The following is a 116,528-nucleotide window of genomic DNA, read 5'->3' on the forward strand; positions in this document are numbered from 1 at the left end:
AAAAGCTGTACAGACAAGCAAAACCTAAATAAGAGAATTCAGCACCACCAGATTAGCTTTGCAACAAACACTGAAGAAACTTCTCTAGGCAGGAAAGAGACAAGCAACTTAAAACAACCTTCTTACACATATAGGCTGCTTTCTAAAAGTAGAGCGATTTGGATTTAGGATTTTCTTTGTGAGACAGATTTTTATTGTTTTTGCTTTCTTGCTATGTTTTGAGTTTTACTTATACATCTCCTTTCTTTACAAATATTTGGATATTCTCTTTATATTTATTAAGAAAAATTCTGTTTCTAATGGAAATGGTCCACTTCTTCTAAGATGTTGGTTTTATTGGCCAGAGTTGTTCAAAGACCCTTCTCCCATATCATCCTTTTAAGTTCTGTAGAAGTTGTAGAGCCTTCCCCTCAACATCCCGGAACTTGGAAGGGGAGCGTGTGAGAATCATGAGCTATTGGAGAGAGCGGACCCAGGGGTCTTCTCTTGAGATGGGAGTGAGTCCCAGGACTTTGGGAATCTGAGGGCAGTCAGTGGCAGGAGTGCATGATGGAATGTTTGTTTGGGATGGAACAACCTTCCAGGTTTGAAAGAGACCAACTTTCTTGTTTCCTACTAGAGGATTATGGAGGTAGAAGGACTGAAGATGAGCATGACCCCGTGGGGCCCTCCTGGACACAAAAGTCTTTCCATGTGTCCAATTTCTTATTTGAAGGAATAAGGCTTTCAGCTTCCTCGACCTTCCATGAGTTCCAAGGGGCATATTCAAACAGTTGCTAACCAGGGAAGTGAGGGGAGGCAGGAGGAAACATTGCTGCAGCAAGGGGCCTGGTGCTGGTCCCTCCTCGGGTGATATGCTAGCAGTTTGTGCATGTCTTTGAGTTCTTCAGCAGGAACTAGGGCCCCCTCAACCCAGACGGAGGAGGTCACTGGAGGCTGAGCACAAACAAGTGGACCCACACTGATTGGAAAGGCTGATGGCTGAGATGGGTGGAACACGGCCCTGTTATCTCACCACCAACTAGTGAGAGGGAAGTTCCACACCTTGCAGCCCTTGCCCCAAATTTTACCTATAAAAACTCTTCCCCTAAAAATATCAGTGAGCTTGGGGTTTTTGAACATCAGCTGAAGGTTTTCCTTGGCCCTTACAATAAAACTTTCTCTGCTCCAAACTCTTAAGCTTCTATTCTGAGTTGGACACATGAAGTTGGGTTCGAGAACAGAATCAATAGACACCAGCCTGCATGCTTTCACTCACAGGATTTACTTTGCTTTGTGAAACTGAAAGCTTTGGGTCATCACAAAAGGGAGAAGAGAAGATTTTTCTTTCTTTCTTGAATCATGCCAGTTTCTTGCTAATATCTTTTCTCCAAGCTGTGTTTGTTTGTTTGTTTTTTTAGTCATTGCTGTAAAAGAAATATAGAAAAATAGAAATGCTACATTTTATAAGTTGTTAATAAAAGCTTTCTAATTTCACTTCACAGCTACATGCATATCAATTAATAGTATACAAAGATAATTTATACTGTCACAATTTATATCTCTGCTCCATACAATTTTCAAACCCAAGTTTTTTTGTTTCTTTTTTCCCCTAAATCATCTGTGATAGCCACATTAAAAGGCAATGGTATAAACTAGTGTTAATATATGTCTCATTTACACAAATTTTATATGGGTCAAAGAAAATCATGAGCAATCCAACATGTGAAGAGGGAATAATAATCGTCATTATTAATAATGATTATTTTCTCTATTTTTATATACAGAGGAAGAGAACTTCCAACAGTCCTCTGTGTCTCTCCCACAGGTGTCCCACATACATATCTTCAAAACAAACTCCTTTTTTACTCCCTTCTACTTCATCACTCCAACACCAAACTGGTTCTCACTGGCTATACAGTATGTCAATAGTAAAAGGTATCATTATCCATTGTGTTGGACTGTTTAACTCTTTGCAGATCTCTTTTATTCTAGACCAAATACATCCAGCCAGTCAGCACTTCAACCAAGTCTACTCCTGTTAGGTCTCTCAACACTTTGTTATTTTTTCCGTCTTATCCAGTCCTGCCCTCTTCACAATTTTACTGTTCATTCTGTTTCATTAGTCTCCATTCTGACTAAATCTGACTGCATTTTCTAATTTATCCCAGTGAAACTTGTAAAAAGCAGACCATATCATGCTAAATCCTCCTTTACGTCTTCAAAAATACTTAAACTACATTCCTATTCAGATAAATGAGAAAATGCAACCTTTGTATCATGGCATATCAGACTTAGCTCATGATTAGCTATGCAGACCTTCTCTTTCATCATCCATAAGCTGTAAAGTAAATTTTTTAATATTTTAAGAGCACACATTTTGGAACAGAGAGCTCTGGGTTAACTATGTAGCCCTGCTGTCTTCCTGCTCTAAAAGCAATGAACATCACTTATGCACTGTTTCTTACACTCTACATCCAAACTGTCAACTCACTCTATTGGTTCACATTCAAAATGTATTCCTAAGACCATCTTTACTATCCCTGGTATGAGGTAACATCCTTTCTCTCTCCTGGATCAGTCCTGAGGTGTTTTGTTTTTTTTTTTTTCTCGTTAGATCATTCATGTGCTTGAAAACTCCTACCCGGGTTCATGCATTGATAGCCCTACCAGCTCGATGCCTGGGTGAGAGAGAGGTGGTTTACGGCTGCAGTGGAGCTGGGAATCTACCTGTGGGAAGCTCTCTCTTTACCTGTGGGAAAGCGGGAATACCTGGCTTCTCTTTTTGCTGAGATAAGGGCAGTTGGATTTATGATGGATTGTTTACAATTTAAAATAAGGAACTTTGTGCCGGAGGTGTCTCTCTGGCCCCCAGTATATGCCTGTATTCCTCTCTCGTTGTGCTGCATCCAAATAAAAGCCTTCTGTGAGTTGACTCAGGTGACTCCTTTCAAACACCTAAGCTGCATAACTATTTGTATCTCCCTTCAATTCATCACTGATTCATCACTTGCTCAACAGGGCCTACTCAGTTGGCCATATTTAAAATTGCTCCCAGTTCCTCCTTCTCTCATCTTTTCCATATAATGAATTACCTTTCAGCACACTTTACAATCAACGTATAAAATATGTTTATGGAATGAATGTGTCAAATTCTGGAGGTGTCCTTAATATGACCATAAAGTACTGCTGGCAGGAGAAGTGAGAAACAGGAAAAAAAAATGCAAACGAAAGCATGAGATTGAAGCTATGACTTAAGAGTTGGAAAAAAAAAAATCCAGGAGCTGGAGAGCTCAGTGTATTGCTCTAGGAGAAAATGAGTAAAGTTGTGTGGAGGTGAGGAGTGCAGGTGAAGGCACTCAGCATGATGACAGAACTACGATTGTAGGACATGAGAAGACAGCCAAGGGCCAGAATCTTCACCTAAGATGTGGGCTTTTAATAACTTGCTGAGAGAAGAGGTAGAGGCTACTCTAGGCAGAAATAAGACTACTTTACAGTGAGGCTATGAGTTATAAATATTTTTTTGGTGGCAGAAAATGAAATAGAGATCCAATGACTTTATTCCATTGGTCACATATGGCAGGTAAGTAAAGAGATGAACTTGTGATCTCATTCTTTGATGAGTTTCTGATTTTTTCCTTTACTCCTAGTGATGTCTAATACGTGAAATATCATATATCATGATTTCTTTACACATTTGATTTAGGAATATGAACAGTATATACAGAAGCCTTCTTTATCTCATCTTATTGTAAAGAATTATTCTTCTGCCTTGGAGGGTGAGTGCCTTTTAGCATTTGCTTGGCATCTACTAGGTCCTCAATAAATGTACATACCATTCCCATCCCCAGTCTTATATCAGAAAATATGTGGCAAAATTGTGGAGTTCTTAAGAGTTTCAGGACTTTCCTGGTGGCTCAAATGGTAAAGAATCCACTTGTAATGCAGGAGACCTGGGCTCGATCCCTGGGTAGGGAATACCCTGGAGAGGGGAATGGCTAGCCCCTCCACTATTCTTGCCTGGAGATTTTCAAGGACAGAGGAGCCTGGCAGGCTACAGTCCATAGGGTCGCAAAGAGTCAGACACAATTGATTGACTAACACTTTCACTTTTAAGAGTTTGAACGCTGGAGTCTGATTATCTGAATTTCAAGCTCAAAAACTGACTACCATTCTATACACGTAGGGAATTACTTACATTCTTTATATCTGTTTTCTTATTTCTAAAATAAGGAGAACAATAACCAGGGAGTCAATGAGGAAGAAATACAAGTGTTGGGAGCAATGTGTATAAAACTCTCATTTAGACAAGCTGTTAACGCAGATTGGTGTCTTAAATACACCAAACAAATATATGATTGCTCATAAATATTTTAAGAATGCATTTAAAATCCCTTTAAAGTAATTTCTTTTTACAAAAATTGTGGCTAATGAATCTGGATAATGTGAGTTAACATGAAATATTTCTATAGAAGTATAAAGTAATATCAACACCAAATGCTTTGTTTTAGTCTTTCTTTTAGTATATGATAGTAATGACTAGATATCAAATGATGAAATAATTGAAAAGAATAAATGGAAATAATATATTTCCTATACTGAAGTACTGTTAAAATATTAAAAAAAATAATGAATTATATAATTTTGTCAATAATTTGATTATTTCACTTCACCTGTACTACTGACTGCTGTTACTATTGCTGATTTCTGATGGAGACTTGTATGAAAGAAATAGAATTGTTTTAAGGTTAGGAAACACTGTAATCTTAAATAAATTCAAGAAAACAAAAACAGAGAGACTTTTACTACTCAGTTAATGTGTACCAATATCCACTTTTCTTCCTATATCCTATTCAGGGGTCATATATCCTACAAATGTTAACTAGACTTACTATGATCATTTTATATACATTATATATACAAAGTATTATACTCATGAAACTAATATCATATAGGTAATTATACCTCATTTTTGAAAAAGAAGTAATTAAATTCTGTTCTAAAAAAAGGAAAAACTGAGCTGGTACCTTAAATCTAATTTCAGAAACAAATGAGCAATATTAATTTCGTGTAACATAGGCCATATCTTTAATATGTGCTTTCCCTCACTCTTTGTGATCTTATATTTTCTCACCTTCCCCATATTCTATGCTGCCCCATCTCTATTCATCATCATTCAGTTTAGTTCAGCCGCTCAGTCGTGTCCAAATCTTTATGACCCCATGGACTGCAGCACGCCAAGCTTCTCTGTCCATCACCAATTACAATTCATCATAACTGGCCCAATACATTCTACGCTGACCCATCTCTATTTATTGTCTCTGGCCCCATATTCTGTGCTGCCCCGTCTCTATTCATCATTCAGTTCAGTTCAGTTTAGTCAGTCATGTCCAACTCTTTGCGACCCCATGAACTGCAGCAGGCCAGGCCTCCCTACCATCACAAACTCCTGGGATTTACCCAAACTCATGTCCATTGAGTTGGTGATGCCATCCAACCATCTTATCCTCTGTCATCCCCTTTTCCTCCCTTCCCCAATCTTTCCCAGCATCAGGGTCTTTTCAAATGAGTCAGCTCTTCACATTAAATGGCCAAAGTATAGGAGTTTCAGCTTCAACATCAGTCCTTCCAATGAACACCCAGGACTGATCTCCTTTAGGATGGACTGGTTGGATCTCCTTGCAGTCCAAGGGTCTCTCAAGAGTCTTCTCGAACACCACAGTTCAAAAGCATCAATTCTTCGGTGCTCAATTTCTTCACAGTCCAACTCTCACATCCATACACAACTACTGGAAAAATCATAGCCTTGACTAGATGGACCTTTGTTGACAAAGTAATGTCTCTGCTTTTTAATATGCTGTCTAGCTTGGTCATAACGTTCCTTCCAAGAAGTAAGCGTCTTCTAATTTCATGGCTGCAATCACCATCTGCAGTGATTTTGGAGTGCCTCTGCCCCCGCCCCCCCAAAAATAAAGTCAGCCACTGCTTCCCCATCTATTTCCCATGAAGTGATGGGACCAGATGCCATGATCTTCGTTTTCTGAATGTTGAGCTTTAAGCCAACTTTTTCACTCTCCTCTTTCACTCTCATCAAGAGGCTCTTTAGTTCTTCCTCACTTTCTGCCATAAGGATGGTGTCCTCTGCATATCTGAGGTTTTGGATATTTCTCCCGGCAATCTTGATTCCAGCTTGTGCTTCCTCCAGCCCAGCATTTCTCATGATGTACTCTGCATATAAGTTAAATAAGGAGGGTGACAATATACAACCTTGATGTACTCCTAATCCTATTTGGAATCAGTCTGTTGTTCCATGTCCAGTTCTAACTGTTGCTTCCTGACTTGCATACAGGTTTCTCAAGAGGTAGGTCAGGTGGTCTTGGTATTCCCATCTCTTTCAGAATTTTCCACAGTTTATTGTGATCCATACAGTCAAAGGCTTTGGCATAGTCAATAAAGTAGAAATAGATGTTTTTCTGGAACTCTTTTACCTTCCAGCATATTCTAGCTTCTTGGCACCACCAAATGTCAAGACAAGGAAAATGGGGTTGCTTAGGAAGTAGACAGAACTGTCTAAAGCAATTATAGCCAACATGACTTTCTACTAGAAAGATACTGAGGATTTACTGAGTAAATTCAGTTGTTCCTGGGCCTATTTGGGCATGAAGGATACCCACGTGCCTAAAGTTTGAAAAAAAATCTGGTATATTTGTAAACATTTGGTAGAATTATAAGCATTATCAGTGACTTATAAGCCACCATTTGGTGGCTCAAATGGTAAAGAATCTGCCTACAGTGCAGGAGTGAAAGTGAAAGTCGCTCAGTCATGTCCGACTCTTTGAGAGAGTTCATGGAATTTTCCAGGCCAGAATACTGGTGTGGGTAGCCTTTCCCTTCTCCAGGGGTCTTCCCAACCCAGGGATCAAATCCAGGTCTCCAGCATTGCAGGCAGATTCTTTACAAGCTGAGCCACAAAGGAAGCCCTCGGTGCTGGAGATGCCTGTTCAATTCCCTGGGTTGGGAAGATCCCCTGGAGGAGGGCATGGCAAATCACTCCAGTATTCCTGCCAGGAGAATCCCCATGGAAAGAGGAGCCTGGCGGGCTACAGTCCATGGATTCACAGTCTGACACGACTGAGAGACTAACATTTTCACTTTCATTTTCTCAAGCTCAAAAACTTACTACCATTCTATACATGTGGGGAATTACTTACATTCTTTATATCTGTTTTCTTATTTCTAAATTAAGGAGACCAATAACCAGGGAGTCAATGAGGAAGAAATACAAGTGTTGGGAGCAATGTGTATAAAACTCTCATTTAGACAAGCTGTTAATGCAGATTGGTATCTTAAATACACCAAACAAATGCATGATTGCTCATAAATATTTTAAGAATGCATTTAAAATCCCTTTAAAGTAATTTCTTTTTACAAAAATTGTGGCTAATGAATCTGGATAATGTGAGTTAACATGAAATGTTTCTATGGAAGTATAAAGTAATATCAACACCAAATGCTTTGTTTTAGTCTTTCTTTTAGTATATGATAGTAATGACTATATATCAAAATGATAAAATAATTGAAAACAATAAATGGAAATAATACATTTCCTATACTGAAGTACTGTTAAATATATTTAAAAAATATTTAATGAATTATATCATTTTGTCAATAATTTGATTATTTTACTTCACCTTTACCTGTTAGACTGACTGCTGTTACTATTGCTGATTTCTGATGGAGATCTGTATGAAAGAAATAGAATTGTTTTAAGGTTTGGAAACACTGTAATCTTAAATGAACTCAAGAAGACAAAAACAGCTAGACTTTTACTAATTACTCAGTTAATATGTACCAATATCCACTTTTCATCCTATATCCCATTCAGGGATCATATATCCTACTGGGGTATATTTACCAATGGTAGCCTAACTTTTAAATATGTTAAATTCATTTTTGTGGATGATTTAAATAATTATCTAAATTCTTTTTTTTTTTTCTTTTTTACTTGCAGCTTCCCAGTTCTCCTAGCACCATTAGTTGAAGAGACTGTCTTTTCTCCATTGTATATTCTTGCTTCTTTTGTTGTAGATTACTTGACCATAGGTGCATGGGTTTATTTCAAGGCTTTGTATCCTGTTCCACTGATCTGTATTTCTGTTTTTGTGCCAGTACCATACTGTTTTGCTGACTATAGCTTTGTAGTATAATCTGAAGTCAGGAAGGCTGATTTCTCCAGCTCCATTTTTCTTTCTCAAGATTGCTTTGGCTATTTGGGGTCTTTGTGTCTCCATACAAATTTTAAGGTTTTCTTGTTCTAGCTCTGTGAAAAATGCCACAGAAAATTTGATAGAGATTGTACAGAATCTATAGATTGCCTTCAGTTTAGTTCAGTCGCTCAGTCGTGTCCGACTCTTTGCCACCCCATGAATCGCAGCACGCCAGGCCTCCCTGTCCATCACAAACTCCCAGAGTTCACTCAGACTCAAGTCCATCGAGTCAGTGATACCATCCAGCCGTCTCATCCTCTGTCATCCCCTTCTCCTCCTGCCCCCAATCCCTCCCAGCATCAGAGTCATTTCCAATGAGTCAGCTCTTTGCATGAGGTGGCCAAAGTACTGGAGTTTCAGCTTCAGCATCATTCCCTCCAAAGAAATCCCAGGGCTGATCTCCTTAAGAATGGACTGGTTGGATCTCTTTGCAGTCCAAGGGACTCTCAAGAGTCTTCTCCAACACCACAGTTCAAAAGCATCAATTCTTCAGTGCTCAGCCTTCTTCACAGTCCAACTCCCACATCCGTACATGACCACAAGAAAAACCATAGCCTTGACTAGACGGACCTTTGTTGGCAAAGTAATGTCTCTGCTTTTGAATATGCTGTCTAGGTTGGTCATAACTTTCCTTCCAAGGAGTAAGCGTCTTTTAATTTCATGGCTGCAGTCACCATCTGCAGTGATTTTGGAGTCTCAGATAAAGTCTGACACTGTTTCCCCATCTATTTCCCATGAAGTGATGGGACCGGATGCCATGATCTTAGTTTTCTGAATGTTGAGCTTTAAGCCAACTTTTTCACTCTCCACTTTCACTTTCATCAAGAGGCTTTTGAGTTCCTCTTCACTTTGTGCCATAAGGGTGGTGTCATCTGCATATCTGAGGTTATTGATATTTCTCCCAGCAATCTTGATTCCAGCCTTAGGTAGTATATTCATTTTGACAATATTGACTTTTCCAATTCATAAACATCGTATGTCTTTACATCTGTTTCTCTTTTGTTCAATTTTATAGTTTAAGTACAGGTCATTTGTCTCCTTACATAGGTTTATTCTTAGGTATTTTATTTTTGTGATGTGATAGTAAATGAAATTGCTTCTTGAATTTTTCTTTCTGATCTTATAAATGCAAGAGATTTCTGTGTATTAATTTTATAACTTGCAACTTTAACAAATTCATTGATGAACTCTACTAGTTTTCTGGTGGCATCTTTAAGATCTATGTAGAGTATCAGGTCATCTGCAAACAGTGACAGTTTAACTTCTTGCTTTCCAATTAGGATTCCCTTTATTTCTGTTTCTTCTCTGATTGCCACAGCTAGAACTTCCAAAGCTGTTGAATAAAAGTGGTGACAGTGGACATCCTTGTCTTCTTCCTGATCTTAAGAGAAAAGGCTTTCAGCTTTTAACCATTGAGTATGATGTTAGCTGTAGGTTTGTCATATATGGCCTTTATTATTTTGAGATATGTTCCCTCTATCCCCACTTTCTGGAGAATTTTTATCATAAATGGTGTTGAATTTGTCAAAAGCTTTTGTGGCATATATTGAGATGAGCATATGGCTTTTATTCTTCACTTTGTTAATGTGGTACATCACACTGATTGATTTGCAGATTTTTTTTTTGTAGCACTATTTATAACAACAAAGATATGGATACAACCTAAATATCCATCAACAGATATATACAATGGAATATTTTACTCAGCCATCAAAAAGAAAGAAATAAAGCAATTTGCTGCATTTTGGATGGACCTAGAGATTGTCATATTATGTGAAGTAAGTCAGACAGAGAAGGAAAAATATTGTATGACATCCTTTAAGTTCAGTATCTAAATGAACTTGTTTACAAACAGAAACAGACTTACAGACTTAGAGAGTGAACTTATGGTTTCCAGGGGGTAAGGATGAGGGGAAAGCCTAGACAGTGAGTTTGGGATGGATATGTACACACGGCTATATTTTATATGGATAACCAATTAGGTCCTACTGTATAGCATATTGAGCTCTGCTCAATGTTATGTGGCAGCCTGGATGGGAGGGAAGTTTGGGGGAGTATACATGCATATGTACCGCCGAGTCCCTTTGCTGTCTAGCTGAAACTATTACAACATTGTTAATCTGCTATACTTCAACATAAAATAAAAAGTTAAAAACTAAATATGTTAAGCATTTTAAAAATTTCAAACTTAAATCCATCTATTACTTTTCTCTATGTTATCTACATGGAAGACAGGATGAAATATTAAAATATCTATGATAATGCTCCTCCAAAGTTAAAGACAATTTACACATGAATTCTTAAATTATCATGGCTTCGATTATTTCTATCAAATAACTATGTGAATAGTTATCTCACTTCTGTTAATGAGCTCCTTAATGAGGCCTCTCTTTCACTTATGTCTGTTTACACTTTGTGGTATTCAGACAGCCTCCATTTTGCCTTTGGCTCCTATACACACTCAGTTCTTGTTGAAGAGTAATATTATGGTGTAAAGTTTCCTTGTAATGGCTACAGTTCTTTGGCTACAGATGGTAAAAATCAGGTTTGAACATCCAATTTGGGATTATAAATTCTGAAAGGACACTTGTTGAAACTATATACACTTGCACAGCTATTTCTTTCTGTCTGTTGATGTCTCTTAACTAACAGATGCTGGTTTTGAGAGATTTTTAGGATTTTTACTTGAAAATGAAACTAGAATGGTTGAGAGAGGTACTCTGGGCCATCTGTAAGCAGAACAGTTCTTTTGGAAAGAATGAACATAGACAAAAAGAGATTATGTCAATCATAAAAGCCTTTGGGTGATGGAGAGAATGACCAAGTTCACAACCATCCAGTTCCTTACTACCCTTTTGTGTTTCAGCTCTACATCATTTCTTGCCCTTGTAGCCCTGAAACAATTGACTGATGCTCTTAAAACTTAGGCAGATTTTGTTATTTATGGTCAGTGATATCTAAGTATACCATTTCTTCCAGAAGTCAGTTTCAGCTTTGCAACTATTCAGATTTTTTGAACGTGTCTTAAATAAGAGCCCAGGAAGACTTATGCCAAATATCATTCAATTAAATCAATTTATAACAATTGAATGATTATATAAATGTCCATATGAATCATGCAGAATACTGCCTTGAATTTACTGGTTGCTGCTAACTTGTTCATAACTAAGATTAACTTACTTGGTAAGCAGAGGTGCTGATAGAAATTTTATATCATTTTATCTCTGATAAACATATGAGAAACAAAAATGATTTACTTTACAATGAAGAAACGAGACCCAATCTTTACACTTACTTCTGCATTCTCATCTTCCTAAATATTTACTAAGCAAATTGTGAACAATATTTGTGCTACAGTAAAGAAAAAGCTGTATGAATGTGAAATAAGGTCAGACAGAGAAAGACAATGTATGATCCCATTTATATGTAGATCGAAAAAACCAAAACAAACAAACAAAAACCTCATAGATACAGAGAACAAATTGGTGGTTGCCATAGGTAATGCGTTGGACTGGTGATGAGAAAAACGGGTAAGTAAGTTCAAAAGGTACAACTTCTATACAAAAAAATAAATGTCATGGGGATGTAATGGACAGCATGCTGACTATAGTCAACAATAACTAACGGCATATATGAAACTTTCTAAAAGAGTAGATCTTAAAAGACCTCATCAGGAGGAAAACAAAAAATTTGCAACTATGTAACAAATGTTAACTAGACTATGATCATTTTACATTATATACAAAGTATGATACACATGAAACTAATATATAAGGTGATTATACCTCATTTTAAAAAAAGAAGTAATTAAATTCCATTCTAAAAAAATGAAAAACTGAGCAAGTACCTTAACTCTAATTTCAGAAACACAGGAGCAATATTAATTTCGTGTAACATAGGCCATGTCCTTCATATGTGCTTTCCCTCGCTCTTTGTGATCTTACATTTTCTCACCTTCCCCATATTCTATACTGCCCCATCTCTACTCATCATCATTCAGTTTAGTTCAGCTGCTCAGTCATGTCCGAATCTTTGCAACCCCATGGACTATAGCACGCCAGGCTTCCCTGTCCATCACCAATTCCAATTCACATCACTGGCCCCATATATTCTATGCTGACCCATCTCTGTTTATTGTCTCTGGCCCCATATTCTGTGCTGCCCCGTCTCTATTCATCATTCAGTTCAGTCCAGCCACTCAGTTGTGTCAGAATCTTTGTGACCCCATGAACTGCAGCACGCCAGTCCTCCCTGTCCATCATCAATTCCCAGGGTTTACTCAAACTCATGTCCATTGAGTTGGTGATGCCATCCAACCATCCCATCCCCTGTTGTCCCCTTCTCCTCCTGCCCCCAGTCTTTCCCAGCATCAAGGTCTTTTCAAATGAGTTAGCTCTTCACATTAAGTGGCCAGGGTATTGGAGTTTCAGCTTCAACATCAGTCCTTCCAATGAACACCCAGGACTGATCTCCTTTAGGATGGACTGATTGGATCTCCTTGCAGTCCAAGGAACTCTCAAGAGTCTTCTCCGACACCACAGTTCAAAAGCATCAATTCTTTGGTGCTCAGCTTTTGTTATAGTCCAACTCTCATATCCATACATGACTACTGGAAAAATCATGGCCTTGACTAGATGGACCTTTGTTGACAAAGTAATGTCTCTGCTTTTCAATATGCTGTCTAGCTTGGTCATACATAACGTTCCTTCCAAGAAGTAAGCGTCTTTTAATTTCATGGCTGCAATCACCATCTGCAGTGATTTTGGAGTGCCTCTGCCCCTGCCCCCCCAAAATAAAGTCAGCCACTGTTTCCCCATCTATTTCCCATGAAGTGATGGGACCAGATGCCATGATCTTCATTTTCTGAATGTTGAGCTTTAAGCCAACTTTTTCACTCTCCTCTTTCACTCTTATCAAGAGGCTCTTTAGTTCTTTCTCACTTTCTGCCATAAGGATGGTGTCCTCTGCATAACTGAGGTTTTGGATATTTCTCCCGGCAATCTTGATTCCAGCTTGTGCTTCCTCCAGCCCAGCATTTCTCATGATGTACTCTGCATATAAGTTAAATAAGGAGGGTGACAATATACAACCTTGATGTACTCCTATTCCTATTAGGAATCAGTCTGTTGTTCCATGTCCAGTTCTAACTGTTGCTTCCTGACTTGCATACAGGTTTCTCAAGAGGTAGGTCAGGTGGTCTTGGTATTCCCATCTCTTTCAGAATTTTCCACAGTTTATTGTGATCCATACAGTCAAAGGCTTTGGCATAGTCAGTAAAGCAGAAATAGATGTTTTTCTGGAACTCTTTTACCTTCCAGTATATTCTGGCTTCTTGGCACCACCAAATGTCAAGACAAGGAAAATGGGGTTGTTTAGGAAGTATACAGAACCGTCTAAAGCAATTATAGCCAACATGACTTTCTACTAGAAAGATACTGAGAATTAACTGAGTAAATTCAGTTGTTCCTGGGCCTATATGGGCATGAAGGATACCCACGTGCCTAAAGTTATAAAAAAAAAATCTGGTATATTTGTAAACATTTGGTAGAATTATAAGCATTATCAGTGACTTATAAGCCACCATTTGGTGGCTCAAATGGTAAAGAATCTGCCTGCAGTGCAGGAGTGAAAGTGAAAGTCGCTCAGTCATGTCCGACTCTTTGAGAGAGTTCATGGAATTTTCCAGGCCAGAGTACTAGCGTGGGTAGCCTTTCCCTTCTCCAGGGAGTCTTCCCAACCCAGGGATCAAATCCAGGTCTCCAGCATTGCAGGCAGATTCTTTACAAGCTGAGTCACAAGGGAAGCCCTTGGTGCTGGAGATGCCTGTTCAATTCGCTGGGTTGGGAAGATCCCCTGGAGGACGGCATGGCAAATCACTCCAGTATTCCTGCCAGGAGAATCCCCATGGAAAGAGGAGCCTGGCGGGCTACAGTCAATGGATTCACAAAGAATCTGACACGACTGAGAGACTAAGAACACACACACACACACACACACACACACACAAACACAAGCATTAAGCCAATCCATACGAGTCCCTATTTATAATATTCTGAATAACATTTGAATTTTCTCATAAAGCCTTTCAAATATTAAATATAAAAAGCAATGTGTTTACTTACCCCCCACTTATTGTTCCCTCTTTGTTCCAAAATATCTTCATTTTATTCCATTTAAGAGCAATGATAGCAGTTAAAATGAAGAAAGGTAAGAGTACGTAGAAACTGATCATCAGGTTATTTTTTTGAGAGGCACGACGTCGTTTTATCAAGTATGCAGTTTTAGCTGAAGACATAACAATATCTTTTAACTTTTAAAAAATGATACATTTCAGTAATTTGAATTATAAAAATTTGGAATTCAAATAATATAATCATAGAATAAATAAATTCAAACTTAAAAGAGCTTTCCAAACTTCTGTGACTATACCCCAAAATATTTCTTTTAAATATATATAATTTAATCTTTATATGTATATTTAATGTTTATGTGTTACATTCTAATGTATTTCATTCTATCATACTATCATATTCCTATCATACTGCACTGCTACTTAGAATATATTAGGTTGATATTACCTAACAGATCTAACAGATTCCTCTATTTAAAAAAAGGAGCAAAAAAAAAAAAAAAGCTCCCTGGGAGAAAGGAATGGCTACCCACTCCAATATTCTTGCCTGGGAAATCTCATGGACACAGGAGCCTGGCAGGCTCTATGGGGTTGCAAAAAGTCAGACACGACTTAGCAACTAACACTAACACTCTCGCTCTCAGTGTGGATTTTTTAGTTCCAAGTCACCCTTTGGGGAATGGCCTCATTTTACACTGCTTTGTGTAAAAATAAAGACTAGTATTTAAGACCAAAAAAAAAAGAATTGTTTTAAAAATTATTTAGTGAAAATTACAGATAGAACTGAGGCTAATTAAAAAGAAACAGTAATAGTAGGTGAGGTTAAATTTACATAACAAATGATATAAAGTGATATTGTTTTAATTTTGATTGCATTAATTTAAAAAGTTGATATTCCTCTTGGTGTTACAAAGATATTGGATAAAACTAGAAAAGTAAATCTATTGGTCCAAATAATCAAAAGGAATAAACCAGAAAATTAAAATTAAAAAAATATAAATCAAGCAATCAGAATTACCACCAAACCAATTATGATGATATTGTGTATATTCGTGGACATACTCAATTGTCTAAATCTTTGTGACCCCATGGACTGTAGCCTGCCAGGTTCTTTTGTCCATTGAATTTTTCAGGCAAGAATACTGGAGTGGGTTGCCATTCCCTTCTCAGTGGATCTTCCCCTCTCATGGATTGAACCCAGATCTCTTGCATCTCCTGCATTGGCAGGTAGATTCTTTGCCTATGCACTACCTCATGATATTAAGTGTAAACAAATTTAATGCCCTCTCAAGATGACAAGAGAATCTGTGCCACTGAAACACAGGTACAGTCCAATTATATGTTGATTCAAAGTAATTTACCAAGCTGCTGTATATCACAGAGAGCTCAGCTCGGGCCTCTGTGATGACCTACAGGGGTGGAGATGAGAGGGAAGCTCAAGAGGGAAGGGATATATGTATACTTATAGCTGACTCATATTGTTGTACAGCAGAAACTAACACAACATTGGAAAGCAATTATACTCCAATTAAAAAATAAATTAAAAAGCATCTGGTTTTCAAAAACTTTTGTATATGAATCCAAATTTTATTTTCCCATATGTAGCAAGACATTTTAAATACCTTGCAACATTAAAACAAACAAACAAACAAAAAACAACTTTTAACGTATATGCAGAGTACATCATGCAAAATGCTGGGCTGGATGAATCACAAGTTGGAATCAAGAATCTCTTTCGCTGGGAGAAATATCAACAAGCTCACCTATGCAGATGATACCACTCCAACAGCAGAAAGTGAAGAGGAACTAAAGAGCCTCTTGATGAGAGTGAAAGAGGAGAGTGAAAAAACTGGCTTAAAGCATAACACTCAGAAAACAAAGATCATGGCATCTGGTCCTATCACTTCATGCCAAACAGAAGGGGAAAAAGTGGTAGCAGTGTCAGATTTTCTTTCTTTGGGCTCCAAAATCACTGGGGATGGTAAAGGCAGCCATGAAATTAAAAGGTACTTGATCCTTGAAAGGAAAGTTATGACACACCTAGACAGGGTATTAAAAAGCAGAGACAGCAGGGAGAGGGTGGGATGATTTGGGAGAATGGCATTGAAACATGTATAATATCATATATGAAGCGAGTTGCCAGTCCAGGTTCGATGCATGATACTGAATGCTTGGGGCTGGTGCACTGGGACGACCCAGAGGGATGGTATGGGGAGGGAAGAAGGAGGAGGGTTCAGGATGGGGAACACGTGTATACCTGTGGCAGATTCATGTTGATATGTGGCAAAACCAATACAATATTGTAAAGTTAAAAAATTTTTTAAAAAAGCTAAAAAAAAAAATAAAAAGCAGAGACATCAATTTGCTGACAAAGGTACATCTAGTCAAGACAATTGTTTTTCCAGTTGTCATGTACGGATATGAGAGTTGGACCATAAAGATGGCTGAGTGCTGAAGAATTGATGCTTTCGAGTTGTGGTGCTGGAGGAGACTCTTGAGAGTCCCTTGTACAGCAAGGAGATCAAACCAGTCAATCCTAAAGGAAATCAACCCTGAATATTCACTGGAAGGACTGATGCTGAAGTTTCAATACTTTGGCCACCTGATGTGAAGAGCCTACTCAAGCTGGGAAACATTGAAGGCAAAAGGAGAAGGGGGAGACAAAAGATGAGATGGTTGGATGTCTGACTCAAGCTGGGAAAGATTGAAGGCAAAAGGAGAAGGGGGAGACAAAAGATGAGATGGTTGGATTACTGACTCAGTGGACATGAATGTGAGCAAACTCTAGGAGATAGTGAAGGACAGGGAAGCCTGGCAGTGATGCAGTTCATGGGATCGCCTAAGAGTCAAATGTGACTTAGTGACTGAACAGCAACAAATCTAGAAAACTGCTGTATAAATCAAAAAATTTGGGAAACCATGGTTAAAATTAAGATGACACATTAAAATGTTCATGGCTAGATTTGAATTAAAAAAGCACATACAAAATTTTGATTGACAACATAATCTATAGCTGTGCTATTTATAATAGCACTACAAAGTGACAGTTTACATTTAATTAGGTAAAATAAAGTGAAAATGTTAGTTCCTTAATTGCATTCTCCATATGTCCAGTGCTTAATAGCCACATAGACAGTGGGGCTTTAAGGATACAGAAGGCTCTGTTGGAGCAGTGATTTAATTACTAACATTCATCAATTTCTAAATTCCAAAATCCATCATCGATACTTCCTCCTGGTGATAAGGCTATTTCCTCACAATCTGGGGGCACATATCCAACATCACAGTGACAATGTAAGCGAGTATTGCAAATCTGGAATGAAACCAAAAAAAGAAGACCATTTTATATGTCATATAAAATTTAAGTGGATTAGTATTGATTGTGAGCCAAAGCAAATGATTAAAGTAATGCAATTTGGTATGTTACAGGCTGTTTTTACTTTAATGTGGAAAATAAGTATAAAGATAAAATGCAATGCAAGAAATGTCCATTCAATGCTTTTTAAATGTTGCAGAGGGTTTCTCTAATTTATCTCTTCAATAAAAGTAGACAACATTCTTGATACACCTGAAAATATAGAACTGTCTCTTTTAAAAAGGCATAGAAATTATAAAGCTAAAAATTATAGCAGGAGTTGAAATTTATTATGAATTGTGCCAGATATTTATAAAACTGTTGTAAGAGTCAACTTTTATGAAACACGGGGAGAAAACTAAAGGGTGGAGCTTACTTATTCAGGTACAGTAAGAAAAATTGATTTTGCTAGAAAATAGGAAGGCTAGGCGGCTTCCCTGGTAGCTCAGCTGGTAAAGAATCCACCTGCAATGCAGGAGATCCTGGTTCAATTTTTGGGTTGGGAGGATCCCCTGGAGAAGGGATAGGCTACCCACTCCAATATTCTTGGGCTTCCCTGGTAGCTGAGACAGTAAAGAATTCAGCCTGCAACACGGCAGACCTGGGTTCAATCCCTGGGTTGGGAAGATGCCCTGGAGGAGGGCATGGCAACTCACTCCAGTATTTTTGCCTGGATAAGCCCCAAGGACAGAGGAGCCTGGCAGGCTATGATCCATGGGGTCGCAAAGAGTCGGACATGATGGCGACTAAGCGCAGCACAGCACAGGAAGGCTAGAATATATTTATAAATATGATTTTATGGATAAATCAAAAGATGGGTCAGAAGCAGATAAGGAATCTAGGGATAAATTCAGGCAAAATTAAATTGAAATTAAACAGGATGTGTAAATAGGAAGTAAATTTTGATACAAGACACACAGGTCAATTTTTCCAGGGTTACTATAGAAAATATGAAGCATCAAGATAATGGGAGATACTAACTATCAATAACCTCAGATATGCAGATGACACACCTTTATGGCAGAAAGTGAAGAGGAACTAAAAAGCCTCTTGATGAAAGTGAAAGAGGAGAGTAAAAAGTTGGCTTAAAACTCAACATTCAGAAAACGAAGATCATGGCATCTGGTCCCATCATTTCATGGGAAATAGATGGGGAAACAGTGTCAGACTTTATTTTTTGGGGCTCCAAAATCACTGCAGTTGGTGACTGCAGCCATGAAATTAAAAGACGCTTACTCCTTGGAAGAAAAGTTATGACCAACCTAGATAGCATATTGAAAAGCAGAGACATTACTTTGCCAACAAAGGTTCGTCTAGTCAAGGCTATGGTTTTTCCAGTGGTCATGTATGGATGTGAGAGTTGGACTGTCAAGAAAGCTGAGTGCCGAAGGATTGATGCTTTTGAACTGTGGTGTTGGAGAAGACTCTTGAGAGTCCCTTGGACTGCAAGGAGATCCAACCAGTCCATTCTGAAGGCGATCGCCCTGGGATTTCTTTGGAAGGACTGATGCTAAAGCTGAAACTCCAGTACTTTGGCCACCTCATGCAAAGAGTTGACTCATTGGAAAAGACTCTGATGCCGGGAGGGATTGGGGGCAGGAGGAGAAGGGGATGACAGAGGATGAGATGGTTGGATGGCATCACTGACTCGATGGGCATGAGTTTGAGTGAACTCCAGGAGTTGGTGATGGACAGGGAGGCCTGGCGTGCTGCGATGCATGGGGTCACAAAGAGTCGGACATGACTGAGTGACTGATCTGAACTGAACTGATATACATGTAACACTAAATATATCTATTTCCAAAAGTATGCAGTCTCTATCCAACATTGTAATAGCTTATGTTTCATATTGCAATTTTGTACAAAGTTTAAAAGTTTTTAGCTCATGAAGTGTGCAGTTATCTGATAGAATACCTAGAACATGCACACATGTATAAATAATGAAATTTGGTTTCTACATTTAACTGAAATTCTCCAAAGAAATTTCCACATCCATTAATCTGAAGCTTATTATTATCTTGTGGGATGTTATGATATGTATTTTAAAACTATACATAAAATAGAGTAACAATTACATACCCCATGTCCTTTGCATTTGGTAAGTGGGTCACAATCCTGATACTGTGTATATTGATGGATTGCCCTGCAAGCTCCATTGTCACAAAACTAAAATGATGAAACAACCAACAACTTTAAAGTCAGGAATTCATTGACTGTACTTATTATAAGAAATTAGATACACAATATGATATATACTTAGGATGAACTTGAATTTCATAACATCTACTCATTCTAATAAAAAACTTGAAGTCAAACATCAAGTTTTCACAATAAGAGATTGCTTCCATTGAAGGAGGAGGCTTGTGAGTTTACTAATAGCCAATGAAAATTATTAAAGTATTGTAATTTGGTATGTTACAGGAGGTTTTTTATTTTAATGTGGAAAAGGATTTTAAAAATAAAATACAAGAAATGTCCATTCAGTGCTTCTCAAGTGCCATAGAGATTTTCTCTAGTTTGTCTCCTCAATAAAAGTAGACAACATTCTTGATACACCTGAAAACATAGAACTTTTCTATGTCTTTTCTACAAGGCATAGATATTATGAAGCTAAAAATTATAGCTGGTATAAAAACAAAACAAGCCAAATTTTAATGAGCATTTGAAATGGGCCTTTGCACTTTCTATGCATTTTTATATATATGCTCACATAGACCTTGAGAGAGAGATATTTTTATCCACATTTTATATTTGATGAGAATTAAATGTACACTTTTTAGGGCATGTCACCACTGACTGACAGAACCAGTATTCAGTGCAAGAACTACTTTAATCATAGAGCCCACTGATCAATGCTCAATACCAGTGCTTCAACCAGTCATTTTTACATTCTTCTAACTTTAATAACAGTATCTCTTGTCTTTTACAAAAGCAATGTTCTCCTTCATACCTCAGTTTATCTATCTTTGAATTTGAAATAGAAATTATACCTAAGTCATAGGTTATAAGGATGAAATAATTTATTACACATAAAGGAACAAAAATAGTTTGGGACATAGCAAATGCTCACTAAATACAAATTTGTGTTTTAGTTATTTATTTAACCTGATTTTGATGTAGACTGCATGTTAATATTCCTCTATCAAAATTTTAATTTAATTTGAATACTCTGGGGGACATGTTCTAAGATTGTCTGCCCACTTTTCTCAAGTTATCTGAGAATATCCAACAGATGATGAAGTCTAGAAACATTCGTTATTTTCTATCACTATTGACAAGTAAATATATGGACAAAGGTCCGTCTAGTCAAAGCTATGGCTTTTCCAGTAGTCATGTAGGATGTGTTCAGTTCAGTCACTCAGTCCTGTGCGTGTGTGTGTCCAGGTACATATATACTGGGATATGTGTGTGTACACATGTATATATATACTGGGGTGTGTGTGTGTGCACATGTACATGCATACTGGGATATGTGTGTCTACACATGTGTATATATACACTGGGGTATGTGTGTGTGCCCATGTACATATATACTGGGGTGTGTGTGTGTGTGTGTGTGTGCACAGGTACATATATACTGGGACATGTGTGTGTACACATGTATATATATACTGGGGTGTGTGTGTGTGTGTGTGCACAGGTACATATATACTGGGATGTGTGTGTGTGCACATGTACATGCATACTGGGATATGTGTGTCTACACATGTGTATATATACACTGGGGGATGTGTGTGTGCACATGTACATATATACTGGGGTACGTGTGTGTGTGTGTGTACAGGTACATATATACTCAGATATGTGTGTGTGTGCACATGAACATGCATACTGGGATATGTGTGTGTACACATGTATATACACACTGGGGTACATGTGTGTGCACATGTACATATATATTGTGGTACACATAGATGTGCATATATATATATATACATATATATGCTGCTAAGTCGCTTCAGTTGTGTCCGACTCTGTGTGACCCCATAGATGGCAGCCCACTAGGCTCTTCCATCCCTGGGATTCTCCAGGCAAGAACACTGGAGTGGGTTGCCATTTCCTTCTCCAATGCGTGAAAGTGAAGTCGCTCAGTCGTGCCTGACTCTTAGCGACCCCATGGACTGCAGCTTACCAGGCTCCTCTGTCCATGGATTTTCCAGGAAAGAGTACTGGAATGGGGTGCCATCACCTCCTCTGATATATAAGTACATATACACACACACATAGTGGGGGTATACCCACTATGATACCTGATACCTATGACTCTGATACCAACCAAGTGTCCAAGAATTCAATTCAACTCATTCTGACATTATCTATCTGCAGTTAGAATCAAATTCCACAAGTTAAAAGGCTCAGTCCGACAAGACTCTTCCCCTTTCAGACACCAGATTCATGTCTTTATCCTTCTGACCAACTGGCTATATATTAGAAGAAAAGCGCAGGTGGCTGCGACCGGCGCACTGAATCGCAGCCGAGAAGAGCTACCCCACATCCGAGGTCAGGGGCAGAAGCCTGGAGGACCCCATGCCGGAAGGGCAGTGGCCAGGAGGAGTTACCCCACGTCCGAGGTCAGGGGCAGTGGGTGAAAGTGCCAGGCTGCGATGGCTCAGGAACGACCGGGAGGAGCTACCCCACGTCTGAGGTCAGGAGCCGCGGCCAGGAGGAGCTACCCCGCGTCCGAGGTCAGGGGCGGTGGCCAGGAGGAGCTACCCCACACCTGAGGCCAGGGGCCGCGGCTGGGAGGACAAACCTCACGTCCATGGAGTGGTGGCTGCGCGGGCGCAGGAGGGCCTAGAGGAGCTATCCCACGTTGAAGGTCAGGGAGGGCGGTGGTGAGGAGATACCCCTCCTTCAAGGTAAGGAGCAATGACTGCACTTTGCTGGAGCAGCCATGAAGAGATACCCCATGCCCAAGGTAAGAGAAACCCAGGTAAGACAGTAGGTGTTGCAAGGGGGCATCAGAGGGCAGACACACTGAAACCATACTCACATAAACCTAGTCAATCTAATCACACGAGGACCACAGCCTTATCTAATTCAATGAAACCAAGCCATGCCCGTGGGGCACCCAAGACGGGCGGGTCATGGTGGAGAGGTCTGACAGAATGTGGTCCACTGGAGAAGGGAATGGCAAACCACTTCAGTATTCTTGCCTTGAGAACCCCATGAACAGTATGGAAAGGCAAAATGATAGGATACTGAAAGAGGAATTCCCCAGGTCAGTAGGTGCCCAATATGCTACTGGAGGTCAGTGGAGAAATAACTCCAGAAAGAATGAAGGGATGGAGCCAAAGCAAAAACAATACCCAGCTGTGGATGTGACTGGTGATAGAAGCAAGGTCCGATGCTGTATAGAGCAATATTGCATAGGAACCTGGAATGTCAGGTCCATGAATCAAGGCAAATTGGAAGTGGTCAAACAAGAGATGGCAAGAGTGAATGTCGAAATTCTAGGAATCAGTGAACTAAAATGGACTGGAATAGGTAAATTTAACTCAGATGACCATTATATCTACTACTGTGGGCAGGAATCCCTCAGAAGAAATGGAGTAGCCATCATGGTCAACAAAAGAGTCCGAAATGCAGTACTTAGATGCAATCTCAAAAATGACAGAATGATCTCTGTTCATTTCCAAGGCGAACCATTCAATATCACAGTAATCCAAGTCTATGCCCCAACCAGTAACGCTGAAGAAGCAGAAGTTGAACGGTTCTATGAAGACCTACAAGACCTTTTAGAACTAACACCCAAAAAAGATGTCCTTTTCATTATAGGGGACTGGAATGCAAAAGTAGGAAGTCAAGAAACACCTGGAGTAACAGGCAAATTTGGCCTTGGAATATGGAATGAAGCATGGCAAAGACTGATAGAGTTTTGCCAAGAAAATGCACTGGTCATAACAAACACCCTCTTCCAACAACACAAGAGAAGACTCTAGACATGGACATTACCAGATGCTCAACACCGAAATCAGATTGATTATATTCTTTGCAGCCAAAGATGGAGAAGCTCTATACAGTCAACAAAAACAAGACCAGGAGCTGACTGTGCCTCAGATCATGTACTCCTTATTACTAAATTCAGACTTAAATTGAAGAAAGTAAGGAAAACCACTAGACCATTCAGGTATGACCTAAATCAAATCCCTTATGATTATACAGTGGAAGTGAGAAAGAGATTTAAGGGCCTAGATCAGATAGAGTGCCTGATGAACTATGGACAGAAGTTTGTGACATTGTATAGGAGACAGAGACCATCCCCATGGAAAAGAAATGCAAAAAAGCAAAATGGCTGTCTGGGGAGGCCTTAAAAATAGCTGTGAAAAGAAGAGAAGCAAAAAGCAAAGGAGAAAAGGAAAGATATAAGCATCTGAATGCAGAGTTCCAAAGAATAGCAAGGAGAGAGAAGAAAGCCTTCCTCAGCGATCAACACAAAGAGATAGAGGAAAACAACAGAATGGGAAAGACTAGAGATCTCTTCAAGAAAATTAGAGATACCAAGGGAACATTTCACGCAAAGATGGGCTCGATAAAGCACAGAAATGGTATGGACCTAACAGAAGCAGAAGATATAAGAAGAGGTGGCAAGAATACACAGAAAAACTGTACAAAAAAGATTTTCACGACCCAGATAATCACGATGGTGTGATCACTGACCTAGAGCCAGACATCCTGGAATGTGAAGTCAAGTGGGCCTTAGAAAGCATCACTACGAACAAAGCTAGTGGAGGTGATGGAATGCCAGTTGAGCTATTTCAAATCCTGAAGGATGATGCTGTGAAAGTGCTGCACTCAGTATGCCAGCAAATTTGGAAAACTCAGCAGTGGCCACAGGACTGGAAAAGGTCAGTTTTCATTCCAATCCCAAAGAAAGGCAATGCCAAAGAATCCTCAAACTACCGCACAGTTGCACTCATCTCACATGCTAGTAGAGTAATGGTCAGAATTCTCCAAGCCAGGGTTCAGCAATACGTGAACTGTGAACTTCCTGATGTTCAAGCTGGTTTTAGAAAAGGCAGAGGAACCAGAGATCAAATTGCCAACATGCTCTGGATCATCGAAAAAGCAAGAGAGTTCCAGCAAAACATCTATTTCTGCTTTATTGACTATGCCAAAGCCTTTGACTGTGTGTATCACAATAAACTGTGGGAAATTCTGAAAGAGATGGGAATACCAGACCACCTGACCTGCCTCTTGAGAAATCTGTATGCAGGTCAGGAAGCAACAGTTAGAACTGTACATGGAACAACAGACTGGTTCCAAATAGGAAAGGGAGTACGTCAAGGCTGTATATTGTCACTCTGCTTATTTAACTTATGTGCAGAGTACATCATGAGAAACGCTGGACTGGAAGAAACACAAGCTGGAATCAAGATTGCCGGGAGAAATATCAATAACCTCAGATATGCAGATGACACCATCCTTGTGGCAGAAAGTGAAGAGGAACTAAAAGGTCTCTTGATGAAAGTGAAAGTGGAGAGTGAAAAAGTTGGCTTAAAGCTCAACGTTCAGAAAATGAAGATCATGGCATCTGGTCCCATCACTTCATGGGAAATAGATGGGGAAACAGTGGAAACAGTGTCAGACTTTATTTTTTTGGGCTCCAAAATCACTGCAGATGGTGACTATAGCCATGAAATTAAAAGATGCTTACTCCTTGGAAGGAAAGTTATGTCCAACCTAGATACCATATTCAAAAGCAGAGACATTACTTTGCCAACAAAGGTCCATCTAGTCAAGGCTATGGTTTTTCCTGTGGTCATGTATGGATGTAAGAGTTGGACTGTGAAGAAGGCTGAGCACTGAAGAATTGATGCTTTTGAACTGTGGTGTTGGAGAAGACTCTTGAGAGTCCCTTGGACTCAAGGAGATCCAACCAGTCCATTCTAAAGGAGATCAGCCCTGGGATTTCTTTGGAAGGAATAATGCTAAAGCTGAAACTCCAGTACTTTGGCTCCCTCATGCGAAGAGTTGACTCATTGGAAATGACTCTGATGCCGGGAGGGATTGGGGGCAGGAGGAGAAGGGGACGACAGAGGATGAGATGGCTGGATGGCATCACTGACTCGATGGACGTGAGTCTGAGTGAACTCCGGGAGTTGGTGATGGACATGGAGGCCTGGCGTGCTGTGATTCATGGGGTCGCAAAGAGTTGGACACGACCGAGCAACTGAACTGAACTGTACTGAACTGATGGCTCCCTCTATGGTTTGATAATTTGCTAATTTGGCTCACAAAACTCAGGGAAAGACTTCACTTATGTTTACTAATTTATGGGAAAGAATATAATTCAGGAACATCCAAATGGAAGAGATGCACAGGTCAAGTTATGTTGTTGGGCAAGAGGAAGTGTCATTGTCTCCATGTCCTCTCCAGGCACATCCTCATTACAACACATTGCGTTCACCAACTTACAAACTATCTTGAGTCTAATCATTCAAAAATTTTTACAGAGTCCAGTTTCCAGCCATATCATTCCCTTTATTGATGCTGTGAGTGGAGCTTAAAGCTCCACCCCATTAGTCAATTCATCTTTCTGGTGACCAGCATACTCTGAAGCATCAAGAGGCACCACCCTGTTACCTCATTAGCATAAATTCAGATTTCTTTGGATGAATCTCATTATGAATACCACCAAATATTCCTGTCAGGAAATTCTAAGGTTTAGGAGCTCAGGGCCAGAAATCAAGGGAAAAGCCCAAATTAATTTTCTTGTGTGTGTTAAACCACATTATACTATTATACCATTACATTACTTTTTTTGTATTTAATGAATAATTAAATTAGTTAATAATTTTACATATTTACTCTGCCATATTTATGGTAAACGTGATTGCATTGTGTTTTAAATGATGCTTAGAGGGATGACATATTACTTCATAATGCAGTCAGCATCAGTATGTTTCTTTGTGATTGAAAGTGAAAGTTGCTCACTCTTGTCCAACTCTTTGCCAGCTTCATGGACTGTAGCCTGCCAGAGTCCTCTGTCCCTGGAATTATTCAGGCAAGAATACTGCAGTGGAGAGCTGTTCCCTTCTACAGGGGATCTTTCCAGCCCAGGGGTCAACTGTAGCCTTCTAGACTCGTCTGTCCATGGAATTCTTCAGGCAAGAATACTGGAATGGGTAGCCTATCCCTTTTCTAGGGGATCTTCCCAACCCAGGAATCGAACTGGGGTCTTCTGCATTGTAGGCGGATTCTTTACAAGCTGAGCTACCAGGGAAGCCATTATATTTATGTGAGACTATCTTTTGCCATTCTGAGATAAGGTTACTATTCACTTCCAATTTCCTCTATTCACTTTTTTAAAATACTGTATTTTAATGTAATTATTTTAATTAAAATGTGAAATAATTGTTTCCGTTTTTACTTTCATATACTAGCTTTTACTGGCACTGTTTTAAAAAATTATTTATGTTTATCAAAGTACTTAAGAAAAATACATAAAATTTAAACTCTGTTTTATTATTGTATCTTGTAGAAGGTCCAATTTTAAACAAGTATGTTTTTGAAGAAAGAACTATGAGAGTAGGCTAATGAGAAAATATTTTAGTTTCATTTCCATTTAATTCTAGTCAAATACTGCAATTTGACTAATTCTAGTCAAATACTGCAATGCTAAATGTTGGCTTTTTTTTTTTTGTTTTCCTTGTTTTTCTCATTATTCAGTTTGTTCTGACCCATTTTTTTCATGTATTATTTGATACTTTTTGTTCTTTGATTACACAAACTGTCACAGACCAGATCCTTGCCTACTCGACAAGTTTATATTCTCAAATGTGACAAAACAAATTCAACTAACTATAGCAAAATTCACAATAAAAAGATAGTGAAGTAAAGGTTCCTTTAGCCAATAGAAAGTGACCTTTTAATTTTACAATGATATAGTAACCAAAATTTATACCATTAATTACAAATTAAAAAATTTTAAGCTCTTTCTCTCTCTCTCTCCCTCTTTCACACACACACACACACACACACACACACACACAGACATCCATACACCATGTATAGAATCAAGTAAAAATTTTATTTACCTTATTTTCATCACACATGCTTCCATTAGCTGCAACAGTAGGGTCTGGATATCTACGGGTTCTTAGATTTGCTGACATACATATGTGGCCTCCAAGGTAGGTATATTGAACATCAATGTCATTCCTTGATACTATAGCTGAATGTGTCCAGTGGCAAACTAACTTTCCACAAAGATGTTGGCTATCAATAAAGGGAAAAAAAAAAAACAAAACACAAAACTCTTAATGCCCACAGGTCTCTTAGAGACACAAGAGATTAGATAAAAAAACAGTACCAAATATGAGGATAATTCAAAGTGTTACTGAGATCATAACACCAAAGCTATTCAGAACGTACACCAACTAATAAAGTGCAACATATAAATTAATCTATATAAACCAGGTTAATCTTTCATTTGCATTAAGTGAGTCTTGGCAGTATACAAACACACAGACACTCACACAGGCATTTGAAAAATGTATAAATTTCTAAGTACATACTGAAAAAAACAAGTTCTTCCTAGACAGTTTCCAAAATCATCGTCTTGATAATTCACTTCTTCTGTACACTGATAACTAGATTCTTTAGCATCTAAAAACATAAACACATTTCCAATTACTCATCTTTAAAAAATTAAAAACTAAAACTGTGGTAAATTAATACTGAAATATCTAAACAATAATGCCTCGTCAATGTCATCTCTTACAAATTTCAGTATTGTCTATTGGCTACACAAGAAAAAGAAACACTTACTGAAAACTACCCACTTAAGAACAGGAGAGCTGGTATGTTAGAGCAGAAATAATTGAGAAATCCTACAGTCTTCTGCACTCTCTCATCTTCAATTCTAAATTCCACTCACTTTCTCCCAACCACCTCAAATTTGACTAATATCCTATTCATTTTCTCCTGTTCTTATTGGGTCTGTTTTACCTCTTGACGTAGTTCAAAGTTACAATGATTTCAATTTTATGTTCGAATTTGGATTTAACAAACAGTCCTTTTTATTTTGGTGTTTTACTGACTTTAGAAAAAAGATAGCTTAAAAATAAAGCTCAGAGGAAAAGATAAATTATTACATTTTCCAAACAAAGTGATGCACTGCTTTGTTCTATCTTGGCATATTCCTCTAAAGCAATAGGAAGATTTATTATTGCACGTTTGTAAGTCGGCAGCTCTCATATCAGGTACACAAAATTCAGATATCCCATTGCAAAATTCTGGAAAATCACATGGATCAGTGCTTCTCCTACACTCTGTTCCTCTATCAAGTATCTGTGAGAAAAGGAAAAACACATATTTGCTTTGAAGTAGTATGCTGCTGCTGCTGCTAAGTCGCTTCAGTCGTGTCCGACTCTGTGCGACCCCAGAGATGGTAGCCCACCAGGCTCCCGTCCCTGGGATTCTCCAGGCAAGAACACTGGAGTGGGTTGCCATTTCCTTCTCCAATGCATGAAAGTGAAAAGTGAGAGTGAAGTCGCTCAGTCATGTCCGACTCTTAGCAACCCCATGGACTGCAGCCCACCAGGCTCCTCTGTCCATGGGATTTTCCAGGCAAGAGTACTGGAGTGGGGTGCCATTGCCTTCTCCCTGAAGTAGTATAACAAATGTAAAAAAATTAAATAACAGCATTGAATTTGTAGCTATCATTTTCATTACCGTTATGTTTGTAAGTATTTAAACTATAAATCTGCTTAAAAGTTCTGGTGAAATAGTTTGGAAAGAACCCAAATGCCCCCTAATATGTAAACAAACTGTGGTATGGACAATGGAATGTGTTCAGCCACATAAAGGAATGGAGTACTGATGTATGGTACAAGGTGACTGAAACTCGGAAACACTGTATTTAGTGAAGAAACCAGACACAAGGTTTCCCACTGTATGGTTCTAGTACTATGAAATGTCCAGAGTAGGGAAATCCTTAGAGACCGAATGCAGTGCTGGTTGCCAGGAACTGAGGGGAAGGGAGAGAGGAGAGCAGGTGCATCATGGGTTGGGGTCTCCTGTTTGGGTGAGGAAGCGACTGTGGAACCAGGTCAAGGCGGTGGCTGCACAACACTGTGAATGCGCTGAATGCTACTCAGCACACTAAATGCACTTTAAAATGGCTAACTTTTCACTGTGTGACTTGAACTTCAATCTAAAAATGGCCCTAGTGAATGTTCTCTTAGTTACAATGCTTTGGTTATCCTGAGTATTCACTTCAAGATAAACAGAAAATATCTGAGATAACACTATGCATATCTGTTTTTCAACTTTTGATTCCTGGGGACTAATCCATTGCACTCCCGAAATATTTTAGCTAACTCAGATGCTGGTCTTTCCAGGTTTCTAAAATGTTTCTTAGTGGACACCCTTGTCCTTTTTGCCCTTCAAGTAATTTCCTTTCAGGACTAACTCCACTTCTACTATGAAACTGCTTCTGATTCAGGATGACAATCAGAACACTTCTCCCTAGACACAGTGGTGGGAAATTTAACTTAGAATGTAATGGTAGGTCAGGGCTTCTGCTGCTGCCAGGGCTGGACATAGGTGTTCTTGGGAAAGAGGGGATCCCTCTGCTCTTCTGAAATACCACATAGTATAGACTAGAAAAGCCAGGATCTGCACTGAGCTATCAGTACTGCACACAGGAAAAGCTTGTCTGAGAACTGCCAAGGAAAAGCAAGGATATCCAACTGACGTATAGCACAAGAATCTTGTTGCTCCTGTTTGAAACAGATTCACTTGAGCATGATGCTGAACTCATGTCGTATGTAAGCTTCCTGAGTGCTTGTTTCTTATTCTTTGCTCGTCTGTTCATCATCAAGATACAACTGACCCATGATAATTGCTGGTGTGCAGTACCAGACACAGCTTCTTAAAACTTCAGAGAGGAAAGTCTGGGTACTGGCTAAAACATGTTAGTCCCTGTTATGTGTCGGATAATAGCACGTTAAAGTATTGGTATTCCATATCTTTGCACTTGGACTTGTGTCCATCTAAACTGAAAATTTATAAGGAAAAAAAAAAAAACAAAACGCTGGATCAAAGCATTACATTTCAGACCATGTCAGTGGAAAGTAGGATGGAAAGTAGACAGATAAAAAAATAAAAAGCCTTTTAAGGTTATGGTCAGTAATGAGAGGCACCTGCAACCCTTGAAAAGACAGCAAAAGCTAGATTTTATGCTATAATATGTAAGAAATTTAATGGGAACTAACATAGGACATTGAAGCATGCCTCAAGATTGAGGAGGAAAGTCCTGGGCAGATGGTGGTGGTGGGTATATTCCCAGAACTAGAATTGAGTCACAGGTGCCTTCAAGTGTGAAAAATGAAAAGGCTGTCCAGGGCTACCTTCTACAGACCAATAAATGCAGTCCTGGATGTTAAAAACAAAAGGTGATAGCTGGAGTTACAGGTTTTAGTTGGAACTTCTTTACAGATTTCACTGCTGTTACCCTGAATCTCTCCCTAGAAACTTATACAATGAATTTTCACTGGACCAAATGCAGGAATTATCTCTGTTGCAAAGAATTATCCTTTAGATGTAGGTTGAGGGCAATGGTGGGTGTGTACTAAGTCACTTCAATCATCTCCAACCCTTTGTAACCCTGTGGATTGCAGGGGCCAGGCTCCTCTGTCCATGGGATTCTCCTGGCAGGCAGGCTCTTTAGCACCACCTGGGGAGTCCAGATGGAAATGGACTGTTTAGAAAATTCAACTGTTCAGTCTCACTGATTTGGACACAAAGACAAAGATGAGAGTTCTGGGGAAGGAAAGAACAACAGTTTACTGCTAAGAAGTGGAAACCCTAGCCTGGCCTCTACATTAATGTGCCTTGAAACAAATGAACACTGGCTTTAAGAACTAGCCCACTGAGTGAAAAAGAGCATGCAGAGAACAGGGTCAAACGGTGTGGGGAGAGATTGTCATTGGCAGTGGAAAAACAGACCTGACGACAAAACCTCTAATCAATCAGCATTCACGTGTGTCATAGCCTCCTAATTTGACACACAAAAAGGTGAGCTGCTAAAATGAAGCCCTCCCTAGAATAGAGATCTTACCCAGTCTCCTATCAGAGGTGGCTATGAAGGAAAATTGACGGGAAAACTGCCCAAGGGAAGTCAAGGATTCAGTGAGTGATTGACAAAGTTAATCTTCAGTATTAGATATGCTACATATTGCTGACTATTCCCTATGAATTCCTTTTTTTCTGCTACTTCCAAAGTGAGGGGTTACTAGTATAATTGTCTGTTTATTCAAATATTGTATCTCAAGTGTGTGTGGGGTGGCTTACTCATAATTTTGTCATAAGTAGATTGTGAGGAGCTACATTCAATTATGACCAAGAGGAACTCACAACACCCAAATTACCTGAAGTTGTTTTCTGAGTAGGGATTGAAGCAATAAGGTTAGAGGTAGGGCTAAATAGTTGATTGGAAAAGATCTAAAGACCTCTCAATTCTGAAATCAACTGTGTATGAATCAAGAACATACAGTAATATATTTGAAAGATGAGTAAAAATTATGTGAAAAAAAGCTAAAAAGCCCACAAAAGCAAGAATTTCATGGAGGAAAATAAGGCAATATTCTGAAAACTTACCATACAAGTTTTTTTTCCACAACATGGTCCAGAACCACAGTCTGCATTTCCAATCAGTACACAGTTTAAAGGATTACAGCATTTAGTATGCTCACAATTCTGAAAGCAAAGGCAATCAAGTTAAATAATTTTGAACTAAATCATTTTACTTATTGTCATAATATCTTAAGACATGTCTCTACATCACAGTATAATTTTTATATCTGTATCTATTTTTAGCACCTCTTCACCTAGACAATGTATTTTGATATAGAAAAAAGTGGTAATGAAATCATTCATGATTCTATGCTGAAGATTTGACTGTTAAAAATGTAATGCAAAACCAATACAATATTGTAAAGTAATTAACCTCCAATTAAAATAAATAAATTTATATTTAAAAAGTGTAATGCAATTTATTTCAATCTTTTTGTGTTCATAAACATATGGACAATAAATTTTGAGATTTTTTTTTTCATTTGTGTGTGTGTGTGTATGTGTGCGTTACTTGCTCAGTCGTGTCTAGCTCTTTGTGACTCCATGGGCTGTAGCCTTGCGAGGTTCCTCTGTTCATGGAATTCTCCAGGCCAGAATACTGGAATGGGTAGCCGTCCCTTCTCCAAGGGATCTTCTTAATCCAGGATCAAAACTGGGTCTCCCACATTGCAGGTAGATTCTTTACCGTCTGAGCCACTAGGAAACTACTTATCTGTCTTATCAATTCTCCTCAAGATGTTCTGTGACTATATAAGTGTTTTTGGATGTGACAAAATAGAGGTTTCCAAATAACAACAGCATATTGTGGTTGTGTCATTTCAAAGAAATTTTTTTCACTTTTTAGCTCTTGTATATTAAAGATTGATTCTAAAAGTTATTAGTTCAAAGAATTAAAAAGTGTTAAGAGCTCTTGGAAGGAAAGTTATGACCAACCTAGATAGCATATTCAAAAGCAGAGACATTACTTTGCCAACAAAGGTTCGTCTAGTCAAGGCTATGGTTTTTCCTGTGGTCATGTATGGATGTGAGAGTTGGACTGTGAAGAAGGCTGAGCGCCGAAGAATTGATGCTTTTGAACTGTAGTGTTGGAGAAGACTCTTGCGAGTCCCTTGGACTGCAAGGAGATCCAACCAGTCCATTCTGAAGGAGATCAGCCCTGGGATTTCTTTGGAAGGAATGATGCTAAAGCTGAAAGTCCAGTACTTTGGCCACCTCATGTGAAGAGTGGACTCATTGGAAAAGACCCTGATTCTGGGAGGGATTGGGGGCAAGAGGAGAAGGGGACGACAGAGGATGAGATGGCTGGATGGCATCACTGACTCGATGGACATGAGTCTGAGTGAACTCTGGGAGTTGGTGATGGACCGGGAGGCCTGGTGTGCTGCGATTCATGGGGTCGCAAAGAGTCGGACACGACTGAGCGACTGATCTGATCTGATCTGATCTGAAGAGCTCTTTCATAATACACATTTATTTCCTTCTTTTTATAGAGTTTAGTTAGTGTAAGAGTGATATAAGACTGATAAGTAATATATTTTTAATTTTATTTTTAATATAAACTTATTTTAATTGGAGGTTAAACCAATACAATATTGATAAGTAATATTTTAAAATGAATAAAGTGAATAGGCACAAATAACTAAGTGTTTATATCTGTTTCAATTTCACATATCTTCACAATTTAGTTTATTTCATATGTTTATGCATCCTTTTTGTTGAGATATTCTATTTATTTCCTTTATTTCTAAGCACTTTTGTATTAATAATATTAGCCCCTAGCCACTTATATATTTTATATTGTTTTGCAATTTGTCATGACAACTTATTTCTATTTTGGCAGGTTTTAAAAATATTTTTATTACTGTGATATTGTGAAATCTGAAAATTGCCACTTTTCTTTTGTGATTTGTTCCAAGAGCTTCTGTATAAAATTTTCTTCCACATTAAGCCCAGTAAATATGTGAAGGTGTAAAATGTTTCTGTTATATATATAAATATATATCTACATATATGTATTTTTATTTTACATTAAGTATTTTGAGTAGTATGTTGTAAATGTAACTATAAGTGGAATATATCTGTTCTGCTAAAATTCTTATAGAATAGTAATTTATTAGATATTTTATTATACCTGGATACTTGTCCTTTATAAAATGAAACATAATGCAGTTACACTAATGGCATATTACTAAAGTATATCCCAAATTCTATTCTTATTTAACACTTGTAATATCTATAAGAATCAGATAATAATCATTTTTTCTTTTTCATGTTTCATTATTAATAAAATTGTGTTATGCTTCACAATATAAACATGGCAATGAAAAACAGCAAGTGAATTTAGCGAAGATGGAATATTAAACCCTCACTAAATATTAATAGTGTGGAAAATAAAACAAAAATTAGTGACGTGATAGCCTAATATCGAAAATCTAGAATCAAAGAGAGAGGCTACAGTAGACAGTGTATTTTGACAGCACTCAATGTATAATGGAAATCTAGACTAAAGACCTAGATTTGCCAACATCCACTGGATCATAGGAAAAGCAAGAACTCCAGAAAAACATCTACTTCTGCTTCATTGACTACGCTAAAGCCTTTGACTGTGTGGATCACAACAAACTGTGGAAAATTCTGAAAGAGATGGTAATACTAGACTACATGACCTGCCTCCTGAGAAATCTGTATGCAGCTCAAGAGGCAACACTTAGAACCAGCCATGGAACAACAGACTGGTTCAAAATTGGGAAAGGAGTACGTTAAGGCTGTATACTGTCACCCTGCTTATTTAACTTATATGCAGAGTACATCATGAGAAACGCTGGGCTGGATGAAGCACAAGCTGGAATCAAGATTGCCGGGAGAAATATCAATAACCTCAAATATGCAGATAACACCACCCTTATGGCAGAAAGCAAAGAAGAACTAAAGAGCCTCTTGATGAAAGTGAAAGAGGAGAGTGAGAAAGTTGGCTTAAAGCTCAACATTCAGAAAATTAAGATCATGGTATCTTGTCCCATTACTTGATGACAAATAGATGGGGAAACAATGGAAACAGTGAAAGACTACTGTTTTGGGCTCCAAAATCATTGCAGATGGTGACAGCAGCCATGAAATTAAAAGACTCTTGCTCCTTGGAAGAAAAGCTCTGATCAACCTAGGCAGCATATTAAAAAGCAGAGACATTACTTTGCTGATAAAGGCCTGTGTAGTTAAAACTATGGTTTTTCTGGTAGTCATATATGGATGTAAGAGTTGGATTATAAAGAAAGCTGAGTGCAGAAGAATTGATGCTTTTGAACTGTGGTGTTGGAGAAGACTCTTGAGAGTCCCTTGGACTGCAAAGAGATACAACCTGTCCATCCTAAAGAAAATCAGTCTTGAATACTCATTGGAAGGACTGATGCTGAAGCTGAAACTGCAATACTTTGGCTACTTGATGCGAAGAAATGACTCATTGGAAAAGACCCTGATGCTGGGAAAGATTGAAGTCCGGAAGAGAAGGGGACAACAGAGGATGAAATGGTTGGATGGCATCACTGACTCGATAGGCATGAGTCTCAGCAAACTCCGGGAGTTGATGATGGACAGGGAAGCCTGGCATGCTGCAGTCCATGGGGTCTCAAAGGGTCGGACACAACTGAGTGACTGAACTGACTGAGGTGGTTTATATGCTCAAGAATATTCATAAAAAGCAACTCCAAAATAAGAGATGAGAGTTGACCAAAAATAATAACATGACACTGGAATGTAACAGATGTGGTGGTGCATTTATTATAATCCATGAACCTATCAGTTCAGTTCAGTTGCTCAGTCGTGTCCGACTCTTTGCAACCCCATGGACTGCAGTGTGCCAGGCTTCCCTGTCCTTCACCATCTCCCAGAGCTTGCTCAAACTCATATCCCGTGAGTTGGTGTTGCCATCCAACCATCTTATCCTCTGTTGTCCCCCTCTCCTCCTGCCTTCAATCTTTCCCAGCATCAGGGTATTGTGAGTCAATTTGTTTGCATCAGTTGGCCAAAGTATTGGAACTTCAGCTTTAGCATCAGTCTTTCCAATGACTATTCAGAGTTGATTTTCTTTCGAATTGACTGGTTTGATCTCCTTGCAGTTCAAAGGACTCTCAAGAGTCTTCTCCAACTTTATAATTCAAGAGTATAAATTCTTTGGTATTCAGCCTTTATGGTCCAACTCTCACATCCATACATGACTACTGGAAAACCCACAGCTTTGACTACATGGTTCTTTGTGGGCAAAGTGATGTCTCTGTTCTTTAATTCAATTTTGTGAAACCAAGCTAAAATAAATGAAGTTCCCCCAATGCAAGGACTGAAATTAGAAGATGAAGATGTGAACAACAGCATACATTTAATAACTCAGTGATTTAAATCAGTCACTTTAAAGGAATTCATGGATAATTTAGGTGATAATTATACTACTGTTGGAATTGATGTTTATGATACAGAAAGATGGGTAATATTTACACAGTAAGGAAAATCTTCATTCAACCCTGGGCTGCATTTACCCTATTCTTAAATTGTTCAACTTCAAATTCTGGATGAGTCAAGTTATCACATGCCCCCCATCTTAGATGTTTGACTATATGGAACAATTGTTTTTTCAAGTTTTCCCCCTTTATGTCACATCTACATTTGTGAGATTACGTGACAAACACAAAAACAAATATCAGTCTTTTCCACTAACCTCCATGGAACCACAGTCACATTGTTCAGGTGGCTCCAGAACTCCATTGCCGCAAATGGATTGTCTTCCTTGGGGAACCACTTTTGGAACTGTTCGATTCTGAAGACATTCAAATTTAGGCTGTGAAGTTGTATGTTTAAATTCATCTATGCTGCAACTGCTAAAAAACTTTATGCCATGGGAACGTCTAAAATTAAATTGTATTTCTTAGTTAAAAGGAATGAAATCACTATCAAAGTAACACTCTTCAATAACATGCTGTGAATTATTTACTTCTTCATTAGAGATAGCCAAGAAATGGAGAGTGCTTTATTTTTAATTCAATTAGTAATAAAAGAATAAGCTCATTTCTATTCTAATTCAGTATAACAGATATCTAATAAGTAGAGGATGTTAATGAGATTGCATAATTGAGGACATGTTAAACAAAACAGTGCTTGTTGACAAAAAGGCTCTATTTAAGTACAACTTACTGTTTATTACTTTGCTTATTATTTACAACACTGTCAAGATTATAATCATTATAGTAAGAACTAATAATTATTAAGAAAATGATACATACTAGGGATAATATAGAAAACTGAAAGAATAAACACAATGTTTGATTGAATTAATTAAAAGTCAGAATTATTTTTATTTTGGTAACAAAATTAAAACAGCTCAGCATGAAGTATATAGAATACATAAACCCTAGATTCTCTCTAGTTTGATATTTCTATATTTCTAGTACACTGTTTAATGGGTTTTTGTTTAAATTAGTAACAAACTCATACTTAGAGAAATGACATGAGAAACAAATTTTGTTTCCTAAACAAGTTGAATAATAATAATTTTAATGTATAACTCATATAGAGAACTGAATTCTCTTAAAACAGACCTTCAATAACAGGAAACAAAGATATGTTGTTAACATCTAATTCTTTTATCAGGTTCAAATTTCCCCTTCATCACGGTACTGGCACTCTACATTAAAAAGATCCACTTCAGAACCAACCACTGCCTTTAGTACTCCTATTGCCTTAGTTTAGTTGACTACACTTTTTTGTGGCATTTCTGACATTCAAAAGTTTTATAGTCTCAGGCTGATTATTTGGGAAAATGTGCCTCAGTTTAGGTTTGTGAAATGTTTCCCAGTACTTAGACTGAGGTTATGTATGTTGTTAAATGCATCACAGAAGTGTTGCTGAGTCTGTCTGCTCCATTGCATCCTAACAGCACACGATTCCAACTTGTTACGTTTTTTGCAAAAAGTCATTTTGATTAGGTGATTAAAGTCTATACTCTAACATCTCTTTCTCTCCTTATCTCTTAATAATTATTTGTGGAGAAGTTTTATGTATATATATCCTTCCTAGTTATATTTTCAATATATTCACTATGTATATATATCTTTTATAACCTTATTTTAATATACCCATCAATATATTTATTCACTTCAAAATAATATTTTCATGTATTTATATGAATATGGACTCAAATTTTCCTAGTACACTAAAAGGTGTTTTAATCATTAATTAACATTACATATGACTTTCAGATTGTCCTAGATTTCCTGTTGGAAGACTCCTTCAAACTGTTTTGTGTCCATGAGGCACATATCCAAATTCTTTGAACATCTTCTTATATTCTGACACAAATGCTCATGGCTTATTTGTATCTTGTCTATCTTAGTCCTGGAATCAGGCACATGATGTCTCCAACTTTGTTCTTTCTCAAGGTTATCATGGCTATTCAGGGTCCATTCAAATTTTAGGATTGAATCACTGCAGATGGTGATTGCAGCCATGAAATTAAAAGACGCTTACTCCTTGGAAGGAAAGTTATGACCAACCTAGATAGCATATTGAAAAGCAGAGACATTACTTTGCCAGCAAAGGTCTGTCTAGTCAAGGCTATGGTTTTTCCAGTGGTCATGTATGGATGTGAGAGTTGGACTGTGAAGAAAGCTGAGAGCCGAAGAATTGATGCTTTTGAACGTGGTGTTGGAGAAGACTCTTGAGAGTCCCTTGGACTGCAAGGAGATCCAACCAGTCCATTCTAAAGGAGATCAACCCTGGGTGTTCTTTGGGGGGAATGATCCTAAAGCTGAAACTCCAGTACTTTGACCACCTCATGCGAAGAGTTGACTCATTGGAAAAGACTCTGATGCTGGGAGGGATTGAGGTCAGGAGGAAAAGGGGATGACAGAGGATGAGATGGCTGGATGGCATCACCAACTCGATGGACATGAGTTTGAGTGAACTCCTGGAGTTGGTAATGGACAGGGAGGCCTGGCGTGCTGTGATTCATGGGGTCTCAGAGAGTTGGACACGACTGAGCGACTGAACTGAACTAATTTTATATCTGGGAAAAGTATCATTGCAATTTGAATAGGGATTATATTGAATGTGCAGACTGATTTGGATAATATAGATTTTTGCTGTTCAGTCACCCAGTTGTGTCCAACTCTTTGCGAATGGCAAAAGGCCAGGCCTCCCTGTACCTTGCCATCTCCCGAAATTTGCCCAAGTTCATGTCCACTGTATTGGTGATGCCATCCAGCCATCTCATATTCCGATGCCCTCTTCTCCTTCTGCCCTCAATCTTTCCCAGCATCAGGGACTTTTTCAATGAGCTGGATATTAGCATCACATGCCCAAGATACTGAAGCTTCTGCTTCAGTTTCAGTCCTTACAATGAGTATTCAGGGTTGATATCCCCTAAGATTGACTGGTTTGATCTTCTTGCTGTCCAATGGACTCTTTAGCATCATTTCTTCCACAGTTTGAAGGCATCAATTCTTTGGTGCTCTGCCTTCCTTACGGCCCAGCTCTCACAAGTATAGATGACCTGTACTTGTCATCTACAGCCCTGTCTATACAGACCTTTGCCGGCAGAGTAATGTCTGTGCTTTCAACACACTGTCTAGGTTTGACATAGCTTCCCTGGTGGCTCAGACGGTAAAGCATCTGACTGCAATGTAGAAGACCTGGGTTCGATCCCTGGGTTCGATCTCCAGGGAAGATCCTCTGGAGAAGGAAATGGCAACCCACTCTGGTACCCTTTCCTGGAAAATCTCATGGATAGAGGAGCTTGGTAAGCTATAGTCCATGGAGTAGCAAAGAGTTGGACATGACTGAGTGACTTCACTTTTTTTTCCCTGCTTAGAAGCAACTGTCTTCTGATTTCATTGCTCCAGTCACAATCTGCAAAGATCTTAGGGTCCAAGAAGAAGGTATCTGTCACTACTTCCACTTTCCCCCTTGTATTTGCCATGAAGTCATGGGGCCAGATGCCATGCTCTTAGTTTAATATTTAACTTTAAGCCAGCTCTTTCACTGTCCTCCTTCACCCTCATCAAGAGGCTCTTTAGTTCCTTAGTTCCTCTTAACTTTCTGCCGTTAGAGTGGTATCATCCATATATCTGAGGTTGTTGATATTTCTCCCACCTATCTTGATTCCAGCTTGTGACTCATTCAGCCTGGCATTTCTCATGATGTGCTAAGCGTATAGGTTAAACCAACAGGGTGACAGCAGACAGTTTTGTCATACTCCTTTCTCCATCTTGAACCAATCGGTTGTTCCATACAGGGTTCTAACTGTTGCCTCTGGACCTGCATAAGGTTTCTCAGGAGACAGGTAAGATAGTGTAGTATGCCTGTCTCTTTAAGAGCTTTCCACAGTTTATCATGAACCACATAGTAAAGGCTTTGGACCAACTGATGAAACAGAGGTTAATATTTTTCTGGAATTCCCTTGTTTTCTCTCTGATCCAGCGAATGTTAGCAATTTGATCTCTGGTTCCTCTGCCTTTTCTAAACCCAGCTTAGATATCTGAAAGTTCTTAGTTTGCATAACACTGAAGCCTAGCATGCTAGATTTTAAGCATGACCTTACTAGTATGGGAGAAGAGAGCAATTATCCTATGGTTGGAACATTCTTTAGTACTACCTTTCTTGGAAATTGGGGTAAGGACTGACCTTTTCCAGTCCTTATGTGGATAGTTTAACAATATTAATTCTTCCAGTAAATAAGCATGAAGTATTTTTTGTTTCCTAGCATATTATTTCATTCCTTTCATCAATGTCTTATATTTCTCAGTACACATCTTTCACTTTCTTGGCCTCTAAATTTATTCTAAGTAATTTATTCTTTTTGATGCTATTGTAAATGGGATTTCTTTCTTAATCTCTATTTCTGAAAATGTGTTTTTAGTATATAGCAATACAAAGTATTTTATATATTAACTTTGCATACTGTAACTTCCCTGAATATGCTTATTACTTCTGACAGTTTTTGGTAGAGTCCTTTAGGGTTTTCTACTATGTACAAAATCATGTCATCTGCATATAGTGACAGTATTACTTTTCCTTTCTGATTTAGATAACTTTTATCTCTACCACCTAACTGCTCTGCCTAGGACTTTCAATACCATTTTGAATAAAAGTGGCAAGACTGTGCAACCTTGTCTTGTTGCCAGATGTTAGAAGGAAATCACCCATCTTTACATTGTTTTTTGTTTTGCATATTTTGTTTTTGGGCACACCATGCAGCATGCAGGATCCTAGTTTCCTGACCAGGACTGAACCCATGATTTCTACAGGAGAAGCTCAGAGTCTTAACCACTGGACTGCCAGGGAAGTCCCTGCAATGTTGAGTAGGATGTTAGCTGTGGTTTGTCATATATAACCATATTAAGTTGAAGCACATTCCACCATGTCTACTTTGTTAAGAGTATTTATCATAAATGGATTTGAATTTTTTCAAATATTTTTAAATTTATTGAGATGAATATATTTTTATCATTTTTTGTAAATGGGGTATAACATATTGAGTTACAGGTGTTGACTCACTCCTGCACCCTTTAAATAAACCCCTCTCTTCATGTTATGTGTGTGTGCATGCCAAGACATTTCGATCTTAGCTGACTCTTTGTGACCTCAAGGACTGAAGCCCACCAGGCTTTTCCATCCATGGGATTCTCCAGGCAAGAATACTGGAGTGGGTTGCCATGCCTTTCTCCAGGGGATCTTCCTGACCCTGAATCAAACTCTCATCTCATAAGTCTCCTGCATTGATAGATGGATTCTTTACCACTAGCACCGCCAGGGAAGCCCTTACATGACACATGATCATTTTAATGTGCTGTTGAATTTTTTTAAATTTACTTATTTTTAGTTGAAAGATATTGCTTTACAATATTATGTTGGTTTCTGCCATATATTAACATGAATCAGCCACATATATATGTGTCCCCTCCCTCTTGAACCTCCTTCCCACCCCCACCCCATCTCACACTTCTAGGTTGTCACCAAGCCCTGGTTTGGGCTCCCTGAGTCATACATCAAATCCCCACGGGCTCTCTCTTTGACATACGGGAGTGAATATGTTTCCTTGCTACTGTCTCCATTTCTCCCACCCTCTCCTTGCCCCACTCCCCGAGACCACAATTCTGTTCTCTATGTCTGTGTCTCCACTGCTGCTCTGCAAATAGGTTCATCAGCACCATCTTTCTAGATTCCATATCTATATGTTAATGTACAATACTTCGTTTTCTCTGACTTAATTCACCTTGTTTTAATGGCTCTACGTTCATCCACCTCAGTAGCCCTGACTCATATGCATTCCATTTTATGGCTGAGTAATATTCATTTGCATATATGTACCACAGCTTCTTTATCCATTCATCTGTCAATGGGCATCTAGGTTGCTTCCATGTCCCAGCTATCAGAAATAGTGCTTCAGTGAACATTGAGGTACATGGGTTGATTTCAATTATGGCTCTCTCAAGGTATATGCCCAGTAGTGGGATTGTTGGGTCATATGGAACAAGAAAAGCCTGGTAGCCTTTAAGATCATGCCCCTGGAGGATATGAATGAGTTCACCACACATATTCTGGAAGTAGTCAATGCACACATGATGCTGAGCAAGTTGAACAGCCAGCCTTCAGCAGGGAGAGCACCTATCAGCAATCCAGGAATGGGTGAAGCTGGGAATTTCGGTGGGAATAACTTCATACCAGCAAATGGCCTCACTGTGGCCCAGAACCAGGTGCTGAATTTGATCAAGGCTTGCCCAAGACCTGAAGGATTGAACTTTCAGGAGCTCAAGAACCAACTGCAACACATGTCCGTAGCCTCAATCAAGCTAGCTGTGGATTTTCTGAGCAATGAGGGACACATCTATTCCACCGTGGATGATGATCATTTTAAATCCACAGACGCAGAATAACTGGATCTAATTGGGTACCCAAGATATTTTCCAGCTGGACCTTTTTGCAGCCTCTTGTCTCCAGCTGTGCATATAATTGGCGAGTTGACTTCTAGGAAGTAGATTTCATCTGTAAAAGATCTCAACTGACATCCTTTTGAAACTTGCTACTACTCTTCTGTGTTTTTGATGGACTTCCCTGGTAGCTCAGACGGTAAAGCATCTGCCTACAATGCGGGACACCCAGGTTCGATCTCTGGGTCAGGAAGATCCGCTGGAGAAGGAAACAGCAACCCACTCCAGTATTCATGCCTGGAAAATCCCACGGACCGAGGAGCCTGGTGGGCTACAACCCATGGGGTCGGAAAGAGTCAGACACGACTGAGCGATTTCTCTGTGTGTGTGTGTGTGTGTGTGTGTGTGTGTGTGATATGGTAGTTTAATTCCTAGCTTTTTAAGGAATCTCCATACTGTCTTCTATAGCAGCTGTATCTATTTCCATTCCCATCAACAATGTAAGAGGCTTCCCTTTTCTCCATGCCCTCTCTAGCGGTTATTATTTGTAGATTTTTGATGACGGTCCTTCTGACTGGTGTGAGGTGATATCTCACTATAGTTGTGATTTGCAGTTTTCTCATAATGAGTGATGTTGAGCATCTTTTCATGTGTTTATTAGCAATCTGTATGTCTTCTTTGGAGAACAAATCAAAATATAATAATAATAATAATAGCTTTTCTCTGATCTCTGTTGTCAAGCGTCCTTTTCCTCACTGTGAGTTACAGTCCACCTGTACATCCCTAGGATGCCCTCCAATACTGAGCTGGTCTCTGGACCTGCTATCGGGACAGCTCAGATTCTGGCCCTACACCTGCGTATTCTGGCCTCCAGTGTCCACAGCTGCCAGAGTTAGTGTCTTCTGTTCTGTGGGAATTCTCATTGTGCCTTTATACATTTCATAGACACAGAGTTTGCCTAGTTGATTGTTTGGCTTTAATCTGCAGCTTGTACAGTTGATAGGAAGGTTTTCAATCCTCTTCCCTAGCCACACTGACCCTGGGGTTCAATTGTGGTTTCATCTCCACCTCTACATGTGGGTTGTCCACAGGAGTTTGCTCCCGAGGCTGCCCTGGAGGACTGGGTTCTGCTCCAGGGAGGACCCGGTGTGGGGGTGGTGCAGCTGCTTGGATCACAGGTGCTCTGGCAGCTCCAGGTATGCAGGGGAGCTGGAGGTCAGGGGAGTAGGAGACATGGCTCTTCTGGGGTTTTCTCTAGCCTCTGGCAGCTCTGCAGCAGTGGGGATCTACTGTAGCGGTGGTGTGGCAGCTTGGAACACAGGGCCTCTAACAGTGCCAGGTACCCAGAGGAGCCGGAAGCGATTGGGACAGGAGATATGGTGCTACTAGGATTTTTTCAAGCCTCTGGCACCTCTGCTTCACTGAGGATTAAGAATGGAGGTGGTGGAGCCGCTTGGATTGCAGGGACCCTGGCAGGGCCAATGTGCAGGGACCCTGGCAACCTCAGGAGCAGGAGTTATGGCACTTATAGACTTTTCTAGCCTCAGGCAGCTGGCGCTCAAAGAGACTTTCTGGCTGGTCCTTCTCTGTTGTTCAGCATGTCAGGCACTTAAGTGCCTCCCCTGACTGGGGTCCTTTCTCTATTGGTGTTCAGTTCAGTTCAGTTCAGTCGCTCAGTCATGTCCAACTCTCTGAGACCCCATGAATCGCAGCACGCCAGGCCTCCCTGTCCATCACCAACTCCCGGAGTTTACCCAGACTCATGTCCATCAAGTCAGTGATGCCCTCCAGCCATCTCATCCTCTGTCGTCCCCTTCTCCTCCTGCCCCCAATCCCTCCCAGCATCAGGGTCTTTTCAAATGAGTCAACACTTCCCATGAGGCGGCCAAAGTACTGGAGTTTCAGCTTCAGCATCATTCCCTCCAAAGAAATCCCAGGGCTGATCTCCTTCAGAATGGACAGGTTGGATCTCCTTGAGTCCAAGGGACTCTCAAGAGTCTTCTCCAACACCACAGTTCAAAAGCATCAATTCTTCGGTGCTCAGCTTTCTTCACAGTCCAGCTCTCACATCCATATATGACCACTGGAAAAACCATAGCCTTGACTAGATGGACCTTTGTTGGCAAAGTAATGTCTCTGCTTTTCAATATGCTATCTAGGTTGGACATAACTTTCCTTCCAAGGAGTAAGCGTCTTTTAATTTCATGGCTGCAGTCACTGTCTGCAGTGATTTTGGAGCCCAAAAAAATAAAGTCTGACACTGTTTCCACTGTTTCCCCATCTATTTCCCATGAAGTGATGGGACCAGATGCCATGATCTTCGTTTTCTGAATGTTGAGCTTTAAGCCAACGTTTTCACTCTCCTCTTTCATTTTCATCAAGAGGCTTTTGAGTTCGTCTTCACTTTCTGCCATAAGGGTGGTGCCATCTACATATCTGAGGTTATTGATATTTCTCCTGGCAATCTTGATTCCAGCTTGTGCTTCTTCCAGCCCAGCATTTCTCATGATGTACTCTGCATATAAGGTGTACCAGGTACTTAAAGGGCTCCCCTGGCTAGGGTCCTTCTCTATTGCTCACTGCATTGGGTACTTAAAAGGCCACCCTCCCTGGGTCAGCTGCTGGTGGTGGCATGTGGGGAGAGAGGCTATAGTGATGGCTCCACCCCTTGTCCATGACTCAGCAGTATCGCCTTTCCTCCACAGCTGTCTGGCCTTTTCCACCACAATCTCCTCCCTGACGTCCCCTCAAGTTGTCTCCCCATAGTCAACAACAGACCTTACCCTGAGACTGCTCTCCAGTCTGTATGCTCCAGCTCCCAGCTGCCACACGTTCCAAGAGCCTTGTGTCCCTGTCCAGGGAAGGGAGGGGCTGCCCCCAAGGATTGTCTCTGTGGTTCTCTTTCCATTCAGACTGTCATAGATCAGCTGCTGCATTCTCCTATAGCTTCCACTGTCCCAAAATATTGCCCTGCTGTAAGGATCTGACTGATGCTTCAGTTCCCCTATACTCTGGATGCAAGTTCAGTCCTGATCACTCTCCTCCTTCCTTTGTCCTGCCAAGTTTTGCATCAATCTATACATTCCTTTTCAGTGGTAAGGGACTCCTGTCCACTTTCAACTGGTGTTCTGAGAGAACTTCTGCAACTGAAGGTGTATTCCTGACGCATCATCCATGGAGAGAGATGTACTCTACACCCACCTACTCCTCAAACACCTTAACTATGTCTGTGTACTATTGAATTAGGCTTGCTAATATTTTGCTGAAGACTTTTGCATCAAAATTCATCAAAACCATAACATTTATTTTTTTTCATGCTATCCTTGTTTGTTTCAGTATGAAAACAGTGCTGGCCTCATAAAATATTGATTGAAAAATTTCCCTCCTCTTCTATTTTTCAGAAGAGTTTGAAGATTTGTAGGAATTCTTCTAGAATGTTTTGTATAGCTCACCAGGGAAACTAGTGGTCCTGGACTTTTGGTTGCTGGAAGGTTTTTGATTCCTGATTCAGTCTCCGTATAGGTAATCAATCTGTTCAAGTTTTGTATTTCTTTATGATTCAGTATTGGAAGGTCCTATGTTCCTAGATTATTATTCATTTCTCTTAGATTTTCCAAATTGTTCATGTATAATAATTGTTTATAATAGTCTCTTATAATCTTTTGTTTTATGTAGTATTATTTGCAACATATTGTCTTTCATTTTTAATTTTTAAAATTTGAATCTTTTTGCTCTTTTTTTTGAAGAGTTTTGAGCTAAAAGTTTGTCAATCTTGTTTAAAATCTCAGAGAACGATTTCTTGGCTTCACTGATCTTTTTCTAGTATCTTTTTATTATCTATTTCATTTATTTTCACTGTGACTTTTGATACTTCCTTTCATCTACTAACTTGGACTTCATTTGTTCTTCTTTTTTCTGGTATAGATTAGGATGGTTTTTTTTTTTTTTTATTTTAAGCTTTTCCCTGAAATAGTGATTTATCGCCATAAACTTCTACTTACAACTGCTTTGTCTGCATGGCATAAATTTCGGTATGTCGTATTTCCATTTTTGTTGCTCTCAAGGTCCTTTTTGAGCTTTCTTTTCTTTCTTTGTTGGCACGTGATTATTTAGTGGTACCTTGTTTAGTCTTCACATATTTTTGAGTTTTCCAGTTTTCTTCTTTTAATTTATGTCCAGGTTTATACTATTGGGGTTAGAAAAGATGTTGAATATGGTTTTGAAATTCTTTAACTGGTTGAAACTTGTTTTGTGGTCTAACATATGATCTATTCAGGAGAATGCTTCAAATACACTTGAGAAGAATGTGAGTTCTACTTCTGTTGGGTGGAATGTTCTGTAATACGGGTCAATCTATCAGGCCTAAGGTTTCATTACAGCCAATGTGTCTTTTTTGACATTCTGCCTGGATGATCTATCTGATGAAATACATAGGTACTTAAAAGTTTCCTACTATTACTGTTTTACTGTCTGTTTGTCCTTTTATTCCTGTCCATATTTGCTTTAAGTATTTAGTTTATTCTGTGTTGAGTGCAGGCTTCCCTGTGACTCATTGGTAAAGAATCTGTCTGCCAAGCAGGAGATGTGGGTATGATCCCTGGGTCAGGAAGATACCCTGGAGAAGGAAATGGCAACCTATTCCAGTATTCTAGTCTAGGAAATCCCATGGACAGATGAGCCTGGTGGGCTATAGTCTATGAGGCTGCAAAAGAGTTGGACATGACTTTGCAAGTAAACAATGAAACAATAAAAACAACAAATGTTGAGTGTATGTATATTAATAAATGTTATTTCTTCTTACTGTATATAAGTAAGTATATAGTTACTTCTTTCCTGATATAAATAAGCAGTACCCTTCTTTATCTCTTATTATCATTATTTGTTTTAAAGTCCATTTTTATCTGATATTAGTATAGTCACTCCAGCTTTCTTTGGGTTTCTCTTTATGTGGAATATCTTTTTCTATCCTTTCACTTTTAGTTTGTGTATCCTTACGCCTGCCTGGAATCACTTGTAGGTATGAGAGTGGTGGGTCTTGCTTTTCATTCATCATCCATCCTGTCTTTTGACTGGAAAATTTGATACATTTGCTTTAAAAGTAATTATTGATGGCGTGAACTTATTGTCATTTTGCTCCTTCTTTTCTGGCTATTTTGTTGTTCCTCTGATGCTTTCCTCTGCTCTTGCTCTCTTCTTGCATTCCTTCTTTTTTTTTTTCTCTTTTGTGCTTCCACTTTTTTTGTTTGTTTGTTTGTTTGGTTATGGGTTTGGTTTGATTTTTGTTTTGTTTTTGTTTTATGGTTACCATGAGGCTTGCACATACAATATATATCTCTCACAGTCTAAGTAGATAACAAAGTTTCAAATGCACTCTATATTTTGACTTAGAATATATTTATTTTCCTCAACAGGTTTTATGCTTTGTATAACATTTTATAACTTGTTATGTTTCATATAGCTTATCACAATATTATAGTTGTAATTTTCATGACACTTGACTTTTATGCAAACCATGTTACCTTTAATTACCTGCTTTGAAAGTGAAAGTGAAAGTGAAAGCCACTCAGTCATGTCTGTCTCTTTGCAACCCCATGGACTATATATAGTCCATGCAATTCTCCAGGTCAGAATACTGGAGTGGGTACCCATTCTATTCTCCAGGGGATCTTCCCAACCCAGGGATCAAACCAGGTCTCTCACATTGTAGGCAGATTCTTTACCAGTTTAGACACAAGGGAAGCCCAATTGCCTACTTTACTTTTTCAATTATTCTGAATTTCAGTATGTATTTACTTTTACCATTGAGACTTATACTTCTTATGTTTTCCTTTTACTAATTAGTACCTTTTCTAAACATTAAAGAACTCCATTTACTATTTCTACTAAGGTCGGACTAATGGTGTTAAACTCCTTTAGATTTTGCATGTCTGTAAAACTCTTATCTCTTCCCTTCAATTCTGAATGACACCTTTGCTTGGTAAAAGTAGTCTTTTTCTTTCAGCATTGTGCATTTACCTTACTACTACCTACTGGCCTGCAATGTGACTGCTGTCAAAGCTCCTCATGTTCTTATAAGAGGTTCCCCTGTATGTAACAAGCTGTTGCTTCTAAGACGGTTCCTGTCTTTAATGTTTGATGTTTTAATTATGTTTCTTGGTGTGGGTCTCATTGAATTCACCTTATTTACAATTCTGGGCTCTTTAAATCTGGATATCTGTCTCCTTTCCCAAGTTAGGGAACACTTCAGCCATTATTTCTTCAAAAAAGTTTTCTGTCCCTTTCTCACTCTTCTGGAACCTATAGAATGTGATTATTGGTCCACATGATGTTGTCTTATAATTCCCTTACCTTAATGTTTGTGTAGTAATTTTTCCTTTTGCTGAGTTTGTTAATCCTTTCTATGCTCTTTTTAGTTTATCACTACAATATTCTATTGTATATTTCAGTTCAGTTTTGTATTCTTCAGTCCTCTGACTTCCATGCAGTATTTCTTTATATTTCCTGTGGTTTTATGTTCTCACATTGTTCATCCAGTCTTCTCCTTTTCTTGGTGAGCATCTTTCAGTATATTATTCTGAATTCTTTACTGGGCAATTCATTTATATCCATTTGATTATGGTCATTTTATGATATATTATCTTATTCTTTTGCTTGTAATCTATTCTGTTGTTTCTGCATATAACTTAATTGTCTCTTGTTTGTCTAACTCTAGACAAAACAGTCATCTCTCCCAGTCTTGAAGGAGTGGCGATAAACAAGATGAATCTAGTCATTCAAGCCGATCCTAGATTTTGCTTTTCTTTGAAAATTTTCATATTGTCCAAGCATCAGCCAATTTCATTCTCAGTGTCTTTGAGTTGTTAAGGGTATGGTCAGACCTGTCAATGTCCTAAAATGAAGGACCTGACTTAGCACCTAAGATTGGGGTGATTGGAAACCTGACCTTCAGTTAGCAGCCTTTAAAGTATGCAAATTATACACGCTTCTGAGTGTAAGCATAAGTTCCACAGGTCAACAGAGGAAGGCAATATAGAGAGGAATGATGGGTGGCATTCTCAAAATTTGGGGTGCTTTCTTCAGGAACTGGAGAAAGCAAATGGGAGGGTGACATTAGTCCCACTGGGCTCTGCTTGTTGAGAGAATCACCAAAGGCTATAAGATGTGTGCCAAAGAGGAAGCTTCCCTTTCAGACAAAATCTCCTGGACATGTTAAACAATAGGCCACTTTCACAGAAAGTCTGCGGTGTGTTTCAATCTCCTCTCTGGGTAGTGCCCTGGGGAGACAGCTGGCTAAGAACTTACTTCTTCAATTGTGATTATTAGAGTCCCATGGGACCCAGCAAGCAAGTCCCTCTGACCAGAGCTTTCTCATCTCCCTTTCTCTCAAACTTACAAAACTGCTGTATACTATGAGAATCATCATTTACCAAATACCATTGGCAGAGCTGCTCCAATCTTTGCTCAAAATCTGCTCCAGTCTTTGCTCAAAACCTATCACCCTGCACATTTAGCAAGAGTTACCATAAATCTCTAAAGTAAAGGGTCCAGAAATAAGAAAGGAAGCAACAAACAAATGAAACACCCCCCCCCCCACCACACACACAAAATAATAAAATAAAGAAAGAAATAGCTGGGTCCAAGATGGTGAGCAATCAGAACTCCAAGAGATCGTGAGTCTCATTATATGTTTATTTTACTACATTAGAGTATTAAATGACACACTTACCAGTGCCCATAAATGGACATTATTGTTCAAAAAGGATTGATAAATGTAGGCACCCCACTCCTTTGAAAAAGCCCTGCCCCTTCCCTGGAGGACTAATGTATATGCTTCTGCATCACTAGCCTTACTCTTCCTTCCTTCGTCTTTACCTTTTAAAAGTAAATCCCTATCACCACGTGGGTGAGAAGTTCATCTGTGAACTTCTTCATTCTTTGTCCATTGAAGAAATTTTATCTGTTGAGGTATCTCAGCTTCCGTTTCATTACTCTGCTTCTTGAATAAAACAAACCAAGAACCATCCCCTGTCCAGGCAGAGAAGCTAGGGTCCATAGGACTTAATTCAGTAACAGTATTACCCTATTGTTATTCTGTGAGAAATTTTTAACATTCATGTTACAAAACATATTTTATTATCCATGCTGCATAAATCAATTAAAATGTGTTTTGTTACATTTATCATAAAATCCCAATTTCTGCATCATGATTGCTTGCTTAGCTTCTTTCCTACATTTTCTAGTCCTTCCTGGACCTCTTTCTCTGAATCATGATTCTTTAACCTGATTGTATTTTACCATCTTTAAAAAAATTCTATGCTTTTAATATTCTTCCATATAATTTCAGTCATTTCTTTTGGTTTGTTTTATCCTTTCCAGTCTTTTGAGCTTTTAACATTTCTTCATATCCACGTATCACTTCACTGTCTTTCCCTGAAAAGTTTTCAACGAGTTCTTCATGTGACCAGACTTATTTTTTCTGTTTCAGGTCCCAACATGAGTTTTGTCTCATAGAAAGCTTCCTAGACCCCCCTTTTTTATCATAAAGTTTCTCTTCTCCATGTATTCCCTATTTATTTTTCTCTAGGCATTTAATATAAGTCATTTAAATTTTGCTTATTCTCATGTTGACTTTAAAATTCTGTCCCTGATAGACTAATACAAAATATATAACACTTTTCTATCTTATTAATCATTCATATGACAGACTAACACAATTCTTGTAACTGTACATGCTTAAATTTTTTTGATAGGATGAATAAATCTCACATCAAGATTCCAGTGCTTCACAAGAACTCATCATCAATGACTTGATACTACAGCACTGAGCATAGAAATATGAAGCACATTTCCTACAATATCAAATACTCATTCCTTTAATAAACATTAAAATAATTCATAGGTATTTAGTAAAAATGCTTTTATCTATGTTATATCAAAGATATAGTACATCAAGAAATGCTATAAATATCTCCCCAAAGAAGACAAAGTTTTCATAAAAATCACATCTTACATTGCTTCAGGATTCATTATGCATGCAATTCCTGGACAGGAACATTCATAGATGTTATTATTATACTTTAATCCCAGCATAATTCCAAGTAACTGCGTGAAAATAACTGAAAATGCCTCTAAAGTTATCATCTTCGAATACTAAAGGGAATAAAAAACAAAATGGTTGCTCAAGTTATTTTTTTCAATCCCTGGTTTTTTCATGTAATTGTGGCTATATTAGCTAAATGCAAATACAAATTTAATAAACTTTTATATAAAGCTCATTATTTTCTTAAGAACATTGGCAAAGTTAGATTTTGTTATTCTTTTAGGATAATAGTACTCTCAATACAAATGGCACTCATATATAAACAATACTATTAATAATATATGCTTTCATTACATGCTACTGATTTAATTCTAATAAACTGAAAAAGTATTCTGAGAAGATTAATCATTGTTTCAGTAACTATAATACTTTTAATTTGAATACTTTGAAAAAATGCACAGATTCTTAAGAGTTTAACTGACAGTCAGTTTTAATGTCAGAAATAGTTTTAGGATAAAATCAGTTTTTTCCTAAAGGCAAAATACTAGCATTAAAACAATAAAACTTGAGTAGTGATGAAAGCAACACACAAAGCCCTGGTTGGTAATCAATGATGTTTTTAACTATCTCCATAGTTTTGCCTTTTCCAGATTGTAGTAGATTTGGAATGATACAGTGTGTAGACTTTTCAAACTGGCTTCTTTTACTAACCACTATGCATTTAAAATTCCTCCATGTCTTTATATTGCTTGATGACTAATTTTCTGAATACTGAATAAAATTTCTCTTTATGTCTTGTTTCTTTATCCACTCATGTATCAAAGGACATGTTGTGTGCTTTTAATTTCTGGCAATTATGAATAGAGTTGCTATATGCAATCAGGTCCAACTTTCTGTGGATACAAGTTTTCAGTGAAATTTTCTAAATGGTATAGGGGATAATTACTAGATCATGAAGTCAGGCAATGTTGAATTTTATGAGATTACCAAACTGTCTAAAGTCTAATTCATCAACATGAATGACGGTTCCTCTGCTCCAAGTCCTCACAATACTTGGTATCATCAGTTTTGCACACAGGCACAAAACTGAATAAGAGTGGCAAGTTAAATTCTCGCCTTCTTCCAAATCTTAGTGGGAAGCACTTCATCTCTAAACATTAAATTTGATGTAAGCTCTATTTTTTTCTAAATGATTCTTTGTGAGGTTCTAGTTTGCTTCTCTCACTATTTTGGTGAGCTTAATCATAAATTGTCTTAAAATTGTCAAATGCATTTTCTGCATCTATTGATATAATCAAATAATTTTCCATTTTAGTGTAATGATAGGATCAACTAACTTAATTGGCTTTACATAATTACTTATCCTTAAGTATCTGAAGTATCTTAAGACCATTATATCTACTACTGTGGGCAGGAATCCCTTAGAAGAAATGGAGTAGCCATCATAGTCAACAAAAGAGTCTGAAATGCAGCACTTGGATGCAATCTCAAAAACGACAGAATGATCTCTGTTCATTTCCAAGGCAAACAAGTCAATATCACAGTAATCCAAGTCTATGCCCCAACCAGTAACTCTGAAGAAGCTGAAGTTGAATGGTTCTATGAGGACCTACAAGACCTTTTAGAACTAACACCCAAAAAAGATGTCCTTTTCATTATAGGGGACTTGAATGCAAAAGTAGGAAGTCAAGAAACACCTGGAGTAACAGGCAAATTTGGCCTTGGAATATGGAATGAAGCAGGGCAAAGACTAATAGAGTTTTGCCAAGAAAATGCACTGGATATAACAAACACCCTCTTCCAACAGCACAAGAGAAGACTCTAGACATGGACATCACCAGATGCTCAACACTGAAATCAGATTGATTATATTCTTTGCAGCCAAAGATGGAGAAGCTCTATACAGTCAACAAAAACAAGACCAGGAGCTGACTGTGGCTCAGATCATGAACTCCTTATTACTAAATTCAGACTTAAATTGAAGAAAGTAGGGAAAACCACTAGACCATTCAGGTATGACCTAAATCAAATCCCTGTGATTATACAGTGGAAGTGAGAAATAGATTTAAGGGACTAGATCTGATAGAGTGTCTGATGAACTATGGACAGAGGTTTGTGACATTGTACAGGAGACAGGGATCAAGACCATTCCCATGGAAAAGAAATGCAAAAAAGCAAAATGGCTGTCTGAGGAGGCCTTACAAATAACTGTGAGAAGAAGAGAAGCGAAAAGCAAAGGAGAAAAGGAAAGATATAAGCATCTGAATGCAGAGTTCCAAAGAATAGCAAGAAGAGTTAAGAAAGCCTTCCTCAGTGATCAATGCAAAGAAATAGAGGAAAACAACAGAATGGGAAAAACTAGAGATCTCTTCAAGAAAATTAGAGATACAAAAGGAACATTTCATGCAAAGATGGGCTTGATAAAGGACAGAAATGGTATGGACCTAACAGAAGCAGAAGATATTAAGAGAAGGTGGCAAGAATACACAGGAGAACTGTACAAAAAAGATCTTCACAACCCAGATAATCATGATGGTGTGATCACTGACCTAGAGCCAGACATCCTGGAATGTGAAGTCAAGTGGGCCTTAGCAAGCATCACTAAGAACAAAGCCAGTGGAGGTGATGGAATTCTAGTTGAGCTATTTCAAACCCTGAAAGATGATGCTGTCAAAGTGCTGCACTCAATATGCCAGCAAATTTGGAAAACTCAGCAGTGGCCACAGGACTGGAAAAGGTCAGTTTTCATTCCAATCCCAAAGAAAGGCAATGCCAAAGAATGCTCAAACTACCGCACAATTGTACTCATTTCATACGTTAGTAAAGTAATGCTCAAAATTCTCCAAGCCAGGCTTCAGCAATATGTGAACTGTGAACTTCCAGATGTTCAAGTTGGTTTTTGAAAAGGCAGAGGAACGAGAGATCAAATTGCCAACATCCACTGGATCATGGAAAAAGCAAGAGAGTTCCAAAAAAATATCTATTTCTGCTTTATTGACTATGCCAAAGCCTTTGACTGTGTGGATCACAATAAACTGTGGAAAATTCTGAAAGAGATGGGAATACCAGACCACCTGATCTGCCTCTTGAGAAACCTATTTGCAGGTCAGGAAGGAACAGTTAGAACTGGACATGGAACAACAGACTGGTTCCAAATAGGAAAAGGAATACCTCAAGGCTGTATACTGTCACCCTGCTTATTTAACTTATATGCAGAGTACATCATGAGAAACACTGGGCTGGAAGAAGCACAAGTTGGAATCAAGATTGCCAGGAGAAATATCAATAATCTCAGATATACAGATGACACCACCCTTATGGCAGAAAGTGAAGAGGAACTCAATAGCCTCTTGATGAAATTGAAAGAGGAGAGTGAAAACGTTGGCTCAAAGCTCAATATTCAGAAAACGAAAATCATGGCATCTGGTCCCAGCACTTCATTGGAAATGGATGGGGAAACAGTGGAAACAGTGTCAGACTTCATTTTTTGGGGCTCCAAAATCACTGCAGATGGTGACTGCAGCCATGAAATTAAAAGACACTTACTCCTTGGAAGGAAAGTTATGTCCAACCTAGATAGCATATTGAAAAGCAGAGACATTACTTTGCTAACAAAGGTCCATCTAGTCAAGGCTATGGTTTTTCTGTGGTCATGTATGGATGTGAGAGTTGGACTGTGAAGGATGCTGAGTGCCAAAGAATTGATGCTTTTGAATTGTGGTGTTGGAGAAGACTCTTGAGAGTCTGCAAGGAGATCCAACCAGTCCATTCTGAAGGAGATCAGCCCTGGGATTTCTTTGGAAGGAATCATGCTAAAGCTGAAACTCCATTGCTTTGGCCACCTCATGCAAAGAGCTGACTCATTGGAAAAGACCCTGATGCTGGGAGGGATTGGGGGCAGGAGGAGAAGGGGATGGCAGAGGATGAGATGGCTGAATGGCATCACTGACTTGATAGACATGAGTTTGAGTGAACTCCAGGAAATGGTGATGGACAGGGAGGCCTGGCATGCTGCAATTCATGGGGTTGCAAAGAGTCAGACACAACTGAGTGACCGAACTGATTTGAACTGAAATATCTGAAAATTTCAGAAATAAATATCTGTAGAGTAATAAAATATTAAAAAATTAATCATGGTTATGTATCAATACAAACAATAAACTTAAAATTTTACTGAGGGTTATTAAAAAGAGTTGACTCATTGGAAAAAACTCTGATGCTGGGAGGGATTGGGGGCAGGAGGAGAAGGGGACGACAGAGGATGAGATGGCTGGATGGCATCACTGACTCGACGGATGTGAGTCTCAGTGAACTCTGGAAGTTGGTGATGGACAGGGAGGCCTGGCGTGCTGTGATTCATGGGGTCGCAAAGAGTCGGACACGACTGAGCAACTGATCTGATCTGATTAAAAAGAGACTTTATTAGGCAAAAGAAACAATCAGAAATGAAGACAAGTCATTTGAAACAATTTTTTTTCACAGAAGCAGAAAACAAAAACATAATGTAGAGAGGAAGACTGTGACAAAATAACCAACATATGCACTATGGGTGTCTCAGAAAGAGAAAGGGAAAGAAAACGTATTCAAGAAACTCAGTGTCACAAATGTTAGGAATCTGAGCACACGCAGATTTAAGAAGCTTGAGGAATTCAAACTAGGAAAATCCAAGTGGACCCTACAAAGAAAATCACAACTAGCTGTTGAACAAACATCAATAGGAGGATGATGGAACCCAGAAAAATGGATACTCCATGTCCAGAGACAAAGGAGTTTTCTTTTTTGTTTGTTTGTTTTGACTTTTCAAACAAGATGGTAGGAAGAGCGCAATCATGACAAAATGAAATCCCATATCCAGCTGATGCTGGGTGACCCACAAACTGGACAGCAACAATACCAAAGAAGTTCTCCCATTGCTGTGAAGGTTCTGAGCCCCATGTCAAGCTTCACAACCCAGGGATCTATCCAAGTGACTAGGAATCCCCAAGAAATCTGACTTTGAAGGAGAGCAGGATTTGACTGCAGGTCTTGCACAGGACTGGGGCAAACAGAGACTCTATTCTTGCAGGACACAAACAAAATCTTGTGTGCAACAGGACTCAGGGGAGAGGAGCAATGACCACACAGGAGACTGAATCAGACCTACCAGCTAGGTTTGGAAGGTTTTCTGCTGAGATATGGGTTGGCAGTGGCTCATTTCCAGGATAGGGACATTTGAAGCAGCAGTTCTGGGAGGTTCCCCTTGGCAAGAGCCTTCTTGGAGGTCACCATTTGCCCTACCACAGAGCCTGTAGGTTCCTGGCCTCATCACCTCAGGCCAAACAACTAGCAAAGAGGGAGCACAGGCTCATCCATCAGAAGACAACAGGATCAAAGTGTAATTGAGCACAGCCCTACCCATCAGAGCAAGACTCAGTTTTTCACACTACCAGTTCCTCCCATCAGTTCCTTCCTCAACAACCAGAGGGCAGACAGAGAAGAAAGTAGAATTGTAATCCCACAGCTTCCAAAAGAAAAATCACAATCACAGAAAGTTAATCAAAATGGAAGTGTTGAGGATTACATCTCCAGATGAAGGAAAAGATGAAATCCCAGAAAAACAACTAAATGAAGTAGAGATAGGTAACCATCCAGAAAAAGAATCCAGGACAACTATATTGAAGATGACTCAAGATCTCAGAAAAAAGAATGAAGAATATGCAAATGTTTACCAAAGCCCTACCTAGAAGAACTAAAGAATAAACAGAGAGGAACAATACAGTAGAAGCAATCCACAGCAGAATTAACTGAGACAGAAGGACGGATCAGGGCCCTGGAAGACAAAATGGTGGAAATCACTGACGCAAAACAGAAAATAGAAAAAAATAATGAAAAGAAATGCAGACAGCCTAAAGAGCCCTTTGGGGCAACATTAAATGTACAAACATCATATTACAAGGATCACAGAAGGAGAAAAGAAAAAGTTACCTAAGAAAACATTTGAAGAGATGGTAGCTGAAAATTTTCCTAACATAGGAAAGGAAACAGTCAACTAAGTCAAAGAGGTAAAGAGAGTCCCAGGCAGGATAAACCCAAAGAGGAATACATGGAGACGCATAATAATCAAACTAACAAAGATAATATATTAAAAGTAACCATGGAAAATGACAAATAACATACAAGCAAACTTCCTTAAGGTTATCAGCTGATTTCTCAACAGAAACTCTACAAGCCAGAAGTCAATGGCAAAGTATATTTACAGTGATGAAGAGGAAGAAACTACAACCAAGAATCCTCTACCTAGCAAGACTCTAGGTTCAGATTTGATGGAGAAATCAAAAGGTTTACAGCCAAGGAAAACATAAGAGAATTCAGCACCACAAAACCAGCTTTACAGTAAATGCTAAAGGAACTTCTCTAGGCAGGAAACACAAGGGAAGGAAAAGATCTATAAAAGATAAACCCAAATGGTAATAGGATAATACATGTTGATAATTACCTTAAATGTAAATGGATTAAATGCACCAACCAAAAGACAAAGACTGCCTGAGTGGATACAAAAACAAGACTGGTATATATGCTATCTACAAGAGACCCTTGTCAGAGCTAGGGAAACTTACAGACTGAAAGTAAGGGGATGGTATTCCACACAAATAGAAATTAAAAGAAGCTGGGGAAGGAATGATATGTTCAGAAAAAGTAGACTTTAAAACAAAAACTGTTATAAGAGACAAAGAAGGACCCTACACAATAATCAAGGGTTCAATTCCAGAAAAAGATATAACAATTATAAATGTATACAGAACCAACTTAGGAGCACCTGAATATGTAAGGCAAATACACACAACCATAAAGGAAGAAATTGACAGTAACACAATAATAGTGGGGGCTTTAACACCCGTCTTTCCTCAATGGACTGATAATGCCTATAGAAAACTAATAAGGAAACAAAGGCCTTGAATTCCAATGCACTTTAGATCACTAGGACTTAACTGATATTTCTAGAACATTCCATCCAAAAGAGACAGACTACACATTCCTCTCAAGTGCACAGGGAACATCCTCCAGGAATGACCACATGCTGGGCCACAAGGTGAGCCTTGGTAAATATAAAAAACCTGAAATCACATCAAGCATCTTTTCTGATCACAATGCTATGAGATTTGAAATAAGCTACAGTAAAAATCTATTTTAAAAAAACCAGAAACACGTGACAGCTAAACAATATGCTACTAAACAACCAATGGATCACTAAAAAAATCAAAGACAAAATAAAAATTTACCTAGAGACAAATGAAAATGAAAGCACAATGGTCCAAAACCTATGGGATGCAGTTAAAAGCAGTTCTGAGAGGGAAGTTTATAGAAATTCTACCTCAAAAAATAAGAAAAATCTCAAATAAACAATGTAAGCTTACACCTAAAACAAATAGAAAAAGAAGAAATGAAACCTAAATTTAGTAGAAGGAAGAGAATCATGAAGATAACAGCAGAAATAAATGAGATATAGACAAAGAAAACCACTGTGAATATCAATGAAACTAAAAGCTGCTGATTTGAAAAGATAAAACTAAGTTGAGAAATCTTAAACCAGACACATCAGGAAAAAAAAGTGAGAGGACTCAAAACAATAAAGTTAGAAATGAAAAAAGGGAAGATACAACTGACTTCACAGGAATACAAAGGATCATAAATGGAAAACCTGGGTGAAATGACAAATTCTTAGATACAGTTTCCCAAGACTGAACCAGGAAGAAACAGAAAATATGAACAGATGAATCACAAGCACTGAAATTGAAACTATGATTAAAAACTTCCAACAGGTGGGAGGGGGGTTTAGGATGGGGAACACATGTACACCTGTGGCGGATGCATGTTGATGTATGGCAAAACCAATACAATATTGTAAAGTAATAAAATAAAATAAAATAAAATTTCCCAGTTAAAAAAAAAAAAAAACTTCCAACAAACAAAAGTCAATGACCCAATGGCTTCACAGGTAAATTCTATCAAACATTTAGAGAAGTTAACACTTATCCTCTGAAACAGTTCCAAAAATTGTAGAGGAAGGAAAACTTCCAAATTCATTCTATGAGGCCACTATCACTCTGATACCAGACAAAGATATCACAAAAAAACAAAATTACAGGCCAATATCACTGATGAATACAGATGCAAAAATCCTCAACAAAATACTATCAATTCAAATCCAACAATACATTAGAAAGATCATTCATTCAAGGGACGGAAGGATTTTTCAGTATATGAAAATTAATCAATGTGATACATCACATCAACAAATTGAAGAATAAAGACCAGATGATAATCTCAATAAATGCAGAAAACCTTTTGACAAAATTTAGCAATATTTATGATAACAGCTCTCCAGAACCTGGGCAGAGTGGAAACATACCTCAACATAATAATGACCATATATGGCAAACCTACAGCTAACATCATACTTAATTGTGAAAAGCTGAAAGCATTTCCTCTATGATCAGGAAAAAGACAAGGATGTCCACTCTCACCACATATATTCAACATAGCTTTGGAAGTCCTCAGTTCAGTTCAGTTCAGTCGCTCAGTCGTGTCCAACTCTTTGCGACCCCATGAATCGCAGCATGCCAGGCCTCCCTGTCCATCACCAACTCCCGGAGTTCACTGAAACTCAAGTCCATCGAGTCGGTGATGCCATCCAGCCATCTTAACCTCTGTCGTCCCCTTCTCCTCCTGCCCCCAATCCCTCCCAGCATCAGAGTCTTTTCCAATGAGTCAACTCTTTGCATGAGGTGGCAATGTACTGGAGTTTCAGCTTTAGCATCATTCCTTCCAAAGAACACCCAGGGCTGATCTCCTTTTGGATGGACTGGTTGGATATCCTTGCAGGCCAAGGGACTCTCAAGAGTCTTCTCCAACACCACAGTTCAAAAGCATCAATTCTTCGGTGCTCAGCTTTCTTCACTGAGTCCAACTCTCGCATCCATACATGACCACTGGAAAACCATAACCTTGACTAGACAGACCTTTGTTGGCAAAGTAATGTCTCTGCTTTTCAATATGCTATCTAGGTTGGTCATAACTTTTCTTCCAAAGAGTAATCGTCTTTTAATTTTATGGCTGCAATCACCATCTGCAGTGATTTTGGAGCCCCCCAAAATAAAGTCTGACACTATTTCCATCATTTCCCCATCTATTTCCCATGAAGTGATGGGACCAGATGCCATGATAGTCCTAGCTACAGCTATAAGAAAAGAAAATAAAGTAAAGGGAATCCAAACTGGAAAAGAAGAAGTTAAACTGTCACTGCTTGCAGATGACATGATATTTATTGTACATGTAGGATCCTAAGGATGGTTTCAGAAAAGTACTAGAATTCATCAATGAATTTGGTAAAGTTGCAGGCTACAAAATCAATATGGACAAATTTGTTGCATTTCTACACACTAGCAATGAAAATGAGAAAGAGAAATTTAAGAAACGATTTCATGGATTATCACATCAAAAAGAATTAAATACATAGGAATAAGACCACCAAGGGCTTCGCTGGTAGCTCAGATGGTAGAGAATCTGCCTGCAGTGGAGGAGACCTGGGATTGATCCCTGGGTGAGGAAGATCCCCTGGAGAAGGGAATGGCTACCCACTGCAGTATTCTTGCTGTGAAATTCATTCCACAGCAGGGCAAGAAGCAAGGGTCAGAATTGAACATGGAACAACAGACTGATTCAAAATGAATATACCAAGGCTGTATATAGTCACCCTGTTTCTTTAATTTCTGTGGAGAATTCATCATGCAAAATGTCAGGCTGAATGAATCACAAGCTGGAATCAAGATTGTCAGGAGAAAAATCAACAACTTCAGATATGCAGATGATACCACTCTAATGGCAGAAAACGAAGAGGAACTAAAGAACTTCTTGATGAAGATGAAAGAGGAGAGTGAAAAAAACTGTCTTAAAACTCAACATTCAAAAAACTAAGATCTTGGCATCTTGTCCCATCACTTCATGGCAAATAGATGGGGAAAAAGTATAAACAGTGACATATTTTATTTTTGGGGGGATCCAAAATCACTCCGGATGGTGACTGCAGTCACAAAATTATAAGATGCTTGCTCCTTGGAAGAAAAGCTATGACAAACCCAGAAAGCATGTTAAAAATCAGAGACATCACTTTGCCTACAAAGGTCTGTATAGTCAAAGCTATGGTTTTTCCAGTAGTCATGTATGGATGTAAGAGTTGGACTATAAAGAAGGCTGAATGCTGAAGAACTGATGCCTTCAAATTTGTTTCTGGAGAAGACTCTAGAGAGTCCCTTGGCTAAGAATAATATGTCAAATGGGCTTCTCATGTAAAGAAAATGTCTGCTGATGCAGGGAACACAAGTGATGTAGGTTCGACCCCTCAGTTGGAAAGATCCCCTGGAGAAGGAAATGGCAACCCACTCCAGTATTCTTGCCTGGCAAATTCCACAGACAGAGGAGCCTGGCAGGCTACTGTCCATAGGGTTGCAAAGAGCTGGACACAATTCAGCACACACAATATGTCAGACAGAGAAACATAAATACCATATAATTTTTCTTATATGTGGAATCTAAAAACAAATGAAAAAGCATAAAACAGAAACAGAGTTATAAATATAGAGAAGAAACAGGTGGCTTCCAGAATGGAGGCATCTGGGGGAAGTAAAGAAATAGGTAAAAAAGATTAAAAGATACAACTTCCAATTGCAAAATAAATGAGTCATGGGTATGAAATGCAAGGTGTGGGGAATCTAATTAATACCTATGTAGTATATTTGCAATCAAGAAAATTGGAGATATCAAGGGAACATTTCATGCAAAGATGGGCACAATGAAGGACAGAAATGGTATGGACCGAACAGAAGCAGAAAATATTAAGAAAAGGTGGTAAGAATACATGAAGAACTATACAAAAAAGATCATCATGACCCAGATAACCACGATGGTATGATCACTCACCTAGAGCCAGACATCCTGGAATTTGAAGTCAAGAGGGCCTTAGGAAGCATCACTGTGAACAATGCTAGTGGAGGTGATGGATTCCAGTTGAGTTATTCCAAATCCTAAAAGATGATGCTGTGAAAGTGCCGCACTCAATATGCCAGCAAACTTGGAAAGCTCAGCAGTGGCCACAGAACTGAAAAAGGTCAGTTTTCATTCCAATACCAAAGAAGGGCAATGCCAAAGAATGTTCAAACTACCATACAATTGAACTCATCTCACAGCTTAGCAAGGTAATGCTCAAAATTCTCCAAGTCAGGCTTCAACAGTACATGAACTGTGAGCTTCCAAAAGTTCAACCTTGATTTAGAAAGGCAGAGGAACCAGAGATCAAATTACAAACATCAATTAGATCATAGAAAAAGCAATATTCTAGAAAAACCTCTACTTATGCTTCATTGTCTACGCTAAAAGCTTTGACTGAGTGGATCACAACAAACTGTGGAAAATTCTTCAATAGATGTGAACACCAGTCCACCTTACCTGCCTCCAGTTAGGACTGAACACAGAACAACAGACTGGTTCACAACTGAGACAGGAATATGTCAAGGCTGCATATTGTCACTCTGCTTATTAACTTACATGCAGTGTACATCACATGAAATGCCGGGCTGGATGAAGCCCACACTGAAATCAAGATTGCCGGGAGAAAAAACAATAACCTCAGAGATGCAGATGACATCACACTTACGGCAGAAATCGAAGAGGAACTAAAGAAACTTTTGATAAAAGTCAAAGAGGAGAGTAGAAAAAAACCTGGCTTAAAACTGAACATTCAAAAAATTAAGATCATGGCATCCAGTTCCATCACTTCATGGCAAATAGATGGTGAAACAATGGAAACAGTGAGAAACTTTATTTTCTTGGGCTCTAAAATCACTGTAGATGGTGACTGCAGCCATGAAATTAAAAGATGCTTGCTCCTTGGAAGAAAAGCTATGACAAACCAAGATAGCATATTAAAAAGAAGAGACATTAATTTGCTGACAAAGGTCTGTATAGTCAAAACTGTGGTTTTTCCAGTAGTCATGTATGGATGTGAGAGTTGGACCATAAAGGAGCCTGAATGCCAAAGAATTGATGCTTGAGCTGTGGTGTTGGAGAAGACGGTTGAAAGTCCCTTGGACAGCAAGGAGGTCACACCAGTTAATCCTAAAGTAAATCAATTCTGAATGGTCATTGGAAGGTCTGATGGTGAAGTTGAAGCTCCGATACTTTGGCCACCTGATGCGAAGAGCCAATTCATTAGAAAAGACTCTGATGCTGGGAAAGATAGAAGGCAGGAGGAGAAGGGGACAAGAGAAGATGAGATGGTTGGATGGCATCACTGATTCCATGGAAGTGAGTTTGAGCAAAATCTGGGAGATGGTGAAGGACAGGGAAGCCTGGCATGCTGCAGTTTCATGGGCTCGCCAAGAGTCAGATACGACTGAGTGAGTGAACAATAACCTTTGTATAATGATGTATCATTTCTAGACTTACTGTGATAAGCATTTTGAATAGTATAGAAATATTGAATTAATATTTTGTATAACAGAAACTAACACAGGGGTGAAGTGAAAGTTAGTCACTTAGTCATGTCTGACTCTTTGTGAACCTGTGAACTGTAGCTCACCAGGATCCTCTGTCTGTGGAATTCTCCAGGCAAGAATACTGGAGTGGGTTGCCATTTCCTTCTCCAGGGGATCTTCCCAACCCAGGTCTCCCACATTGCAGGCAGACTGTTTACCAACTGGGCCATCAGGGAAGTCAACATAGGGATATAGGTCAATTATAATTCAAAACAAACAAGCAAACTAAAAAAAGGGACTAGATTTATGGATACAGGGCGCAGAGCTTGAGAGGAGGGAAACTGGATGCAGGATATCCAAAGGTGTTGATACTAAAAAGAAGAACTGCTTTAACTAAACAAGAAAATCATGTAATGCAGGTAAAATATGGGCTAAGGTCTTGAATAAATGTTTATTTCTCCAGAGATGATGTACAAAACACCAAAAAGGATATGAAAAGGTGGCTCAATATCACTAGTGATTATAAAGCTACAGTCAAAAACAAAATGTGATATCACTGCATACCCCTTGGAATAATTAACAACAACAAAGAATAACAACTGTTAATGAGGGTGGGATGAATGAAATATGAAATGTGAAATGCTGGTGGGATTATAAAATGGTGCAACCACTCTGGACCTCAGCATTATGAGTCTTCATAATATTAAACATAGAAATACCATATGATCCAGTAAACCCACTTCTAGGTATATCTCCAAAATAACTGAAGCTACTATCTCAAAGAGATATCTGCATTCCCATCTCTCATGTTAATTGTAGCATTATTCACAACCACCAAGATACGGAACCAAACTAAGTGGTGGCTAATATATGAATGCATAAAGAAAATGTCTATATATACAAATGGATAATATGATATGATTTATATATGTATATGAGTAACATGAAATATTATTCAGCCATAAAAAGAATGAAATCCTGCCCTTTTCAAAAACATGGATGAAGCTGGATGTATTATTCAAAGAGAAATAAGCCAGACACAGAAAGACAAATATTGTATGGTCTACCTTATATGTGGGATCTAAAATATATCATACTCACAGAAGCAGAGAGGAGAATCGTGGTTGCCAGGGGGTGGAGGTATGGAAAATGAGGCTGTCTGGCCAACGTGTATGAAGTTTCATTAAAGCAAGATAAAGATTCTACACATCTACTTCACAACAATGCAGACAGACTTAACACTACTGCATAGTGAACATATAATACTTAAGATAGTCAGTTTTACATAATGTGTATTTTAAGAAAATAAAAAAAAATTAAAAATGACAATGTGAGGTTTAAAGTAAAAAATACAGCACTGTATTAAAATATTAATTTAATAAAATGTTAGATATACTATACACATTTTTGTTCTTAAAGAAGATACTAACTTTCAAAACATGATATAATTACTGAAGAGAAGGGACATACCAGAGCAAGTCCTGCAGCAAACTTTGGATCACATGCCATTCCATGATATGTTGCTCCTACATAATTAGGATGGTCCCTGTAACTAAATAATAACATTTTCCTTGTGGATAAATGCACTTTAAATTATTAATAACTTAATGATCTTTAAGAATTAGATTCCTCAATAAAGCTGCGTTCTTTAAAACATGAATATTGTGTATCATGTCTAATGCTCTCAATCATTTTGTATTTCGGTAGTCTCCCCTGGTGCCTCCAAATTAAGTTCAAAAGTCAACTTTGACATTGTATGGTGCACAGCTTAAAATCCAGCAGTGCCTCATCCTTCCAGAAATTAATCTCTATTGCTGTCAACACTGGATGGACAAAGTCCTAAGACATAAAAGTCAGGATAGATTACTGCCATGAATTTGCATGTAGTAAAACCTCAGATGGCATAAAAAGTGTTGGATTGGAGGACGAAAGAGAAAAAGTGTGCAGCACAGTCATCAGGAAAAACAGAGATGGGATGCATTAAGTGTCCACACACACGTTAATCCTTAGTTAAAGCTGCTCCTGAACCTCCACACCTGACCTTAAATTCCACAGAGACACCAGAGATTTATAGATGTATCCATATTACTTAAGGCCTTTTGGAATCATGTTTTTGTTTTTTTTCCATCCAAAATAATCAAATCAGTACATAGAAAGACTCTTGAAAGTTACAGTGCAAGCAGCTAAATAGCTACACCTTAGGTCAGGATAGAAATTCCATAAGATCGCCACATTACCATACTTACGTTTTCTAATGTAAGCAGATTTATATGGATTTATTGCATTCTGTTAACTAATGTATGCTTTATTTAATGTTAAAATGCTGGTCTTGGTTATTTACCTCTGCGAAATTCTTTAAAACCATACAGGCCCTATATTTTCCCAAGGCTTTCCATATTTTCAGTTCTTGAAACTCAGAAGTAAGCAGACCACTCAAGTAAGCAGACCACTCAGGCCTACCATGCTTTAGTATCTTACATTGAATCATCAGATTTATAGTTTGCATTCTGCCAACACAGTACTCACATAGTCATTTTTTGAGCTATCTTTTTTATTCTAAATAATAAATTTTGTGTACAATTTTGATAGTTCACTTACAAATAGTTTGATAAACTTTATACCAATGAAAATAAATTACTTACATTAATAAGTATGCCAAATCATGGGAGCTTTGTAATAAAGATTTTTCTCTCCAGGACACAAATCTTTGTAGTACATCATGTGCATCCCCATCAGTTGAAATCTTATTTAGATCTGACCAGATTTCCAGAGAAGTTAATATAACAGACACTTGAAGCTGAGAATACATCTAAAAATAGGAGATTCATGATATATGGCTATAAGTAATCATAAATATAATACTATACATTTACATGCAATGCCAATATATCTGATTAGCTATAGTTTTTTCAGATGAAATTCACTGGTGGAATAAGCTAGTTTGAAGGAGTATACATTTTATAAAATTGCACATGTCAGACTTCACTGGTGGGCTGTAGTTAAGAATCTGCTTTTCCCTGCAGGGTCGTGGATTCCATTTCTGGTCCAGGAAGATCCCACATGCCGCAGAGGAACAAAGACCATGCATGGCAACTATTGAGCCAGTGAGGCACGAGGAACAAACCCACGTGCCGCAACTGAGAACCAATGCAGCCAAATAAGTACATGAGTATTTTAAAAAGTGCACATGCTAGTTATTCAAACAATGCTACTGTATTTACATGAATGCTTCTTATTTAAATATGAAACGTAAATACTCACAGTGTTGATTAGACTAAAAACATAGATAATTTTCTCAGATGCAAGTGCCACTTCAGAACCCATATAATGATACTGAAAGGCAAATTTTATTTTTTAGTCATCAGTGAAAATGACTAAACTACCACATTTCAATGGATATAAAAATGGTAAAATAATGCAGCATGCAAACAAAAAGACAAAATTATAATTAAGACTTAACAAGTACTTAATAAGTTCTAGACTTAAACCTAGGGACATTATATAGTAACCAATAATACAAAATAGGGCTTCCCAACTTGCTCAGTACTAAAGAATCTACCTGCCAATGCAGGAGATGTGGGTTTGATCCCTGGGTCAGGAAGATCCCCTGCAGAGGGAAATGGCAACTCACTCCAGCATTCTTGCCTGGAAATCCATGGACAGAGGAGCCTGGAGGGGCTACAGTCCACGGGGTTGCAAAACAGTTGGATATGACTTAGTGACTGACTAAACAATGACAATATTAAAATGAGATGGTGATGATTATATTCCTCTTTACACATGTAGTTATTTAGGATCAAAAGTTAAGATTCCAAGATTGCATAATTAATAAGGGTTCCTTTTTATTCACATCCTTGGCAACAATTGTTATTTGTGGCTTATTTGATTATAGCCATTCGGATAAGTGTGAAGTGATATCTTTTAGTAGTTCTGATTTGCATTTCAGAGATGTTGAACATCTTTTCTGTGCTTATTAACCATCTGTAGGTCTTCCTTAAAAACTGTCTATTCGGTTCTCTTGCACACTTTTGTTTATTTTCTTTGTATATACTTCCTTTTATGTTTTTTTAAATTTATTTATTTTAATTGGAGGCTAATTACTTTACAATATTGCACACTTTTAAATTGGGTTGTTTTTGATATTGAGTTGTATGAACTGTTTATATAGTTTGGATATTAACCCTTTATCAGTCATAATTGACAACTACTCTTTTCCCATTCTACAGGCTGTCTTTTCATTTGTTTATTGTTTCCTTTGCTGTGCAAAAGCTTTTAAGTAGTTACTATTTGCTTATTTTTCCTTTCACTTTCTTTGCCTGAGGAGACAGATAAAATAACACTGTTATGATTAATGACTGAGAGTGTTCTGCCTATATTTTATTCCAGGAGTAATATGGTTTCCTGTCTTACATTAAGTCCTTATTTCATTTTGAATTTATTTTTGTAAATGGTGTGAGAAAATGTTCTACTTTCAGTCCTACATACATAGGTGTCTTGTCTTCCCAGCATCACTTATTTTTAGGACTGCTTTTTTCTTCAATGTATAGTCTTACCTCCTTTGTTGTAGATTGACCATAAGTGCATGCGTTTATATCTGGGCTCTTTATTCAACTCCATAGACCTATGTGTCTGTGTTTATTCTTGTATCATACTATTTTGATTACTGCAGCTTAGTGGTATAGTCTAAAGTCACACAGTGTGATACTTTCTTCTGTTATTTCTCAATATTGATTTGGCTATTTGAGATCTTTTTGTTTCCATACAAATTTTAGAATTACTTGTTCTAGTTTCATGAAAAATGCCATTGGTATTTTGACAGGGGTTACACTTAATCCTTAAATAGCCTTGGGAGTATGGGCACTTCAACAACAGTAATTCCTGAGATCTATGAAAACACTGTGTCTTTCCATCTGTTTAGGTACAAGTCTTTTACTTTAGATTTTTTTCCTAGGTATTATTCTTTCTGATGCAATAGTAAAGGAGATAGTCTTCTTAATTTCTCCTTCTGATAGTTCATTGTTAGTAGACAGAAATGCAACAAATTTCTGTATATTAATTTTGCATCCAGCATCTTTACCAAGACATTGATTAGCTTTAGTAGTTTTTGGTGTTGTCTTTAGGATTTTCTGGAGAAGGAAATGGTAACCCACTCCAGTACTCTTGCCTGGAAAATCCCATGGACAGAGGAGCCTGGTAGGCTACATAGGGGAGCAAAGAGTTGGGCATGACTGAGTGACTTCATTTCTTTCCACTTTAGGATTTTCTATGTATAGTATCACGTCATCTGAAAACATTGACTATTCTCTTTCTTCCTTCCCAAGTTGGATTCTATTTCCTTTTCTTTACTGATTACTAAGGCAAGGACTTTCAGCACTATGTTGAATAAAATTTGCAAGCAAAGACATGCTTGTATGGTTCCTTATCTTCAAGGAAGTGCTTTCAGCTTTTCACCATTAAGTATGATATTAGGTGTGGGTTTGTCATACATGAGCTATATTATGTTGAGGACCATTTTATTTATGCCTCTTTTCTATAGAGTTTTTTTTATCATACATGGAAGTTGAATTTTGTAAAAATCTTTTTCTGTATCTACTGAGATGATCATATGGTTATTATGTATCTGTTGGCCATCTGTAGGTGTACCACACTAATTTTTTTTGTGGATACTGAAAAACTGTTGCATCTCTGGGATAAATTTCACTGTGGTGAAATGTGGTGTATGATCCTTTTAATATAGTGTTGAAACTGGTTTGCTAACATTTTGTTGAGAATTTTTGTGTATATGTTTATCAGTGGTATTGGCTTGCTATTTTCTTTTTTAAAAAAGATTTATTTGTGGCTATGTTGGATCTTCATTGCTATGCATGGAGTTTCTCTGCAGTGTGTAGGCTTCTGATTGTGGTGGCTTCTCTTGTTGCAGAGCACAGGCTCTCGGCCAGCAGGCTTCAGTAGTTCCAAGATGTGGGCTCAGTAGTTGAGGCTTGCTGGCTTAGTTGCTCGAAGACATGGGATGTTCCCAGAGCAGGGACTGAACATGTTCCCTGCATTGGCAGGTGAATTCTTATCCACTGAAGTACCAGTAACCATTCGATATCACAGTAATCCAAGTCTATGGCCCAACCAGTAATGCTGAAGAAGCTGAAGTTGAAGACCTACAAGACCTTCTACAGCTAACACCCCAAAACGATATCCTTTTCATTATAGGAGATTGGAATGCAAAAGTAGGAAGTCAAGAGATACCTGGAGTAACAGGCAAATTTGGCCTTGGAGTACAAAACAAAGTAGGGCAAAGGCTAACAGAGTTTTGCCAAAGAACGCACAGGTCATAGCAAACACCCTCTTCCAACATAAAAGAAGACTCAACACATGGACATGACCAGATGGTCAACACCAAAATCAGATTGATTATATTATTTGCAGCCAAACATGGAGAAGCTCTATACAGTCAGAAAAAAACAAGACTGGGAGCTGACTGTAGCTCAGATCATGAACTCCTTGTTGCCAAATTCAGACTTAAATTTTAGAAAGTAGGGAAAACCACCAGACCATTCAGGTATGACCTAAATCAAGTCCCTTATGATTATACAGTGGAAGTGACAAATATATTCAAGGGGTTAGATCTGATAGAGAGAGTGCCTGGAAAACTAGGGATGGAGGCTTGTGAAATTGTACAGGAGGCAGTGATTAAGACCATCCCAAGAAAAAGAAATGCAAAAAGGCAAAATGGTTGTCTGAGGAGGCCTTACAAATAGCTATGAAAAGAAAAGAAGCTAAAGACAAAGGAGAAAAGGAAAGATATACCCATTTGAATGCAGAGTTCCAAAGAATAGCAAGGAGAGATAAGAAAACCTTCCTCAGTGATCAAAGCAAAGAAAAAAGAGGAAAACAATAGAATGGAAAAGACTAGAGATCTAGTCTTAAAAATTAGAGATACCAAGGGAACATTTCATGCAAAGATGGGCACAATAAAGGACAGCAATGGTATGGACCTAAGAGAAGCAGATATATTAAGAAGAGGTGGCAAGAATACACAGAGGAACTATACAAAATAGATTGTCATGACCCAGATAATCACAACGGTATTGTCACTCACCTAGAGCCAGATATCCTGGAATACAAAATCAAGTGGGCCTTAGGAAGCATCACTACGAACAGAGCTAGTGGAGGTGATATAATTCCACATGAGCTATTTCAAGTCCTAAAAGATGATGCTGTGAAAGTGCTACACTCAATATGCCAGCAAATTTGGAAAACTCAGCAGTGCCACAGGACTGGAAAAGGTCAGTTTTCATTCCAATCCCAAAGAAAGGCAATGCCAAAGAATGTTTAAACTACTGCACAATTGCACTTATCTCACACGCTAGTAAGATAACGCTCAAAATTCTCCAAGCCAGGCTTCAACAGTACATGAACCGTGAACTTCCAGAGGTTCAGGCTGGTTTTAGAGAAGGCAGAGGAACCAGAGATCAAACTGACAACATCCACTGATCATTGAAAAAGCAAGAGAGTTCCAGAAAAACATCTATTTCTGCTTTATTGTCTATGCCAAAGCCTTGGACTGTGTGGATCACAATAAACTGTGGAAAATTCTGAAACAAATGGATTACCAGACCACCTGACCTGGCTCCTGAGAAATCTGTATGCAGCTCAAGGAGCAACAGTTAGAACTGGACATTGAACAATAGACTGGTTCCAAATTGGGAAAGGAGTACGTCAAGGCTGCATATTGTCACCCTGCTTATTTAACTTATATTCAGAGTACATCATGCGAAATGCTAGCCTGGATGAAGCACAAGCTGCAAACAAGATTTCCAGGAGAAATATCAATAACCTCAGATAAGCAGATGACACTACCCTTATGGCAGAAGGCGAAGAAGAACTAAAGAGCCTCTTGATGAAAGTGAAAGGGGAGAGTAAAAAAGATGGCTTGAAACTCAACATTCAAAAAACTAAGATCATGGCATCCGGTCCCATCACTTCATGGCAAATAGATGGGGAAACAATGGAAACAGTGAAAAGCTTTACTGGCTTGGGCTCCAAAATCACTGCAGATGGTGACTGCAGCTATGAAATTAAGATGCTTGCTCATTGGAAGGAAAGCTATGATCAGCCTAGACAGCATATTAAACACCAGAGGCATTATTAGCAAAGTCCATCTAGTCAAAGCTATGGTTTTTGCAATAGTCAACAATGGAGGTGAATGTTGGACTATAAAGAAAGCTGAGTGCCGAAGAATTGATGCTTTTGAACTGTGGTGTTGGAGAAGACTGTTGAGAGTCCCTTGGACTGCAAAGACATCCAACCAGTCTATCCTGAAAGAAATTAGTCCTGACTATTCATTGGAAGGGCTGATGTTGAAGCTGAAACTCCAATACTTTGGTCATCTGATGTGAAGAATTGACTCACTAGGAAAGACCCTGATGCTGGGAAAGATTGAAGACGGGAGGAGAAGGGCACGACAGGTGATGAGATGGTTGGACAGCATCACTGACTAGATGGACATGAGTTTGAGTAAGCTTCGGTCATTGGTGATGGACAGGGAAGCCTGGTGTTCTGTAGTCCATGGTGTCACAAAGAGTTGGACATGACTGAGTGACTGAACTGAACTGAATTACCAGGGAATCCCCGCAATTTTCTTTTCTTCTTTTTTTCATGATATCTTTTTCTGACTTTCCTGTCAGGTTGATGATGTCCCCATGGAATAAGTTCAGAATGGTTCCATCCTCTGCAATTTTTTGGAATAGTTTGAGTAGGATAGATGCTAACTCTTCTCTTAAGTTTTTGGGGAAATTCACCTGTAAAGCCATAAATGTTTGTTTTTTGGGAGTTTTATAATTGCAGATTCAATTTCATTACTTGTAATTATTCTGTTCACATTTTGTATTTCTTCCTGATTCAGTCTTGGGAGATTGTCCATTTTTAAGAATTTTCCCACGTCTTCCAAGTTGTGCATTTTATTGGTATATAGTTGTTCAGAGTAGTCTCTTATGATCTTTTATGTTTCTTGGTGTTTGTTGTAAATCTGCTCTTTCATTTCTTATTGTATTGACTTGGGACCTCTCTTCTTTTTCCTTGATTCAGTTCAGTTCAGTTCAGTTGCTCAGTCGTGTCTGACTCTTTGCGACCCCATGAATCGCAGCACGCCAGGCCTCCCTGTCCATCACCAACTCCCGGAGTTCACTCAGACTCATGTCCATCGAGTCAGTGATGCCATCCAGCCATCTCATCCTCTGTCGTCCCCTTCTCCTCCTGCCCCCAATCCCTCCCAGCATTAGAGTCTTTTCCAAGGAGTCAACTCTTCGCATGAGGTGTCCAAAGTACTGGAGTTTCAACTTTAGCATCATTCCTTCCAAAGTAATCCCAGGGCTGATCTCCTTCAGAATGGACTGGTTTGATCTCCTTGCAGGCCAAGGGACTCTCAAGAGTCTTCTCCAACACCACAGTTCAAAAGCATCAATTCTTTGGTGCTCAGCCTTCTTCACAGTTCAACTGTCACATCCGTACATGACCACAGGACAAACCTTAGCCTTGACTAGATGGACCTTTGTTGGCAAAGTAATGTCTCTGCTTTTGAATATGCTATCTAGGTTGGTCATAACTTTCCTTCCAAGGAGTAAGCGTCTTTTAATTTCATGGCTGCAGTCACCATCTGCAGTGATTTTGGAACCCCCCCCCCAAATAAAGTCTGACACTGTTTCCACTGTTTCCCCATCTATTTCCCATGAAGTGATGGGACTAGATGCCATGATCTTCGTTTTCTGAATGTTGAGCTTTAAGCCAACTTTTTCACTCTCCACTTTCACTTTCATCAAGAGGCTTTTGAGTTCCTCTTCACTTTCTGCCATAAGGGTGGTGTCATCTGCATATCTGAGGTTATTGATATTTCTCCTGGAAATCTTGATTCCAGCTTGTGTTTCTTCCAGCCCAGCGTTTCTCATGATGTACTCTGCATATAAGTTAAATAAGCAGGGTGACAATATACAGCCTTCACGTACTCCTTTTCCTATTTGGAACCAGTCTGTTGTTCCATGTCCAGTTCTAACTGTTGCTTCCTGACCTGCATATAGGTTTCTCAAGAGGCAGGTATGGTGGTCTGGTATTCCCATCTCTTTCAGAATTTTCCACTGTTTATTGTGATCCACACAGTCAAAGGCTTTGGCATAGTCAATAAAGCGGAAATAGATGTTTTCCTTGATTAGTCTGCCTCTCTTCTATTCTTCTTTTAGTACCTATTTCATTAGTTTCAGTTCTGTTATTTATGATTTCTATCCTTCTACTAATTTTGAGTTTTATTTGTTCTTTTACTAATTCCCTTAGGTGTAAAGTTAGGTTGTTTATCTGAGATTTTTCTTGTTTCCTGAGATAAGCCTGTATCAAAACCTGTGTGAAAAACTTCTCTCTTAGAAATGCTTTTGTTGTATCTAAGATTTATGGATGGTTGTGTTTTCATTTGTCTCCAGGCAGAGATTTGATTTTGTGGTGACCCATTGATATTAAGCAGTACATTGCTTAGCCTCTATGTGTTTAGTTTTTGTTTTGGAGTATTTTTCTTGTAGTTCATTTCTAGTCTCACTGCATGTGTTCAGAAATGATGCTTGGCATGATTTCTGAAATTTACCAAGGCTGATTTCATAGGCTATCATGTGATCTATTCTGTACAATGTGCCATGTGCAGTTGGAAAAATTTGCAATCTGCATCTTTTGGATGGAATGTTCCATATATATAGAATGTGTCATTTAAGGCTTTTGATTTCTTATTGATTTTCTGTCTGGATGATCTGTCCATTGATGTAAGTGAGGTGCTAAATTGCCTACTGTTATTGAGTTACTGTTAATTTCCCCTTTTATGTCCATTAATATTTACTGTATGGTTTTGGATGCTTCTATGCTGGGTGCACAGATATATACATTTGTTATACCTTCTTCTTGGATTGATCCCTATCATTATGCAGTGCCCTTGTCTCTTGTAACAACCTCTTTTTCAAATCTATTTTGTTAGATATAAGTATTGGTACCCTGACTTTTTTTCGATTTCCTTTTGCATGGAATACCTTTTTCCATTCCCTCACTTTCTGTCTGTGAGTCTTTAGATCTGAAGTGAGTTGCTTCTCAGCAGTGCATATATGAGTCTTGTCATGTATCCATCTAACTACTCTATTTCTTTTTTCTTGGAGCATTTAGTTCATTTCCATTTAAAGTAATTATTGATATGTGTGTTCACATTTCCATTTTGTGCATTGCTTTGGATTTCTTTCTGTAGGTCTTTTTTGTTCCTTTCTTCTTCTTTTGTTCCCTTCTCGTATGATTTGATGACTACCTTAATATTATATTTGGGAATCTTTTACTTTTCTTGTGTGTATATAGTATACATTTTTGCAGTTACCTTGATGTTTTTATGTAACAATCTATACATACACATATGTGTTTATATATGATTAAGTTATTGATCTCTTAAATACATTTCAAATACATTTTTAACAATAAATACATTTCAAATACATTTTTAACAACCATGTATGTATATTCTCCTCCCCTCGCAATTACTGCTTTTAATATCTTATTTTACATCTAATTTAAGTATCTCCTAACCCCTTATTATAGATATAGATGCTTTTGTTAAAAGACAAGATTCTTCCTACCTTCCTTCCAGCTTTGCACGTGAGATGATTTCCTACATTTACTGTATGTTTGCTCCCACTAGTGAGCTTTTCCTTTCATAATTTTTGTATTTCCAGTTTTGGACTTTTCGTTCATCTTAGTAAAACTGCTCTAACATTTCTTGTAATGCTAGTTCCTGAACTCTTTAAGTTTTACTTGTCTATAAAAATTTTGATCTCTAAATCAAATTTGAAGAGCCTTGCTGGATAGAGTATTCTTGGCTGTAGATTTTTCACTTTCAGCATGTTAAATACTTTGTGCCTGCCACTCCCTTCTGGACTGCAGAGTTTCTACTGAAAAGTCAGCTGATAGCTCTATGGATGTTCTTTTTGTTGTTTTTCTTTTCCTGCTTTCAGTGTCCTCTTTTCATTGTTAACTTTTGTCATTTTAATTACTATCTCTCTCTTCTCCTTTTGGGGGGCCTATAATGCACATATTAATGTGCTTAATGTTGTCCCAGAGTTCTCTTTCAAGGTTCTCATTTCTTGTCATTCTTTCTTTTTTCTGTTCGACATCAGTAATTTCCATTACACTGTCTTCCAGCTCACTGATCCATGCTTCTGTATCATTTAGTCTCCTATTGGCACCTTCACGGGTATTTTTCATTTCAGTGTTGTATTCTTCATCTATGTTTGGTTGTTCTTCATACTAATATTTTCTTGCTCTGTGTATGCATTCTTCTTCTGAGTTTTTTGATCATCTTTACAAGCACTACCCTAACCTCTTTCTCAAGTAGGTTGCCTATCTCCATTTCACTTAAACATTCTTTGGGGCTTTTTTCTTGTTGCTTCATCTGGAATATGTCTATCTAAGTATTTGCATTTGTATGTACCTGGTAGGTTGGTTGTACTTCTTAACGCTGGGGAGGAACATGTCTATCTAAGTATTTGCATTTGTATGTACCTGGTAGGTTGGTTGTACTTCTTAACGCTGGGAAGTGGCCTTTTGCAGGCATTGTGTGTTTCAGCAACCGATCCAACTTTCATCACCTTTGGTGTATACTCTAGTGGCTACCCCTGTGTGGCTGTGTGGGTTTTTCTGTTGCTGAAGGCTGACTAGGTGAGAGGTCTGTTAGTCTTGTTTGCCCCCTGGTCCAGTTGGTTGGCAGTTCTGCCTCATGCATTGGCTGCCAGGTGCTGGTTGGCAGGACCAGGTCATAAGGCAGCTGACTGTGAAACTCCAGGGAGCTCTGGGATAGTGCTGGCTCAGTGCTGTATGGAGTCAAGGTGCAGAACATTCCAAGGCCATGGCACTTCCACTGCTGGGTGAAGCCTGGTCCTGGGGCTAGTGCCTAGCTGTTGATAGGCAGAGCTGGGGCCTGGAGCCTGGTTGGAGGGGCCAGGGATCCCAGAGCTGATGTCATCATGTTCTATTATTGCTTTTATAAAAGTTATTTAAAGATTTGAAAATTTCATTTTATGCAAAAATTCTAGAATATCATGACACTTACTGACTTATACAAAATTACTAGTAATAATGGACAAAACAGGTTTTTTTTTTAAACTTATTTTCTTTAAGTGTTTGCTAAAACTAATTGTATAAATGAAAAGTTCCAAAATCAAATGTGTTCCTATGTATTATTCTTCTCCCTTTACAATTTACTAGATATTTACCCAGTGTGTTCTACAGAATGTTTACCATCAAATCATAGCCTCCCTCTCACCAACATTATGTTTTTCATAGTTAATTAGCAGTTAATTTTTTTAATTTTTTAGCATTAAATAATATCACACTGTCTGAATGTACCACAACTTATCCACTCACTTACTAAAGAAAATCTATGTTCTTTCCAAGTTTTATTAATATGAATAAAACTACTATAGCCATCTAAAAAATGATTATTTCCACCAGAATACCCAAGCAATTACACAGCACAAAATATTCTTATAAAAGATTATGTTTAATAAAAGGATCTTCTTCAATTTAGTAATAAATAAAACACTTTAAAATGAAAATTGACTTAAGGAAGTGTTTTGCCACAATTTGGGGGTGAACCCAGAAATATATGCAACTAGTTATAATCCAACAGATTACTAGATCTCCCCTTACATACAAAAATTTACATTAGTTCTAATAAATATTGTTATTGATCCCCTTATGTCATTGGAAAGCCAACTGATAACATGTCTTTATGTCCTGTCACACTGATACATATATTTTGAACAGAGTAATGTATTTCTGCATTGCAAAGATTATCTTTATATTCCTTTTCAATTTAAACAAAAAGGTATAAGGAAAATGTATCAATAATGCTTACCAAAGCTTTATCAATAATGACATGTATTTTCAGAACTCTTTTCAACAGCACACCTGAATCTTTCTGCAAAACAGAGGACATGAATTGATAAGATTTTAAAAATCTTATCTTGTTTGTAATTATCATGTACATTATACAATTATATATATGTATATATATATATGTATTTATATACACACACACACACAGGTATAGATAGATAGATAGATAGATTATAGTTACAGATGCAAACATGTAAAGATATAATTACAAGAAATATAAGGCTCAATGCCCACTGAGTAAATAATCTGGGAGAATTTGCATAAACATTTTGAGAACAAATCAGAAGCTTTTGCCTTATATTCTTGATAATTAGAATCCTCAAAAAAAGTCACTAAAACGAGGGAGGATTCTTGTTTCTTTCTCCTCAAAAACTTCTTCTAGGTCCCTGATTTAACCTTCAAGCTAAGCAAATTCCCATCAACTTTCCCCCAAATGTTCATCTATTTTGTCATCATTTTTGTACTTGCAATTATTTACCATGGCCTACTTTCAATAAAATACATGTATTTTTTAAAATTATATTATACTTTATTTGATTACTTAAGTACAGTTCAAATTAATTACATTGTACTTCATTTGGTTACAAAGGGACTAACAGCCACTAAGGAACTTAATATCTCTTCTGAATTTCATCATTAAAATACAATTTTTAAAACATACTTTGATAAGAACACAGTTACAAGAACTGGTAACAATGTATACAACCATGCATCCATTACTATCAGTAAAATAAAGAATGTTTCCATTACCCTATAAAGTTAATAGCTTATAAGGCTCAAGGCAACCAGTGATCTGCTTTCTTTCACCATAGGTTACAATAACTTATCCTAGAATTTTATATAAGTGAAATCATATGATATGTCTTCTTCTATATCTGGTTTCTTTAACTCAGCACTTGTCCGTGTTGCTGTGATTATTGGTAATTTATTTGTTTTTATTGTTACCAAGGGTGAGATTTTAGAAACATAAAACAATTTGTTAATACATTTAACTGTTAATGACCATTTGGATTATTTAAACATCTTAGCTATTGTAAATAATGTAGATGTGAATATCCATGTACAGGTCTTTGGATACTTATTGTTTTTCATTTTTCTCGGTTCAATGTTTAGAACTGGAAAATCTGATTGACATGATACCTGTATATGCATATAGAAATATAAAAATTTGATTGTTTTCTAAAGTTATTAGGTTGGCTAAAATGTTTGTTCAGGTCTTTTCATTACATCAAATGGAAAAGTCTGAACCGATCTTTTGGCCAACTCAATAATTAGATCATTCTGCATTTTTTTTGCCAAGAACTAATGTCAACTGCTCCTCACTCTTGCCTTCATTTGGTATTGTCATTCTTTTGCATTGCATCCTTTCCTGTAACTATGTGCTGGGAACTCATTGAGATTTTAATTTGCAGTTCCTGTGTAATTAATGATGTTGACCATCTTTTCACAGCCTTTGGCTCATTAATTTGGTTTTTCCTAAGTCCCCTACTAGAAATTTTGTTTGGTTTGACACTTAAGTTTACCCTCTAATTCAATTTTTTAGAATAAGGATTTCCATGTGGAAATCCAATCTTTGTGCATAATTTGATGAAGACGTCATTTTTTACTTTCCAAAGACCTTAGCACCTTTGCATATAATCATTTGGGCAAGAGCACATGGCTATACCTCCCCTCTATGGTATTCCACTGTTCCACACATAAACCAATACCACAGTATGTATCTCCAGAGCAGAAGTCAGAAAACTATAGCCTATGGTATACCCTCCTCAGTTCAGTTCAGTCGCTCAGTTGTGTCCAACTCTTTGGACCCCACGAACTACAGCATGCCAGGCTTCCCTGTCCACAACTAACTCCTGGAGTTTACCCAAACTCATGTCCATTGAGTCGGTGATGCCATCCAACCATCTCATCCTCTGTCATCCCCTTCTCCTCCTGCCCTCAATCCCTCCCCGCATCAGGGTCTTTTCAAATGAGTCAGCTCTTCACATCAGGTTGCCAAAGTATTGGAGTTTCAGCTTCAACATCAGTCCTTCCAAGGACTGATCTCCTTTAAGATGGACTGGTTGGATCTCCTGGCAGTCCAAGGGACTCTCAAGAATCTTCTCCAACACCACAGTTCAAAAGGATCAATTATTCGGCGCTCAGCCTTCTTAGTCCAACTCTCACATCCATACATGACCACAGGAAAAACCATAGCCTTGACTAGATGGACCTTTGTTGGCAAAGTAATGTCTCCGCTTTTCAATATGCTATCTAGGTTGGACATAACTTTCCTTCCAAGGAGTAAGCATCTTTTAATTTCATGGTTGCAGTCACCATTTGCAGTGATTTTGGAGCCCCATCAAAATAAAGTCTGACACTGTTTCCACTGTTTCCCCATCTATTTCCCATGAAGTGATGTGACCGGATGCCATGATCTTCATTTTCTGAATGTTGAGCTTTAAGCCAACTTTTTCACTCTCCACTTTCACTTTCATCAAGAGGATTTTTATTTTTAGTCCCTCTTCACTTTCTGCCACAAGGGTGGTGTCATCTGCATATCTGAGGTTATTTATATTTCTCCCAGCAATCTTGATTCCAGCTTGTGTTTCTTCCAGTCCAGCGTTTCTCATGATGTACTCTGCATATAATTTAAAGAAGCAGGGTGACAATGTACAGCCTTGACGTACTCCTTTTCCTATTTGGAATCAGTCTGTTGTTCCATGTCCAGTTCTAACTGTTGCTTCCTGACCTGCATACAGGTTTCTCAAGAGGCAGGCCATGTCGTCTGGTATTCCCATCTCTTTAAGAATTTGCCACAGTTTATTGTGATCCACACAGTCAAAGGCTTTGGCATAGTCAATAAAGCAGAAATAGATGTTTTTGGGAACTGTCTTGCTTTTTCCATGATCCAGCAGATGTTGGCAATTTGATCTCTGGTTCCTCTGCCTTTTCCAAAACCAGCTTTAACATCTGGAAATTCACAGTTAATGTATTGCTGAAGCCTGGTTTGGAGAATTTTGAGCATTACTTAACTAGTGTGTGAGATGAGTGCATTTGTGCGGTAGTTTGAGCATTCTTTGACCTTGCCTTTCTTTGGGATTGGAATGAAAACTGACTTTCTCCAGTCCTGTGGCCACTGCTGAGTTTTTGAAATTTGCTGGCATATTGAGTGCAGCACTTTCACAGCATCATCTTTCAGGATTTGAAATAGCTCAACTGGAATTCCATCACCTCCACTACCTTTGTTTGCAGTGATGCTTTCTAAGGTCCACTTGACTTCACATGACACGATGTCTGGCTCTAGGTGAGTGATCACACCATTGTGATTATCTTGGTCATGAAGATCTTTTTTGTACAGTTCTTCTGTGTATTGTTTCTTGCCACCTCTTCTGCTTCTGTTAGGTCCATAGCATTTATGTCCTTTATCAAGTCCATCTTTGCATGAAATGTTCCCTTGGTATCTCTAATTTTCTTGAAGAGATCTCTAGTTTTTCCCATTCTGTTGTTTTCCTCTATTTCTTTGCATTGATTGCTGAAGAAGGCTTTCTTATCTCTCCTTGCTATTCTTTGGAACAATGCATTCAGATGCTTATATCTTTCCTTTTCTCCTTTGCATTTTGCTTCTCTTGTTTTCACAGCTATTTTAAGGCCTCCCCAGACAGCCATTTTGCTTTTTTGCATTTCTTTTCCATGGGTATGGTCTTAATCCCTATCTCCTGTACAATGTCACGAACCTCTGTCCATAGTTCATCAGGCACTCTGTTTATCAGATCTAGTCCCTTAAATCTATTTCTCACCTCCACTGTATGATCATAAGGAATTTGATTTAGGTCATACCTGAATGGTTGAGTAGTTTCCCCTACTTTCTTCAATTTAAGTCTGAATTTGGCAATAGGGAGTTCATGATCTGAACCACAGTCAGCTCCTAGTCTTGTTTTTGCTGACTGTATAGAGCTTCTCCATCTTTGACTGCAAAGAATATAATCAATCTGATTTCGGTGTTGACCATCTGGTGACGTCCATGTGTAGAGTCTTCTCTTGTGTTGTTGGAGGAGGGTGTTTGCTATGACCAGTGCATTCTCTTGGCAAAACTCTATTAGCCTTTGCCCTGCTTCATTCCGTATTCCAAGGTCAAATTTGCCTGTTACTCCAGGTGTTTCTTGACTTCCTACTTTCGCATTCCAGTCCCCTATAATGAAAAGGACATCTTTTTTGGGTGTTAGTTCTAAAAGGTCTTGTAGGTCTTCATAGAACCATTCAACTTCAGCTTCTTCAGTGTTACTGGTTGGGGCATAGACTTGGATTACTGTGATATTGAATGGTTTGCCTAGGAAACGAACAGAGATCATTCTGTCATTTTTGAGATTGCATCCAAGTACTGCATTTCGGACTGTTTTGTTGACCATGATGGCTACTCCATTTCTTCTAAGGGATTCCTGCCCACAGTAGTAGATATAATAGTCATCTGAGTTAAATTCACCCATTCCCATCCATTTTAGTTACCTTAGGGTTTTATGATAATGTCTATTCTGTTATTCACCAGTTCTATTGTCAATGGCTTTCATTTTCAAAATGGCTTTGTTTTTCTTTTATGTCTATTTCTTGAGCACTTCCAGGATCTTTAAACAGACTGTGAAAGCGTAGACTTGTGAGTACTAAAGAATGGATCTCTGGGGTTGTATTATTTAGACTAGAATTTTAATGCTGTAACTTACAATAATAATTTGAACTCTCTAGGTCTCTGCTTCCTTCTGAAGAGAGGGATAATTGTCCTTGCTCTCAGAATTGTAGAAAGAAATGGAAAGACAGGGCATACTGTCAAGGTCTTACAACAACAGGTGGCACCCTGTACATAAATATATAACAATATCAATATTGTTTTTAACTCATTTTAGATCATGTAATTTGTGTTATATTTTATATTTATATTTGTTTTTATGTCCCATGTTTATTACTTTTGTATTATTCTTTCAGAATACATTCATTTCTTTCATGTCAAACTTTTGTTGAACAAATGGTGGGGATAATTGACCTACACTATATTTGGTTCATAAGAAATGACCAATTTTTCAAGAATGATATTGCTCCTTCTCTGAGAGAGAAGTTGGTGAGAGATACCTATTCAGCTCAGGTTAATCAAGATGGGGATTCAGACAGTCTTCTCCCTTTACTCCTATCTGAATTCAAATACTATTGGGGACACTTTGAGGCCCCGAGTTGAAGCTGGAAAAGGAAACAGCTAGCATTTTCATCTACCTTGGTCTTTGCATGAGCAAAGCCCACACATCATGTTAAACCACTGACAGAAATTCATCACTTCATTGTATTTGACCTAATAGTGTTTACTCATGAAGAATACAGTTTGAGGATAATAGCTTACAAAGTTGTCCCATCTCCTGATTTGACAGATAATTCAGTGTATTTGACAACTACTCCTTAGAAATGTGGTTGTGTTGTGGCCTGCTAATCTTCTCATTCCTGGTGAGATTAGAGTCTCTCTCTGTTATTCTAAGTGTGGTTTGTTTTACACATTAGGAAGGGTATTAACAATAGGGAGGAAAGAAATGGTTTTAATGAAAAATATCAGTTATATAGTTCTGACTGGGTAAATAATTACAGGCTGAAAACTACCTTGCCTTATTTTAAGTAATTTTTGTGTTGCCTTTCAATCTTCAATATTGGTGCTAAGTAGTTTCATGCCATTCTACATTGTGTTTATACAGAAGAAATCAGATATTTAAAAATGCTGATTCAGAACCCCTGCTTAAATCATTTTGATTCTCAATTTCATTTGTATTGGAACTCATACTATATCACCTGCATTGCTATTTTAATTGCATATCTTATCTCTCAAATTTCCTTGTCATTTTTGTTTATACTTTAGTTGTGTGTGATTTCTGGAATTTTCTGTGATGAACTTTCCTGTTTTTACACCTGTGTAGCATGCTTTTAATTCCCAAGAACTGTTATCTGCTGAATTTTATTTTTTAAACAGTGCTCTGTTCTTATTTTGTGGATGAAATATTTTCTTCACCCTTTCTGAGTATGGGCTTCCCTAGGGGCTTAATCAGTAAACAATCTGCCTGCAATGTGGGAGACCTGGGTTTGATCCCTGGGTTGGAAAAATCCCCTGGAGGAGGACATGGCAACCCATTTCAGTGTTATTGCCTGGAGAATCCATGGACAGAGGAGCCTGATGGGCTGCAGTCCATGGGTTCACAAAGAGTCGGACATGACTGAGAGACTAAGCATAGCACACCTCTCTGAGTATATTGTCATGTTGCTTTCTTCACTCTCTCTCTCCATTCCTTAGTGCCTCAAGATTAAACATTTTGAATTTTTCCATGACAATATCTACCATATTAAATTGTTTCATCCTGTGTCTAGTTCTTCTCCATATTAGGTATTGACAGCATATTGCAACATCCATGACCACATATGGAGGTTATGGGCTGCTGTCTTCAGAGAGGGTAAATTATCTGGAATGTTTAATGGGAAACCTTGCTGTCAACATACTTAGTTTTGATTCTTTGGGGTGGTTCAATTCCCTCCTGGATTCTAATGAACATCTTAGAATGTTTAAAACCATTTCCCAACATCTAGTGTGTCAAGTTTAATATATTCACACAAATTTTGGTATAACCACCTTCTATTATGATTTACAAAGACATCTATGCCTGGTGACCCCACTTCACACATTCCACACAAGAAAAGAGTCTTAGACCAGCTGTGAGTTTACAGCAGAAACAATTGTTTAGGAGAGGAAATTAGGTTTTATATGTATTTTTAAACTTATTTTCAACCACCTGTCTTCCTAGACCCACCCTTAATATCATTTCCTTAGGTATTTGGACTCATAGTTAAAAAGACATTTCAGTAGTTGCCTTGTGCAAGGGTCCCCAGTCTTGGGCCACCAATCAGTAACAGCAGTGACATCCCTGGTTTCTTCTTAGTTCTGAAATTTTAGTGTCTTTTATTTCATATTGCATTCTATTTTGTATCCAAATTTTCCATATTTAGCTCCAATTACCTTGTTTCAGTACATGAGAAACTACTGGTAGCAAATACTAATAGTAGTAGTAGGAGCAATATTTATTGATATTCATCAATCACTTACATTTCTGACATACTATGCTAAGTAATTTTTAATTACAAATTTATTGAAACTTTAAAGTACCCGTGTGACTTGGGTATTATTTTTATTACTGAATTTTTACAGATGAGAAGATTTAAATATAAAAAGATAATATGCTGCTGCTGCTAAGGCACTTCAGTCGCGTCCGACTCTGTGAGACCCCATAGATGGCAGCCCACCAGGCTCCCCCGTCCCTGGGATTCTCCAGGCAAGAGTACTGGAGTGGGGTGCCATTTCCTTCTCCAATGAATGAAAGTGAAAAGAGAAAGTGAAGTCGCTCAGTTGTGCCTGACTCGTAGCGACCCCATGGACTGCAGCCTACCAGGCTCCTCCGTCCATGGGATTTTCCAGGCAAGAGTACTGGAGTGGGGTGCCATTGCCTTATTACTCTGCCAAATACTTGTGGCTACAGCCTAATTGACTAGAACTTCAAGCTATGGCAGCTGGAATTGTATGTTACCTTTGCCTCTGTCAACCCCTCTTTTATTGCTGACTCTTCAAGTCAAGTTGGGGGGTTCTAGTGCAGGGCTATTTGTCTTTGCCATAACATGTCAATCCATTTGGGTTTTCCCACTGCCATAGAGGAGGGTTCATGGAAACCTTTAAAGTTATTTTATGTGACAATGCTCTGCTTCAGTTTTGAAAATGGTCTTCAACTGTGTCAGTGTTGTACTGCAACAGGCAGATGGCATAGGGTTGGGAGTCACATCTCAGTTCTATTAAAAAGGACATTTTCATTTCTATATATAACTATATTTTATCATTTTTATGACATTCTGAAAGGGTAATTTTTAAAATCTGCATTTGTACTAGTATTTTTGGCAAAATAAAAAATATTAAAGCAATAATGAGATGAAGATCATAAAAAATTAAATTCACATTTCATATTATAATTTTGTTTTGCCTCTCTAAACAGGATATCCAATTTTGATATGAATATGTGGACAGAGTTTCATTTTCGTAACTTTTGATGGCAAAATGTAAAGTTGTGCAAACATTCTAAGTAGGAAGTTAGAATATATATCTAAAAATCTTGGAAATATGCCTATTTCTAGATAAAAGCATTTTTAAGAAAAGTGTGAATGTTCGAAAATCTGGTACATTCATGCAGTATTTCTTGATTGAAGTTAAGAATATAAATATGCAAAATATACCATAATGTTATAAAACATATGTTTTAAATTTATATATATATAACATATATGTATATGAAAAACAATATATCAAAATGATTGTCCTGGATTTCACAATAGCTTTTTGTCTAGAGAATAGTATTATGGTCAGTTCTTATTATCCTTCTGCTTATATTTAAATTTTTAATAATATTAACTAACATTCATTTAAGATAATAAGAAATGCAATGTAACTTAATGATAAGTGAAAACTTATATTATCCTCTTAATAGCACAAATGAAATTTCAAAGAAAAATACATGATTAGATAATTTTTTTCTTAAATCTTCCTTTATAAATCATCTTTATAACTAGACACAGTAAAAGAATTAGAACCAATGCCTCAAAGTTCTAAGAACACTATGTCTAGGCAATGAGATATGGAACAATTCTTGCCTCGTTTGTACTTTTGCATTTTCTATCAAAATTAACTTTTATTTTTACAAAGTTAATAAAGTTACTAAATGGCAAAACAGGCGACACTTACAATCAGCAAATTGGAGTACCATTATATTTTTAGGATGGAAATTCAGTTTAAGAGTGGAACTGTGCTACCCTAGAATTGCAATGACTCCTAAATGCAATAATAAATAGAAGAAGGTAGAAAACTGGATTTACATGTTAATCAAGCAAGATGGGACTATTAGATATTAAATGACAAAGGTCATTATCAAATTTCTACATAATATTTTCATTTAATATTTGTGTATATTTGCATAAAAATACTTAAAAGGAATATCTGAAGAAAATACTTAAAATTAGGTATATGTGAGAATTTTGAATTATATATTTACAGCTGTTACACTTTTAATATTATGACTACACAAAATATATTTAAAATAAATACCTTATAAGAGAGGCTTTATTATAACCAGTATTACTTTAAATTTGTTTTCCAAATGTAACAGAAATCAATGTGAATATGTTTATCACAATTTGCATACACGAGTTACTTACATTTGATTTCACAAGAATTTTGTAGGATTGATCTGCAGATATGGGAGAAAAATCACTTTTTTTATCTCTGAACGGATAAATAACATGCTCATATGTAGTTGAAGATTCCAGTGGTTCAATTCCATAACTGACATTCTCAAACTGCAATAATCCCCTTAATATTGAAACACATAACAAAGAAATTAAAAGTATGGATTTCTTAATAATAAACATAAATAAATATTAAAAGAAAACATTAAGTAGAAATTTGATAATGCTTTTGTCATCTAATATCTAATAATAGCCCCATCCTACTTCCATCAACGTGTAAACCCAATTTTCTACCTCCTTCTATCTATTATAGCATTTAAGAGTCATTGCAGTTCTAGAGTGGCTCAGTAATAGGGATATTTCTCATTCCAATGACAGCTATTTCTGAATGAATTTTATAATTGCAAGCCTGGGAGAGACACAAAGAGTATAGTGGAAAAGATAAGACAAGCAGGCACAGAAAGTAGATGAGAAGAAACAGTGTCACAGTGTCAGTGTCTATTTTCTTTGTCTTCCATCTACCCTTCAATAAGTTTCTAAAAGTTAAAGGATACACTAGATATCGACTATGGTACATCTCTGGAATAGGTCATTACCTGAGTCCAGAGCAGGTACTAAGTGTCACAACTGAATTTGGAATCTCTGTGGCATATCCTTGATAAAAGCAATGGCCCTGCACAGGAGTAATATAAAGATACATTGGTAATGATTAGTAAACAAAGAGTTTGGTTTTTTTGATAACCCTCATTCTAGACATCATCAAATATCAAATTTAAGCATTCCATGATACAATTCAACAGACACTTCATTTTCTTTTTATCTTTCTACAGTCTTTTCCCCTTGACACTCTTCTAACTATAAATAATCACAACTCCTATTCTTTCCAAAGTGATTTTTGCTGTAAATCTGAACTTTCCATAAATAACATTCTGATCTATATCTTGTCGCTCTCAGTCCACATTTTGAATATATAGTCTAAAAATGCTACCTCAAGGTAATCACCAGCATTAATTTGACTTCCACTGTGGGCATTTCATTTGTTTCATTCTAAGTAAGACCAAACTATCTTAACTGACATTTCTTCACTATTTTTTAATATCTCACCATGTTGATCATCCTTACTTGAAAGTCTCTTCTCAATGGACTTTTAAAACATTACTCTTCCTACGTTCTCCACTGATACAGTCTTGTACTGAATATTTCCTTCTCTTCCTTAAGAAGTGTAGTGATATCTAGAATCAGCCTTGTTCCTCAGTTAATCCTGGACTATGAACATGCTATTATCATCACATTCTCATGTATGGATGTGATTCTATGGCATTAGTGTCCATACATACAAATCCATCAGTAAGCATTCACTCATCTCAATACTCGACTTAACTCCTATCTCCAACCGATAGTGGCAGAGCATACACACTCCACTGTCAGACAACATAGCAGCCAGTTCTGCCCACAGTGGTGTCAGTAAACTATGCCACAAATCTTCACAAAGATGTAGAATGCAAACCAGGTCCCAACATTTTATCCAGCAGAAGACAGCATCACAGTTTATGCATCTCCTGGCCTTGCATGCCCAATAAGAGAAAATGATCCTCGTGAGATAACTCTCAACACTCCAAACTCAAAGCAGCAAAGAGTGGCCTAGATTAAAAACTTTCCTCTCTCAAGGGCACTAGCAGAGACAGACTGAGAAGCATATTGATAGCCAGTGACTGACATACAGCTAGAAGAAATGTTCTCCATTATATGGTTCCCTCATCAACCAACATTACGAAGCAACAGAGGGTGGCCCAGGAAAGAAACTTTTCCTGCCATGGGCTGCCCTGGCAGAGATCCAGTGAGCTCCACATAAGCCAGGAAGAATGACGGACAACAAAATAATATCAAAAGTTCCAAGAAGGCTAAATGGTCACTGGAGCAACAAGCACACTAAATTTGAACTTAAACTGGGTGATTGTCTTCAACAATAGAAGATTTCAATGACAAGCATACAATATAAAACTATATACTATATCAAGAACCAAGAATATCACAACAAAATGGGAGAAGACACCAGATGCTGCATATTGAGATTAGCCACATGCTGGAATGATTCAATGGATTTTAAAGCAGCTGTGAAAATACTCATTCAACGAACATTTTAAAAGCATCCTGAAAAAGCTGAAAGAATAAGGAAATTTCAGAAATGAAATAGAAGCTATTAAAAATAACAACTAAGAAATTAGAACCAAATAATATAATTAAAAAAACCCAAACAAACAAAGAAAACAACCCAAACTGGGTAGGAACAAATGCAGAGTGCAGATGACAAGGGATGGAATCAATGAACTTGAAACAGATGCATAAAATTTACCCAATATATAAATCACAGGAAAATTAATTAAGAAAGTGAATAAAGTTTCAAGAACACATGGAACATTACCAAACATTTTAAAATATATGTCAGAATCCACGAAGGAGAACCAGAAAGAATTAGCAGAGTAGAAAAATTATTCAAAGAAATAAAGGCTTAATACTGGTCAAAATATGGTGGTTTAGAAATCCCTAGATCTGCTATCCTCCAATAAATACACCAAGTGAGTGGCAATTAATGCACCAATTCCATCTGTGAGAGACAATGAAATAACAGACTGGCTTGTGCACATCTTTTGGTGAATGCAACATCAGATGCACCAAAGCCAGTAGGGAGATTTGGGATGCCTGTTCACCAGAGAATCTGCCCCAGAGATTAGATTAGATTAGAAAGAGATAATCTAGCTTCCAGATTGACCAGAAGAGGGTGTTGTTCAAGCAAGCAGTGCCCCAGTGTTTTTGAGGAGAATACGCAAGCAACAGGGTCACCAAACCTGGGCAGTCTAGTCACCCAAAGCGCAATGGAGATCGTGGCTTGGGTTACTTGACACCACTGACTCCCTTCCCTGCTTGTCCACACTCATCACAGAGTGAGAAGAAGCAAAAGCCCACCTCTCTGCCTCCACTGCAGGAGACAATCGTCTACGGATTGAATGCAGTGCTCCCTCTTCACCAGTACTACCCCAAGAACCAGCATCTGTCCCTCCGATTTTGCAGCACTGTAGCCGTGGTACAGTCTGCGGGAGAACAGAGGCACTGACCTGGGATGACAGAGCATCCCTTCTAAGACAGAGCCAGAGCAGGAAAACCCCACAGAGGTCTGCTTCTACCTGAAGAGAGAAACAGCTGGTAGAGGACCCCCAAATCACTGGCCGGGCTGGTTTGTGGGGGTGTCCTTCTGTACATGGAAGGACACGGAAGGTCTCATGAAGACCCTGTGAGGGGACTGCTTTCCTAATGAGCAGACACCAAAGTAGAGTGGTAAGTAAAATGAGGAATAAGGAAATGATATTTCAAACAAAGGAACAAGATACAGGCTGAAACTGACACTAGTGAAATAAAATTAATGTACCTAATAAAAAATTAAAAATGAAGATTTTCCCATAAAGATGCTCATTGAGGTTAGGAGAACAATGCATGAACCAAGTGAGAGTTTGAAAAAAAAACAAAACAGATAAAATATTAAAAGTATCAAACAGAAATCATGGAGCTGTAGAATAATTGCTGCTGTTGTTTACTTGCCAAGTCGTGTCCAACTCTTGCTACCCCAAGGACTGTAGCCCACCTGACTCTTCTGCCCATGGGACTTTCCAGATGAGAATGCTGGAGTGGATTGCCATTTCCTTCTGCAAGTGGTTTTCTTACCTCATAAATTGAACCCGTCTCCTGCATTGGCAGGCAGGTTCTTTACCACTAAGCCACCAGGGAAGCCATAGAATAATAACTGAACTGAAAAAATTCACTAGAAGTCTTCAACAGCAGATTGCATCAGACAGAAGAAAGACAGTTCAACTCCAGCAGATCAAAGGAGCAAAGGAAGACAGTAGAAAGTGATCAAATCTTACAGGAGTTATGGGATAGTAATTAAAGTTTCCACTCTGGAAACTAGAAAAAAAGAAAAGCAAATTAAATCCGAAGTAAGCAACAGCAAAGAAAGATTTAGAATTGATAAACCTCTTGCCAGGCATGCTAAGAGAGATGATACTAATTACTGACATCAGTAGTATAAAAGAAGTATCTTAACTATAGCCTCATGTACATTAAAAGAATAATAAAGGAATGAGATAAACAACTCTATGTCCACCAATTTGAAATCCTGGATAAAATGGTCCAACTACTTGAAACACACCATTTGTCAAACCTCATGTAAGAGGAAATAGACAATCTGACTACGTCTGATTCTCTTAAAGAAGTTGAATAAAATTGATCACCTGCCAAATCACAAAGCAGCAGGCAGGCCCAGATGTTGTCACTGTTGAATTCTGCCAAACACTTGAGTAAACCATATCAAATCTCTACACATTCCTTCAGAATATAGAAACAGAACAAATACTTCTAACTCATGCTATGTGGGCCAATGTTATACTAAAACCAAAACAACCAATAACACTTAAAAAAAAAAGAGCTACACATTAAAATCTCTTATGAGCATATATGCAAAAATTCTCAACAACATATTAGGAAATAAAAATCAACAATAAATTTAAAAATTGTAAACCAAAACCAAGTGGGGTTTATCCCAGATATGCAAAGGAGGTTCCACATTCAAAATTCAAGTAATAAAAGCAATTACTACATAGGTTAAAGAAGAAAAATATTGGTAAATTGAGCAATGCTACAGAGTATAAAGTTAACATATGAAAATCATTTGTGTTTCTACAAACTAACAAACTGTCAGAAAGAGAAATTAACAAAACAATTCCACTTACAATAGCATCCAAAAGAATAAATTTTTTGATTAAATTAAACCAAGAAGAGAAAGACCTGTACTCTAAACCTATAGTACAGTGATGAAAGAAATTATGACACAATGGAAAGAGATCCAGTGATCATGGACTGGAGGAATTCTTATGGTGATAATACCCATACCACCTAAAGCAATCTACAAATTCAATGTGATTCCTATACAATATCTAATGGCATTTTTCACAGAACCAGAAAAAATGATCCTGAAATTCTTATGTATCCACACACAAATCCGAAAAGGTAAGGCTGAGGTATCGCATTTCCTGATTCAAATGACATTAAGCCTTCTCTTTCCCTCAATCTTTTCCAGATGAATGGTCACCTATTAAGTTTTGTCCTTAACATATTAGAATAAGAAGAGCCAAATAAACCTGAAGCAAGGTATCAGGGAGAAAAGAAACACAGCAAAAAGCTGTGACATTGAAAATAACAGTAAAGAAAATCAAAGCAAGAAAACAGTCTGTTCTTTGATATGTGCAATAGATTGAAAAATCTCTAGTAAGACTGACAGTTAAGGAAAGAGGAGTCACATATCATCAATGATTGAAATCAACCAACACATCACTAAAGCTCCTGTAAGTCATTAAAAGAATAATAAATACTATTACAAAATTCCATGCAGAAATGCCCCCAAGATGATACAGACCAATTACTTAAAAAACTACAACCTACCAAAGCAATTAAAAAAAAACAGATAAATAAAATAGCCTATAACTATTAAAAAATTGAATTGCTAATGTAATAGCTCCCAACACACACACATGCAAAATCCCAAAGCCCAGGGATTTCACTGTAGAATTTTACCAAGTACCTTAAGAATTAACAAGTATTTTATACAATGTCCTCCTGAAAAGCAAAAGAGAATGCATTACTTTTTGATGTATTTAATGAGGCCAGTATTACTCTAATCTAAAAATTAGACAAAGTCACTACAAAAAAAGAAAATCATAGACCAATGTTTTTCATGAAATTTGACCCCCAAAATTCTCAAAAAATTGTTAGCAAATCAAATCCAGGCATGAATAAAAATTTCATACAACAAGACCAAGTTTGGATTTTTCTAGGTATGAAAGATATTTTCTAGGTATTGTATCAATATTTGAGAATCAGTCAAAGCAATACACTATCTCAACATCATATGATCATATCAACTAATACAGAAAAGCCATCTTATACAATTAATTACAATCCCCATCATGGGGCAGAAAAACAAACAGATTCTTACCAATCTAGGAACAGTGAATTTCCTTAACTTTGTAAAGACCATATTAAACAAAAAAACCCAAAAACCTATATCTAACATTATCCAATTGTAGGGAATACGTTATCCCTACAATTCAGAAAATCCAAACTCGTAAGAAGTCCTATTTGATTCAACTCTTGTACTATAGTTAAGACATTATTCCTAGTCAGAGGACCAAGTTCAGTGTGAGACTCACCCTCTGTGCTTCCTTTCTGTCAGAGGAAGAATCTCTGATTTTTCTTTTAACTGTCTAATGTCTGAAACCAGGTGCCTCATGAATTCTGTCCTACTTTCTACTTGCAGGTGGTGAGAAAGAGAAATGCTGTACTGGTTACCATATTTTAAAAATCATTCTCTCTGAATTGTAGCACAGCAACAGAATTTGAACAAACACTCGCATTCCTATCTTCTCCATCATCTAGTCTGGCAAAATACATATCTTAGACTAAAGCTAACTTCTTCATATTCTTTTAAACATTTTTTTGACTCTTATCTGCATTGGGGGATATAATTCAAATTCCTGTGGTTTTCATGTAAACATATTACGATTTAGTACTCAATATGCTATTGCAGCTTTATTTTTCTGTGCTTTTTCTGTGAAGTGGTTTCCACTGTTCCCTCCACTGCTCAGCTTCTATGACACTTTCATCAAAACTTTACCCTGTATTTAGAGGCTTTTGAGTTCCTTTTCCCACTTCTTTCTGCTCTCAAATTCCTACAACTACTTCCAGAGAATGTAAATGACCTTTTCAATTAAGTGATTCCTGAGTTTCACATTCTGAAATGCTCATTCTATTCAACATGTTTTCATAGCAACAGCCACATTATGTTTGGGTTTGTGATCAATCTGCTTGCCCAACAATCTGGCTGAGCATAAGGGAGGCTCATTCTTCCCACCAATGATGTCTTTACCACAAAAGGATAAAAATCTACAAAACATAAAGTAAAACTTACCTTTATAAATGAAGAATCTGGATATAACACCCTCGATTTGTTGTATGAATACACCAGGAGGTTAGAGTCTAAAAATGACCTAATTCAACCAAAACAATAAACTTTGTCTTAATAACAGCATTAATAAAAGTAATTTCCAGAGTTATGACATTTTAAAAAAAATATTACTTTCCAATTTATGAGCTTAAATATGCAAAAATTAAATGGCTTCCTTGGACTGCAAGAAGATCAAACCAGCCAATCCTAAAGGAAATCAGTCCTAAATATTGACTGGAAGGACTGATGCTGAAGCTGAAGCTCCAATACTTTGGCCACCTGATGCAAAGAATGGATTCACTGGAGAAGACCCTAATGCTGGGAAAGATCGAAGGCAGAGGAGAAGGGGGTGACAGACAATAAGACAGTTGGATGGCCTGAGTTTGAGTAAGTTCTGGGAGTTGATGATGGACAGGGAGGCCTGGCGTTCTGAAGTCCATGGGGTCGCAAAGAGTCAGGCAAGACTGAAGGACTGAACTGAACTGAAGTGGGTTCATCTCTCCATTGTCTACCTTTCTTTCTGATAGCATATTATGTATATAAGAAAAAACAAGAACCAGAATGACCAGATACAAGTGTGGGCACTGTAATGACACAGATTGATGTCTAATAAAATCCAGGACTTCCAATACCCAAAGCAAAGTTTTTATAGATTCAACCATCTATACATCTCATGGCATAAATGCTTTTGTTATAATTTGCTAATAAGCAGCCATGGGTTGATAAATAACAAAAAATTTACGCTTATTTCATTAATTTTTTTTTCATAACTTATCCTAGGCTAAAAAACAACCTCCAAATTCCCAGTGCTTTAAAATTAAAACAAATGTTGTTTACAAGGTTACTGCAGATTCAACTCCACAATGCCTTCCTTCTGGAACCTAGGAAAAGACATGGTCCCTCTATGGAAACTGCTTCTCTTGAAGCAGTAGGAGAAAAATTGTAGAACCACACACTACGTCTCAAAGTCTTTGTTTGGAAGAAGGATTCTAGTCTTTGGCTCAAATATCATATGTTATTTTTACATAAATGTGATATAAATGGAGTTTGGAGCTATAAGCTTCTTACTAGGTGGATGTTGATTACCTTGGAACAATCTAACATGTTTATGGTAGGAATGAGATAGGGTGGGACCTGAACTCTTTACTGGAGTACTTGACCTGGGCAAATGTCTCCATGAGTAACAAATGATAAAGGAACTATAAGGGACTAAAAATAACTGCCTGCATGAGCAGTCTGGGTAAGTATGATCAAATTAGACACAAAAAGGCCACAAAGTGACCACCACTTCTGAGGTGCCAGGAGAAAAAGCAAGGCATAGCCTTAGAAAGCATCACTACAAACAAAGCTAGTGGATGTGATAGAATGCCAGTTGAGCTATTCCAAATCCTGAAAGATGATGCTGTGAAAGTGCTTCACTCAATATGCCAGCAAATTTGGAAAACTCAGCAGTGGCCACAGGACTGGAAAAGGTCAGTTTTCATTCCAATCCCAAAGAAGGGCAATGCCAAGAATGTTCAAACTACCACACAATTGCACTCATCTCACACGCTAGTAAAGTAATGCTCAAAATTCTCCAAGCCAGGCTTCAGCAATATGTGAAGTGTGAACTTCCTGATGTTCAAGCTGGTTTTAGAAAAGGAAGAGGAAGCAGAGATCAAATTGCCAGCATCTGCTGGATCATGGAAAAAGCAAGAGAGTTCCAGAAAAACATCTATTTCTTTTTTTTTTTAACTTTACAATATTGTATTAGTTTTGCCAAATATCGAAATGGATCCGCCACAGGTATACATGTGTTCCCCATCCTGAGCCCTCCTCCCTCCTCCCTCCCCATACCATCCCTCTGGGTCGTCCCAGTGCACCAGCCCCAAGCATCCAGTATCGTGCATCGAACCTGGACTGGCAACTCATTTCATACATGATATTATACATGTTTCAATGCCATTCTCCCAAATCTTCCCACCCTCTCCCTCTCCAACAGAGTCCATAAGACTGTTCTATACATCAGTGTCTCTTTTGCTGTCTCGTACACAGCGTTATTGTTACCATCTTTCTAAACTCCGTATATATGCGTTAGTACACTGTATTGGTGTTTTTCTTTCTGGCTTACTTCACTCTGTATAATAGGCTCCAGTTTCATCCACCTCATTAGAACTGATTCAAATGTATTCTTTTTAATGGCTGAGTAATATTCCATTGTGTATATGTACCATAGCTTTCTTATCCATTCATCTGCTGATGGACAGCTAGGTTGCTTCCATGTCCTGGCTATTATAAACAGTGCTGCGATGAACAACATCTATTTCTGCTTTATTGACTATGCCAAAGCCTTTGACTGTGTGGATCACAATAAACTGTGGAAAATTCTGAAAGAGATGGGAATACCAGACCACCTGATCTGCCTCTTGAGAAACTTGTATGCAGGTCAGGAAGCAACAGTTAGAACTGGACATGGGACAACAGACTGGTTCCAAATAGGAAAAGGAGTATGTCAAGGCTATATATTGTCACCCTGTTTATTTAAATTATATGCAGAGTACATCATGAGAAACGCTGGACTGGAAGAAACACAAGCTGGAATCAAGATTGCCGGGAGAAATATCAATCACCTTAGATATGCAGATGACACCACCCTTATGGCAGAAAGTGAAGAGGAACTCAAAAGCCTCTTGATGAAAGTGAAAGTGGAGAGTGAAAAAGTTGGCTTAAAGCTCAACATTCAGAAAACGAAGATCATGGCATCCGGTCCCATCACTTCATGGGAAATAGATGGGGAAACATTGGAAACAGTGTCAGATTTTATTTTGGGGGGGCTCCAAAATCACTGCAGATGGTGACTGCAGCCATGAAGTTAAAAGATGCTTACTCCTTGAAAGGAAAGTTATGACCAACCTAGATAGCATATTCAAAAGCAGAGACATTACTTTGCCAACAAAGGTCCGTCTAGTTAAGGCTATGGTTTTTCCTGTGGTCATGTATGGATGTGAGAGTTGGACTGTGAAGAAGGTTGAGCGCCAAAGAATTGATGCTTTTGAACTGTGGCATTGGAGAAGGCTCTTGAGAGGCCCTTGGACTGCAAGGAGATCCAACCAGTCCATTCTGAAGGAGATCAGCCCTGGGATTTCTTTGGAAGGAATGATGCTAAAGCTGAAACTCCAGTACTTTAGCCACCTCATGTGAAGAGTTGACTCATTGGAAAAGACTCTGATGCTGGGAGGGATTGGGGGCAAGAGGAGAAGGGGATGACAGAGGATGAGATGGCTGGATGGCATCACTGACTCGATGGACGTGAGTCTGAGTGAACTCCGGGAGTTGGTGATGGACAGGGAGGCCTGGCGTGCTGCGATTCATGGGGTCACAAAGAGTCAGACACGACTGAGCGACTGATCTGATCTGATCTGTGCATGATGCTTGTATACAGCACCACCAAGGGAATCTGCAAACTGTTGCAGAGAAGCCAATTCTGACTCCATGTTGGAACTGTTTCTGTGACTTGCTTTTCATTGCTTTTGTTACTATATTTGAATGGCCTGCCTCAGAGAATCCTGCCCCTCTGACTGACTGTAAACTGGAGTGCCTTTGTTCAGAACCACGTGCTGTAGATGGCAGGAAGGAAGAAATTAACACATCCTCTGCCTGAGACTTGGCATTCTAGGAGGTGTTTCTAAGATTCAAGGTCTTTTTACTTTGCTACCTCACCTCCCCCCATCTCTGATCTATAAAAGAATCTGGCATCCAGACCCCAATAACACGGTTATTTTGAAGTGCTAGCCTGCCATCTTCTCGGTCAGCTGGCTCCCCAAATAAAGTCTCTTCCTTGCCTCAGTCCCTCATCTCGTGGATTCATTGGCCTCTCCTGTGGTGAGCAGAGTGGCCTTGGACCACCAGTCCCCCCTGACTTTCACCTCACATGAGGAACCAGCTTGCCCTCCTCAGAGAGTGAGCAAGGGAACCTGTTGCTTGTTTTCACTCCCTCCTGCTGCAGCGCCAGTCTCAACAAAGCCTTGCCTGAATTCCTTGTCTGGCCACTTAACAATTTCTACTGACTAAAGAGTCCAAGGACCCTAGATTTCTCAAGGATTCCAAACATCAGGAAGCCTCTGAACACCAGGATAGAGAGAAACTAAAGCATTAACAGAGTGCTTTCTTCATCACTTCTTTTTTTGTTGTTTTTATTTATTTAAAATATTAATTTATTTATTTTAATTGGAGGTTAATTACTTTACAATCACTACTTTTCAATTCATATCTACTTTATTTGCTCTCATTCTTTTTTTAAAAAAGATTGTTAGTGAAGTATAGTTAATTTGTAATGATGTATAAGACAAAAAGATTCAAATATATTATATATATACACATATATACATATATATATACTGAAATGATATACTATGTATATCTTTATATATCAGTGTATATAATGATTAAAGAATCTGAATGGCCCATATGGGTTTAGGTGAAAGCATCTAGAACATGAATTCTGGAACAAGGGCAGAGCTACATTTTATAACTGTAAGCATTTAAATGGAGGTGGCAGAGTGGGAATCCAACAGTAATTCCTGGAAAAAAAGAAATCAGAAGTAAAAACCTTCACAGATATTTGACAAGAATTATTAAAATGAGAAAAAATTAGTTTGTAAGTTTATTCATCCTAGGCTCTTTACCAAAACCACACCTTTTGCTTTTTTATATGAAACAACACACCAATCTGCCTTCATCAGTGATATAAGGAAAATCAAGCTTCCTTGGTAACTCAGATGGTAAAGAATCTACCTGCAATGCAGGAGGCTTGGGTTCGATCCTTGGGTTGGAAAGCCTCCCTGGAGGAGGGAATGGCAACACACTCCAGTGTTCTTGCCTGGAGAATCCCATGGACAGAGGAGCTTGCTGGGTTATAGCCTATGGGGTTGCAAAGAGTCAGACATGACTGAGCAACTAAGCACATAAGGGAAATACAAGTGAGCACTGAAAGAAAAACAACGTCCAACAAAAGGAAATTGAAAAACAAATCAAAGGCAAAATTTAAAAGCTAGCTTCTAATGAACTAGCATTGATGGACAAGAACAGTCTTAAATTCAAGAAAAATTAATAAGCTTTCCAAGCAGACCATTTGGAGAAGGAAAAAAAAAGATAATATGAAACTAAAATACACGACGTGTGAATGCTATGTCCCTTCAGCTGTGTTCAGCTCTTTGACTCTACAGACTATAGTCCACTGGTCTCCTTTTTCCATGAGATTTTGAAATTTTGAAAGCAACGTTACTTGAGTGGGCTGCCATGCCTTCCTCCAGGGGACAGTCCCAACTCAGGAATCAAATCCACATCTCTTCTGTCTCCTGCATTGGCAGACAGTTAATATTAAGGAATCGAATAAATGTATCCAAGAAAATTTGCTTACTGTAAACATAATTAAAGGTTTAGCCAATAAAGAAAGATGCTGGCAGAATGCACGTCAAAAATAAAGATTTGATCATAGTTATAGAATATGATATACAGCACAGAGAAATAAGATGCAGGATGAAAGCATAAATCCCCCATGGAAGAAAATAAGGTATATGGGCTGAAAATTAAAAAGAAAACATTAAGGGACTTTGGATATTTCAGGGAGTATTAATGTAATATACATACATATACACAGAAACTCACACCCACCTATACAAAGAAAACATACTGGAAAACTTAAAATAGACTGTATCAAATTACAAAAATTTATAGAAAAGAAATATGACTCACAAATTCAACACATTGCCAAAATGTTATTCAATTATGAGAACAAAAAGACATCCACAGATCTGTATTAGGGACGCATGCTATTTGCATATTCCTTCTGAAGAAAATAATCTAACTAGAAAATATTCTAACTAAATAATACCTGAGTCAGCAGAAAACTGCAATTAAAAAATGTTTCAAAAAAGAAGGAAAATGCAAATAGAGCTGATAAAGAAACTGAAAGTAGTGGATTTACATTTCGAATGGAAAGACAATTTTAAAAATTATAGGATGTTTTGGTATCACTTTAGGATCTGAGAGACACAAGAGAAGAACATGAGAACCTATAAGAAAAAATATGAATATGAGGATTATTTGAAAATTCTTTTTTATAGCAATAAATCCCCAAAACATAGGAGGAAACATCAGTATTCAACATGCTATTTTCACAACTATAGAAAAGATTAAGTGGTAATAGCCAGAGAAAACAAAACTTCTCACAAGTTGATGACGGAGCAAAAAGTAGAAAAACAGAAAGATAAAGCCATACATAGAATATAAATAACTCAAAACTAATGAATAAAAGACAATACTTTGGCCACCTGATGCGAAGAGCTGACTCTGAAAAGACCAGAGTTTGGTTATATGCATTTGGTTGAATATATGCATTTGGTTGAAAAGACCCTGATGCTGGGAAAGACTGAAGGTGGAAGAAGAAGATGACAGAAGATGAGATGGTTGGATGGCATCACCGACTCAATGGACATGAGTTTAGAGAAACTCCGGGAGTTGGTGATGGACAGGGAGGCCTGGCGTGCTGCGGTCTATGGGATCGCAAAGAGTCGGACACGACTGAGCGACTGACCTGAATTGGACTGACTGAATGAATAGAAACTAATTACCTTAAAATCTTACGGGAAGCAAGTCAATGAGAACTGTACATTTTGACTGGGAAAGACACTACATGTTATTAACAACCAGGGAATGGCATATTAAAGCAACAATAAAATAGTATTTGTTATCCACTAATTAACAAAAATGAGTGAATATATGCATTTGGTTGAGAATGTAGAAAACAAATATCCTTTAATTTATTGTCATAAAAATTAGTTATAAAGGTTTTGAAGAAAAAAAAAAACTGGCAGTATATAACACTTAAGAATTTTCTTATTTATAATGCAATAGCTACACTGAGGCCTGGGAAGTCATGTCCAGGGATGTCAACTAGAAAGCTTTCTTGTTGTAAATAAGGGAGGATAAATAATTTATGAGATATATTAATTTGATGGCAACATATGCATTAAAACCCACTTTGCACACATCAATATGAATGAATCTCAACAAATGATATTATGCATAATGTTCCATTATGAACAACCACAACCACATACGGTAAAACAAAATGTACCTACTGCTCACACTTTTGGGTCATGTGCCAGTAGCCATGACAACTCTGCTAACTGGCCAGGCTTGCTCAGTGGTACAGGATTCAGCTGAATATTGGCTGATGTAGGGAATGGCAACCCACAGTACTCTTGCCTGGAAAATCCCATGGATGGAGGAGCCTGGTAGGCTGCAGTCCATGGAGTCGCTAAGAGTTGGACACAACTGAGTGACTTCACTTTCACTTTTCACTTTCATGCATTGGAGAAGGAAATGGCAACCCACTCCAGTGTTCTTGCCTGGAGATTCCAGGGACAGGGGAGCCTGGTGGGCTGCCGTCTATGGGGTCGTGCAGAGTTGGACACGGCTGAAGTGACTTAACAGCAGCAGGCATAAATAGAACACTTTGGCTATGATCCGCATGTCTTTAATCTTTCAGCAAGCTTAGCCAAAACATATTCTCATGGGGATGACAGATAAAGATGGAGAGCAGAAAACCATGAGAACCTTTTTAAGCCTCTGTTGAAATCAATTCATCCAACATGACTTTGGCAAAAGTAAGTGTGCAGTAGTGCTCAGTCACTCACTTATGTCTGACACTGAAACCCCATGAACTGTAACCCACCAGGCTCCTCTGTCCATGCTATTTTCCAGGCAAGAATACTGGAGTGGGTTGCCATTGCTTCCTCCAGGGTATCTTCCCCACTCAGGAACTGAACGTGAGTCTCTTGCATTTCCTGCTTTGGCAGGAGGATTCTTTACCACTGAGCCACCTGGGAAGGCCCCATCAAAATAAGTGACATAGTCTCAAACTGGGCTGGTAATTTGCCAGACCCCCAAGGTAAAATCCCCTTCATGGATTATAGCCTTGCTTTGGCAGAGATGGCTTGTGTCACTACATGAAGCTATAAGCCATGCATCCGAGATGGATGGGTCACAGTGAAGAGTTCTGGCAAAATGTAGTACACTGGAGAAGGAAACGGCAATCTACTCCAGTATTCTTACCTGGAAAACCCCACAGACCGTATGAAAAAAGCAAAAAGATATGACACTGGAAGATGAGCCCCTCAGGTTGAAGGTATACAATATGCTACTCAGGAAGAGTGAAGGGCAATTAATAATGTGGCTCAGACGTTAAAGCATCTGCCTGAAATGCGGGAGACTCAAGTTCAATCCCTGGGTTGGGAAGATCCCCTGGAGAAGGAAATGGCAACCCGCTCCAGTACTCTTGCCTGGAAAATCCCATGGACGGAGGAGGCTGGTAGGCTACAGTCATTGGGGTTGCAAAGAGTCGGTCACAACTGAGCGACTGCACTTTTGCACAGTAAGAAAGAAGCAGTTTGGCCAAAGCAGGAATAAAGCTAATCTGTGGATGTGTCTGGTGATGAAAGTCCAATACTGTAAAGAACAATATTGGATAGGAACCTGGGATGTTAGGTCCATGAATCAAGGTAAACTGGAAATGGTCAAGCAAGAGATGGTAAGATTGAACATCAACATCTTAGGAATCAGTGAACTAAAATGGATGGGAAAGGGTGTATTTAACTCAGATGAGAATTATATCCACTCTTTTGGGCAAGAATCCCTTAGAAGAAACGGAGTAGCCCTCATAGTCAACAAAGGAGTTCAAAATGCAGTAATTGGGTCAATCTCAAAAATGACAGAATGATCTCAGTTCGTTTCTAAGGCAAACCATTCAACATCACAGTAACCCAAGTCTATGCCCCAATGGCTGATGTTAAAGACAGTGAAGTTGACTAGTTCTATGAAGACCTAGGATACCTTCTAGAACTAAGATCAAAAAAAGATGCCCTTTTCATCATAGGGGATTAGAAGGCAAAAGAAGGAAGTCAAGAGAAACCTGGAATAAGAGACAAGTTTGGCTTCGAAGTACAAAATGAAAGCAGGCAAAGGCTAACAGAGTCTTGTCAAGAGAAGACACTGGTCATAGCAAACACTCTTTCCAAACAATCCAGTGGACCAGTCTACACATGGTCATCAACAGATGGTCAATACTGAAATCAGATTGATTATGTTCTTTGTTGCCAAAGATGGAGAAGCTGTATACAATCAGTAAAAACAAAGCCTGGAGATGACTGTGGCTCCTTATTGCAAAATTCAGGCTAAAGTTGAAGACAGCAAGGAAAGCCACTAGGCCATTCAGGTAAGATCTAAATCAAATCCCTTATGATTATACAGTAGAGGTGACAAATAATTCAAGGGATTAGACCTGGTGGAAGAATGCCTGAAGAACTATGGACGGAAGTTTGTAACACTGTACAGGAGGCAATGCCAAAACCATCCCAAAGAAGAAGAAATGCAAGAAGGCAAAGTGGTTGTCTGAGGATGTGCTAAAAATAGCTGGGGAAAGAAGAGAAGTGAAAGGCTAGGGAGAAAGGGAAAGAAATACTCAACTGAATGCAGAGTTCCAGAGAATAGCAAAGAGAGATGAGAAAGACTTCTTGAGCAATGAACAAAACAAAACAAAACAAACAAACAAAAAAAAAAAAACAGAGAAAAATAATAGAAAGGGAAAGACTAAAGATCTCTTCAAGAAAACTGGAGATAAGGGAATATTTCAAGTAAAGATGGGCCTGATAAAGGACGGAAACACTGAAGATCTAACTGAAGCAAAAAATATTAAGAAGAGATGGCAAGAGTATGCAAAGGAACTATACCAGAAAGGTTTTAATGACCTAAAAAACCACCATGGTGTGGTCACTCACCTAGGGCCAGACATGCTGGAATGTGAAATCAAGTAGGCCTTAGGAAGCACTGTTATGAACAAAGTTAATGGAGGTAAAAGAATTCCAGCTGAATTATTCAAAATTCTAAAAGATGATGCTGTTAGAGTGCTGCACTCAGTAAATCAGCAAATTTGGAAAACCCAGCAGTGGCCACAGGAGTGGAAAATGTCAGTTTTTATTCCAACCTCAAAAAAGGGCAGTGCCAAAGAATGCTCAAACGACCTTACTATTGTGCTAATTTTACATGCCAGCAAGGTTATGCTCAAAATCCTTCAAGTTAGACTTCAGAAGTACATGAACCATGTAATTCCAGATGTACAAGCTGGGTTTAAAAGAAGTAGAGAAGACAGATCAAATTTCCAACATTCGTTGGATCATGAAGAAAGCAAGGGAGAAACAGAAAAACATCGACTTCTCCTTCATTGACTATGCTAGAGCCTTTGACTATGGATCACAATAAATTGTGGAAAATTCTCAAAGAAATGCTTGTACTAGAACACCTTACCTCTCTTCTGGGAAACATATATGTGGGTCAAGAAGCAACAGTAGGAATCAGACATGGAACAACTGCCTGGTGCAAATAGGGAAAGGAGTAAGAGACTGTATATTGTCACCCTGCATATTAAACTTACAAGCAGAGTACATCATGTGGAATGATGGGCTGGATGAAGCCCAAGCTGGAATGAAGACTGCTGGAGAAATATCCACAACCTGAGATGTGCAGATGATGCCATTGTAATGGCAGAAAGTGAAGAGGAACTAAAGAACCTCCTGATGAGGGTGAAAGAGGAGAGTGAAAAAGCTGGCTTAAAATTCAACAGTCAAAAAACTAAGATCATAGCTTCTGGTCCCCTCACTTCATAGCAAATAGATGTGGAAAAAGCAAAAGCAGTGACAGATTTTATTTTCTTGGTCTCCATAATCACTGAAGACAGTGACTGCAGACGTGACATTAAAAGACACTTGCTTCTTCAAAGTAAAGCTACAACAAACATAGACAGTGTACTAGAAAGCAGAGATACCATTTCACCAACAAAGGTCCGTATAGTCAAAGTCATGGTTTTTCCAGTAGTCACGTACAGATTTGAAAATAGGCCCATAAGAAGGCTGAGGAACTGATGCCTTTGAATTGTGGTTCTGGAGAAGACACTTGAGAGTCCTGTGGCCTGCAAAGAGATCAAGCCAGTTTATCCTAAAGGCAATCAAACATGAATAGTCAGTGGAAGGACTGATGCTGAAGCTGAAGCTCCAATACTTTGGCCAGCTGATGTGAAGAATCTGCTCATTGGAAAGACACTGATGCAGGGAAAGATTGAAGGCAAAAGGAGATGAGCGTGATGGAATATGAGATGGTTAGATAAATGGAGGACAGGAGAGCCTGGCATGCTGCAGTCCACGAGGTACCAAAGAGTCAAACATGACTCAGCAACATGAAAATTGCTAGAAATGCACTTGGAAAATGGTACTTGCTCAGTAAATGTCAGTTACTGTTGTTCTTGTCATTATTATTATTATTATTATGACTATTTTTAGCATTCATCCTTCTTGATCCAGAAGTCCATTAATTTATATCAAGTCTGTTATGTAACAAAATCTGTATGATATAAAAATACATGGATGAGGATGCTTCTTGTCAGAGTCTATAGTGACAATCCCTGGAAATAACCTCATTACCCATCAATACTATATGCCATGCATTCTCACTACTAAAAATGAGAGAAAACATACATACAGAGAAAGAAAATATATGCTGTTATTGAATAAGACACTTGCAGAAGACAATTTGCATTTGAGCAAAGAAATCCTTTTTCGGGTAGGTTTCTGTATGTTTTATTTCAGATAAAGATGAAATTTAGATTAGAAAATCATGGAGTGATACACATAGGTAATTGATGTTGGCTTCCTCACAGAATGAAAGCAGAAATCTGAAGACATTAAAAGTATACAGTATAGCAAAATGAGACAAACTGAGAGTGTAACATCAAACAAAATGCATAAAGTCACATAATTATGTTAAATGACATGAAACAAAGAAACTGAATTATGGGCAGATAACATTAGTTCATTTACAATTGTAATGTAATTAAATGTAAGGAGTTACATAAAATGATGTTCATGTATTTCATATGCTCTAATATTTATATCATTATAGTTGAATCTGAATATTAGACTTAAGATCTAATGATAATGACTCAAAAGTCTAATCTGACATGAATTAACAAGAAGACTTAACATGTTAAATAAAATACTCATGCCTTTGAATGTTTAGGCTTTAATGTAGACTCAGTTACAGGAAGCCATTCCAAACTTAAGAAACTAAAAACAACTCTATGAAAGAAAGAATGTCCACTTACTGTTTTTCAAGTGGGAGAGTATATGTTTTCTTGTCAATTTGGATGGAATAGGCGACCTATAGCAAAGGATTCAGAGAAAAAGTAATTATTAGATATTTCAAATCTCTGAAAGTCAAAAGTCCTAATTTTAAAAAATATGTACTCTTTAATATAAACAGGGATGATATTATGTATCAAAATTATATATACTGGAGAAGGAAATGACAACCAACTCCAGTATTCTTGTCTGTGAAATCACATGGACAGAGGAACCTGGCAGGCTACAGTCCATGGAGTCTCAAAACAGTCAGAAATGTCTAAGAGACTAAAAACAACAAAAACAAACTATATATCTTCACTTCTACAGAGATATACCATGACAGTTTTCTTCAATCTTGGAACATATGACAGAATTAATCATAATCCAAGTTACATAAAATCTAGGATTATAAATCTACTGCAAAAGTAAGAGCATTAAAGTCTCAAACAAATTTTTACTTAAAATGGTTGCATTTAGAAATGTTGAGTAAAATTTGAAGAAATTTGAGTTTTCTGATCTTTCCTTACTTTGCAGTTTCCAGAGAAAATAAAAGGAAAATTAAAGAATACAAAGCAAGTTCTTTTCTAAGATAAAATAAAATTCAACTAAAATCTGATGTTCACCTAAAGGCACCATTCAGAAAGCTAAAAGGCAGTTCTTCTACTAAAGGATGATATCTGGAATTCATATTCTATTGGCCAGTTCATATTTGTGTGAGTCTCACTTCTAACAGTGCATCTCTTCCTTCTCATTTTCCTTAGTCTATCTCACCAAATGTTCTGTTTTACCTTATCAGAAATCAACTTTTGACATTGGGAATCTGAGCTACTTCAGTTTATGTATTTTTTTCATTAATTCTACCTCTTTATTTAAGGAGAAAGTTTTAAGAATTTTAAGGTTATAGTTATTTTTCTATTTTTAAATTTCCAACCATTTATTGTCACCTATTTATTTGTGGATAGGAGTATATATTATGGTATTATATGAACTTCAGAGCATGACTTAAGTTTTTCTTTGCAATTTTTCATTCTCATTCATTGTTTATTATTTAATATTGATTACAGTTTATGATCTCTCCATCAACCCATGAACCATGTACAAATATATTTTTAAATTTTCAAATACACTTCTGAGTTTTTTTGTTAAGTTTTAACCTAACTGTACTGTTCCCAGATAATGAGTGCTGTACTATCCCTATAGGTTTTTCATTTATTTATGTATTTTCCTTGCTGTGATATTTCATTAAATGACATCATATATTCTTGAAAAGTATAAGTATTGTTCTTCAGAACCATTATTTACAATGGAGACAGAGCATACATGCAGCTTGGTTAGAAAAGTTCTTGGGGAGAGAGGTGGGGGTGTGCTCAGGATGGGGAACACGTGTACACCCGTGGCAGATTCATGTTGATGTATGGCAAAACTGACACAATATTGTAAAGAGATTAGCCTCCAATTAAAATAAATAAACATATTAAAAAAATTTTTTTAAGTTCTGTTTCTGGAAATAGTGACAAATTTGGATGTTTCTGACTCTTGGCTAAAACAAGGGCATTGAGACTTAAAATTGCTGCAGTTTATAGTACAACCCCCCCCCCCCCCCCCGCCCCCCGGCCAAGGTTAGCTTCTGTTGTGTTTCCCTAACTAGTTCAAAAAGGCTGGCTTGGTTACTTAAGAGGTCACTGAAAGCTTTGTAAGGAGTTCTCCCAAAGCCAAGATTCCTCCCATAAATCTTGTGATTTTTAAAGCCAGAGTCTCAACGTATTCCCAGAGCACAGGCTGACATGGAGCTAGCTCACTGGGGAAGCTTCCTGGATTCCTGATACATACTGAATTCTCTTTTTCTTGCTGCAACATAGCTTTTATCTTTATATAAAACCCTCATATGTGATATCCATAGAGTCCAGTGTGTCTAAACAAAGAGCAGAAAGGGGAAAACTTCATTGGGGTCACTTTATTCTTCAATAAAATGCTTATTTTTTCTTGTTCAAATGTTCCTTCCCCACATGAAGAATTTTAACACTGGCCAATCAACATGTGAGAAAAAATTTAAAGATCTGTCTATGGAAATGCATTTGAAAATTTCTCTCTGCTGTGCCATCAGTTTTCATGTTATATATGCTGATGACATTGTATTAAATTCATAGAAATTTAGAAGCATTATATGTTCCTTGAGAAATGAATATTTTAAAGCAAGGGATGCTTATCTCATAATATTGGGTGTGTATATGTGTGTGTGTTTGCATGTGTGTGTGTACCAAATGCTCTTTTTTTCCTGCTATTATCATGGAACCTTGGACTGCAAAGAGATTCAACCAGTCCATTCTAAAGGAGATCAGCCCTGGGATTTCTTTGGAAGAAATGATGCTAAAGCTGAAACTCCAGTACTTTGGCCACCTCATGCAAAGAGTTGACTCATTGGAAAAGACTCTGATGCTGGGAGGGATTGGGGGCAAGAGGAGAAGGGGACGACAGAGGATGAGATGGCTGGATGGCATCACTGACTCGATGGACATGAGTCTGAGTGAACTCCGGGAGTTGGTGATGGACAGGGAGGCCTGGCATGCTGTGATTCATGGGGTCGCAAAGAGTCGGACACGACTGAGTGACTGATCTGATCTGATCATGGAACCTCATGCTTTCTTTTGGAAGCATTTTCCCAGTGTACATTATACTCTCCTGAACATTTCAGTGTCTCCCGATGATCATTTTGGGGGATGTTATAGCTTTTATAAATATATAATCTCTGGTGTTTCTTGATGCCACAAAGTGAGCCAGTCAGAAGTAAACCACTCCGTCGATAAAACCTACTCCAATGTCTAACACAGTTTTTCATTTAACAAAAATTTGAGTACATTCTTCTCAGATCTTGCTACTGGGGTTGTAATTGGATTCCTACCCCATTCTTATGTTTTTACATCAACACTTTTGCCTTCTGGAAAACAAAGTGTCCTATCCAAAGCTGTTAGTTCTTATTAAAAGAGAAGTCAAAACCAGAAACAGACTGACAACTAATCAAAATGATTCAAACAGTTGATATACAGATGCGCAATCTCTTGTTAAGGCTTAGATGAAAAACACCCGTTAGACGTGAAGCATTCATTGAGGGTGTTCACTAGAGCAAAGATAAGAAGATTGAAGAGGAGACCTGGAGAGGCCTCAGGTCAATAGGCATCACTATTTTTGTGAAAAAGAGTAAAACATAATGCAACTATTCTGGTAGACATTTTGCATTATTTATCAACAACTTTTTACAGTGGTTTGACCCTTGATTCTATTGAGATGACTATTCAGGAAGGTTTATGAAACTATTCATAAACCTTCAAATAAACCTTCAGTCACTCAGCTGTGTCCGACTCTTTGAGACCCCATGAACAGCACACCAGGCCTCCCTGTCCATCACCAACTCCTGGAGTTCACTGAAACCCATCCATTGAGTCGGTGAGGCCATCCAACCATCTCAACCTCTGTCGTTGCCATCTCCTCCTGCCCTCATCTTCCCCAGCATCAGGGTCTTTTCAAATGAGTCAGCTCTTCGCATTAGGTGGCCAAAGTACTGGAGTTTCAGCTTCACATTAGTCCTTCCAATGAACAGCCAGGACTGCTGTCCTTTAGGATGGACTGGTTGGATCTCTTTGCAGTCCAAGGGACTCTCAAGAGTCTTTTCCAACACCACAGTTCAAAAGCATTAATTCTTCAGCATTCAGCTTTCTTCTCAGTCCAACTCTCACATCCATACATGACCACAGGAAAAACCATAGCCTTGACTAGATGGACCTTTATTGACAAAGTAATGTCTCTGCTTTTTAATATGCTGTCTATGTTGGTCATAACTTTCCTTCCAAGGAGTGTCTTTTAATTTCATGGCTGCAATAACCATCTGCAGTGATTTTGGAGCCCTAAAAAACAAAGCCAGCCACTGTTTCCACTGTTTCCCCATCCATTTCCCATGAAGTGATGGGACCAGATGCCATGGTCTTAGTTTTCTGAATGTTGAGCTTTAAGCCAACTTTTTCACTAGAAGTCACTGTCATCAAGAGGCTTTTTAGTTCTTCTTCACTTTCTGCCATAAAGGTGGTGTCATCTGCGTATCTGAGGTGATTGATATTTCTCCTGGCAATCTTGATTCCAGCTTGTGCTTCATCCAGTGCAGTGTTTCTCATGATGTACTCTGCATGTAAGTTAAATAAGCAGGGTGACAATATACAGCCTTAACGTACTCCTTTTCCTATTTGGAACCAGTGCATTGTTACATGTCCAGTTCTAACTGTTGCTTCTTGATCTGCATACAGGTTTCTCAAGAGGCAGGTCAGGTGGTCTGGTATTCCCATCTCTTTCAGAATTTTCCAGTTTATTGTGATCCACATAGTCAAAGGCTTTGGCATAGTCAATAAAGCAGAAATAGATGTTTTTCTTGAATGCTCTTCCTTTTTTGATGATCCAATGGATGTTGGCAATTTGATCTTTGGTTCCTCTGCCTTTTCTAAAACCGGCTTAAAAATCTGGAAGTTCACGGTTCATGTATTGCTGAAGCCTGGCTTGGAGAATTTTGAGCATTAATCTACTAGCATGTGAGATGAGTGCAATTGTGAGGTAGTTTGAGCATTCTTTGACATTGCCTTTCTTTGGGATTGGAATGAAAACTGACCTTTTCCAGTGCTGTGGCCATTGCCGAGTTTTCCAAGTTTGCTAGCATATTGAGTTCAGCACTTTGACAGCATCATCTTTCAAGATTTGAAATAGCTCAACTGGAATTCCATCACCTCCACTAGCTTTGATCATAGTGATGCCTCCTAAGGCCCACTTGACTTCACATTCCAGGATGTCTGGTTCTAGGTGAGTGATCACACCATCGTGATTATCTGGGTCGTGAAGATCTTTTTTGCATAGTTCTGTCTATTCTTGCCAGCTCTTAATATCTTCTACTTCTGCTAGGTCCATACTATTTCTGTCCTCTATTGAGCCCATCTTTGCCTGAAATGTTCCCTTGGTATCTCTAATTTTCTTGAAGAGATCTCTAGTCTTACCCATTCTGTTCTTTTCCTCTATTTCTTTGCATTGATCACTGAGGATGACTTTCTTATCCCTCCTTGCTATTCTTTGGAACTCTGTATTAAGGTGCTTATATCTTTCCTTTTCTCCTCCGCTTTTCACTTTTCTTCTTTCACAGCTATTTGTAAGGCCTCCTCAGACAACCATTTTGCCCTTCTGCATTTCTTTTTCAGAAAGAATGAAGTGATGGAGCCATACCAAAAACAACACTCAGTTGTGGATGTGACTGGTGATGGAAGGAAGGTCCGATGCTGTAAAGAGCAACATTGCATTAGAACCTGGAATGTTAGGTCCATGAATCAAGGCAAATTGGAAGTGGTCAAACAGGAGATCCAAGAGTGAATGTTGAAATTCTAGGAATCAGCAAACTAAAATGGACTGGAATGGGTGTATTTAACTCAGAAGACCATTATATCTACTAATGTGGGCAGGAATCCCTTAGAAGAAATGGAGGAGCCATCATAGTCAACAAAAGAGTCTGAAATGCAGTACTTGCATACACTCTCAAAAACGACACAATGATCTCTGTTCGTTTCCATGACAAACAATATCAGCAAAATCTAAGTCTATGCCCCGACCAGTAACTCTGAAGAAGCTGAAGTTGAATGGTTCTATGAAGACATACAAGACCTTTTAAAACTAACACCCCAAAAAGATGTCCTTTTCATTATAGGGGACTGGAATGCAAAAGTAGGAAGTCAAGAAACACCTGGAGTAACAGGCAAATTTGGCCTTGGAGTAGAGTATGAAGCAGGGCAAAGGCTAATAGAGTTTTGCCAAGGGAACACACTGGTCATAGCAAACACCCTCTTCCAACAACACGAGAAGACTTTACACATGGACATCACCAGATGGCCAACACCGACATCAGACTGATTATATTCTTTGCAGTCAAAGATGCAGAAGCTCTATACAGTCAGCAAAAACAAGACCGTGAGCTGACTATGGCTCAGATCATGAACTCCTTATTTACATATTCAGACCTAAATTGAAGAAAGTGGGGGAAACCACTAGACCATTCAGGTATGACCTAAATCAAATGCCTTATGATTACACAGTGGAAGTGAAAAATAGATTTAAGGGACTAGGTTTGATAGACAGAGTGCCTAATGAACTATGGACAGAGGTTTGTGACATTGTACAGGAGACAGGGATCAAGACCATCCCCATGGGAAAAAAAGAAATGAAACTATTTAGCCATCTATAATTTGAAACATTTTATGATGTTACATATAAGATACCCTACAGTTAAGAAAAATAATAACTGGGCTGTTACTAATAATCATAAAATTAACTCCTAAGTCTACCCATAAAAGAAAAATCCAACTACAACTCTCATACACGCTCATTAAAAATTTATGTGAGCGTGTGTATGCATGTCTCTAAAACTTCCTTCAAATTTACTGCCTTTAGAAAGTGAGATAGCCATTCCCTTTCTTAACAAGTCTCTGCACTGCCTAGATTTCATTTTACAACGTACATAAGGGACACACTTTACCATGTTAGTCAGACCAAAAATAACATTCATTTTTGCAAACATATCCATATGCACATATATGTTAAATACAGGCATGAAGATATTATGTATATACTGTTATCTTAAAATCATGCTACAAGTTAAATATTTGTATGGCTTCATTTACATACAAGATATATTTAAAAAGAAAATTTAGTAGACCATAGACTCCTTTTTGTGTGATACGAATTCAAGGCATCTCTTTTCTTTGTATCTGTATTTTAAAATTGTTTCATAAGGTTTATATTTACTTGAGAAATGAAAAGAAAGCACTTGTTCTCCTCAGACAAAAGGTCTCTTGAACACAATCTTGGTAGAACACAAAATGTCATGAAGGCATGCATCGACTGGGGTCTTGCATTCCAGTAAAAATAAAACACTCTTTTATTTTAAAGTGATTTGTTAATTACATGCGTTTCTGAAATACTGCCATCTTTGGTGTTTGTCTCAATCTTCCGTGGCACTGTAATTTGTAGACGTGCTGTTTCAGAGTCTGCAGTAAGGAAAACAAGAGTGAGCATTCCCCAGGGCATGACCGCATCCTTTCTTACTTGTCCTCTCCTATCACATCACTTGTGGATCTTCCAAGCCCCAGTGCGCACGCACCCAAGCACGCACACACACACACACACACACACCCCCCAAAATATCATGCTGTGTAGGGTTTTAAGGAGGGGTCCCCTGGACCCCATCCAGGATCCTCTCCCTACCTCCACCCCTACCCCGTCTACCTAGAAGACCTGTATCCCCGTCTGGGCGTGAGAGACAACTATCCCATTCCTGCTCTGAGTCCTCCGACCAGCGGGCCTGGCAGAACCCTGAAAATGGGCAGGATTCCAATCAAACCCGGGCTCCCCCAGCCTGACCTGGGCTTCTGCGGCCAGGAGGGCAACGGCCTCCACCCCTGCGCCAAGGGACACTGTGATTATGGGGCCCCCTCCTATCCGGTAGGGTCCTCACTTACGATGGCCCGCGGAGGCCAGCTGGCCCAGCCCTGTGAGGAGTAGCAGGAGAGATAACATTGCGTGGCCGGCCTGCCTCAGGGAAGGCGGTTGACTGGACCTGGCTCGCGAGGTTCGCCAAGCGTGGAGGGGATTGGGCACTGGGGTCTCGGAGGGGCGGGGCTGGGCTGGGGCTGAGGGGCGTGACTGGGGCTGAGGGGAGAAGCTAGAGGGCAGAGAGAAGGGGCGGGGCTGGAGGGTGGGGTTGGAGAAGGGCAGGGCTGGAGGGTAGAGAGGAGAAGCGGGGCTAGAGCTGCGAGGGGAGGTTTGGGGCGGGGGGCGGGGTGGGGGGAATGGAACAGGTTTTGGCCGGTTGAGGCTAAAAGGCGAAGTGTGGTCTGAGGCAGGATTTTATTTTGTCTCTGAGTTCCCTCGAACTCTTTTCGGACTTCATGGCGTATAGCCTGCTAAGCTCCAGTGTCCATCGATTTCCCTGGCAAGAATACTGGAGTGGATTGCGATTTCCTTGTTCAGAGCATCTTATGGGACCCAGGGATGGAGCCCAGGTCTCCTGCATTGGCAGTCGGATTCTTTACCACTGAACCAACTTTGAAAACTATGATTGAAATAGATGGCTGCTGCTGCTGCTGCTGCTGCTAAGTCACTTCAGTTGTGTCCGACTCTGTGCGACCCCATAGACGGCAGCCCACCAGGCTCCCCTGTCCCTGGGATTCTCCAGGCAAGAACATTGGAGTGGGTTGCCATTTCCTTCTCCAATGCATGAAAGTGAAAAGTGAAAGTGAAGTCGCTCAGTCGTGTCCGACCCTCAGTGACCCCATGGATTGCAGCCTACCAGGCTCCTCCGTCCATGGGATTTTCCAGGCAAGAGTACTGGAGTGGGATGCCATTGCCTTCTCCAAATAAATGGCTACAAAGCCCTTAAGAAAAACATTCCTGGAATGTGAAACTGGCAAGGGTTTCAATATATTCTCAAAAAGAGTTGCATGGAAGAAGCACAAGCTGGAATCAAGATTGCCAGGAGAGACATCAATAACCTCAGATATGCAGATGACACCACCCTTATGGCAGAAAGTGAAAAGGAACTAAAAAGCCTCTTGATGAAAGTGAAAGAGGAGAGTGAAAAAGTTGGCTTAAAGCTCAACATTCAGAAAACGAAGATCATGGCATCTGGTCCTATCACTTCATGGGAAATAGATGGGGAAACAGTGGAAACAGTGTCAGACTTTATTTTTGGGGGCTCCAAAATCACTGCAGATGGTGACTGCAGCCATGAAATTAAAAGATGCTTGCTTCTTGGAAGGAAAGTTATGACCAACCTAGATAGCATATTGAAAAGCAGAGACATTACTTTGCCAACAAAGGTCCATCTAGTCAAGGCTATGGTTTTTCCAGTAGTCATGTATGGATGTGAGAGCTGGACTGTGAAGAAATCTGAGTGCCGAAGAATTGATGCTTTTGAACTGTGGTATTGGAGAAGACTCTTGAGAGTCCCTTGGACTGCAAGAAGATCCAACCAGTGCATCCTAAAGGAGATCAGTCCAGAATGTTCATTGGAAGGACTGATGCTGAGGCTGAAACTCTGATACTTTGGCCACCTCATGTGGAGAACTGACTCATTTGGAAAGACCCTGATGCTGGGAAAGATTGAAGATGGGAGGAGAAGATGAAGATAGAGGATAAGATGGTTCAATGGCATCACCGACTCAATGGACATGAGTTTGGATAAA

General features: G+C 38.3%; 1 protein-coding gene across 7 annotated transcripts; it reads right to left on the reverse strand.

Annotated features, from left to right (window-relative positions):
* Window positions 1–1,244: 1,244 nt before the first annotated feature.
* LOC109553366 (A disintegrin and metallopeptidase domain 3-like) lies at window positions 1,245–114,929 on the reverse strand. 7 transcript variants are annotated; one of them, XM_019953337.2, is made up of 21 exons: window positions 114,804–114,929; window positions 114,250–114,332; window positions 107,253–107,308; window positions 95,024–95,102; window positions 88,605–88,681; window positions 87,979–88,132; window positions 78,692–78,754; window positions 68,038–68,109; window positions 67,419–67,585; window positions 66,247–66,328; window positions 52,238–52,377; window positions 37,023–37,209; window positions 32,342–32,440; window positions 28,834–29,029; window positions 28,255–28,345; window positions 27,775–27,955; window positions 19,814–19,900; window positions 17,569–17,692; window positions 14,372–14,534; window positions 7,680–7,724; window positions 1,245–1,406 (listed from the first exon to the last, which is right to left on the reverse strand). In XM_019953337.2, the coding sequence occupies exons 1-21, from the start codon at window positions 114,859–114,861 to the stop codon at window positions 1,397–1,399; spliced, it is 2,214 nt and encodes a 737-aa protein (XP_019808896.2). In that variant the 5' UTR covers window positions 114,862–114,929; the 3' UTR covers window positions 1,245–1,396. The 7 variants fall into 7 exon arrangements, with proteins under 7 accessions (XP_019808896.2, XP_070637563.1, XP_070637564.1 ...); XM_070781462.1 differs by lacking the exon at window positions 114,804–114,929 and adding an exon at window positions 109,102–109,183; XM_070781463.1 differs by lacking the exons at window positions 114,250–114,332; window positions 114,804–114,929 and adding exons at window positions 109,102–109,183; window positions 114,091–114,196.
* Between the last annotated feature and the right edge of the window lie 1,599 nt (window positions 114,930–116,528).

Source organism: Bos indicus, chromosome 27 (genome assembly GCF_029378745.1).
Source record: "Bos indicus isolate NIAB-ARS_2022 breed Sahiwal x Tharparkar chromosome 27, NIAB-ARS_B.indTharparkar_mat_pri_1.0, whole genome shotgun sequence".
NCBI classification, from domain to species: domain Eukaryota; kingdom Metazoa; phylum Chordata; class Mammalia; order Artiodactyla; family Bovidae; genus Bos; species Bos indicus.

Excerpts from the sequence above, each read along its gene's own strand:
- LOC109553366 (XM_019953337.2), bottom strand. The coding sequence starts at position 114,861 with ATGTTATCTCTCCTGCTACTCCTCACAGGGCTGGGCCAGCTGGCCTCC. Across the intron at positions 88,133-88,604 it reads AGTACCTGCTCTGGACTCAG|GGGATTATTGCAGTTTGAGA; the intron begins GTAATGACCTAT and ends TTCAATATTAAG. Across the intron at positions 19,901-27,774 it reads GCATGTGTGATGAAAATAAG|TTTTGTGACAATGGAGCTTG; the intron begins GTAAATAAAATT and ends TCATCATTTTAG.